At 36.1% G+C, this 144,179-nt stretch overlaps 4 protein-coding genes across 13 annotated transcripts; 1 reads left to right on the forward strand and 3 right to left on the reverse strand.

Annotated features, from left to right (window-relative positions):
- Positions 1-6,471: 6,471 nt before the first annotated feature.
- LOC121378958 lies at positions 6,472-18,272 on the reverse strand. Of its 3 annotated transcripts, none has more exons than XR_005958789.1 (4): positions 17,994-18,272; positions 9,603-9,747; positions 8,433-8,623; positions 6,472-7,925 (listed from the first exon to the last, which is right to left on the reverse strand). XR_005958789.1 is itself a non-coding variant. In XM_041507368.1 (4 exons), the coding sequence occupies exon 1, from the start codon at positions 11,292-11,294 to the stop codon at positions 10,350-10,352; it is 945 nt and encodes a 314-aa protein (XP_041363302.1). In that variant the 5' UTR covers positions 11,295-11,694; the 3' UTR covers positions 6,472-7,925; positions 8,433-8,623; positions 9,603-9,681; positions 10,328-10,349. The 3 variants fall into 3 exon arrangements, 1 of the variants encoding a protein (XP_041363302.1); XR_005958788.1 differs by having other exon boundaries at positions 9,603-9,681; positions 17,994-18,267; XM_041507368.1 differs by lacking the exon at positions 17,994-18,272 and adding an exon at positions 10,328-11,694 and having other exon boundaries at positions 9,603-9,681.
- On the forward strand, positions 15,158-43,474 carry LOC121378956 (protein ADP-ribosylarginine hydrolase-like). Of its 6 annotated transcripts, XM_041507362.1 has the most exons (12): positions 15,158-15,205; positions 24,101-24,275; positions 24,870-24,923; positions 26,463-26,564; positions 28,455-28,530; positions 33,994-34,050; positions 34,533-34,654; positions 35,473-35,578; positions 36,436-36,609; positions 39,247-39,297; positions 42,004-42,106; positions 42,642-43,474. In XM_041507362.1, exons 1-12 carry the CDS (start codon positions 15,173-15,175, stop codon positions 42,744-42,746), a joined length of 1,158 nt encoding a protein of 385 aa, XP_041363296.1. In that variant the 5' UTR covers positions 15,158-15,172; the 3' UTR covers positions 42,747-43,474. The 6 variants fall into 6 exon arrangements, with proteins under 6 accessions (XP_041363296.1, XP_041363295.1, XP_041363297.1 ...); XM_041507361.1 differs by lacking the exon at positions 42,642-43,474 and having other exon boundaries at positions 42,004-42,500; XM_041507363.1 differs by lacking the exons at positions 15,158-15,205; positions 42,642-43,474 and adding an exon at positions 18,495-18,573 and having other exon boundaries at positions 42,004-42,500.
- Positions 43,475-50,371: 6,897 nt separating this feature from the next.
- Positions 50,372-105,162, reverse strand: LOC121378415 (disks large homolog 5-like). The gene is made up of 26 exons (XM_041506579.1): positions 104,529-105,162; positions 94,215-94,280; positions 91,291-92,649; positions 90,569-90,785; positions 89,757-89,892; positions 89,104-89,231; positions 88,291-88,390; positions 87,910-87,982; positions 85,787-85,893; positions 83,688-85,087; positions 82,782-82,989; positions 79,796-79,970; positions 79,217-79,319; positions 77,786-77,948; positions 76,977-77,079; positions 74,586-74,901; positions 73,830-74,007; positions 72,793-72,895; positions 62,658-62,874; positions 59,963-60,177; positions 59,478-59,516; positions 58,795-58,896; positions 58,298-58,425; positions 56,163-56,272; positions 54,307-54,416; positions 50,372-53,588 (listed from the first exon to the last, which is right to left on the reverse strand). The coding sequence occupies exons 1-26, from the start codon at positions 104,809-104,811 to the stop codon at positions 53,485-53,487; spliced, it is 6,243 nt and encodes a 2,080-aa protein (XP_041362513.1). The 5' UTR covers positions 104,812-105,162; the 3' UTR covers positions 50,372-53,484.
- Positions 105,163-109,693: 4,531 nt separating this feature from the next.
- Positions 109,694-139,283, reverse strand: LOC121378949 (mitotic spindle assembly checkpoint protein MAD1-like). 3 transcript variants are annotated; one of them, XR_005958785.1, is made up of 18 exons: positions 139,162-139,283; positions 131,627-131,851; positions 129,705-129,862; positions 128,659-128,841; positions 125,266-125,390; positions 124,755-124,836; positions 122,265-122,395; positions 121,479-121,593; positions 120,536-120,597; positions 119,611-119,697; positions 116,397-116,541; positions 115,866-116,060; positions 115,365-115,441; positions 114,270-114,360; positions 113,471-113,693; positions 112,538-112,728; positions 110,700-111,214; positions 109,694-110,171 (listed from the first exon to the last, which is right to left on the reverse strand). XR_005958785.1 is itself a non-coding variant. In XM_041507344.1 (17 exons), exons 2-17 carry the CDS (start codon positions 131,784-131,786, stop codon positions 111,056-111,058), a joined length of 2,181 nt encoding a protein of 726 aa, XP_041363278.1. In that variant the 5' UTR covers positions 131,787-131,851; positions 139,162-139,283; the 3' UTR covers positions 109,694-111,055. The 3 variants fall into 3 exon arrangements, 2 of the variants coding, with proteins under 2 accessions (XP_041363278.1, XP_041363277.1); XM_041507344.1 differs by having other exon boundaries at positions 109,694-111,214; positions 124,755-124,833; XM_041507343.1 differs by having other exon boundaries at positions 109,694-111,214.
- Between the last annotated feature and the right edge of the window lie 4,896 nt (positions 139,284-144,179).

Here is a 144,179-nt window from a genome sequence, read left to right on the forward strand (position 1 = left end):
ATAATAATTATTATTATTAATAATAAATAATTGTTTTCATTTATTACCGTATATGTCAATAATAATAATAACAACAACAACAACAACAACAATATAATAATAATAATATTATTATTATTATATGTATGACTTTTATAGTCACATTTTCTTGTGAAAAGAACAAAGGCTTAAAAAAATCAGCACCTTTTATTGCAAATAGAAAGAAATGACATATCAGCAAAATATCAACTTTGGGACTGTTTAGTATTTATCATAATATTAAAATTAAGAAAGTAATTTTGAAGCAGGACTGTTAGACCCCTAGTTAATAATGATAAATATTAGTGATACACACTAAACAGTCACAAAGTGGATTATTAATTATTATTATTTTTTTTTTTTCTTTTTTTTTTTAATTCCTTCATTGGATACCCTTTTGACGTGTTGTTCCATTTGCCCTTTTCTGGTTAGTCTCCCACCTCCGAAAAATATTTCCTGGATCTGCTCCTGAATGCAGAATTATTTTCAACGATGGTCTAAAGGCTAGGGCTAGCTCAGATTGACCTTGCGAATACACAGCTCAGTCGCCGACTGACTTTCCTGCATCAGAATGCGATTGTGTAAAACAAAAATCCCGCTGAAAAATTAATCTACCCAATAGTGGTACAGACTGTTGAAATGAGAAGCCGTACAAGAGATTTTCACTTAGTTGACAAAACAAAATACACGACAACTTCCCCCTCTCCCAAAGTCGAGCAGTCAAGTATGTGAAAAGCACGTGCAGTGGCACATGCGAAACAGACCACTGGTGGTGGCAGAGTTTTATAACGGTCCTCTAAGTTGTCAAACTTGTGCCGATTCTTTTCTTTGTACAGTAAAATGTTTTTTCAATCAATCAAGCGATGGGGTGGACGGCTCTCACACTGAGGAGGGCGGACAACAATACTGAATAGTCTTATGGGGCAAATACAAGACACTTGTGAAGCGATTTTAGCTGAGATGTGAGGTCTAGACTGGCGATCTAACATAGGCCATACGGGCTCCCATTTTTTGTAGGGTGCAGGGCAGACTGATTTTTGCCCAAATTAAACGAAAATGGATTTTTATATTAGCATTACTGTTGAATGACTGCAGCTGATATTTGTACGAATGGCAAATTACATGTACAAATATAACGTGAGAGACAAGTGGACGAACACTAAAAATCGTAGTTTCAGTTTATAAAGTACGTGTCTGTACATTATATATACAGGGCTGGCCATATCCTATAAAATTTAATTGCCCACCGGGCAAGTAACTCTCAAATTTCACTTGCCTAGAAAAACATTTACTCGTCCCAAATCGTAAGCAGTTAAAAAAAAGTATACCCATCTATTTTTCAGGATGAATTTTATTTGTAGATTGCAGGACATTGCATTTCAGAACATTCAATTTTCAAAATTTCAGGGGGAGTATACTCTCGGTTTTCCTTAAAATTCTGACGTTTTGGCACTCTCGATGCGACACAGATTCAGTTGGGGACTGCTTAGATCACATTACAAATATTCCTGTACGCGTGCCTACTCACTATTCTTTAACATTTAGTCAATTAAATGTTAATTGCATGTACATTTAATACATCAATTTAATTGAAATAAAAAACGCAAAAATGTGCACATAGGTAAACCGAAAACTAACTTTACAGAGTCTACTTATCCATTTTAGTAACATGCTGGCTCGTAACGTTCTAAACAGCTTGTTCTCGATCCTTCAGCATTTTTGGCAATTTACTTCACGGACATCGACATGAAATACCATTATTTACGAATAAAGGCCTAATTTCTTAAATGCCTTCAAAAAGGAGAGGCGTTCATTCAAAGACATAGGCCTACTTGCGGTCAAATACAGCCCTAAGTTCAGCCAGCGAACGTTTCGCTATCGTTTGCGAACTGCATGGGCGGATCCAGGAAATATTTTTAGGGGGGGGGGGGACCAAAAAAGAAGGGCACATTGACTCGTCAAAAGGGCACCTTACTACAAGTTTTGATATTTACAATTAATATGAATTCCTACAGTTCTACGTCATAATATACTAGCAATAATGAAGTAAATTGGCGTCACTCGCGTTAGAACCTCAATGGGGCCCCATTGAGACTCAATAACACAGACACATATCTGCAAGCTTGCGCATGTACACGAAAATCTTGATTTCATTTATCTACAATATAATTATTGTTTACTTAAAAAAAAAAAAATTCTACAAACAAAAAGGGCACTTGGACATTTTGAGGGCACTTGAACAATTTTTGGGGGGGACGCGTCCCCCTGGTCCCCCCCCCCCTTGGATCCGCCCATGGAACTATACGATTGGTTCCCAACGTGGCCATTTGGTTCAACGTGAGGCACCTAAACCAGTCTAGCGGACGTTTTTCTACTCGGTCTGACTGAACGCAACACTGTATTCAGTATAATAATCATGGGAAATGAAAGTTCGGTTTCGTGATTTTATCAACACGGTACCGAAAACTATCGTTTCCGTGAAATCCAGGGCCTGACACGCATAGGGGATGGATGGATGGAGAGAGAGGGAGAGAACGAAAAAGAGCGACGGGGGTCAGTTAGTTTACTTACGTACACAACCAATCGAAGTCTGTGAACGGCTTCGCGGCCTTGATCAAACTTTGAAATGGTGGACGATGTTTGCTGCAGACTATGAAATTACACAAAAATCGCAAGCGTACAAAAGGGATAAAGAGGCAGTTTGTGTTTGGAAATTTTAGTTACCTGGCGGACGACTGAATTGTAAAGTTTACTGATCCGGGCAAATTTTTACCCATCTGGGGCGAGCGGACAAGTACTTTTGGCCAGACCTGTATACATATTGTCATTACCTGTAGAAAACTAAAATAATAAAAGAAAAATAGATGGAACTACAACGATTAATAGAAAAGTTTGTAGAGGACGACAGGCCATGGGACGAACAGTCTAGGGCTACTATATGGGTCCGACACATGCAGGGTCGAATTATTATAAACTAGTGGTTGAAATTACGAATCTAGAGAGGTTTAAGAAGAAAATAATACTAATAATTCTGCTTCTTTGCTGGTTTGTTGGGCAGTTCTTTCATTAGATCCCTGTCTTCAAAAAATGCGCCTGTGACTGTTGGTCTGCTGATGACGCAGACAGCTGGTTGTTGTCAACCACAGTAGCATCTAAAGGATAGATGCCTGTCTTGCGGAAACTTGACACCAAGTTTTGTTTAGAAAGAGCTTTCGTATAAACCATACAGACAATCTCACACAAGTCATACTTAGTGATGGCTTCTCTGATGTTTTTTCCTCATGACGCTTGCAGATTCAGCATACAGATACCGCTTAAAAGGACCAAAGTAACCGACATCTAACGGCTGAGTCAGATGACTGGTATGGGGAGGAAGAACGAACAGAATCACTTTATGTTCTCTAGCCCACTCTATAAGTGCAAGATTTATATGACTAGCATGTCCATCATACAGCAACAGTTTGTGATCAGAATCAGAACCCATGGTGAATTTAAGGAAGTGATTTTAAATGAAATCCATGAACAGGACATTGTTTGACCAACCTGTTTCAGACATACGAACCTGAGTGCCGGTGTGGTATGACATACGGCCCGGCGTGATATGCGGCGTGGTGCGTTTAACTGCGCATACGCGAAATATGCGGGCCAAATCTCATCACCACCTGCATGACAAATGGACTGCCATGACATATGACCCGTTTGTGGTTGTTCGGGAAGGGCATGTAAAATACTAAAATTATGAGATCATTCATGGTTACTGTGTGTGTGTGTGTGTGTGTGTGTGTGTGTGTGTATTAGTGATGGTATAAATTATTCAGAAAAATAAGACAAGAGGTTGAAGAGCTTAATAGACAGTTTTTCTCTTATGTGCCAAGTGCGAATATCAGTTGGTGGAACACCACTAAGCTTCGTTATTGTAAATAAATGTTTAACAGGTCAGGTCAGGTCATAGGGCTTTACGTGCACATTCAGAACAAGCTGTTGTAGCGCACACCTGTCCTGGTCCTGCCCTGTTTAACATGTTGCCTTCGTTATAAATATCAAAATTCTCTCGTAATGTTTTGTTTCATTTAATTACTACTGCAGGCAAGGTATTGTCATACTAAATGAATCTACAAATGTCAAGCTTCGCTAACGCCGATGCATTCCACAGGACTTCACACTGTGTTAATTGATACACAGTGGTGATCCTGGATTGAATGGGTACTATACTACTAGCATCTGTGAAGGTGTGACTAGTGCTTATTTCTTATACCTTGTCACTGTTGGTTCACTGACTGACTGATACCCATTTTCAAAAAGGTTCAGGCACATCACCATTTAAGATGGCAATTTTCAGTAAACATTTCATATAAAAATTTCATGTCTGGATAAAATTAAAGTCGCCCCCACCCCCAATTTTTTTTTTTTTTTTTTTTTTAAGAATAATCCCTGGAATTTTCAGATAATATAATATATGTAATGTTCACTTCACATGAAAATTGTGTGTAATCCCTGATATTTTCAGTTAAGCATAATACATGTGCCTGAAATTTTCAATAAAACATAATACCTGAAATTTAGTCAATTATATACATATTCCCAGTTTCATATATCACTGTATTGAGGTTGCCCACTGGTAAAGCCTGATGCATGGTCAATCTTGGATTGATCCATTTCAGTGGGTCATTGTGCTATTTCTTTTTTCAGGCTGTGGTATGTACTATCCTGTCTGGGATACTGCATATAATAGATCCCTTACTGCCAATAAGAAAGACTATTGTGTAGGTTTCTTCTCTTATTATCTGTGTGGTCCTCAACCATATACATGTACCTGACGCATTATAACCGTAGTTAAAAATATGAATGCGTAGTGCAATACAACATTCCTTCCTTCTCTCATTGTAATTGAATTCTCTCATGTTATTAGGAACCTGAATACAACTTCTTCCTTAAAAGTTACAATGTGTAATTAAGAAATAGGAATGTGTTATGACCGTCACAAAACTAAAGCTAAGAGCCAGGACAGATGTAACAACATTGATAAAAAAAAGTTTTTATCTGCTGCTAATAACTGTTATATTAGTAAGTATCTCATAAAGAAATACAAGTCCATTTTGAAGTAAAGATGGTTAGGTAAGTATACCTAGGCTTGTGTTTTTATAGAATCTAGGAACAAAAATAACTGGTAAAAAAGTCAGAAAAAAAAAACCCCCAGGAAAAAAGTCACAACTTTTAATTAAAAATATATTAGGCAATGAAACAGTTTTTGTCAAAGTTCTTTGTTTTCAATGTTGGTGGTTCCAGCAGATGTTCCACCCAATGCCACAGAAATTCTGCCAGTTTTGCGGTCCTTGAAGCCACAATAGGAAGCCATTGTTTTTAATCTACCCTAATCAGTAAGCTGGACCCAGGCATAATTAACTCTAATCAAGAGGTGTCCCTAATCACTGCCCTGCAGGATACGAAGCCTCTTTCTTTAACTTAACCTAATTGTCCCAGCCACTCTACAAACCCACCCTATCAATAAGTTTAACATGTCCCCCCCCCCCCCCCCCCCCCCCCCCCCCCCCCCCCCCCCCCCCCCCCCCCCACCCTCCGCATACTTTCTTTTAATTTAGCCGCATTCAATACTCTGCAAACTCGCATTTTGTTAGATAAAAATTGTGACTTTTTTCCCTGTGATTTTTTCTGTGACTTTTTTCCAGCCACCGTTTTGCTACTTCTATAGACCTATAGTTGGGTAAGCAGAGATTATCTGTGATCTGAATTTCAATAAAAGTTTACAGCAGCATAGCTCTCGCACACTAAGTCCAGCAAGAAATCACAGCTGATGTCATTCCAAACTTTCAGACTAGCCTCGGTGGCGTCGTGGCAGGCCATCGGTCTACAGGCTGGTAGGTACTGGGTTCGGATCCCAGTCAAGGTATGGGATTTTTAATCCAGATACCGACTCCAAACCCTGAGTGAGTGCTCCGCAAGGCTCAATGGGTAGGTGTAAACCACTTGCACCGACCAGTGATCCATAACTGGTTCAACAAAGGCCATGGTTTGTGCTATCCTGCCTGTGGGAAGCGCAAATAAAAGATCCCTTGCTGCTAATCGGAAGAGTAGCCCATGTAGTGGCGACAGCGGGTTTCCTCTCAAAATCTGTGTGGTCCTTAACCATGTCTGATACAATATAACCGTAAATAATATATGTTGAGTCCGTCGTTAAATAAAGCATTTCTTTCTTTCTTTCTTTCCAAACTTTCAAGCCAAAACAAGAACTCTTGTTGAACATTATAATAATAGTTTATTGCATTCACAATATATATACATTTCACCGATAGCTCTGGGTGAGTAGAAAATGTCTTTAAATTAATTATATTAAACTTCTAAATATTTTACAAATCCATTTATTTTGTAACAAAATATCAATTATTACATTAAATTATTATGCCAAATAAAAATTGCCAATTGTTTTTAAAATTTGTATTTGACTAGTGCCAGAGCTAAATTTAAATAAAATGCAGTGGCATATGAATACAAAAATTGTACAAAAATTATCATGCATAAAATACATGTACTGAAAAGTTTGTTTGACTGGACATCTAAAAAGAAAATGGATAAAAAAATGTATATACTTAAACATTTTGAAATATCTGTTTACATGTATTAGTATGGTTAAACAATGGTTTTGAACATACTAGGATCTTGTCAAAAAAAACCCAACTAAACCTGTGGAATATATTTTTTTTTTCTCTCGTTTTGTCATAATAGAACAGATATTCACGTTCTGTCAGTACATATAGGTACATGTATATTTAACCTATTTTATTACTGCCACAGAGCTTTAGTTTGATTATTAGTGTTATCCACGACTTATAATATGGTCCGGACAAGGATTTACTATTATGTGCAGTAGACTGAAAAGTAGGTCACAGTGACCTAGTAATAGTATGCAACACACCGCCATCCCAAGTTGTTCCTACATGTGAGGTTTGATGGTCCTGTATGCAAGATATGGTCCGGACAAGAAAAAGTTGACAGACAACGCCATACCATAATACTCATCATCGTAGGTGGGTGTATAAAAATGAAATTGTGAAATTAACACATCTGAATATAAACAAGGGCATAATTCAACACTAAAAAATGGGACCATTGAGCTATTACTCACTCCAACCAGTGCACCACGAATGCTGTGGTATGTGCTATCCTGTCTATGGATGGTGCATATAAAAGATCCCTTGCTGCTAATCTGAAAGAGTAGCCCATGAAGTGGTGACAGCGGGTTTCCTCCCTAAATATCTGTGTGGTCCTTAACCATATGTCCGACGTCATATAACCGTAAATAAAATGTATTGAGTGCATTAGCCAGGAAACTGTTGACGATCTGTTTGAAGAAATCCACATCAGTTATTTGCAGTTATCAGGGTTTTTTTTTTTTTTTGTAAACAGTTCGACACACTTTATTTTGGCAGCCCGTCTAAATTGCCTGGTACACCTTAACTCAAAATTATACAAAATTTCAAAACACAGCTGTGGTAATCGTAAAACCGAACACTATTTAATTATCAATTGAATATTGTGAAAAAGTTATACAAAGCTGATTGTTGGTTATATTAATTTAGACTTGGTCGGTTGACAAAATGATTTTGGGGTGATTTTCTTTAAAAACGTTAGGGTTGCACAATTTTTCTACTGACTGCTAGGTAATTGGAACCACAACTATTATTTTGTTTGACTACTAGAGTTAGTGGTATCACAAAAAGTAAAACAATTATGATTTAAGACACCTACTTGTTACCACCTTCTGTTTTCTGAAAGGGGCCGATCAGGTATATCCCTATTAAATCCCAAGGAGAATCGGTCTCGATTGGATGCAGAATTGGTGCTATTGTCTTTAGCCTTTCCTGGCGCTGACACTGGTCACATTCGTTGATCTGAAGGGTTAAACATTGTGAAACAGATTAATCACCATAGATGTACAGGCTCCCATTTATTATTAATGAAAATGCGAGAATCTGGATAACAGCATGTATTCATTTGCATTAGTACCAAACAATTATATTGGGTTCAAAACACAACACTATACATTTTGTGCATGGATTAAAACTTAAGATTATCTCCAACTCTAAATTCAGCAAATGATTTTAGTGCATAATACATGTAAGATCCAAAATTCATTTTCTATACAATCATCTGGCAACATTATGATTTTCTAATAACACTTTTAGGGAACATAGTCAAATTAGCCAATTGCTAAAAACAATTATGAAGTGGCTACAACATTTAGATGTTAAATAATAATTTTATTTTTAAATTGGCCACTGTTTAATAATTTTCAAGGAAATACCCCACATATCTCAAAATTCATTCTGGGGTGAGCCATGGATTCTGTACATTAATGTTCATAAAAAATATAGTATGGATGGGAAAAGTTAACTTACCCATTTCTCAACATCCTTTGCCATCCCCAGCCAGTAATAGGATTCCTGTATCTTGTCCAGCGTTTTGTTTCTGCCCCAATGTCCACCAGTTCCTGGTTCATCATGGCAGTGCTTAAGGGCAGACACACGCTCTTCTCTGGAATGGCATACCAGCTGGTGTTTTCCCTTGGCTTCATAATAAAGATTGTCACCTGGAGAAAAAGAATGTTAATTATAATTTAATTAATGTTATTAAAAGATGGGGACATTATATCATGGCTCTGAAAACACCCCATGATAAATGGCCTTGAATGGGTTAAATACATCAGACTATATACTGAGCTATGTCATGTCACATAGGTCAAATTTTGCTGTTTCTTTTTACTATTAACACTATGTTATATGCATAATTAGTATTATAAAACAGGGTATAAATCATGGTCCTACTAACAGCACGATACATGGCCTGCAGGGGTGGAAATATTACATTAAGATGTAAGTACAAGTAGATTTAGTAAACAAGTATTCCACAGAATTAAATGTCTCTTGTATTCAGTGTCACTGATACTTGCATCCATATTTTTTTTTAATTCAATTAAAAATGATTAATTTAAAAACACCTTTAACGATCACACTTTTCCAGTTTGATTCGATTAAAAAAATAATAATAATAATAATAATATAAAATGTTTGTGCCTACCTACAGTATGTTATAAACTTATTACATGGATATATAGTATTATAAAGCAGAGGGCCATATGTCATGGTCCTGCACAGCACCATGACAAATGGCCTGCATGGATGAAATATAGATCTGCATATACGTACAAGTAATTTAAGTTATTTTATTACTATAATAAGAAGCCATGTCATGTCATGTCTAGTTCAAATTACATTATACATGTTTCTTCTTGTTATTATAAGTATGTTATAAACTTATTACATGGATATATAGTATTATAAAGCAGAGGGCCATATTTCATGGTCCTGCACAGCACCATGACAAATGGCCTGCATGGATGAAATATAGATCTGCATATATACGTACAAGTAATTTAAGTTATTTTATTATCATCAGGCTTTTAAAATATTATAACAGGATACTGATATCCTACAAGCAGATCTAACAAATTATATTTAGGAATTGTAGCTGATAGATAAATATGATTTGAGGAATAATCAAAAACATACCTTTAATGGAATATTTTTTAACGGCCTTTCTGATTCCACTTTGGTGACCGACAGTTACATCTGGGTGATGTTTTCCTTCCTTCAAGTAATAAAAAATATACAGTGACCGATTGTCAGCATTGGAATGTGGCGGTGGTGTTTCTACCTGTAGTGACATAATTGAGAATTTTTTTTTTATATAGCACGTGTGTGACAGAATACTTGCATAAAAATATATAGAGGGCTGGACTGGAAACTATTAACGTGCCCCTATCCACGAAGGTTCAGGCACGCCCACTACGGATTTAGCCTCTGACTTCGCCAGTGACTAACTCCGGAGCAGGGGGGGGGGGGGGGGGAGGAGTAAGTTTGAGGTGGGCGGAATTTGGAAAAAAGCCATTTAGTAAGGTCAACGCGAGCGCGGACCAAATAGCAGACACTTCGCAAACTTGAAGTACACCGAGTGGGAGCCGTGCTCTGATTGGCTGAATTTCGATTCCTCGGTGACGCCTGGATTTTACCTAAGTCTACAAAGAGTAACTGCATCCAAATACATGTCCGGACTATAAAATTTAACCCAAAATAGTTAAGACTGCTCGGCCAAAAGGTTTTTAAGGTGATTTTGAGCAACTGATCGGGCGCCAAAATAAAATGCGTTAGACTATTTATAAAAAAATAAACATAAGAATTTTGAACTGCTTCTAAAACGTTTAAAGTCTAACTAGCCCAATAAAGGAGGTTGATACCTGTCCTAGCAAAGGTTGGCGTCTATGGAGTTCCGATATACCCGGTGGTCTCAAGCTGCGGGAGGAACTGCCGGTAGTCGGAGGCTGCTAACGCCTCGGTGATGGAACGGTAATGAGTCCCCGCGACGGTTTTCAGAACGCGATGTAGTGTCGGGTTGTCCATCTCCGAGAGTAGCAGTCCTTGGCTGAAAAATCCTCTCCGGCAGATGGTGACGCAAACTGCGTTGTGTCGCTCCCGCATCTTGAGTCGATGTACAGCGAACTCCCCTTCGTCTGGATTGTCTGGCAATGGATTGTAGGCTAGGGCCTTGGGTCTGCTGATGAGGTGTTGTATGTTGTACTTAACCAGTTGGTGGTAACGCTGGGGGAGACGGCTGGCCTGCAGTGACCACTGCTCCACTGGTTGTTTGTGAGACTCCGGCGGTTGAGAGGGGCGACTCGGCTTGGCTGGTATGGCCCCCGGGGGAGCGGTCGCCCTCCTCTTGACAACGGCCACCTTCCGGGCCTGCGCCTCAACGGGTGTCGCCAGTATAATCGGCGACACGTCCGGAAGCGCTTTCGAAGGAATTGGTGCAGGTGGCCGGTTGTACGGTGTGACGCAGACTTCCGTGTCGAGCTCCGTCTCCGGCTCTTCCGTTTGCAGAGAAGCTTGAACATCCGGGTCCGGAACCTCTTCTGCTCTTGTCTTCTTGCTCGGGTGAGCGGTGTTCGGCGGTCGAACAGAAGGAGTCGCCGCCGGCGGTTTAGTCACCGGTTTTGACTCCCCCTGCGCCGCCGCTGGCACACGTCTCCTCTTCCTCCATCTTCCTTTCTTTTGAATACGGTCTCCGTACACCAAGGTCACGGTTGCCCGTGACCCGGTGTACGAGACCCGGTACTCTATAAGCATTCCATAAGTCTTCATAAGTCCCCCCAGGTGGGGGGGGGGGGGCAGATCGAGAGAGCAAGGGCTAACGTCCGTCTTCATCGCTGAATAAACTGGAATGCAAGAATCGACTGTATATAGAGGGTATGGCAGGATGTGTTGAGACCCTTTTTATAAAGGTAAAAAATGTTTGGATGGCCAAGTCATTAATTGCAGTGAAATCACTAGGAGATTAATGGATTATCTCTAACTATAGTTTGCCTAAATTTAACTGAATTTCGTTTTTAACTTCACCCAATAAAAACATATTTATGACAAAGGATAAAAAGACTACACCCTTTATATCTCGCTACAGTATTTCCTTTGATTTACAATGATTATTTCCTGAATTTGTCCTCTGAAACCATCTTAGATTGGAGATGGAGTAGCTAAGCTTTGTGTTATAATAACAAGACTTTGTGGATTAACAACTTATAGAAATATAAGTAAGACCATACTGCAAAGCCAAATTAACTAGCAAGACTGAGTCTAGACATAATTTTAGCCGACCAGTCTCTGCTGTTAATTCATACGCCGGCGTAACCTCAGGGACCAACCAATTAAAATCAGATCACATAATTACAGCTCTCGATTTGGTTTGAATACTTTCTGGACTTCTTTTGATCCGAGAGAATAAAAAGGTCCCGATTTCAAAATTTTCCATAGATGACATTCGGATAGGCTCTGGTGACGCCTGTGAGTTGCTGAACGTTAATTTAGCTATCGAGGTTGACCCTAGAACCATCGAGGCACGTAATGTGGCCTGGTATAGGGCCAGGGACCTGGTAGCACAGGAGCCACGGAGCAATGATAATGTGGACTAAACTGTTAGACAAAGTTGGTCCCCGGGAAATTAGAATTGCTCCGTGTCTCATCATGCAGACAGGCCCAAAAGGCATTAATATAACTAATACTAATAATAATAATAATAATAGTAAGAAGCTTACTAATTATAATGGATTAAATATACTACAGTGGAACGCCCGAGGTCTGCGCACCAATGGCCCAGAACTTAAAAATTATATTGAGCATAATAAGTTTATTGATATTATTGCCATTCAAGAGACCTTATTACCTAATAATTCTCTACAAACAAAAAAAAATAAATTATTTGCAGAATACAAAATTTCTGGATATACAGGTCTCTTTTTTAATAGTGGCAATAAATCTACAGGAGGGATAGCTACCTTTGTCAGAAATGGAATTTCCCACTCCCAGCTTACTGTAATTGAGACGAAACCAGAGATCGAAGTTTTGGGGGTGTCACTTCACACTAAAAATAATAATATTAATATTTTTAATTATTATGTTCATACTAGGTTATCAGGTAAAAAATTAAGTATAGATGATTTTTTGAAACCAATTGGGGGTAATAATAAAAATTTAATAGTGGTGGGGGATTTTAATTGTAAAAATATTTTATGGGGGTCTGATATAACTAATTTACAAGGTAATATCATAGAACAATATATGGATACTTTAAATATGGCTTGTTTAAATGATGGTAGTTTTACTTATTTTTCCGACACCCACCATACATGGTCATGTCTGGATCTATCTTTCGTCTCAAAAAATTTAGCAGCCAAATGTGAGTGGGAGACTCTTGATGACTTGGGTAGCGATCACCTACCCATAAAAATTAAATTTAACATTTTAGATAGCTGGAATAATAATAATAAGAATACTAAACGTAAATGGAATTTAGATAAAGCAGATTGGGTGGAGTTTGATCACATGTGTGGTCTCTTGGACCATGAGCAGATTAGAGATAAAAATATTAATATATTTAATAATAATTTGATTAAAGTAATTATAGAAATAGCAGATAAAACAGTCCCAATATTTAGTAACAAGGGTAGTCGCTCTTCCGTCCCGTGGTGGAATGAGGAACTATCCAAACAAAAAGCTGAAAGAAATAAATGTAGAAGGAAATTAAAGAAATTTATAAATTTAGAAAATATACAGAAATTTAAAGATAGTAAATATAAATTAAAGTTAAATATCAATAAATTAAAAAACGCCTCATGGCACCAGTTCTGTAGTTCGCTAAACAAGGACTCAGAAGTAAAAGAAGTATGGTCGAGGATTAAAAGGATCCAGGGGAGATCTACAAAAAATAATAGTATCCTTAAAAATAGTAAAGTTTATACTAATGATCAATTAAAAGCTAATGTTTTAGGAGCAACGTTTAGGCAAAATTCAGCGACAACTAACTATTCATTATTTTTTCAAACTAGAAAAATTAAAATGGAAAGAGATAGCCCGATCCCCCTGGAAGACAATAGTCCGGATTCTGTCAGACCGTACAATGCACCCTTTAAAATCTGGGAACTGAAAGAGGCTTTTGGTAACCGTAAGGGCTCAGCTCCAGGGCCAGATAGATTTAGTTATTTATTTTTTAAACATATGCCTACCAAAACCCTCGGACTGTTCTTAGAATTATATAATTTAATATGGCTCGAGGGGACTCTTCCTCTCAGTTGGAAACATGCAGAAGTCTTTGGACTTCCAAAACAGGGTAAGGACCCCCTCGATCCATCTAATTATAGGCCAATATCCTTAACATCCAGCGTCTGCAAGACCATGGAAAGTATGGTAAACCAACGCCTTATCCACTTTCTGGAGACCAACAAATTATTGTCGGTTTTCCAGAGTGGTTTTAGGAGACACCACTCAACTACCGACCACCTTGTTAGGCTCCAAACCGAGGTCAAAGATGCCTTCAGGAGTGGCCGCAAGGTGGCGGGAGTTTTTGTGGATATTGAAAAGGCATACGACATGGTCTGGAGACGCGGGTTGTTGTTCAAAATTTATCAAATGGGGATAAAAGGGGCAATGTTCTCATTTATAGTAAAAAATTTAGAAGATAGAACATTTGCCGTTAATGTTAATGGTAGTTTTTCCCCCATTTTAAATTTGGAGAATGGTATCCCACAAGGCTCAGTGATAGCGCCCACATTGTTTGGTATCTTCATTAATGATCTAGATATAGCACTTATCACTTCCAATAAAAGCACCAAAACATCTTTAAGTGTCGGACTTTTTGCTGACGATACAGCATTCTGGAGGATAGGGAAAACCTATGATGATATCAAAACAGACCTCCAGAATGACTTAGATAATCTACTTAGATGGTCAGCAGCCTGGGGGGGTTACTATCTCCAAAGCTAAAACTAACTGTATAGTATTTCAGAAAAGTAGAGAACTAAAAAGAAGATATAAGTTAGAATTAAAATTCAAAAATATTATTATTAAACAAGTACAGTCTGTCAAGTTTCTGGGTGTAATCTTCGACCATGCCCTTAGTTTTGGCGAGCACATTGCTGGTATTACCGGTAATTGTGTCCTCTATTTAAATCTTTTGAGGATACTTTCCGGTACGTCATGGGGTGCAGATAGGAAAACTCTGCTGATGGTCTTCGAGGCCTTCATAGTGTCCAGACTCCAGTATGGTGCAATGGCCTTTGGGTGTGCAACCCAAACCCACTTAAAAAAACTTGATGGAGTATATGGTAGGGCCCTCAAGATAATTATTGGGGGAGCTATCTGTACTCCATATGATAGTATAATGGTGGAATTGGGAGTACTTCCTCTTACCTTGAGGAGAATCAGGCAGGGTTTCCGATATATAAGCAAAATAAGGAACCAGGTGCCTGATTCCCCTATAAATAGTTTGGCTCCTCAGGTGGTTAGGACTGTCGGGGATAGGGATATATCCATCATATCTTATCTTAATAAATATGCCACTGACTTTGGAGTTTCTGGACTGGCCATTGGGGACGCTAGTGGTAGACTGGACTACCCGTGGCAGTTCGAACGCCCAGTGGTAAATTTCCACATTAGAGATGAAATAAATAAGTATGATAACCCATATATTAAAAAAATTATATTTCAGGCAGTGGTGGAAAAATTCTATCCAGACTGTGTACAAGTGTACACAGATGGATCGAAGGACCCCGCCACTGGTAAAACAGGTATGGCTTTTGTTATTAAAATAAATAAAAATATAAAACCGATAGCCATTAGGGCCAGGCTTACTGATAATATTTCGGTTTATACATCTGAACTTATAGCCATACTTTATGGGTTAATGTGGATTCAAAACGATAATATAAAAAGAAATGGCCCTGGTGGGTATGTGCTTTTCACCGATAGTCTGAGTTCGCTTCAGGCTATCCTGGGATGTGGGGGTGTTAGACCCGAATTAGTAAACAAATTTTTTAAATGTTATAATAGCATTATCACCAGTGGAACTAAGGTTAGACTTGAATGGGTGCCGGCACATGTCGGCATACCAGGAAACGAACTTGCTGACACGAACGCCAGAAATAGCCTGCGTGACAAAAAAGTAGGGATCGAGATCAAATATAACTTTAAAGAATTTAATTCTGTATTAGAGCCGCACCTTGGCAAACTATGGCAGTCCGAATGGGACCACCATACCAGGGTGTGGCATGCATATATTAAGCCGAAGGCAGCGGGACCCGGCCCAATATCCTTCAGCATTAAGGCCACTAAAATAATTTCGAGACTTAGAATGGGAGTATGTTATGGCCTTAATGGTAACAAATTCAAAATAAAGAAATCTCCCACCCCTAATTGTCTGGTGTGTAATAAAGTAGAGGACGTAAAACATTTTCTGCTTGAATGCACCAGACACAGTTCAAAACGTAAGAATTTAGAAAGTTTCTTTAAAAGATGTAATTTAGTGCTCAACGGCCGAAATTTATTAAACCCCCCGATTGAGCACAAGAAGGATATTGATAGGCTCCTGATGGCCTTCGTGCTTGGAACTAACGTATTAATATAAATGTTATATAAGTAGATAATTCTTCTTAAATTAGATATCGGTCTCAGATGGCTGTTTTGGGGCCGATTGTTCCTATTCTCTCCCCCCCCCCCCCCACCCCCCCCCCCCCCCCCCCCCCCCCCCCCCCCCCTCTTTGTTTTTGTTGGTGCTCGTATTAAACTTTGGGATATTTTAATATCTTCTATAAATTTTTGAATAAATAATTGCATTATAGCTCTCTGTCCTATCGTGCCTGGCGTGCTTTTGGACATAGTTATTTTATATAATAATAGTAATTGGATAAACTACCGGCTTTTAATCACATAATATGAATTATATTAATGTTAAATTTAACTTTTATGTTAATTTTAAATTTTAACTATGAAGGTAAGTGGTTCTTTTCCCTTCCTTTTGATTTTAAGTAAGAATGTGGGGTGTGAATGGGAGTATGGTAGGTCAGCTTGGGTGTAGTGGTGAGGTGTCCAACCTGGCAGTTGGACATCTCTATATTGTTCACCGGCTACATTATATTTATATGAAATTTTTTAAAAAGTATTGGTATTGCTTTTCTTTGGATTTTAATTTATTTGTATAAATGTTTACAAGCGTGTTCTGTATTTTAATATTTTGATATATTATTTTATTTTATATTTTTAATTATTATTGAATAAAGTATGAGAGAGAGACAGATGTGCTCCCTCTCTAATTTAATGGGACTTTGCAGTACCCATGCCGTCTGGCGGTCCCTGGTATTATTGCCCTGGACCGCTCTTCGGTTTTTATAGATTAAAGGGTGATGGCGTCTGTGAATGACATAACTTTTAGATTCTCGAGGACTACAGAGAGGCGCCCGGAACTAAGTGATCACCGGGGGTGCGTTTCGCTCCGGCGGTGGGGACAGACGAAGACTCCTTTTCCGTCGTCCGGACATGATTTTCTTCACTCTGAAACTTATATCCACTCTACTAGTGGATACTATATAAAAACTAAAGATAAGAGTATATAAACTTAATAAATAAATTTAAACTAGCTACACGAGGGCCGTGCTGGTGGAGGGCATCGTGGTTGGGACGGTGGGGGGGGGGTGGGGGGTGGGGGGCGGGAGACCACCGGAGGGTAGGAGGTAGGCGTAGGCGTAGGCGGTTTGGCTGTAGGAGAGTTAAGGTTTGTTCGGGGGGCTCCGGCCCCCCCCTCCCCTGGGCCTCGGCCCCCTCCTGCCTGCCACACTTGGATTACCAATACCGGCATGACACCTCTCTCAAATGTTACAATTTTCCGCGTGGCGGTTAATTTATGGAAGAACCATACACCTAATTCCCTTAGGGCTAAATAATAAGACATAGATTAGAGGAGTTTAAGTTTAGACTGCCCGGCAAAAAATGTGGCTAAATTGTTAGGAATAGGTATTTTATGTTAGAAAAATGCACAAACAAATTGTTAATGTTCCCTAAAATATTTTTGGAGTAAAGTTCAAAATTGCCCCTATATTTCTGTCCCGGACCACTCCTGCTGGCTATCCAGAGGATGGGCCCGTGACAGACATGCTTGAAACCCTAGTGGTATAGGAGCATGTTAATATATATTGGAATGGAATGCAAAGCCAATCAATAAAGCTCAGTTTCTTTCGAGCAGTTTGAGTTTCTCCCTGAATTTGTCCTCTCAAATCATCTTGGCTTGGATTGGAGCCCGAGTAGCTAAGCTTCATGTTATAACAACAATATTTTGTTGTTTAACAACTTAGAAAAATATAATTAAGACAACATTGCAAGCCAATCAGTAAAGCTCACAGTCACAGTTTCTTTCGAGCAGTAACTTCCTGAAGTGAATAGAAACGTAATGTAAACAACACTTCAAAAAGTATTTCAACAATATATAAACTCTAAACTGTATAGAGCTGCTTTTCCTCTGATATATTTATATATGGAGCATAATGAAGTAATAACGAAATATAACAACTTTGATTTCTTTGTTACCTAATTTCGATAAAATCACAACAAATCCGCAAGACCGGGCCATTTGTCACGCCGAAATTGACAGGTTGGGAAAACCTGTGACGTATTAAATATTGGAAGTTGTCCACTACCAGTGTTTTGTGGGTTACGTATTTTTCCTGATTTTCGGTCATCCAGAGTTTGTTTCGGTATGTCAAAAAGTTTCGAAGCCTTGTACACAGTCATGCCCTCTTGAACTGCTTTCCATGCAGCTAACAATGTCTCAGATTTGTAACATGCATGTTTTTTTTTTGCAACCTTCATTTTAACAATCCTTTTAGGCTTCTGAAACAATGAAAAGTTTATATTGAAATTTTAAAAATATATTTTTAAAAATCAAATTGTTTTAAAGTTTAAATTTTTTTCAAACCATGTTGAAAATAAAAACCTGAAAATTAAAAAACACAAATTTAATCTTCGATTATGTTGAGCAAGATGGGCTTCCATAATTCATTTTTGTTGGAAGAATACGTACGTCACGTGACCTGACCCAAAGATGAAAGCAGACGTGACAGCGACAGGATTGTTTTGCTGTTCACAAATGCTGATTATTTAGATGCAGGTAGGTATTAATATAGCATATGATTTTTAATCGATGCTACTATTTAAAATAACAATCGTGTATAGTTCATTTTGTATAAAAATAACGTTTTACCTGGTTTTTTCCTCATTTGCTTATTGGTGGGAAGTACGTACTTCCTGGTTCAGAATTATTGTGCTGTCAAAGTTCACGCGTGCGCAGATTCGTAATAAACAAGCCGTACGTGAAATAGGACGAGTCTTGACTTAAGACGCTTTTCAATCTTTAGCGAATTTATCAGTTTCAAATGACGGTATGTATTAATATAGCATATGATTTTAATCGATGCTACGTATAAAAATAACTTTTCACATGTTTTTCCCTCTTTTTTTCTTTTCTTTATCGGTAGCAAGTACTTCCTGGTTCAAAATTATTGTGTTGTCAAAGTTCACGCGCGCAGATTCTGGTAAGATCTGTCTGAGACCTTGCAATATTGTCAAAAACAAGTGAAAATTCGGTATTATCGTAATTATAAAAAAATATTTTACAAATAAATGAGTTGCAGTAGCAGCAACAACAACGACTATTAGTATTACTGCTGCTGCTACTATAGCCCGAGTACTCTGACTGTAAGAGAGCTAGACGGACATTTGGACATAAACACGCTCTCATTACAGTCAGAGACCAACCTATGTCTTTTTTTGGCAATTCCTGACTACCAAACGGTAGGCAACGAGTCCCGCTCTAATACCACAACAATCCTATGTTTGACGTCAAATACCTTTACATCAATCATTTTCGAGTTAAGTGATACAAAAAAATCCACATATTAATCACTAATACACTTACTACAGAAAGAAACCTGACAGCACCCACATTCAGCTATGCTTCGTGACACTCCGTCACAACAATTGCAAAGCTCGGCGATCTATTTCGAGACGTAGACCACGTGATCGCGCACTGGGCGATTCCGCCTTGTGCAGCAGTTACAGGGGCCGTCTCATATCAAGCGAAGTTACAAATGGAAGAGTTGGCTAATGCCGTTTTGGATGAATTTGGATTTCATTACGTCATTAAACCAAAACAATTACACATTATTGATTCCATTTTGAATTTGAAGGATAAATTTGGGGTGTTATCGACAGGATACGGCAAAAGTATGTGCTACGTACTGCCTCCTCTTATGAGATGACCCCTGTAACTGCTGCACAAGGCGGAATAGCCCAGTCTCGAAATAGATCGCCGAGCTTTGTAATTGTTGTGACGGAGTGTCACGAAGCGTAGCTGAATGTGGGTGCTGTCGGGTTTCTTTCTGTAGTAAGTATATTAGTGATTAATATGTGGATTTTTTTGTATCACTTAACTCGAAAATGATTGATGTAAAGGTATTTGACGTCAAACATAGGATTGTTGTGGTATTAGAGCGGGACTCGTTGCCTACCGTTTGGTAGTCAGGAATTGCCAAAAAAAGACATAGGCTGGTCTCTGACTGTAATGAGAGCGTGTTTATGTCCAAATGTCCGTCTAGCTCTCTTACAGTCAGAGTACTCGGGCTAACTGATCGGTAACTACAGGTGATCCGGAAGTCATCCGGACCTGGCGCATCACCTGTAGTAACTAGTAACCTGTAGTAACGAAACTAGCGACAACTGGTCATTTAGGGCGTAGGTTTTAGACATTAGGCTACGCAAAGTCTTGTGCATTATTGCCGATTAATCTTTCTATAATGGTGCATGTATTTATAAAGATGTTAGTACATATTTCATATATTTATAAATAAAAAGACAAATACAAAATAGAACCTTCTTTCAACTCTTCCAAACTACCCATTTCGTGGTTTGGAACGCCGAAAAGTACAGGGAGGTCTAATTTGCGTCCAAAAAATATTTTATTGTTTTGGTCCTAAATGCTGATACCGCAAAATATTAATCATATACAAAATAACGTTTTCTTGAAATACAGTGAACGTTCATTGTTTTATCAAATGTTTTTGGAATTAGTATATTTGGTTTACAAAATATATTAATTGCAATAATATCTCCCTCATAACTTTGATCAGTGAAAGTGAAAGTGTGTTTGAGAAGGGGAGTTTTGTTTCATCCTGATTAACTTGAGCAAACAGTTGAGTTACATTGTAAATTTAATTTTGGGATCCAGTATTCAACCCACGCCAAAGAAAAGAGAACACTATCGAATAAGAACATCATTGATTATAGCTAACGCTGCTGATCGGTAATTGACCGGCCTCGGTGGCGTCGTGATTAGGCCATCGGTCTACAGGCTGGTAGGTACTGGGTTCGGATCCCAGTCGAGGCATGTGATTTTTATTCCAGATACCAACTCCAAACTCTGAATGAGTGCTCCGCAAGGATCAATGCGTAGTAGCCCGAGTACTCTGACTGTAAGAGAGCTAGACGGACATTTGGACATAAATACGCTCTCATTACAGTCCGAGACCAAGCTATGTATTTTTTTGGCAATTCCCAATAACCAAAACGTTGGCAAAGATTTCCGCTCTAATACCACAACAATCCTATGTTTGACGTGAAATACATTTACATCAATCATTTTCGAGTTGATTGATTATTATTTATGCTTTTAATCATTCACAGATTTCTGCCGATATTGATATGAATATACAATCTTTAATCTGAAATTGCACTCAGCTGCAATGCCGTCACCTGTTATTGTTACGTGAATTTCACTCCCTTAATGGCAGCCGTATGGTTATGCCATCTATCAACAATGTCATAAATTGCTGGGCGACAATCGGAAAAACCCGTCTAGATATGTTGTCCATGCTACTGCCTGACATCCGTTGAACTGGTCAAAAGTTTAGCAAAATGTGTTTAAACTACGGCTATTTAGTGTCTAAATTATTATTATTTGACACTAGTTTGAGAGAGAGAGAGAGAGAGAGAGAGAGAGAGAGAGAGAGAGAGAGAGAGAGAGAAAGGAGAGCGAGAGTATAGTTTGTTTTATTTAATGACGCCGCTAGAGCACATTGAAGAGAGAGAAACAGTCAACAGGCAAAGAGAGAGTAAACAGGCAAGGCAGAGAGAGAGTCAACAGGCAGAGAGAGAGTCAACTCAGAAAAAACTTTGTTATGAACTTTCCATAGACAGGACAGTAAAAACTTTGTTATGAACTTTCCATAGACAGGACAGTAGATGATATGACCTTTGACTTATGTACCTGGTATATAGGTCTATGTACCCAAGTTTTTAAAGACATTGTTGCATTGCATAGCACCATGCAACAGACTAGTTCATCAAGATTAACACCGACTGCCTGTGCTTGCACAGGCAGTCGACATTAATGTTCATGAACTAGTAACAAACTAGCCCAAGTACTCTGACGGTAAGAGAGCTAGGTGGACATTGGACAGTTATCAATGCTCTCTAACCGTCGGAGACCAATCTATATAAATTCTGCGTAATCGCTGCCTACCAAACATTAATAAAATATTCATGCTCTAATATGTACAACAACAATACTATGTTTGACATCAAATACCTTTGCACTGATAATTTTCAAGTTCCTTGATTAAAAAAAAAATCACACATGACTAATACACACACTACACGGAGAAACACGACAACACTACCTTTCAATAATGTTAAAATGAAATATGTTATTCTTCCTGTAGTGTGTGTATTGGTGATTGCTATGTAAAACTTGTTGTCATGGAACCTGAAAATCACCATTGTAAAGGTTTTTAATATAAAACATACGATTGTTGTTGTATTAGAGTAGGAAACTTTGACTATCGTTCGGTAGGCAGCAATTGTGCAGAATTTATATGTTTTGATCTCTGATGGTTAGAGAGCATTGATAACTGTTCAAGTGTCCGTCTAGCTCTCTTACTGTCGGAGTATTAAGGCTAGCAACTGAAAAGATTCAAGGGAGAAGGTGCCAGAGGTGTACACTCCAACTCTGAATTCCAAAATAATCAATCTATTAGGTTTTTATAAGCGGGGATATTATCTTGGTCATCGGCATATATGGTCACATTATCTCTGTGGGTCAAAGCACTCATATTACTATTATCATCAAAGCATGAATCTAATTTATTTTAGTTCCATTATCATTCAGGATGGATTAGAACATTTACTAAAACTGCAAAAGATAGCTGCAAGAATGATATTAGATGCAGATCCTAAAACTCCATCTGCCCCACTATTTAAACAGTTGAAATGGATGACAATGGAAACATGAATCCACTATCACAAATGTTTACAAAGTTATAAAATTCTATGCAATGAGACCCCAAACTATCTTTCAAACTTATTAATATATGTTGGAGAAATGTAGAGGATGGAAATCTATTCCAAAACCTAAAATGTCTTTATTTAAAAATGCTTTCAGTTACTCTGGACCAGTACTTTGGAACCAGTTACCTAAAGCTATCCGATCATCGCCAAATAGTGCTGTTTTTTAAATATAGATTCAAGAAATATTTTTAAAAATAATATCATTTGTACATTATGTTTTATGCCATGTATGTATTTTCTATTTGTTCATAAATGCATGTATTGTAATTCTGTATTGTTTGTACCTGAGGGCCTCGGGGAAGATTAGCTTTTGCTAACTGTATTTCCCATCACTAAATAAAGGATTTATTATAATTATTATAATTATATTATTATTATTACTGAATTTCAAGACCATTTTAATTAAATTTCTTTGGTATTAAATTTGTTATTTGTGTGTACAGTAATATATTTTTATTTATTTTAATAGCAGACAAAATATTCCTTTCGAAAACAAAATATAAAAATAATAAAATGAATAAACAACTGCCAAACTCGTCTTTTATAACGTGACATTATATTAGGGGAGAGGTTAAATGACAAATAGTTGGAGAGAGTCTGAAAAGAAGTGTCCAATCACAGGCATCGTCTGGTACAAGTTAGTCGTTTGTCAAGCTATGACAGTCACAAAACTTAATGTTATTTTGTCTGACACAAAATTAAGTATTTCTGTGTTGAAGCATTTCAATGCATTACATTTTAAAATGCATATTTAAAATAGTTTTTTTGACTATGCACATGCTAATAAAACTATTGCTAGAATGCCTTAGCATTTTCCCAGAACAAGGAGTTTCCCATATATGTATTAATTTTTCCCAAGCACGCTCAAGGAGAGAAAGCGAGTACGAGGGGTATAAAACAATTTCCAAACAAGTTTCATAAATTTTGTATGGTATTCTCACGAATGGTATAATTTATTTATTGTCCACAAACAGTGTTTTATAACAAACATTAAATATGATTATAATCGCTTCACTATATATGCAAATATCATTCACTGATGTCAATTACAGTGACACTTAATGATGTCAATATCATAGCCACAACTGTTGCAAGCTTGCAACTGCGATAACAACTACAGTGATGTCAAAAGTGTGCTGTAGAAGTTTTCAATGTATTATCAGGACCATGCCATAAAGATAATGTGTGAAAATACTATATTTATGTAACCATTTATTGTAGACCATATGGGTAATAAATATGTATATGTAATATCATAGGATGTCTTTAAACAAACATTCCTTTCCTTTTTAAAGCACATTTCAATGGCAAGTGATCGGCTGTCAGAACGCTACAGGGCGGCTATGGTGCTCAGTGGTGTTGGTGATGCATTAGGATACAAGAACGGTTCATGGGAGTTTTGTGGTTCAGGAAAAACAATCCATGACGAATTAAGACAGCTTGGTGGCCTCCAAAAGCTCAAGGTTTGTTGTAAGTATCCATTTTGAAGTTATGTTCTACGGTTTGTGGTAAATCCAATCAATGTCAAAATCAGCAGGTCTTCACCAAGTTGTATGTGTGAAAATTTGACTTTACAAACACTTTGTAGAATAAGTTTTAGTGTCTGAGAATGTCTTAAATATCTGTGTTGATATTTCTATTATGTGTAATAAATATCTGTGTTGATATTTGTGTCATGTCCAATAAAAATCTGTATTGAGATTTCTATAATGTCTAATAAATATTTGTGTTGATATTTCGCAAGTCTCTGTATTTGTTTTTACATTTCTCTAGTGTGTGATAAATGTCTATGTGTGTATTTCTCTAGTGTGATAAATGTCTGTGTTTGTATTTCTCTAGTGTATAATTAATATCTGTGTGTGTATTTCTGTAGTGTATGATAAATGTCTATGTGTGTATTTCTCTAGTGTGTGATAAATGTCTGTGTTTGTATTTCTCTAGTGTGTAATTAATATATGTGTGTGTATTTCTGTAGTGTGTAATAAATGTCTGTGTTTGTATTTCGTTTCATAAAATCAGTATGACACACTGTATAATAATCTCAATGTGTGTGTATTTCTGCAGTGCCAGACTGGAGGATCAGTGATGACACAGTGATGCATCTCGCTACAGGAGACGGTAAAACATTCAGTCAGGTTTCCTTTCAGTATAGTTGAACCAAGAACCCATGGCCTCCTATTGGCAGTGCCTAGCTTGTGGGAATTCCCACATTAATTAGCAATCCCACCCAGAGGCTTGTGGGTTCCTGGATCGTGATTCATCAGTGGAAGTTCAGTCTCGGTACATGTAGATATTTGAAAGAATTTAAAAATTAAATGTTTAACAGTTATTGTACATGTTCAGGAAATTATTTTGTGTGGACTGTAAATCATTTAGACAGTAATAGCTAGCATGTGCATATCTTTTTTCTCCCATCCCTAGCTATGCAAAACAAACCCATACATGACGTCAGCCCATACAAAATAAATCTATCTTGTATAGGCTATGACATTGTTGCATTTAACATGGGGAGTATTACGTCATTGTTAGTATATGTGTTGGTGAGCTGAGGTAATCAAGCAACAGTTTCAGATCGTATTTTGTTAATAAAACCTTCATTATAAAAGCTATCTTGTTAATTTGTACTGTTAAATCATATTTAACACATGAAACAAACGTGGCAAATATGATAGTGTTTTTTATTTATGACAAAATGGTCAAATGAAGATGTTAGTTCTTTAGCCATATTTATCTGTTCATCTAAAATAATAGTTTATTGAATGAATGAGAAAAACAAGACTCCATCATATATGCGGTCATGTGGGATAGAAAAAGTACACCCTCGGCAAGCTTCGTCCCGGGTTAGGGGCGGGACGTAGCCCAGTAGCTTGATGCGTGGTCGATCTAGGATCGATCCCCGTTGGTGGTCCCATTGGGCTATTTCTCATTCCAGTCAGTGCTCCACAACTGGTGTAACAAAGGCCATGGGTTGTGCTATCCTGTCTTTGGGATGGTGCATATAAAAGATCCCTTGCTGCTAATCAAAAAGAGTAGCCCATGAAGTGGTGAGAGCCGGTTTCCACTCTCAATATTTGTGTGGTCCTTAAACATGTCTGACCGTAAACAAAATGTGTTGAGTGTGTCGTTAAATAAAACATTTCTTTTCTTTTTTATTCGTCCCGAGTCGAACTATCTAACACTTCAGGTGTACTTTTACTATCCCACATCTGATGGAGTCTTATAATCTGATATAGGCTATCATAAATACCAATTAAAACAGGTAGTATTTTGCTGTTTGGTCTATATCATGTCTCTGTTTTGTTTTGGGGGCGGAATTTAGCTGCTCAGTCGGTTGAGTGCTCACTTGAGGTGCTTGTGTCGCAGGATTGAACCACCACAGTGGATCCATTCAACTGATTGGGTTTTTTCTCTTTCCAACCAGTGCACAATAACTGGTCAAAGGCTGTGGTATGTGCTTTCCTGTCTGTGGGAAAGTGCATATAAAAGATCCCTTGCAGCATTAAGAAAAATGTAGCGGGTTTTCTCTGTTGACTACAAGTCAGAATTACCAAATGTTTGACATCCTGTAGCCAATGATTAATTAATCAATGTGCTCAAGTGGTGTCGTTAAACAAAATAAACTTGTATTTTGTTTTGTTTACACTCTTTGCATTACAGCCTTGGTTACATCTAGTGGTGAAGAAAACATGGAGACTCTGTTTGCTGCTATTGCCCAAAACTATATAGCGTGCCTGAAGGATATGGGTGGACGAGCACCAGGTGAGTCAAGAGAATTACTTAAAATTCATGTGACGATGCTTAAAGGAGAAGCATAACTGACTTACAGTCCGTCCCATCCTTGTACAAAAAAGGTTTTGGTAAATAATTTCAGTTTGGTTTGATGTAAGAAGAAAAGTAAAAGTGTTTTGGAAATAATAAAAAAAAAAAAAAATTTGTGTCCAATTTTGAAAACAATCAGCTCAGAAATAAATAACTTGTAGTAAATTCCATAGCATGAAAAAAGGCTTTCAGACCTCCATGAAAATTATGAAATTCAGTTTTTAAAATGACAGTAGGTATTGAAATAGTGTTTGCTGAAACCTTTTGTCTAGAAATATAAAGGGCTTTCAATAAGTTACAGTCTGACTTACTTTTGACTAAACATTTTCAAGGGTATTTTTAATATGGTCAACATTGTTCTAATTTTGCTATCTTGACTTGATAGAATGTTTTATCTTGAGAACCTAAAAGGACTTCAACTGCAGTTATGACATCATTGATGGAACCAAATTTTACTCCCCTAACTTGCTTACGGTTTGGGGAAAATGAATAAGGAAGCAGCTTGAATCCACATTCAGTTGCTGAAGAATGAGAACTGAGCTTTGTGAACTGGCAATTAGTCATGATCTATCTGCAACTTACCAGATCAATTTCTTCTTATATCATGATGCAACCGTTTCAACTTTACTGCACAGTAATGTGGTGCCTTTATTAACATTTCTCCTGAATCACAGACAATTTAAGCACTGAAGTTTTTTCCACAAGATTTCTTTGGAAGAGATCATTTGAATCCATGTGATTAAACCCAAGTTTTCATTTTGCTAAATGATTTGACTTCAGAATAATTTTAGAAAATATCATGCATTCAACATTTTTGACGTTTTCAACATTTACTACTGTTTTTAGACATCCTGACTGTTGGACATCTTCAGTGATTCTTCTACATTTAAAAACCCCACTTTTCCACCACATCACATAAAGATACTCTCTTGTATATCAATTGTATTTTCATTGATTTGATTTGCTCGAGAGTCGTATCTTTGAGAAGATATTTGATAACTTTTCTCACCTTAATGACAACAATAAGTGAAAAAATAAAAACGATGATAAGATACATTGCTTTAAAATGATTGATAAAAATGAAGCTTGATTTCTAATAATTAATGTGTTATCTTCGATAACCGGCGTTGTTTGAAGTGTAGACTTGTCCCTCATATAGAAATATCAAGTTCTTTGTTATGTGTACACCAACCTGCATTGTGTAAGGTGTAGACCTGTCCCTGATATAGAAATATCAAGTTCTTTGTTATGTGCACACCAACCTGCATTGTGTGAGGTGTAGACTTGTCCCTCATATAGCAATTTTAAGTTCTTTGTTATGTGCACACCAACCTGCATTGTGTGAGGTGTAGACTTGTCCCTCATATAGAAATATCAAGTTCTTTGTTATGTGCACACCAACCTGCATTGTGTCAGGTGTAGACTTGTCCCTCATATAGAAATATCAAGTTCTTTATGTGCACACCATCCTGCATTGTGTGAGGTGTAGACTTGTCCCTCAAATAGAAATATCAAGTTCTTTGTTATGTGCACACCAACCTGCATTGTGTGAGGTGTAGACTTGTCCCTCATATAGAAATATCAAGTTCTTTATGTGCACACCAACCTGCATTGTGTGAGGTGTAGACTTGTCCCTCAAATAGAAATATCAAGTTCTTTGTTATGTGCACACCAGCCTGCATTGTGTGAAGTGTAGACTTGTCCCTCATATAGAAATATCAAGTTCTTTATGTGCACACCAACCTGCATTGTGTGAGGTGTAGACTTGTCCCTCACATAGAAATATCAAGTTCTTTGTTATGTGCACACCATCATTGCTTTTCTTTGTAGGTGCTACATGTATGTCTGGTGCTCGAATGCTTCAGCCATTAGCAGAGAAAGGTTATCAGATCCCTTATAATAAAAGGTACACGATTAAAATTTCTTTTTTATTATTGATTCTAGAATTGCTTAAAAATTTTTTGTTTAAGGATATGATGAATACTCATTGATATGAATACCGTATTGTTCCTATTTGTAGCGCCCCCTCTAATATAAGCGCCTCCTATGATCACGAGAAATGTATCATGAAACGGTACCCGTAAAATAGTAAAACTGGCTTACCTGACTGCCGACTTGCAATGATTATAATCGGTAAACAAATAAAATCCAAACAGGTGAAGCACTACGACACAAGTATGGGCGAACAGTATGTCACACATGTCGTTTATCAAATGTATGTCGCTGTTATCTCCACGCAGAATGAACGCACGACACTCCGTTAACAATCTAATTAAAATTAGCTCCCCTATTACATGTGGATCTAACACCAGCCAGTTGGAGCTCATGTTCACCAATCAAAACCTTACTTGCAGAATCCTGCCAGTGATTTAAATATAATTTGAAAACATTCCGAATTATCCTGAGGGTATACGACATGTTTCGTGTGAATTACGAATGCCTTAAAACATGTTTTATTTTATAAAATAAATAATTTGTAATGTAAAACTGAAGACTGATTTATTTTATTTTTTTTATAAATAAAGGAATAAATAATTTTTAATGTAAAATTGAAGACTGATAAACCACCCCGTACGTATTGGTATGGTTCGCTGTACTGCGGCCACTAAAATAGACTCGCCCGATATTTTTAGAATTTGTATGCTCCCAAATAACGTTATAAAAGGCGAAGTGTGATTGGTCAATATTTAAATTATTATTTACAGACGAAATGTTACCTGGACATTGGGGACTACGCAGTGTTGTTAGTTTTAAATCACTGGCAGGATTCTGCAAGTAAGGTTTTGATTGGTGGACATGAGCTCCAACTGGAGCTAATTTTAATTAGATTGCTCCGTTAACGCTGTTCAAAACCGGAAGTACAAACATACCGGTAGGTATTTACACCGACACCGTAACACCGTTTAAAAAATGGGTAAATGATAACTTTAACTAAACTGCAAACTGCAAACTGGAGTCAAATGTCAACAATTTAACTTTAACTAAACTTAAAACTGGAGACAAATGACAATAATTTGTGTACACAGTGACAACGTGCACAGTACCATGTATTTCGATAAATCAGCTGACGATGTACGGTACGCTACGTCATTTCAACAAGAAAACGTCACTGGTGGAGTGACTCGGCGGCAAAGCTTTTGATGTCTCAGCGAGCCAGACGCATTGGCAGTTTGATACGAGGATTTTTCACACGTATTACGAAACATGTTCTAGTACTCTAATTAGCGCGCCCCCTTTGTGTTTTGCATTGTGCCCGGGCGCTACAAATAGGAACAATACGATATTCATTTTTATTAAAAGAAAAATGTTGCAAAACGCAATCACATTATCTGTATGGTTCATACCATACATACGTCTGATGCCATATAACTGAACTTTAGGTTTTTTTCTTAAAGAGGGACTTTCTTCTGAGATACTTAATAAATGTATTTACTAGTATATTGCGGTTCTTTTCTTTTTTAAAAGAAGTTCCCAAACTATAAATGTTTTGTTTTTAATCTGTTGTTAAAAATATGTTTATATTACCCAGTACCCACTGGTTGTTTTAATCATTAGCTTATTTACTCGTTTGTGTATGTTTTATCTTTGTCTTACAGACGTGGTGGATGTGTTGCTGCCATTAACTGTTTGTGTGTTTATTCATCTTTCTTACAGAGGTGGTGGATGTGGTGCTGCCATTAACTGTTTGTGTGTTTATTCATCTTTCTTACAGAGGTGGTGGATGTGGTGTTGTCATTAACTGTTTGTGTGTTTATTCATCTTTCTTAAAGAGGTGGTGGATGTGGTGCTTCCATTAACTGTTTGTGTGTTTATTCATCTTTCTTACAGACATGGTGATGTGGTGCTGTCATTAACTGTTTGTGTGTTTATTCATCTTTCTTACACAGGTGGTGGATGTGGTGCTGCCATTAACTGTGTGTGTGTTTATTCATCTTTTTACAGAGGTGGGGGATGTGGTACTGCCATTAACTGTTTGTGTGTTTATTCATCTTTCTTACAGATGTGGATGTGGTGCTGTCATTAACTGTTTGTGTGTTTATTCATCTTTCTTACAGATGTGGTGGATATGGTGCTGTCATTAACTGTTTGTGTGTTTATTCACCTTTCTTACAGATGTGGTGGATGTGGTGCTGTCATTAACTGTTTGTGTGTTTATTCATCTTCTTACAGATGTGGTGGATGTGGTGCTGCCATTAACTGTTTGTGTGTTTATTCACCTTTCTTACAGAGGTGGTGGATGTGATGCTGTCATTAACTGTTTGTGTGTTTATTCATCTTTCTTACAGATATGGTGGATGTGGTGCTGTCATTAACTGTTTGTGTGTTTTTCATCTTTCTTCCAGACATGGTGGATGTGGTGCTGCCATTAACTGTTTGTGTGTTTATTCATCTTTCTTACAGAGGTGGTGGATGTGGTGCTGTCATTAACTGTTTGTGTGTTTATTCATCTTTCTTACAGAGGTGGTGGATGTGGTGCTGCCATTAACTGTTTGTGTGTTTATTCATCTTCTTACAGATATGGTGGATGTGATGCTGTCATTAACTGTTTGTGTGTTTATTCATCTTGTTTCTTACAGATGTGGTGGATGTGGTACTGCCATTAATTGTTTGTGTGTTTATTCATCTTGTTTCTTACAGATGTGGTGGATATGGTGCTGTCATTAACTGTTTGTGTGTTTATTCACCTTTCTTACAGATGTGGTGGATGTGGTGCTGTCATTAACTGTTTGTGTGTTTATTCATCTTTCTTACAGATGTGGTGGATGTGGTGCTGTCATTAACTGTTTGTGTGTTTATTCATCTTTCTTACAGATGTGGTGGATGTGGTGCTGTCATTAACTGTTTGTGTGTTTATTCATCTTCTTACAGATGTGGTGGATGTGGTGCTGTCATTAACTGTTTGTGTGTTTATTCATCTTCTTACAGATGTGGTGGATGTGGTGCTGCCATTAACTGTTTGTGTGTTTATTCATCTTTCTTACAGATATGGTGGATGTGGTGCTGCCATTAACTGTTTGTGTGTTTATTCATCTTCTTACAGATGTGGTGGATGTGGTGCTGTCATTAACTGTTTGTGTGTTTATTCATCTTTCTTACAGATGTGGTGGATGTGGTGCTGTCATTAACTGTTTGTGTGTTTATTCATCTTTTTACAGAGGTGGTGGATGTGGTGCTGTCATTAACTGTTTGTGTGTTTATTCATCTTTCTTACAGAGGTGGTGGATGTGGTGCTGTCATTAACTGTTTGTGTGTTTATTCATCTTCTTACAGATGTGGTGGATGTGGTGCTGTCATTAACTGTTTGTGTGTTTATTCATCTTTCTTACAAATATGGTGGATGTGGTGCTGTCATTAACTGTTTGTGTGTTTTTCATCTTTCTTCCAGACATGGTGGATGTGGTGCTGCCATTAACTGTTTGTGTGTTTATTCATCTTCTTACAGATATGGTGGATGTGGTGCTGTCATTAACTGTTTGTGTGTTTATTCATCTTTCTTACAGAGGTGGTGGATGTGGTGCTGTCATTAACTGTTTGTGTGTTTATTCATCTTTCTTACAGAGGTGGTGGATGTGGTGCTGTCATTAACTGTTTGTGTGTTTATTCATCTTCTTACAGATATGGTGGATGTGATACTGTCATTAACTGTTTGTGTGTTTATTCATCTTGTTTCTTACAGATGTGGTGGATGTGGTGCTGCCATTAACTGTTTTTGTGTTTATTCATCTTTTTACAGATGTGGTGGATGTGGTGCTGCCATTAACTGTGTGTTTATTCATCTTCTTTCAGAGGTGGTGGATGTGGTGCTGCCTTTAACTGTTTATGTGTTTATTCATTGTTTCTTACAGATGTGGTGGATGTGGTGCTGCCATTAACTGTTTGTGTGTTTATTCATCTTCTTTCTCACAGATGTGGTGGATGTGGTGCTGCAATTAACTGTTTGTGTGTTTATTCATCTTTTTTACAGACATGGTGGATGTGGTGCTGCCATTAACTGTTTGTGTGTTTATTCATCTTTCTTACAGAGGTGGTGGATGTGGTACTGCCATTAACTGTTTGCGTGTTTATTCATCTTTGTTACAGATGTGGTGGATGTGGTGCTGTCATTAACTGTTTGTGTGTTTATTCATCTTCTTTCTTACAGATGTGGTGGATGTGGTGCTGTCATTAACTGTTTGCGTGTTTATTCATCTTTCTTACAGATGTGGTGGATGTGGTACTGCCATTAACTGTTTGCGTGTTTATTCATCTTTCTTACAGATGTGGTGGATGTGGTGCTGTCATTAACTGTTTGTGTGTTTATTCATCTTTCTTACAGATGTGGTGGATGTGGTGCTGTCATTAACTGTTTGTGTGTTTATTCATCTTTCTTACAGATGTGGTGGATGTGGTGCTGTCATTAACTGTTTGTGTGTTTATTTTTCTTTCTTATAGGTGTGGTGGATGTGGTGCTGTCATTAACTGTTTGTGTGTTTATTCATCTTCTTTCTTACAGAGGTGGTGGATGTGGTGCTGTCATTAATTGTTTGTGTGTTGATTCATCTTCTTACAGATGTGGTGGATGTGGTGCTGCCATTAACTTTATGTGTTTATTCATCTTTCTTACAGAGGTGGTGGATGTGGTGCTGCCATTAACTGTTTGTGTGTTTATTCATCTTTCTTACAGAGGTGGTGGATGTGGTGCTGTCATTAACTGTTTGTGTGTTTATTCATCTTGTTTGTTACAGAGGTGGTGGATGTGGTGCTCCCATTAACTGTTTGTGTGTTTATTCATCTTTCTTACAGAGGTGGTGGATGTGGTACTGTCATTAACTCTTTGCGTGTTTATTCATCTTGTTTTTTACAGAGGTGGTGGATGTGGTGCTGTCATTAACTGTTTGTGTGTTTATTCATCTTTCTTACAGAGGTGGTGGATGTGGTGCTGCCATTAACTGTTTGTGTGTTTATTCATCTTCTTTACAGAGGTGGTGGATGTGGTGCTGTCATTAACTCTTTGCGTGTTTATTCATCTTGTTTCTTACAGATGTGGTGGATGTGGTGCTGCCATTAACTGTTTGTGTGTTTATTCATCTTTTTTACAGAGGTGGTGGATGTGGTGCTGCCATTAACTGTTTGTGTGTTTATTCATCTTTCTTACAGAGGTGGTGGATGTGGTGCTGCCATTAACTGTTTGTGTGTTTATTCATCTTTCTTACAGATGTGGTGGATGTGGTGCTGCCATTAACTGTTTGCATGTTTATTGATCTTTCTTACAAAGGTGGTGGATGTGGTGCTGTCATTAACTGTTTGCATGTTTATTGATCTTTCTTACAAAGGTGGTGGATGTATTGCTGACATTAATTGTTTGTGTGTTTATTCATCTTTCTTACAGCGGTGGTGGATGTGGTGCTGCCATGAGGTCCATGTGTATTGGTCTGCGCTATGCCAGGTTAGGGTCACATTGTATTGAAAATATTTGTGTTCTGGTTACAAATAAAATTGCTGACATTATTCATTGATAATAATTAGCCTATTTCAAGCATCTATTTTTACTCCATGATATAATTTTAACATTTATGTCACTGGTAGATTTTTATTTATTACTAAATAGAAATTGTTTTTGTTTGCCAGTCAATATTATTATATCTGATACCTTCACAGGTTACTAAACAAGCTTATATTCCTTTATACGGCATGAGCTTTAGCAAGCAACTAATGCAACCTATATAAACAGAATATATTCACTACCATTACATATTAGGGTCATATGAAATGGTAGTGAATATATATTCTATTTATTACTCAAAAATGAGCAAATTCACTGATGTTAAATGACAGTTAATGATGTCCTAACATGTTACATTCCAGTGAGACATATCACTTTGATAAAAACAATATTTTAAATTATATGTCACCTTTATTAACTTTCAGGCCTGAAGATGTGGATGATTTGATTGCTGTGTCTGTGGAGAGTGGACGGATGACTCACCATCACCCAACAGGATACCTGGGATCTCTGGCGTCTGCTCTTTTCACAGCGTACGCCATACAAGGCAAGTCTGGACATCACTTCTCCTTTGTATATATATAGACACAAACAAGAAACTGTATTCACCTGTCATATGAGCGACTGTGTGTTCAGCTGCAGTTAGGCGCCTCCCTACAAGTAGTTTGGTCCAGCTCATCTGTCTTCAGCAGTGATCCATAGTCTAGCCTCTACCCTTTGATAATCCAGCTTGGGTGACCCATAGTTATCCATATTAGTCTAGCCTCGAACCTTTGACAATCCAGCATGGGTGACCCACAGTGATCCATATTAGTCTAGCCTCTACCCTTTGATAATCCAGCTTGGGTGACCCACAGTGATCCATATTAGTCTAGCCTCTACCCTTTGACAATCCAGCTTGGGTGACCCACAGTGATCCATATTAGTCTAGCCTCTAACCTTGACAATCCAGCTTGGGTGACCCACAGTGTTCCATATTAGTCTAGTCTCTAACCTTTGACTAATCCAGCACAAGTCTATTTGTTGACAGTATTATTGAAATCAATACAATGTACAACTAGACAAAAGCTGACTTTAATTTATATACGATGCCGATGATTTTGTACTTGATATTTAGGGTCAAACTAAGAGGTCGGCTTATTCAAGGAGTCGGCTAATACACAGCAATAAATGGTAAGTACACAGAATCTGCTGAGCCTTCATTTAACAAATATGGTCTTTTTTTACTGCAATACATGTGGAAAGGGTTCTTTAGTTTGAAAGTATACCAGTATGCAGTTAGCCAAAATCTGCAATTAACCAAAATATGCAATTAACCAAAATATGCAATTAAATTAGAACCCTGTGGTTGTTGTTTGTTTTCAGGAAAGCCACCCAGAGAGTGGGGGTATGGTTTGATGTCCATATTACCTAAAGCACTGAAGTATGTGAAAAGTACTGGTCATTGTGTCAGGGAAAATGAATGTGACTGGTTAGTTTGTCTACATTATTTTATATGAAGTACACAGCATGTCACAGCAGTAGTAAAGTTACTTGGGATATTATTTCTGGTATAACACACCTGTAGGATCTTGAGGATACAAGTATATGGTTTTTTGTCCTCTATATAAATACAGGTTAAAATCTGGCTTGTCTGCCCGCCCCCCCCCCCCCCCCATTAGAAATTATGCCCCCCCCCCTCACTTCAAATATCATTCCTATGAGCCTGTATAGGTAGTACTAAACCAAATAACTTCTGCCTGGGTCAAAGTTCGAGGTGCATTGAACTTTTGATAGAGAGGTGAACACCACAAGTCCTGTGATTGGTTATAAATGTTAGTGTGTTAATTGGTTGTAAAAAATATTAGTTTTATCTGGGCTAAAAATGTATGCAATTTTATTTCATCTAGTACCAATGTGTCAGGTAGCCTTGTGCTTGGAACATGTTTGGGGTACCTGTAAGAAAAAGTACTCAAATTTTGTGCGAAACTAGGGGTGTTGTAAAAACACCTGGTTACACCGAAAATGAGCCATGAAAGGTACTATTTTCTGCAGTTAATACTTTGAGGTAGGGTTTGTTGTACTGATATTAATGGGTCGTAGTTTGGTTGATATATTGCATGTAGTGTTTTTAAACACAAACGTTAACATGGCCACCTATGTGATTTTAATTGGTATAGTCCAACCTATAGTACTGAAAAAGGCAAAAGGGAGGGTGCACCTTTAAAAAAAACAATGTTGGGATATTTTTATATTTGTAAAAAGTATTTGTAAAGGTGGTTCTTATCAGTGACAGGAAGTTGTATGTGGATTATGTTTGACTCTGTAACCCTTTACTTTTATAAACAGGTCTTATTTCACAACACAATGGGAGAAGTACCTTGCTAAACGAGAAATAACATCAGGTAAAACTGAACCAAAGTTTCCAAAGAATTATGATGTCGATGCTCGTGATGAGTTCTACAGATCTGTCAGTTATGGAGGATGGGGCGGAGCTAATGGCCACGATGCACCAATGATAGCGTTTGTTTATTTATTCATTTGTTTTATGATAACTATTTAGGGGATAATATCACTGTGTTTCGTTGTTAACTATAAGGATTTATCACAAAATGTGATATTATCTCTATTCTAATACTATACCTATTACAAGTATTTGTAAGACATTTTATGGTGTTTTTATTAAAGAAATCCCACAAATATTAAAAACCTAATTATCTATTCTCCTTACTATATTCAATGCGTGTAGTAAGTAAAAGTATGACGTAATATTTTTTTTAATTCTCTTCAAATGACGTCACTGACTTAGGAGCGAACCAAATGGCAAATTTATCAGTATTGTAGTCTGTCTTTTGAGCATGATTTATTGTAATACAGGATACACTATAAGAAATATTTTTGTTTGCTTTTAATTTCTGTTGCAAGACATATGGATATGATTGGACTTTACATTTGTGAGTGGTATTTCAACCTCATATTGAATTATTTCGAGGAATTCGTCTGGTTTAATTTTGTACAAAAACCACATTGATGGGGTAGGTCTGCCAGTTTATACCTGTTGCTAACATATTTTCACTTAAAGTTTTTATAAATACATAAAATAATAAGCATGTACTAAAGGGCAAGTATTATTTTGAAACGTTTTTCAAAATTGTGTCATATTTTAAAGCAGTTAGCCTAATGTTTAAACAAAATCAAGTCATTTCCATCTTTTCTTTATCCATTTTATTGTCACAAAAAGTATGTTCTAAACAAAAATAAGGTACTTCAGATTGTGATATAATTATTTCTGATGAACCTGCTTGCATCCTTTTGAGAACACAAACTCGAAGAACAAACCACGAGACACATGCTGGTGACTGCTGCGATCGATCAGTGACCGGACCTTACTTGGAGTGGGTGGGTGCACATTCATTGCTGCTAACGAAGTGTTAAAAGTTACAATGGCAAGAAATAATAAAACAATAATAACAATAACATCATTTTCATTTGAATTTAGTAATTGTTTTGAAAATTATTTATATCGACATTTAAATTTAATGGAAGACGCAGAATTAATATACTAAGGAAAACACCACACATGAAGCTAATTGACGGCATATGAACAAGTTCTCAGAATTTTGTTATTGTGATAAATACTAGTTGCCCATGACAGCGTACATCTATCGTCCGATTTATCACGAAAATTAACCATTGGGAAAAAAAATTCTTATATGAAAGTTGTATTAGAATAAAAATTAATCCACAAAGGACTGAAGATAATATGTAATAGACAACATGCAGTTAGGAAATTCTTCATTTTTTAATAAATGACATATTTTGACATCTCATGGCATCAGATACATAGGGGTATTTTAATTTCAAAATTTAACTGCCTTTATTTATCACTATCAGTGCTAGAAAACAAAAATACATTTGTTTGTTGTCTTCAAGCTAAAATTTAATTAGCCATGATAGAAAGTGCTGAATGGACATGTCACCTGACAAAGTTACCATAGGGTGTCTAATATACCAAAAAATATGTTTCTATTTTTAGAAAAAAACACACCCCAAAATTCACATTACTACTTTTAAGTCTTATACGTTATCGGTATGTTTGGAAAAGAGTAGCCTATGTGTTGTTTCTTCTTTCAAACTCTAGAGCATGTATCACAGTGTTCAACATATCATTGGCGAAACAAATTACAGTGTTGTTAAATGGGCATCACTGTATATGTTACTGTGACAGTCTTTTACTTGTATATATTAAAATTTTAAACATTATTTTCTAACTACAGTCAAATTTCGTAATCTCGACCTCTGTCTGTAAACTCGAGTACCCAACATATCTTGAGGTCCTATGCCGGGCCTGGCAATTTTCCTATGTAATGTTATGAAGTTAAACACTGTTATCTCGAGCATGCTAATCTCGAGTACGAGGCTCATCTCGATCATATTTTGGTGTCCCTAGGTGCACTTTCTCGTTTTTTCTCAAAGTATATAAAACAATTACATGTAAAACTACTCCTTTTTTACTTTAAAGCCACAGTCGCAAAGCAATCAAAGGCCACATCGAGAAGTGATTGGTTGGCACATTTTGGTATACTTGGTAACTATGTCAGCATGAAGAAATTCAGACACAAAACGGGTCATTTTAAAATACAAAAACTGCTACACTGTTTAGTTTCGTTATATTTGCAAACATAAATTTATAGTTGAGATTATTTTCATCATCAAACTATTATATTAGGTCCGGTCCCTTCAACATCGAAATAACAAAGTTTGACTGTATGTGATATTTGTCTGGTCTGGTCTGAGGGTTTAATGCGCACATTCATCACAATCTATTGTAGTACACAGGACAGGAAAGGGTTTGGGACGGGTGGAGAGACCACCCATACTGGGAAGTGCAAAACAGCACCAGCAACCTGACCAGGGTCGATAGCAGGCGGGGACACTTGTGGTGTTATTGAATTTTGAATGTCCTGTAGGATTAAGTCCAAAATGTAAAAGATTGCACAGTTCTCGTGAGGTAATTTGACGCATAATTTGAAACGGTTCATTGAAAAGAAATGGAGCTATTTGAGTAATGTTGACTCAGTTTGCTCAATTGTTGCTCATAGTGATATTTGTTATGTGTTTATGAATATATCCAGACTCATGTGATGTTTTTTCCTTCAGGTATGACACCATCTTGTCAGCTGGAAAAGATTGGGATGAGTTGTGTAGCAGGTACAATACAGAATTCATTTCATTAGTGGTTTACAGATTTCATTTCATTGGCAGCTATCACCTCCATAATAACTATAGTTTGTAATAATACAGATTTCATTTCATTGGTGGTTGTGACCTCCATGATGACTACAGTTTACAATAATATAGACTTCATTTCATTGCTGGTTGTCACTTCCATGATGACTACAGTTTACAATAATATAGACTTCATTTCATTGCTGGTTGTCACCTCCATGATGACTACAGTTTACAATAATATAGACTTCATTTCATTGCTGGTTGTCACCTCCATGATGACTACAGTTTACAATAATATAGACTTCATTTCATTGGTGGTTGTCACCTCCATGATGACTACAGTTTACAATAATATAGACTTCATTTCATTGGTGGTTGTGACCTCCATGATGACTACAGTTTATAATAATATAGACTTCATTTCATTGCTGGTTGTGACCTCTGTGATGGCAACAGGTTATGATAATACAAACTTCATTTTAATTGTGGTTGTGACCTCTGTGATAACTAGTTTACAATAATATAGACTTCATTTCATTGGTGGTTGTGGCCAGTTTACAATAATATAGACTTAATTTCATTGGTGGTTGTGACCTCTGTGATGGCAATAGTTTACAATAATATAGATTTAATTTCATTGGTGGTATCTGCATCTGTGTGTTAGTCTGACCGGCCTCGGTGGTGTCATGGTTAGGCCATCGGTCTATAGCCTGGTAGGTACTGCGTTTGGATCCCAGTCGAGGCATGGGATTTTTAATCAGATACCGACTCCAAACCCTGAGTGAGTGCTCCGCAAGGCTCAATGGGTAGGTGTAAACCACTTGCACTGACCAGTGTTCCATAACTGGTTCAACAAAGGCCATGGTTTGTGCTATCCTGCCTGTGGGAAGCGTAAATAAAAGATCCATTGCTGCCTGTCATAAAAGAGTAGCCTATGTGGTGACAGCGGGTTACCTCTAATAAAACAGTGTCAGAATGACCATATGACCAATAGCCAATGATAAAATAAAAATCAATGTGCTCTAGTGGCATTGTTAAATAAGAGCCTTATGTGTTGGAAAGATGCATACCCGGACCACCAACACATACTGACACTTTAACAAATGAAAAACGTGTAATTTTAGAATTAATAAAAAACCATGATTATTCCTGCTAACTGGGGGCAGCCATTTTGTTTCGTTTTTGTGACATCCGGTGGTATAGCTTGGGGCGAAATGACGTCAGCTCCGTCGAACTCCTCTTAAGCACAGTGTAAACACTCTAATTTACGACAAGGCACCTTCGCTTTCACCAACCTGACTTGTAAAACAACATAAATGACTTGATAGTATAATAAACTATTTAACTAAATATATTTCAATTTCCATCAACAACGAAATGGAGTTATAGTATTTTTCTTTTTAAAAAATCCAAAGAAAAAATGCTTATTATTAGACCTATTGGTAGGATACGTTCGAGCAAAAACTACCACTCACAATACCCAAGTGATAATTTTCTTTTCTTTGGGACTACGTAATTGGTCAGTTTTGTGATTTTAGATGGGAAAGTCTACTTAATCAAGGGTTTTACAGAATTACTTACAGTACTAAAGTGATAATGTCCATTACGATTTTGAGGGGCGTCCGCACGGCTATCAAACGATACCTTGTGATCTTAATAAAAGAGGTACGTCTTTTTAGTGTGTCTAGACACAGTGTCTGGGGACTGTCTAAATATACACCTGCCACGGTAGGAAAAGACCAATTAACCAAGAACACACTTCGATTATTATTTCAGTACGTGGGTTAATTTATGTACAAAACATAATAGTTATTTCAACACTTTGACAATGGTGGCTTATTTTGTATTGAAAAATAATATATGTACTTGTTGCCGGCTTACTGGGATGGATATTATTACAGAACATTGCGATGCATCCGCAAAAATCAGGTATGTTTTGTTTCTACAGTTCGAAGACTAATTCCTGACGTGACACGTTAGGTATTACGTAACCACCAGCTCGCCAGAGGGCGTATGCACTGGGATGGTACAAAATGGCTTCGCCCATTATATATAATAGCCATCACATTTAAGCGTTTTATTAATTAACTATACGATTATACTTATTGATATTAAACAATAATATGCGTTATATATCGTTGAATATGCATACCAGGCGAAATGCCTTAATTGTCCTTTCCTTTAAATAAAACAAACTTTACTTTACTGTATGTTAGTCTGTCCATTTCTCTGCTTCACCATCTGGTTTTGGACTTTTTTTTCTCAATGTTTAGAGTATATGGAGTTAGAATTGTATACATACATTTATCATGTAGAGTTTTGTATCAAGTTTGATATTCATGGGGTTTTGTCCATTTTAGACTAGAGTTATGGGCCTTGAACTTAGGACACATGCAGGTTTGTTGGTCCTGTACAGGGGACATGTATTGCTTTAGCAGTACTCTCAGAATGCTTGTTGCTGATCAGTGCTGTGGTAACTGTGGGTTTCTTCTCTCGCTCTCTGTACCAAGTACATGTTAAACACTATGTGATCAGTTGTCGTAATTTTATCCTTGGGGTTTCTGCTACTGTTGGTAGTACGTGTATTCTACAAAAGACTGTTAATGTAACTAGCTGTTTGAGCATGTGTACCTGTATTCTGATACAAGTTTTGTTTCCAATGTATTTATGTACATTATTTTCCAGGGCCATGTTTCATTGTGGAGACAGTGACAGTACTGGTGTGATAGCAGCCTGTTGTTATGGAGCTATGTATGGTTTCCATGGTGTCCATAAATGCAATTATGAGGTCTGTACAAAACATAACTGTTCTTCCACCAGGCCCATAGGAATGATCATCTTCAGTGTAGTTGGGGAACAACCTGTAGTAGTGGTGGTGGTGGTGGTGGTCATCGTGGTGGGGGCAAAAGTCTATAGTGGAGGGGGTACAAGCCACATTTTTGTCTTTATATATATATATGGGCCTGTCCAATAGTTTGACACATGTAACATGTCTTGTTTTCTTTTCTTGCTGTTGATATTATTATTCATGTCTATATAATTCATATATGGAAATTCATATATGGAAATAAATGATTGATTTTATATGAAAGAATTGAAAGTAGTAATATGGTGTACCTAAACTCAGTCCTGAAATATAATGAATTCAAGGACTATTATAAACTAAAAATGTTATTAAATGTATTAACTACAACAAAATATATTAAAATATCTTTACTTTCAATGTCTTAAGAAGATGGAATATGGGCTAAGACTGCAGTGTGTTGCTGATAACATAAATGTATTAAAACTGTTTTAATAAATTAAATGATTTCTTTATTTAGAAAGTTGAATACAGAGACAGGCTTCAGTGTGTTGCTGATGGACTTCTGGACTTGGCTTATCCAAATGAGAGGACAAAGAATTTAGTTCAGTTGACCACAAATTAACTCCAGTTTAACAGAAAGAAAGATCCAGTTCAACAGAAAGAAACTGAATTTGAACTCAAAGAAAGTTTAGTTGAACACAAAGAAACTGCAGCTCAACAGAAAGAAACTTCAGTTGAACAGAAAGAAATTCCAGTTGAACAGAGGGTCTGGTTTTGAGGGGATTCTGGTTTACAGAGGGTCCGGTTTTGAGAGGTTTCACTGTATACATATATGCCAGCGCTCGGGGCAAGGCAAGTATTGCACCCCCTAACCATTGGACCGTTAGAACTCCCCGAGTCCTTCCCACCAGTCCAGAATTTTGCACCCAGGGCAACCGCCCCGGTGGCCCTGCCCACGCTACACCACTGTATATATGATAATAATAATAGAAGAATACACATTGTACATTTTTACTGTTTGTAGAATAAGGGAATAAAAATACTACATATACTAGTACGTCTAGCTTTAACATATTGACATTTATATTAGAATGATCCATGTGTTTTCATATTTAGCGTACAATTTATATTATGTTTAGTTGAATATTTATTCTGTTTTAAAAGTAAATGCCAGACATAATTGTACAACCTTTTTTTGTGTAAATGGTGTTTTTATTATTATTATTTTATTTTTTTACAATTCATAATTTTAATGCGTGTTTGAAAATGTACAATTTATTGCATAATGTATACACCATTTATTGTTATTCATTTACATTTCATGAATAAAGACCTGGTGATTCATAAAAACTTTTTAAAGTTGAATAGTAGAAAAGTATACAATAATAAACATTATTTTACACAAAACCAGTATATTGTGGCGTCTATTGGTTTCACTTTTGTATATGGCTTGTGCGTGGTACAAAAGGTAATGTCAAAACATGCTGTACCATTGAGAAGCTACTCGATATCTGAGCTGTGTATTAAAATCAGTGGTCAATTGGCTAGACTTCTTTTTCTATCGAACCCGTAGCCTGAAGGATAAAATGCACTCCTTTATTTCATCAAGGGTTATCTTTTCTTCTCTTTCTATCGTACCTGTAGCCTGGAGGATAAAATGCACTCCTTTACTTCATCAAGGGTTATCTTTTCTTCTTTTTCTATCGAACCCGTAGCCTGAAGGATAAAATGCACTCCTTTACTTCATCAAGGGTTATCTTTTCTTCTTTTTCTATCGAACCTGTAGCCTGGAGGATAAAATGCACTCCTTTACTTCATCAAGGGTTATCTTTTCTTCTTTTTCTATCGAACCTGTAGCCTGGAGGATAAAATGCACTCCTTTACTTCATCAAGGGTTATCTTTTCTTCTTTTTCTATCGAACCTGTAGCCTGGAGGATAAAATGCACTCCTTTACTTCATCAAGGTGCACTCCTTTACTTCATCAAGGGTTATCTTTTCTTCTTTTTCTATCGAACCCGTAGCCTGAAGGATAAAATGCACTCCTTTACTTCATCAAGGGTTATCTTTTCTTCTTTTTCTATCGAACCTGTAGCCTGGAGGATAAAATGCACTCCTTTACTTCATCAAGGGTTATCAAACCTGTAGCCTGGAGGATAAAATGCACTCCTTTACTTCATCAAGGGTTATCTTTTCTTCTTTTTCTATCAAACCTGTAGCCTGGAGGATAAAATGCACTCCTTTACTTCATCAAGGGTTATCTTTTCCCCAACATTTTGAGATTTCCTTTTTTAAAGTCTCATGACTGCAACGCTTTGGAATATTCAATATGGGACTCCCTCTTTCTCTCTACAACCATCAACAGTGGCTATACAAACAAGTTCACGTTAAAAGAACATAATATAAAAATGTTCAAATGATTGAGGGTGGATAACTGAAAAACCCTATGGGCTGTGGTACAAGATTGTAGCCAATAGATAATTCAGCAGACGTTGAGCAACTTGTAAATGGTACACATTCGTTTGTATATCAAAGATCCCCTGCTGCTAATGGGGGGAAAATGTAGGGTTTATTTTCCTCTGTTGTCACAATGATGAAATGTTTGATACTAGTAGATGATGATTATAAACCAATGGTGTCATTACACAAATCAAACTTTGGAAGGGCCAATTCATAATCTTCAGATTTGGGGGTGGAGAGGGGAAGGGTGGAGTGGTGCCGACCTACTCATGATGGTCCACCTAGAGTGAGTTTTAATGGCTCACGGACTTCTTTCTTTCTCACAAACAACTAATCATTTACAGGCATATTGTCAGACCACGGACCTAATTATTGGCCCAACAACCTGAAAATATATTCATTTGATTTGTTCCTATAAGTACATAACCACATATTGATATTTTGTATAAATAATTGAATTATGGCATCATTCTATAATGTAATAATGAACAAGTGAAATACATGATACTCCCATCAAAAGTAGGTTGCTGTGACCTAGTTATAGTACAGGACACACTGTCATTCCAAGTTGTACTTGCATGCAAGGTTTTATGATCCTACATGGGTCAATCTTAATTGGATACAACCTTACAATCACCTTGAAATAAATAGATAAAGGAAATCCGGAATATTGCTACAACAGAGTCAGATTCAAATATATAAATTAATAATCAACAAAAATTGTTTTGAAAGCAATTTATTTGCAATTCATCTGTATGGTGGCACATAATATATGTAAGTGTTCAACTGGCAGTTACAAGCATAAACAATTACAGGAAGCTGAACCTCACAAAATGGTTTGTATCGTTTTCAATAATGATTTACAAATTTGAGACATTTGCCAGCATTCATTGCCAACATAATTTAATAGAAGGGAAAAAAACTGAAAAAACTGAAATAATTTTATGATTCAAAAGTGAAGCCAAAAATACTAATATCTGCATTTTTTAAACCATCATTAACAGAGTTTTAAATAATCACAATACAGCAGGATAAACAAGAAAACAAAGTCTCGCATTAAAGTTTTCTCTAATGGCAATTTGATGCAAACAAAAATCACCATTTACACATAATCATAGTCATAGAATAATGGTAATTTGAAAATATATATGTATTTAAAAAAAAAAAAAAAAGACGACCAAGCCTGGAGTTTGGGAACAAAAGCAGTTCCAGAAATGAACTCGTAATACAACTATAACAGTTTTTGTACAGATTTTGTTCCTTTCTTTTTTAAATTTGACTTTCCATAAATATGTTGAATCAATTCCATTTAATTCAATTATTAACACTCCCATCCAAACTGACAGCAGCGAAGACCCTCCACGCCCTTCTTCAACAAGATGAAAAAAAAGGTAACAGTCAAAGATATGCCATATTTAATTTGTTCCAGACATATATTGCTACTCAGTCTACATAAATATACTACTGGTACAATGAATGTGGTGTGCGCACATGTGGGAAACCGTGTTAATTTAATCCACCCCTCTCAATGCCAATTAAGAAAAGAATATATAATGGGTGTCCAGTTGTACAAAAGAATGTATGAATACATTCAGTTAGTAAATGCAAGACAAGATAAATAGCAATATCAGACACAGATTCAAGCAATTTATCAGGGATGGACAAAATAAAAGATGAATGATTCCTTACTTCCGAAAATTACAAATCTGATCTCGAGAAATAATAATAATTGTTAGTGTGATTAAAATTTAACTAATTTACTTGTAAATATGAGCAAAATCTTGTTTACCCGCATTTACTTTTAGACTGAAAGTGATTAAAAGCCATGATTTTGTTTAACTCAATAGGAAAAGACTGCTAATACTTAATCCATTTAAAATAAAGCCCCACTAGACTATTGGATTGCCTCCCATTTTTACCACCACTGGCATCAATGGAAAATCTGATGTCACATGCAGACATCTGAAAACGAGAGCTGGGCGGTATTGAAATTGGAGGTTCGGTATCGAGGTCGGTATTTTTGGGGCGATTTACCTCGGTATCGGTATTGACATGATACTGATATCAAGCACTGTTTTCGGTATACTCAGCTTTAAATGCATGCCTGTGTTATGGCTCACCCACTAATTTCATCTAAATACAAATAAATTCCATACACAAGGCTATTGTCTGATTTATACCAACCCATATTGCGTTCGTCAGATATATTATTAGTGCTTTCCGGGAAATCTTTTTTCAATACCGAAATTTCAGAAGTTTGAAATTTGTTCTGTATGGTAAATCGGTATTGACATAATACCGATACCAAATGGTATATATGGTATACTGCCCAGCTCTACTGAAAACTTTCCTTTATGCACTGCTTGCACAAATCTAGTTTTACGTAACCCATTTTTTATGTTCACACATTAAATTTAGGACATTTAGATGTTACACAAAAATGAAATGGATTGCCTGAATTTGTTGTTGCATAACCCATAAATGGGTTCACGTAAATGTTTAATTCTGGGTGGCCTGACAAGTATTGATATCGGCTTTATCCTGTTAAAAACAAAGAGTGAATGAGGAATTTCGTCAGTCTTTTACTGTTAACTGTAAAATATAAATGCACATCAACATGCTTCTTTTCTTCCTCCTTATCGACCTCTCGCTCCCTCCGCTCTCTCTCTCTCTCTCTCTCCAAAACATTTTATTTATGGTATAGGGAGGCAGTCCAGAAAAATGAGTTGCATACCCAGGATAGCGTTCTTGAACCATAATTGGATATAAACACAAAAATAAGCTGTATCATCTGACCACAATGGGAAGTATATAATGCACAAAATATGAGCTATTTACAGACCTTATTAACAATAATAACAGAACTGTTCTTCAAAATTTAAATCTTAAGTATTTTTAATGAAAAAAAAGAAATGTTTTATTTAACTCGACACATTTTATTTACGGTTATATGGCGTCAGACATATGGTCAAGGACCACACAGATTTTGAGAGGAAACCCGCTGTCACCACTTCATGGGCTACTCTTTCCGATTAGCAGCAAGGGATCTTTTATTTGCGCTCCCCACAGGCAGGATAGCACAAAACATGGCCTTTGTTGAACCAGTTATGGATCACTGGTCGGTGCATGTGGTTTACACCTACCCATTGAGCCTTGCAGAGCACTCACTCAGGGTTTGGAGTCGGTATCTGGATTAAAAATCCCATGTCTTGACTGGGATCCGAACCCAGTACCTACCAGCCTGTTGACCGATGGCCTAACCACGACGCCACCGAGGCCGGTTTTTTAATGAACATTAAGCATCTTAAAAAGGTCTGTTGAAATCTTTTTCTGCAAAAAGTGTCATCATACTTGAAATTTTTTCTACTTTGTAAATATGAAATGTTAAGACAATTGGACACAACATATAAAAGTTGATGTTTGGGTAATGTCATATGCTTAATATCACATAGCTGATTCTATAGCAATGAAATTTAAAAACAAAAAAAAATTCATTGGAAAAAAAAAATGAATGCAAGTGACAGTAAAAGAATGTCTGCTGAACCATTAAAACATTCTGTTCATTGGTCGGTTCCCTGATTTGCTTATTTTGAAATACCTGAATTGAACAAAGACTGAAATCACAACCAGAAACACGAAAGTAAGGCCAGTCAGTCGTACTTGTGGAATGTGTCATTTGGCAGGTGGTGAAGACTCGCGTCAGAAAACGCTCGACACCTGTACACATAAATACACCTACAGTTTCAGGTCGGTCACCACCGCCAAATTACAAATACAGAGTCAAACCCTGACAAATTTCAACCCTTGATTCTACTCTTCAGAAGATTACCATCATTATAATAAAACATACAAATAACTGCGGGTTTTTCAAAACTTTGATACAATTTTGCAACAACTACTGCCACAATGTCCCTCTAATTTATTAATCACAGTATGTCCAAAAGTACTGATATTTTTCTTAACAAAGTGACAGACCCTAGTTTTTAAACATAACGACATGTTAGTGGAACCGTTCTTGACAATAGAAATCAGACCGTACTTTGATTTTATTGTTTCGACTGGTATTTCTGTACATCTCAACTGATTCTGGTCATCCCGATGTTCGTATAATGACATGAAATGAATTCTTCTTAATTCTAAAAATGCACAAAATCTGAGAAATAAAGTTATGGAGAGGTGCCATAGTCTATTTTTAAGACTGTATATTCCCATTTCAAACTCAAAGACTCTAGTTTCACTCTATTGTAACTTTATCGAGATGTGTTATCATTGGGGGATTAACCAAACTTAGTGTCTCTCCTCACGGGTTCAAACTAGGGTCTGTGACTTTATCGAGATGTGTTACCATTGGGGGATTAACCAAACTTAGTGTCTCTCCTCACGGGTTCAAACTAGGGTCTGTGACTTTATCGAGATGCGTTACCATTGGGGGATTAACCAAACTTAGTGTCTCTCCTCACGGGTTCAAACTAGGGTCTGTGACTTTATCGAGATGTGTTACCATTGGGGGATTAACCAAACTTAGTGTCTCTCCTCACGGGTTCAAACTAGGGTCTGTGACTTTATCGAGATGTGTTACCATTGGGGGATTAACCAAACTTAGTGTCTCTCCTCACGGGTTCAAACTAGGGTCTGTGACTTTATCGAGATGTGTTACCATTGGGGGATTAACCAAACTTAGTGTCTCTCCTCACGGGTTCAAACTAGGGTCTGTGACTTTATCGAGATGTGTTATCATTGGGGGATTAACCAAACTTAGTGTCTCTCCTCACGGGTTCAAACTAGGGTCTGTGACTTTATCGAGATGTGTTACCATTGGGGGATTAACCAAACTTAGTGTCTCTCCTCACGGGTTCAAACTAGGGTCTGTGACTTTATCGAGATGTGTTACCATTGGGGGATTAACCAAACTTAGTGTCTCTCCTCACGGGTTCAAACTAGGGTCTGTGACTTTATCGAGATGTGTTACCATTGGGGGATTAACCAAACTTAGTGTCTCTCCTCACGGGTTCAAACTAGGGTCTGTGACTTTAAAGGATTTAACTGAATTTACACAAACAAAAAACATTTGTGACTCATAAAATTTGACCCAAACAATGCAGTACATTGTTAATAATTATAATACATCCTGATTCACAAGTTCATACTTTGTAAAAACAAACACCCCAAAAAACAATGTGCCACAAATCTGTTATTAGCAAAATGAGAAAACACACCTTACCACAAATTAAAATGAAGAGGGTTTTTTTTAAAACAATGAATGAAGCATGTAAAAAGAATGCTGCAAAAAATAATAACAGAAAACACAATGATGGGCAGCTGTCGCCCAAATCAACTAAGCACAGATGGGCAGACACCTGTAGTCAAAGACACATTTATGTAACAAGGTCCACACACACAACTCCATCATGGGTACAATATCTGGCTACATCTCGGCTTGTGTCCAGGACTGATGCACCTATCTGTAAATTGTATGGGCATACTAACAGTTAGCATTCAATCAAATTCACAATGACGGACAACCTTTGCCAAAAGCATATTAGCAGAGGACTCGGACCAAATGCATAATAATGCAACTCTCATCATATGCAGAGTCCAGTAACCACCTATGAGAGTCAAGAACTCTGGCCAGATGCGTAATTATATTCCAGCAAATTCAACAAATGCACATGGACTGATGACTCTAGCCAGATGCATATGGGAAGGCAACTCTGGCAGAATTGTCTCGGACAATGAAACAACTGCAAACACAAGGCACTTTGTACAAACAGTGTAACAACATAGTAGCAGGCAACCAATAGTATTTTATGAATAATAACAAATACAAAATTACAGAAAAGGTGAGCAAGAAAAGGCACAAGCATGATTTCATGTACCAGCCACTAACAATGACTAAATTACAAACATCACAGAACATGAACAAATTATAGAGATGCATATCTTTTGTAGCAATAAATAAATGTGATGAAAACCAGACTTTATGTTGCCGTAAACAATGATATAATATATGTCTACCATCCTGCCAGAAATTCATGTTTATTCTAGAGCTGGTAGGAAATACTTGTAGCAGGTTTGTGTCTGGTGACCTCACAACACAAAACTAGCACCAAACTGTGCCATAATACAAACAGAACGAACACAACAACTGATCAATTATTCCACCATTTCGGTCTCAATGCAACAGGATTGTTGGCACTACCACACATTTTTTATTTTACATATTTGTGAATGGCAAACAACTTACACCTATGGTCACCGTCATTTTACTTTATTAAGTAAAAACTAAAAAAATTTAGCAAGCATTTTTGCACCATTCAAGTAACACCAGTGGATTTTACAGTGGAGTAGAAATAAATGTTTACAATTTAGAACACTTTTAATCCAACTGTTTCTGAAAATTCATGTGTTTTATAACACAAAATACAATAAAAACTGAAGACGAAGTCATGATCTAAGGCAATAATGAACTATTAGTCTCAGTGAAGACGAATTTCAGAGTAAATAACACCTACATAAAAACATCCTTCAAAATAAGTTGACTTTCTGTCAATAACAACAGTTCTAATTTGTTCTACTAAGAAAATCTACAAAAGAATCACATAATGATAACATTTACACACAAGCATGATTGTTTTAAGTGGCAAATGTTCAAATATCACATTACAATATCCATTAAAGAATTCCTTTCTTCTGATGTGTGGTACAGACCAGAATATACATAGGTAATATTTACCTGCTATTAGACTATCATATAACAACTTAGAGAGAAAGATTCTGAAAGTAATGATTCGATTAAATTAGACAGACAGTAGTCTACAAAAACTGTACACTATGACACATACATTAAATGTTCACCAGTAGTTCGATTTTCACAACCATATATCTTTTCGTTGTATTTTATTCAGAAATAAAGCTAATAGCTATGAAGTGTTAGTTTTCTCTACCAAGCACTAATCTAGGATTGAAATAGGAGGCAAGTGACTTCTCCCTTTCCAGAAAAAAAGAAAGTTTGATAAAAGATGGCAAAGTGAACCAGCAGTTGTGTAAAAGATTACTTTAATTCAGACCACAATCAGTTTTCAATCCTAGTTTTACTGAAATAACTAGTGGACATGCTCAGTATTAGATCATCATAAACGCCATAATAAACAAGTCAGTATCTTGACGTCTATTGTGTGATTTTTACAAAATTTGACTTCTTACTACTGCTGACAACTTGGTTACTTAAGCTAACTTTTGGTGACCCCCCCCACCACCCAACCCCCCCCCCCACACACACACACATTTCACCAGTTAGATTAGTGCCTGCTCTATTACTGCTACTAAATGAAAATGGTGGTTAACCAAAAAATAATTTTCCAATCTCTCTTTATTAAGTTAACTTGTCAATTCATGGTACAAAAACAAAGCATATCTCCAAATAACCAACTCTCATATCTACATCTGAATTGAGCCTAATTTAATTCGAGATATAACGCTTTCAAATATTTATGTACAATAAATTTACATTTACCTTCATATCAAATGGTCATTTTACATTTTAAGATTGCATTTATTATACTGCATTATATCACAATAAAGTTGGTTGTATAACAAATATTTTATAACATTTATTTAAAGTCTTTATATGAAGACTTCTGTTTGAAAGTTGAAGGAAAGATTTGTCTGCGTGATGACTCTACAGTTTATTGTTATCGGCAGCTGTATTATGTTTAACATACAGCCACTAAAACATACATCACATTATATGATTCAACTGGATGGTAGCATATCGTCGTGAGTCACTCTATATGACAGATATCATCTGCAATAGGACATGTTTGGTCGTGTCAAATGGCGTCGGGCCTACTAAAAATGAATCACAGATGACTGTTTTTTCATATACACTACATGACGTGACTCAACTCAACAATAGTTGTGTTACATCGTACAGTGTAATCTAAGCTTAAGACACTTGGTAACACTGGAAAGTCCTTTAAGGTATACACACTATTTGAAGGGCAACAACATCTATGTTCTACACTCAGTGGTATTTGCGACTGTCTGGCAAAATATTTGTAATGGTGATTGCAAGAGTCGGTGCAAGTAGAAATCAACCTCAGAACATGGACGAAAACATAAAGCACAGGCAAGTGGTCCACATCGATGCAACGAAAGAAAACTGAGCTACGTTCAAACACATTACGTTTCATTACTACACACATACTTTACATATAATTATCATATTACTTCATACCATCTTTATGGCATGGGCCATAACAATATTGTTATTATACACCTGTCATCACTAGTCTGTATAGCAGCTGCAAGCTTGTGGCAGTTGCTGCTTGTGAAATGGACATTGACGTATCTCTGAAATTTTTAACTTGCATCGACTAACTTTTTTTCTTTATGGATTTAATTAATATATGGTAGCTGGATTTATGTTGTTTTATTTACTACATGTATGATTCAGTAATTCTTCATCTCTGTAACTGACCTTGTTGAATGTTATTAGCATGGATTGTGTAACAAATGCAATCATACTTAATGTTTGCTATAAATTACGGTCTGTAGTTAATAGTAGAATTATCACATTTGCTTAAGTACCACCTGAAATTAATGGAATTCGCCTGGGGATTGTTTTATACCCTTGCTCTTACTCAGGGAATCAAATAATTCCCAATTTCGTTCCATAAATTTTGTATGGCACTCCTGCTCATGCAATAATCTATAGGTATGGCACAGCTGATTCTAAGCAATGCAGATCCGCAGTCCCGGCACATATCATCTAAACCTATACCACCACTGACACCAAAGCACTAAGGTGTACATAACTTGACCAAGTCCAATGGCTAGGGTTGCTTGGTCCAAAAACAAACTGTGAACGCAATGAAACTGTCTGTCAGTTGAAATGTCAATATCATGACCGCGACACTGGAATCCAAATGGGCTTTTTCTGCTCAGCTGCAATTTTTGTTTTGATATGCATGCACATTTTAGCAAGGTTGTCTCCATGGATAACCACTGAAAAAAAAACATTACATCACATTAGAAGTCAAAATCATCACTGGAAACAATAATAATAATATACAAAAACATAAGAATTGCTTGTAATTTTTTGTGAATTTATCACAAATTGTATAAAATTGCAGTGAAGCAAAACAATTTTATAATAAATTTGTGACCGTTATACATAAATTCACATAAAATGACACACAATTTATATAATTACAAACAACACTTCTGTTTAGTTAAAAATACACCAAAATCAGTTTCTAACATCCTTTTCATGACCTGTTTTATGTAATGATGTTCCTGTGGATGTAATGACATCATCTTTTGAGGTTTATCGAAAGATAATATTTAGTTTTTAAGTGATGTCGTCCAATCAGAATAGAGTAAATTGTATAACTACAAGAAGTTTGTAATTATGTGATAATAGAGTCCCATTATTGCTTGGAAAGGATAAAAGAGCCAGTTTAGTAAAGGAAATGAATGTTTGCCTAAAAACACATCAGCATATTTTAAACTATGTGGCTATGATTATTTTGTCACTTGGTCCAGAGATCAAACACTCATATTAGTAATCTAGAGTTTTAAAAAAAAAGGAAAAAAAGGGAAGATAATCAATAGTGCCTAGAAAATGTCAGGCAATGCAAAAACTATTTGAATATTTGCAATATATTATATATCTTCCTTTTAAAGTTGTGACTATATTTTAAACAAATCTTTTATAACTTACCAGAAAACAAGTGATAGTAATCAGACTCAATCTTATTGTGCTGTTCGAAAGATTCTTTCGCCGATTTGTTCGTCAACTTCTCGGGAAGAAACTGCACGTCACGAACATCTCTGTTGATGACAATACAGATTAGATTAGTACTATCAATAAACAATGAAAATAGTATTTACAGAATATCGGATCATCATTATTATTATAATTAATTCTTCAAACGAGTAAATCTCATTCACATCCGACAGAAATCCGACTTGTCCCCGAGATGTGTCACCTGCGATGTGCTGATTAAAATCGAAAACACACTAGTTGGGCTCTACTGATGTGATGATTGATTATAAAAGTCCATAACTGATTTTGTGGGAAAATGTTAACTGTAATTGTTCCTTCAATTTAGATGATGGAATCGATTTAAATAAGTTGGGGATGTGTCTGTTTTCATGTGTACATAAAGAAACATTATATTAAACAGTTATTAAAGGTAAACGTAGCCATTTGTAGAGTCTAACCTAGTGAATACGACAATAGGTACACAGGGCTTGCAATTCAAATCCTTCTTATGTTCATTTAATTACACGACAATAGGTACACAGTGCTTGCAATTCAAATCCTTCTTATGTTCATTTAATTACACCACAATAGGTACACAGGGCTTGCAATTCAAATCCTTCTTATGTTCATTTAATTACATGACAATAGGTACACAGGGCTTGCAATTAAAATCCTTCTTATGTTCATTTAATTACACGACAATAGGTACACAGGGCTTGCAATTCAAATCCTTCTTATGTTCATTTAATTACACCACAATAGGTACACAGGGCTTGCAATTCAAATCATTTAATTACACGACAATATGTACACAGTGCTTGCAATTCAAATCCTTCTTATGTTCATTTAATTACACCACAATATGTACATAGGGCTTGCAATTCAAATACTTCTTATGTTCATTTAATTACACCACAATAGGTACACAGGGCTTGCAATTCAAATCCTTCTTATGTTCATTTAATTACACCACAATAGGTACACAGGGCTTGCAATTCAAATCCTTCTTATGTTCATTTAATTACACCACAATAGGTACACAGGGCTTGCAATTCAAATCCTTCTTATGTTCATTTAATTACACCACAATAGGTACACAGTGCTTGCAATTCAAATCCTTCTTATGTTCATTTAATTACACCACAATAGGTACACAGTGCTTGCAATTCAAATCCTTCTTATGTTCATTTAATTACACCACAATAGGTACACAGGGCTTGCAATTCAAATCCTTCTTATGTTCATTTAATTACACGACAATAGGTACACAGTGCTTGCAATTCAAATCCTTATGTGACAATAGGTACACAGTACTTGCAATTCAAATCCTTATGTTCATTTCAACAGGTATACAGTGCTTGCAATTCAAATCCTTATGTTCATGACAATAGGTACACAGTGCTTGCAATTCAAATCCTTATGTTCATTTAATTACACGACAATAGGTACACAGTGCTTGCAATTCAAATCCTTATGTTCATTTAATTACATGACAATAGGTACACAGTGCTTGCAATTCAAATCCTTCTTATGTTCATTTAATTCAAACCAAATGTGTCATCGAACACTGATCTGTTGGTGCAAACCAATTGTCACTGATGAATAATAATAAAATTCCAACCCATTCCAAACACTACTGTCGGCTTTTGTTTTCTACGTAGGGCCAGGTTCTCAGAAACGGACAATTTGTTTTCTTTAGGGTTCAAGATGTAATCAGCACAAGATATGCACCGTTATGAGTTTTGATTGAGTAATGAAATACAAATGTCAGTAGTTTCTTACTATACAGATCAAATACAAAACACACAAACCTGATTTGTTTAGGACTTTTGTGTCTTACAAAGATCACAATAGGATATATTTTTAGTCGGTGTAGTCTTTCAATCACAGAGGGGCCAACATTCATCAAACAGTGTACTTTCTGAAAAGGACACAAACAAAACATCGTCAGGACAAATCAATCTCCAACACCAGAATCATTTAATAAAAAATAAACTAACACCCATTTCTCTAAAATCTATATACAGTCAAATCCACTTAATTGGATGTCGGATTATTGAATATTTCGGATATTTGAATATGTTTGTCCTGCACGGAACCATTTGCCATTATGACAATACAAAATCCAACGGTTAATTGGATGTGTTTTTTAACGTGTTTTTGGATATTTGAATATAAAATTATCCTTGCCGAATGGCAATTGCACGTAAAACATAGGAAAGTTTGTGTTACTTGATGTGTTTTTTTTTAATTTATGATCGTACGTAATACCATACTATCGTACATGCAAAAATGAATACTTTTAATTTTATTTAATTTCATTGTTTAAAAAAAGGAAAAAGACTTACAACAAACTTGTTTTCTTGTTTCTTAAATTATTTCGGATGACTCGTTATTAATCAATACATTTCCTAATTACATCGTAATTAATCCATGAACTCTGAGATTCATCTCAAATGTGACCCAATGGCCGAGACAATGCAGGACAATCAAGGATCAAAGTCGGTCATTCCCACCTTGTTGGCGGCCATGTGCGTTTCGTAAGCAGGCATCCCTTAATCTCATGTCGGCCACTTTTGAAGCAGTGTATGTTTAATCCATAAATAAACACTTGTCAGATATTTTTCTCTATGAATTGTCGGTGACAGTAACAAACAAAAGCCGTTTGCTACTAGTGTTATTTTTAGCGGGATCTTTTGATCACGTGATTTTTCCTCTGCAGCTCACAATGTGAGGCCCCATTTGGGGTGACCGATTATGGTGATTATTGTTTAAATTGTTAAATGCCGACAAAAGGTAAGTTGTAGGAGATTTTCTTAGCAAGTTGGATTAATCATCTTTTGGCTATAAATATTGACAAGAACTCTTTTTTTTTCACAATGTCAACATGGCAAATAAACGGAAAGGAAACGATTTATCTTTGGCTCAGAAATACGACGAGATATGTGCCCAGTATCTAGCCAATGCTAACCCAGAACGAAAAAGACAGAGAACAGGAAAAGCAGCCAATGTGGAGAAGGCCTTATCAGAATGGTTTTCCGTCGCCAGACAAAAAGACATTCCAATATCGGGCCCAATATTAGCGTTTGTGTTTGTGTTTTTCCTTCTGTTACATTGAATAACGGCCTTTCACTTATTTGACTTTGGCCAGTCTAGTTTACCTGTCAAATCAGTTACAAATGCACACAGATAATAGTCAGATAGACGTCCTGGTAAAATGACTACTTATTCAAGATTATATTGGGTGGTTGGGGTGGGGTCTTGTTGCACTTGATTTACAAATGTACAAAGAAGTTAATAATGGCCATTTAATTATCAAGAAGTTAATAACGGCCTTTTAATTATTTGACTGTGGCCAGTCTAATTGAGCTTCCGGTGGTTTTATCTGGGTCATTAGATGTTTAGTCACTTCTGCTTCTAGGCGTACAAACGGCATTAACTGTTGTCTCTTGTATTTATCAAGTTTATAGACAAACTTGATAATGGCAACAGAGTCACAATATGGAACTTGGAATCGGTATTTTATTAACACAAAATACTTACCGGTTTTTGACGAAAATTCCACATGTCATGAGGCCCAAATTGGGAGAATCGTAATTAGGGTTTGCATAAATCAACGAGGTCTTAATTGGGTATATCGTATGTCGAAACTGTACCTTCGGTTTATTGAATATGCCGCTTATTTGAATATATTTTTGTTGCACGAGGCACATCCAAATAAGCGGATTTGACTGTATTATGTAAAGACGAGAATGCTGCACAGGTTTGTTTAGATGTATTAAGAAGATCCAAATGCTGCAATTGTTATTTTAATTACACAAAAATTCTATGGATATAATACACCCAGTACAAAATATTTTATCTTAAATTGCTCAAATCAATATCGAACAGACTGTTTTCACTAACAGCAAGTTAATTTTTCTCGAATAGAAATGACAATACTCACTCGATCACAGACTTCTCTAATAGAACTGACATAGATACACTCGTGCTGGTCGTCTCTCTTCCAGTAGTCTATGATACAGCCTTCCGTCACACTCTGCTCCATCTGGTGGGCAGACGAGTTCAGCACAGCTGAAACAAACAGGCAAATGTACACTTAAAAAAGTTTTGTTTTCTTTCACAACACCAGTAGAGCACATTCATTAATTAATCATCGGCTATTGGATGTCAAACATTTGGTCATTCGGACACAGTATGGTAATTTTGACATATAGTCTTAGAGAGGAAACCCACTACATTTTTTCCCATTAGTTGCAAGGGATCTTTTATATGCACCATCACACAGGCAGGATAGCACATACCATAGCCTTTTATTTATCAGTCCAAAGGGCCAATCAACAAGGATTGATTCTAGACAGACCACACATAAGGTGAGCACTTTACCACAGAGCTATGTCCTGGGGCCCCAGATTAGATGGAATGATTAACTACAAATCTTACTGATTGGACAGGAACAGTACTTGTCTGGTGATTCCGAAATGAGCTTGTTGATGATGGAATCTGACAGAGGAGCGAGCAGTAGAACGGGGCGAACCATCGAACCTAAAAACAACACAGATATGTATCAGAGCTCTGTAAAAAGTATCCACTATTACAAAACTCAATAATATACAGGGAACATTTTGTTCAGTTTTGTGTCGCGATTTGCTACGCAATTTTAAAACATTAAATAGTAGTTGCTAATCAATTTTCAAATGACAAAAAATATTGCTACTTCAAGACTTTAAAACCCAAAAGTTCCATGATACATAGACTATACTGATTAATTTATTCATTATGTGTTTAATGATTAAAATCACAATTTGTGGAATTTTTTCATCAATATGCACACTCAACAATATTCTTAGAGATGCCTCTTGTTTTTAAAATAATTTCTACCCAATCCATTTAAAACCAAACTGTGATAGAAACCAAAAACATTTTGATAGCCTGTTTAACATTAAAAACATATTTATTTATCCAGAATAATATATCACAAAACAATGAAGACTCACATCAAAGTTAAATACTCTATAGACATTATATACCACCTACTGAAATACCAAATTAAAATGAAATAAATGTTTAAAATAATATATAAATGTAACACTTGAATTTAAAATTGTATAACACTATCTACTTACTTTCTATACGTTCAACAGTACTATATCCAAATATGGAATCTGAAAAATTAAAACATGGTAAAAATAATTTAATCATTGAATCCCCACGCATTTTACATGGATTACAACTAATTTTGAGGCTAGAATGATGGAAATACATGGTAAAAAGGTCCCATGGTTCACACATTTTACCCGAATTTGAGGTTTTGGAACATAATATGCTTTATGTGATACCTACAATTATTTATTTATAATGTTTTTAAGCATATTTTGCCACAGTAATGAAAACATTTTCTGGTTGTAAAGCTGAATGGATAAGAGAATGTTAGTGCTATAAATGTGTGTTGTCGACAGATAATGCCGACACCCACCATCAAGTATTGGAACGAAATCCTAAACCGACCATGCATCAGGCAAGTACTTTACCACTGAGCTACGTCTTGCCCTTACTAAAAGAACATTAGTGCTATAAATGTGTGTTGTTAACACATAATGCCGACACCCACCATCAGGCAATGGAAATGAATCACTGTTGATGGATGCATCTGAAAAGGATCCAAGATCGTGGCTATCCTTGGAGTTGTTTCTTTGGTGGCGTTTCCTCCTGAAGAAACTTCTCCGCGTGGAGCCCGAGCCTCGTCTAGAGGACGGCTTGATCTCGTCAGAGTCATGCAGACTCATACTTTCGGACAAACTCCTCCTCAGTACCTCGTCGTCCAACCTGCAATCATTAAACTGACGTTACATTCATAACAAACTTCTCCTCAGTACCTCGTCATACAACCTGCAATCATTAAACTTCTATTACATTCATAACAAACTCCGCCTCAGTATCTCATCATCCAACCTGCAATCATTAAACTGACGTTACATTCATAACAAACTCCTCCTCAGTACCTCGTCATACAACCTGCAACCATTAAACTGACGTTACATTCATAACAAAGTCCTCCCGAGTACCTCGTCATCCAACCTGCAATCATTAAACTTCTATTACATTCATAACAAACTCCTCCTCAGTACCTCATCATCCAACCTGCAATCATTAAACTTCTGTCACATTCATTGCGATTAAAAAGAAAAGAAAAGAAGTTTGTTTTGTTTAACGACACCAATAGAGCACATTGATTTATTAATAATCGGCTATTGGATGTCATTTGGTAATTTTGACATACAGTGTTAGAGAGGAAACCCGCTACATTTTTCCATTAGTAGCAAGGGATCTTTTTATATGCACCATCCCACAGACAGGATAGCACATATTACAGCCTTTGATATATCAGTTGTGGTGCACTGGCTGGAACAAGAAATAGCCCAATGGACCCACCAACACGGATCAACCTCAAACCGACCATGCATCAAGTGAGCGCTTTACCACTGGGCTACATTCCAGCCAATATTGCAATTTAACGTCATTCATTGGTCCAACTGTAGCAAGCGAGTTTGTCAATTTCTCGATGAACATAAAAATAATGTTGTCAGGGAACGTCATATCTGATGACGTCACTTTATATTGGTACTTCGTCTTATTGAGCTTTACTGCTAAAAATAAAATAAAAAATAAAAATAAAAAATGAAATTTTAGTGTTATTATTACCGTATTTTCCGGCTTATTACACGCACTGGTGTATAAACCGCACCCCTTGTTTTTAGACCAAGTTCCGACCTTTGTTCGTAAATAAACCACACCTTTAAATAAGCCGCAGTTAAAATAAAGCCACAATTTTAATTACAGATAATTATTGTTTGTATTTAATAATAATAAAGAGATCCATTCTCCCTTAAATTCAAACAATAAATAATTGTTGATGGTGTTACTTTCAGTTTCATTTCACCTAATGGGAAAGTTTCGTAAACAAAACACCGCTGGTGTTGACAAACCCCGCTACTTTTACGAAAATATGAACAAGAACTTGATAATGCTAATTTCGTAACCTTGCATTAGTTGCAAAGAAAACAAATATACATGATAATATTTTATTTGTCCCAGTATGATTACAAAGCGTGAACCACAAATGAAAATTACTACTAGATCTACTCACTCGATTGCAAAACACGCATTTCTCTGTAACCTACCTAGCGTGCTGTGTGCAAAAATTACATATTCAAACGAGGTCGGGTCAAGCTGGAGTGGTAGTGAACCGAAACTAAGCACACTCCTATCGATTGTTTACAGTTTCGACATAGTTTTATAACTTTTAAACGACGGCCTTTAAAAAAAAAAAATATATATATATATATATATATATATATATTTGCCGAAAATTATATATGTATAATTACATGTAATATAACGAAATACATTACAACAATGTTATGCTCTGTATAAATTAGCGAGCTAATTAGATTGGAAATGTCGACATTTAATACAAACATTTCAGGTACTCCGATTATGTGATTTTAATTCGAAAGCTTCGTACTAAACTTAAATTTTGATATATTAATTAAAAACATTACAAACAGGTTAGAAACAGTAGCGTTAAAAATATTAAGAAACTTTTGATGTCCTTGTTAAGGTCCAGCTTTTGCAATTGGCCATAAATGGCCATGACATTGTAATTGTATCACGTGACATTGTTTAGGCTGCCACTGGCTTTTTATCTGCAGTATCGAACATGCAAGTTGAGTGTGTTTACTACAAAGTATAATAACACTACTTTGTATAATATGAGGAAAGATACTTCATTTTAGAACATCTGACAAAAACATCTGATACACTACTAACAATAAATGTTACAGAAATCAAACTAAGAAAGTTCGCGGACGAGTCCATTTTTGAAACTGTAAGTATAACGATACACAAGTGATGTATTGTTTCTAGCCTGACTAGACTATTAATAAAGAGCCATTCCATTGCAATACTTCAGTCCCAGTCATTTGGTATGCTATATTATTATTATGAGAATGAAAAAAAAAAAAAATGTTCTGGTTTATATGCACAGCGGTTACCATAAAATTCATAAATAAACATACCCCGAAGAACGTAAAAGAAATAAACAACAAACGTCTTATCAGAAATGGTAAATATTTTCATCACGACTGGTATGTAAAGGAATATGTCATGAATTTTTCTTAAAAAAGGAAGAAAAAAGACCCTAGTATCATGTAACTAAGGTTTATAAAAAAACAACTGCCATGCGGTTCTGTATATTACCTGGTACAATAAATACTAACACTATAAGCTCTGTTTTGTTAACCCACCCAATTTTGTTTGGAATTGTTCCCCCTCTGCTCTTTTTGCCTTCGTCATCGACCAGCCAGGCATACCACGATCCCATGGATCCTTGGTGCAAAGTGTTCTCCACCAGCAATACATCGTCACGGCGAAATGTGAGCTCTCCTTCATTTTCAGCGGTCCGGTCGAAGTTGCACTTGATGTAGAAGGAGTCCCCAGGCTGGGTCTGTATTTTGTTGTACTCTGTGAACACACAATTCAAATAAATGGTTAGTTAAAGGTTTACAACTAACTTTATAATAAAAGTAAAATTAAAACCAGACAAAATTTTATAACACTATCTACTTACTTTCTATATGTTCAACAGTACAATATCCATTTATGGAATCTGAAAAATTAAATATAATAAAAATAATTTAATTACTGATTGGCCATTTAAGATTGCCAATGATGAAATGAATTTTTTTTTTTTAATTTTGCCATGTTGTAGTCAAATATCAGGAGATGATATTACGTATGTTTTTGTTTCCAGTAAAAGCTATTTCAATTTGATAAAAGTTATTTAAAATCCTGCATTAACATTGCATTTTGGCTAAAAGGAAAAAAAGACAAAGTGTTAACTCTTGAATAGTGATGTATATTTGCATGATTGACTCCATTTGCTCTGAAAACGTTAAGATTTTTTTTTTAATTTTAAATTTTTTCAAATAAATAAAGGATTGGCAAACAGGCGGTAAGCTTATATAAATGCCTCTCCATGAGATACTACATGCTGTATAAATTTGAATCGATGATAAACATAAACATAACATTACAAAAATATCATTGTAGCCATTATGTAACGTGATGTTATCGTTACCCCAGTGTGGGGGGGGGGGGGGGGGGGGGGTTGGGGGAGAAAAAGAAAAAAGAAAGAAGAATTAAAATAAACAAAACGTAATAATATACATTGTAAATTTAATATTTAAAAAACGATATTTGCCAAACAGTGTTAAAAAAATCATCATAGAGGCATTTGTGGTTTTTATCTTAAATCATGGAAGCAGAGCAACAAACATTATTACATTAAGGAAAAAAAAGTTTTATCACAGCGAAACCCCCCAAATTGTTTACTTTTAACATTATGGAATATATTGAAAAAAGAATAAAAGTTTGAACTCCCATATATGTATATAAAGTACGATGATTCAATACTGTGTACAGAAAATTAATAATAGATGATACCGTTGCAGCCTTTGACAGCTTGAGCTAGCACATGTTTAGACTAAATGATTAAAAACATTGTCGCTGATTGGATGAATTTGACTTCTACTGTCTCTAGAAATAACCCGTGTTCACCACCACAATTTTTTTAAAGTCCATTATAATTATTAGATACACTACACTGAACAGTCAAAAATAAATACATTTATATATTATTTCAGTACATTTTATGCTACTTCAAAAGCCGTTTTTATTTCACAAATGCCTTTTGTCAACACCGTCGGAATCGGCCACTCGACCCAACTTGGCTCCGTACACAGGTGTTGAATGCAACGACACTTCCATAGAGATGACAGGACAATGATTGTAACCAGTTAGTCCTTTGTTTTAATTGTAGTGTAATACCTTGATAGTTTTCTCACCAAGAAGGGTGTTATTATTGTTAATGACTCATCTTGTGACCGGCTCAGTGGGTTTAACAAAATGTCTAGCCTAGAGGCAATGGATTAATACTACCGTAACCAAAGAGATATCTCATGGCAGACTTTAAAATCAGACGTACGAACAAGATACCAATTTAAAAGCGGCACAAATTACTGGCTACTGATAGAGAAACAAAACCGTGTGGCCTGCAACTGACCAATTTTTATTAAATTTGGGAACGGTTCAAGTCATTTGAGAATTTTATGTAGGCAAAAAAACACGTGCAGAAAGACCACCATTAAAGGGACAGGAAGTTGTTCCAATAATAGAAATGGACAGGTGCTTCAGACCGACAAGAATGACAGAAGTGGAATTGGCAAACACACGTTTAACAAAAATAATTTTGGGATCACAGATCAAGAATTGGTCCCAAACCCAGAAAAAAGGGGATTTCACCCACCCCCGATACAAACTACAAATACTGGGTTGGGTTTATAACATACAGTACACATACTGGACCAAGGCAAGAACTGGCGCACATGAGCTAGAATTGTGAAGCGAAACATGCCAATGGTGCGTCAGACTAATACTGTAATAGTAGAACATGCATAATTTATAAAGTATAAAGTCTTTAGGTTAAATTCAGATGGATAATCTGTTTCCAAATAACACTGTTTTAATATCAAAACCGCTATAGCAAAAAAACATGGTTTTAAAATATAATTTCAGTCTCAGAGATCAAGAATCAGTCTCAGACCGTGAAAAAAAGGGATTTTCCCCACCCCTGATACAAACTACAAATACTCAATTGGGTTTAAAACATAGAGTACACATATTTGGACAAAGCCAAGAACTTGTGCACATATACATGAACTATATATATATATATATATATATATATATATATATATACATATACTGAAAAAAATAAGAAACTTCCACTAACTTTGCTTGAACATAACTTGATGAAAACAAACCGGTGGAATAATTGTTATGCATTTAAAGAGTGTTCCATGATGCAAAAATCATGGCCATAGGTTAACAGAAACTGGGTGAAATTTTGACCAAGTGTGGTAGGGGTTAAAAACAAAATCACCCACTTAATAACGGGTATGACCACCTCTTGAATTGACCACTGCAGTGCATCACAGGCGCATAGAATTGACTAAAGTGTTGATTTCTGCCTGTGGAATATTGTTCCATTCCTGAATGAGCGCTTGACGAAGTTCGTTGACGTTAGCGGGTGGGTTGGGACGACGCCTCAATCATCTGTCCAGACTATCCCAGACAAGCTCGATAGGGTTGAGATCAGGACTTTTAGCGGGCCAGTCATCAATGAAATCAATGTTATTTGTCCTAAGAAAATTTACAGTGTCTCTAGCTGTATGAGAGGTGGCATTATCATGCTGAAAAATCGAGATGTTGGCGTTGTTATGGAACAGAGGAATGACGTGATGAGCGAGAATGTCATCGCGGTAACGTTGAGCATTTAAATTGCCATCAATGACGACTAGTGGTGAACGATAACCATGGGCAATGGCTGCCCAGACCATGACAGAACCCCCACCCCCGAAACGATCTCGTTCAAGAACACAACAGTCAGCATAGTGTTCATTTCTCCTACGGTAGACGCGCACTCTGCCATCACCACGTTGTAAAGAAAATCTGGATTCATCCGAAAAAAGAACGGTATTCCAGCGTCGCCGTATCCAACGTGCCCAATTCAGACGATGACGTTGCGTTAAAACGCATCCGACATAAGGACGTCGTGCATGTAAACCGTTCACCCGCAGACGATTACGAACAGTTTGCCCACTGATTCGGTTAACCCAGGTGTGTTAACAGCAGTAGCAGTGGCAGTTTGGAATCGATTGCGCAAATGCGTGTTCATGATATAGCGGTCTTGACCACGCGTTGTAACACGCGGACGTCCACGACGTGGCAAGTCGTTGGTGCTTCCTGTCGTTCGAAATCTTACGCGAACATTTCGTATCGCTCGACTAGAACTCCCAACATGCCTTGCAACGTCTTCTGTCGACATGCCAGCATCAAGCATGCCAATCGCCCGTTCGCATAAATTATTGGGTATTCTTGGCATACTAAAAATGCTACAATGTAAAAAACGTTAATTTTTTTTACAAATTTTGAAGTGTTTTCGTTCACTTGACAACAATGTCAGTAAGATAAGTAAAACAAATTGACCGAATACTACATGGGACATGTCGAACCATGCATGCACGTGCAAATTGAATTTCACGTTGTCGACGATTAACAGTGGAAAAATAATCGATAAAATTCATGAATCCAAATAATACAGCTCAAGGCTAATACTACCTATATAATTTCATTACACAATGAATTGTTTAACACAACAAATACTATATGTACAAATCGGAAGTTTCTTTTTTTGTTATATATATATATATATAAACTATACATAATTACAATTTTGAAGTGAAACATGCCAATGGTGCGCCAGATTAATATTGTAATAGCATAGTAGAACATGCATAATTTATAAAGAAACTAGCTTTGATAAGTCGAAGAAATTGTGTACAGATTGTACTATCTTGAGGTTCAATTCAGATGGATAATCCTCATTTCCAAATAGCAATGCTTTAATATCAAAACTGCTACAGTATAAGAACATGGTTGGACGAATATGATCATACAAAGGACAACAGAACAGAAAGTGGACTGTATTTTCAGAAGGATGGCCACAACTACAATAAGGATTATCATAAATGTGTCTTGTGAATGTATAGGCATTTAGACCAGACCTGTCAACCCTCCCGGATTCCGCGGGAGTCTCCCGGTATTTGATCAAATCTCCTTTCACCTGTGCGGGAGACAGTTTCTCCTTTTAAATGACATTTTTGTAAGCATAAAAAAAAATCGATCCTCTTTTGTCAAAATAACAGAAGGGAAGTAACTCTGCCTTTTTTTCTCATTCGGAAAATGTCGACTACTTTCGGTTTCCGAGAATGTAACAGGCCGAATTGTCCTGACTGTTTAACCTTTGCCGAAGTGAGAATTGTGGGATAGCCTATTTATATTGTTAAAAAAGCACATGGAGTTTATAAAATGACGTGTTATTATAATGTTTGTTGTCATCGTAATGGCTACGAAGCGTGTTGCCGCTAATTCAACAGGCTGTGTGTTGACATTCAGTGTTGCCATATAAAAAAAAAAAACTATCCAATTTAGTTCTAATAACACCTCTGAATAGTAAAATGTCTTCCCACTGGATTACATAATGCAACTATGACAAATTTGAACTGCCAGACTCCCGAGTTGACAGCGATACACACGATGCATGTTAAAATCACATGTCACAGCAAGACAACGAAAAGACCAATTAGCTGTATAAACATACTTGTGTCAGTTAATTTTGTATGTTTGTGCGGTAAAATGTTGGTTATAAGGGTACACTTCAAGAAATTATTTTTGTACAATTAAAAAATGTTGTGTTTGACATTGACATAAAGTTACTCACGGAAATGGGTATAATTCCGATATATTTCACACGATGTCCGTAATGAGGTTTTACTTATGATTAATGAAAATACAATGTTTATTGCATCATTATAATGATTTTAAATAAGTACCACGCCACCGTTCCTCATTATAGTAAAAACTGAATATTAATTTATAAGATTTATATAAATTTGTCTTTGGTACTTAGGTACACTAACCACAAATGATAATGTAACGCAACCTGTAAGGCTGTAAGTGTAATACTGTAAATGTACTAATTAAATTATTTTTTTCTTGTTCATGTTCTTAACATTTTTGGATAAAATATAATTTTTTTTTTTAAATATGTATTAAATCATAATAATATTTAAACTTTAAAAAAAAAATAATAATTTTTTTTTTTTTTTTTTTTTTTTTTTTTTAATGCCAGATCTAAGGTTAAGAAGTATATATGACATTATAAAATATTCATATAACTTATTGTAATAATGTTTTTCTTAAATCTTGCGATTTTTGGTTAAATTGTGTGAATTTAAAAAATCTCCTGCTTTTTGACAAAATCTCCTGCTTTTTCAACACACATCTCCTGCTTTCTCTTGACTAAAGGTTGACAGGTCTGATTTAGACCACTGCAATCTAAACGGAGTCTACAATGGATTATTTGGTGTGAGTGTGATCCAGATTCTAGAAAGTATTCATGTTGTAATTTTTTAAGTGGACATATTGCTTTTAAATGTATTGAGAGAGTTTAACTTTATAATATTAATATCAAGGGCATTCCAGTACCCAACTGCTGAAGGCCAAAAGTTATTTTGTATACAGTTCTGTTTAGTATGAACGTTTTTCAGTTCATCAGCATTCCAAAGTGGATACTTTGTCACTGCCATTACTGTTGGGGCCACTAATGATGACAAATAATTAGGAGTCACACCTTTAATAATTTTATTAAAAGTACATGTTTTATGGAAATTACAGCATTGGATAATCCTGTTTCGTTATAGATTTTGTGGTTAGTGCCCTAACAGCACCATAAATTGTTTGAAGAGCATCCAAATTAAATTGTTCCAATATTTCTGCTTTGACTTCAGTACAGTTATCCCATATGTAATAATCGAACAATGGTAAATTATATGATTTATAAAGAATCTCTAGTGTTTTCCTATTTAAGCAATACTTTAGGCTACGAAAGGCTAATTAACATTAGTGCATAATTGTTATTAGGAAGTTAACCCTTAAAATTAGCTTTATATACTCAGTGTTTCCCCTAGGGGCTGGAAGGACCACCGACCCCGTGAATTTCTTTACCGGGACCGTAAAAATTGTAACCATTAAAAAAAGGGATGAGTTCACTTCTGTGATTAATTTGCCGATATTATAAAAAATAAATAAAATGCAAATGCTAGTAGTCATAAATATACTAGTATTCCACAAATATGTACATTGTTAGAGCCCTGTGGCCAGTGAGGGGAAAACAAATAAACCATCATGATGATGGTCGAATGAAAAAAAAATCAATAAAAAAAAGCAACCAACATCGATCATATGTAAAAAGTAAAACGGATCTACAAGTCAATACTTTCGATTTCCTTTCACATGCAACAGTTCACTAATGAATATGGTCACCAGTAATCTATGCCCCATCCCTGAAATGAATATACTTACAGATGTAATTTTATTAAAGTCCAAGTTAACAAAATGTTGCAGTCGCAGTCAAGTGACTGGTACCCAAACAGTTGTTACTCTAACACAGTGCAGGCATAACAAAATAAACGGTGACCAGTCTCGTCAGATCAGAGGTTTTTTTTTTAAAGGTTGCACATAACCATATTGTTTTACAAACTTCCAAATGTTTGTTTTTTGTTTGGTCTGTTTTTGTTTTTGTGTTGTTGTTTTTTAAATTATATTTAAACATTACATAATTAAAATTGCAAGACTTGAAAGAAAAATTTTTAAGTGCATGATATGATGAATTAACACAAATTTAAAAAATGTACCTACATATATATATATAAAAATATTTACTTTCTTTTATTTGTTTTATCAGTCACGGAGTGATTACAATTTAGCAGGTGAATTTTTTATCATGATCAGTAAATGTTTTATCCACTGGTCAGTATGGGAAGTCTTTTATTTTTTATTAATTCTAGAACCCCTGATATACATACAGAAGTAGGGCTAATGAATATTCAGTCATGGATAATTAATTTTTAAAATAACCAATCCCATGGTTAGTGGATTTTTTTTAAATTCTAGAAGACCTGGGTTTTACTTTTAGATAAATAGATCGATAACAGATAATACATATTACAATCAGTAATTCAGTAATATATATTATCTGTTTGTGCTTAGTCTAATACTTTTATAATTCTTTTTCAAATTACTGTTTTGACATTATGCAAATATTTAATAATAATAAACATGACAACGCCAGGCCTCACACAGCACGTCTCACAACGGCTTTCCTACAGAACAACAACATTAATGTCCTTCCTTGGCCATCGATATCACCGGATTTGAACCCAATTGAGCATCTATGGGACGAGTTGGACCGACGCCTCCGACAGCGACAACCACAGCCCCAGACCCTGCCTGAGCTGGCAGCAGCCTTGCAAGCCGAGTGGGCCACCATCCCCCGGGACGTCATCCGTACTCTGGTTACTTCAATGGGCAGGCGGTGCCAGGCAGTTGTCAACACACGCGGAGGCCACACCCGGTATTGACTCCAGATGACCTTGACCTTGGTGGTGTGTCCTATCACTTACTCACAATGGACTAGAGTGAATTGTGAACAATCCTGCAACATTTGGTAATTATCGGACTCACCATTCAATAATTAAATCAATTCTCCAAATGTTACGACAATGTGGTTTTGCGTTTCTTCTTTTGAAGAGTATATGTTCAGTTTATTTATTTATTATTAATTTTTAAAATAAATGGTTTTCTTTCTTTTTTTGCCTACCTAGACTATTTTGAAAAAATGTAGCAAAAACACAACATTGTATTCTGCAATGATTGCTAAGCCTGATGACAGTCATAATACTTTTACTTGGGGGAGCATTTTACCTTTTTGGGAGAATCTGTTGACTACAATATGATAATTTCTAGCATGGCATTGAAAACACCCACACTTTTGGACTAAAAATGTAAATACCAGATAGTTATTGTTTATGTACTGTTTATGTACTTGCCAGGTGTGAATACTGCATGTAATGCATCTCTTGAAATGGATGTAATTAGTTTTAAGTTCAATTGCTAGTTGTACATATATACACTTTAAACTATTAGAAACCAAAAATTTACTTTTATACATAGAGTACACTTGTACAGGTATGTGAAGAAGAAAATCCTGTGTTAAGTGAGTTATAATTATTTCTCGCTGAGTGTTTTTAGCAATCCACATCTTCAAAATACTCTTTGTTTAAATGACATTTGCAGCCTTTGGAAAAAACAAAATGTAGTAGTTTTTAATTGGCTGTTAATTTTATTAGCAGTTGACTTTTTAAATATAAGTACTGAAAAGTAGAATATGTCAAATACATTAATGTTAATACACACTCAGTGAAATCAAAATTTCTATCTGATTATGTCATTTTGTACACTAAAATTTAATTATTTACATTAAAAAATTATAAATATTGCAAAAATAGTATCATTTTTAATTTCATGTGCATGAAAAAGCATTGTTATATTTCTACTTACATGTGAAAAAGAAACAAAAAAATAGAAAAAGAAAATTAACAACAAAAAAACTGTATAATTATTTAATATTTTAAATGTCCCATTTATTTTTTTATCATTTGAATATTTAATATTTATTTCTGTAAATTTACATATATAAGTGATTTTGTTTATTTCTGTTTATTTTTTGTTAATCTGCAAATTAATAATTTGTGGTTTTAAATACATATTCATATTAAATCATGATAAACATTGCATAGAACCCCGAAATAAACAACAGCTAAGAGTGGAACAAAACTTTAGTATTAAATGCTGTTACTGTTTTTCAATGCAAACACTCAAGTATTATCAGTCAAATATGTAGATATTTAATGGTTTTGGGTTGGTGGAGATCTGACAGAAAGTTGTGAGAATGGTAGAGAGTGACCTACATGGTGGGAGGGGGAACCCAAGATTTGACATTGAGTACAAGGACTGTTTATGAAAAATTTTCCTTCCACTAAAATCTTTTTTGTTACCACACGCTGCAGCATTTCGTAAATTTTCATTATTTAGCTTAAAGTTAAAGTTTGTTTTGTTTAACGACACCACTAGAGCACATTGATTAATTAATTGGATGTCAAATATTTGATAATTCTGACATAGTCATCAGAGTAAATCCACTACATTTTTCCTAATTCAGCAAGGGATCTTTTATATGCACTTTCCCAGACAGAAAAGCCTTTGACCTGTTGTGGTGCACTGGTTGGAACGAGAAAAAACAACAATCAGTTGAATGGATCCACCGAGGTGGTTTGATCCTGTGATGTAAGAACCTGAAACGAGCACTCAACTGGCTGAGCTAAATCTCGCCCACCATTATTTAGTTTAATTATTAGCTGTTCTATGCTTCAGTCACCATACATGCTCGCAATTAGGCCTGGAATGTGTATGTGTGAATATATGTTTGTCTTGTAAAGTGTCAGTATAAAAAAACTAAAATAAATTTTTTCAATTTTGCCATTGGATTTCCCCATATTGGAAAAGAAGCAAAAGATGAAAACTGTAAGGTGATGAATCATGGCTCTACAACACTGATGACAGGCTGTTTCTGGCAATAATAAACAATATTTAAAATATAATTTTTTATTTAAAAAAATAGTCTGCATAGGTATCCAGGGTCTTGAAAAGTAGCGAGTTATTTGATGTGAGATGTGGTTTTTAATCAAAGAACACTGGCAGGAACAGTTTTCTGGGTACCTCTAAAATGAGTTATATTCTAGGAAATTGTTGACGGTTTTATTCTCTAGTTTAGAGTACAACTGTTGACAAGTACTGAAGACACTTCCTGAACTTGGAGGATTTGACTCTTTAATTCCGTGTACAACTAAAATTACTTACTTGCTAGATTGAACTGTGCTAGGATCTGCATCACTGAACATGGTTTTGATAACTCAATGGCTGCCTGCTCCGCAGTAAATGATCGAAAATCTCGGCTGTTATACTGGAACGATACAAAACAATTACAGTGAAACTATAATGACACATATTTCAACTAAATTAGTTTAGCTGTTTACCTAGATGGAGCAAAAACATATAAAAGATTAAAGTAGCAGTAATGCCAGTGAAGTTCATCTTTATGGACATATGCTCTCTGATGTTATTAAATACACTCAATGGTCAGGACTAGCCAGGAGTCACCGGATTAGAATCAGAAACCCAAGAGATTTACTTAGAGAATAACTGACGATTTACAAGGAATTACGAATGATCATTTACGAGGGACAGATAATTTGTAACTTCTCATAGCGAGTTGGTTATTCTCTTTATTACCCATTGTCACTTAACTAGTTTTTATTATAAAAATTCCTCTGCTGTTTACAACAAAGCCATTATTTGACAATGTAAGTGATGTCATGGCATAACAGCATTCTTTTTAGTCAAATGTTTACAATACAAAATAATACGACTGGTTGAATTAGAAGAAAAAAAAATTCAATGATCCAAAAGCTGTTTTATGAAACTATACCATATCATATTTATGAAAGAAATAAGTAAAAACGAAATGTGTAAATCTTTTTTGATCGTATAATGTATGTGTAATTGGACTCATGAATGAAAACATTATATGAATGGAAGTTCCAGGCGGGGCAAACAACCAACCAAACGCCTTTATTTGTAAGCCAACCAATCAGTTGCTGTAGAAGCAATATGCACACTGTGCAGATATCGAAAAAATATTACATCGTATATTTGAGCCAATATGGATAATAAAAACAAATATTATCAAAACACAAAGTGCATACTGACTGCATTTTAACATACTGTATTGATACCCATGGCATTTGCCAGTGTATGCAGTTAATATAGCCTTTGAAAAACCAACAAAAACCACCCTCCTACACAAACTGCAGTGAGCGAGATAAATGTGGTCATACCTCTAGAATCTGGTCCCCTCGTTGAATTGTGTTTGCTCCTTCCACCAGACTTTCCTGTGGGGCTTCGTGGACAAATATGCCCACTGCATTTCCACCAACAATACTGAAACCAATACTGCTATTTGGGTTTCTTTTCTTTAGGGTCACATAGCGTGGACGCTCATACGTACTGTCATTGCTAAACGAGAAAGGAAAAGTAAACATACGTCATTAGGTTCATCAAAGATCAAACACAGATTCCTGCTCAGATTATCAACATAACTTACTTTACAACTACATGTATTTCAAAGAATCTAACATTTTTATAAAATGTGACTTCTACTATCTCCCCTTTCCCTCTAAGGAGGTGGTGACCTTTTGTACACAATTTTATTTTAACAGATATATAACATGTTTGAGGTTCACAATTAAATATATGGGGTGTTCTCTAAAGTTATATTTTAATGTCTTTTTCTATCAATCCAAACAGGATATTTCCCTCACACTGTGCATAGATGTACTACAAAATATAACCCTTTTTGAGCTATATACAAAATTTCAGCGCAATATCTTTAAGTATTGCAAAAAAAAAAGATTCCAATACCTACCTATTGTTACTATACTAAACTTTATGCTATATTTTTTTTATATACACTAAAATAAAACCCCATTTAATTTCACCTATGTGGAACCTACTTTCTGGATTTTTCCTATACTAAAATTTATTTACAAGATTTCTGCCTACACTGAAACCGTGCTACTGAATGTGTCACCTACCTGCTAGACTTTCCCCGAGAAGACGAATGGCTGTGAGAGGGTGACTTGGTCACGTGACCCTTGGACGAGGCCAGCGACGTGCTGCTGGCGGTGTCGTGGTGGTCCCTGCTGTCCACGTGGCGATGCATCTCGCAGCGCCGGTAGTCGGTGCTGCGCTGGGAGGAGTAGGCATCGCTGCCACGGGGGGATGACATGGGGTAGTGGGGCTGGGAATGGTCTGGACTCATTGGACTAATTGGACTCATCGGACTCATGCTGCCGACCGTCATCGATGAAACGGAACTCGCGCTTGAGGTGTCGTGCTGCTCACGGTATTCTGTTAAACAAAACAACATAATGTCCATTCTGTTATGTGCAAAAATCTCAACCTCATCTTAATCTTAAAAACAGTTGATGTAATCTTTCGTTTTTCTTATTAATAGACATTATAATAATAAAATCAGGGTTTCTGCCAGAGGGTAAAATTACGTACCCTAAAATCTTGGGAATTAATGTATATAGTATTATAATTTTTAGAAAAATGCAGTTTCACAAAGCACATGAAATGCGGTATCCAATAGCAAAATCTTTCAAAGGAGGAGCACTTATGGTCTGTTTTGGTTTTATTACATACCCTCAAATTATTTTCTGGCAAATAGTCTAAAAATGTATATAACATATTATTCAAAGGATAAAGTAATATATACAGTCAAATCCGCTTAATTGCATAGCCCCGTTGCATGTCAAGTTTATGCCAATAATCGGTATACCTGATTATCTGACAGAGCCCCACTTCCAAATTATAACCAACTGTAAACTTTACAAATGCCTTGTGGACAGTCTATCTTACTCTTAACTACAGAACATTGTCTGGATGCCGATACATGTATCCGTTTCATTTGTTTATACATGTATTTTAAAATAATAATAAATAAAATAACAGTATAAATGTTGTAAGATCAAATATCTTTAATTTTGCATTGTTACAAATCTGCGGTTGTGTTTATTGATGCTATGTCTAGCTACTAGCATTCACGTTGCAGTTTGTTGCACACAGCTTTTCCACAGTTCACACCTATTGTTCTGAGGGGTGTTGAGTAGTGAAACCGTGTTACTTGACAGAGCGCAATTTCCACGTGCAGGCGAAATAAACAGCTTAAATTGGCAACTGTTAATTGTCAACCGATTTCAGCTATAGTGTACTAATGTTACAGTATATTTTGTTAGAGATGCTATTGTGCATTGAACAAAATATAAGAAGTGTAGTGTTTATTTTGCTTATTTCATTAATTAATTAGAAAATTAAAAATATTTAATAATGAATAAAATTATTAACACGATGTATTGGATTAATTCATAGTTGTGAAGGTTTTACCTCAGACATGGTAAGTGTCTCTCTGTTGAAAACAATGCCAGTGATGCGGTTAGTTGCAGTTTTTATAAGTTTTTTTAATTATTGTTTTAACAGAAATAAATAGCAGTGATAATTAATGTTAACTTAAAATACGGTGGTTCAAATGTGACATACAAAATACAGTAAAAACTAATCCTATTTAATTATCTTTATTAAATTTATTCTAGGACACAGTTGCCTTGGCCAAGTCTATCTTTCAGTGTTATCAAAGGCTTTAAGCTAACGCATGCCACATAAAAATAACAATGGACTATTCCACTACTGCAGGGAAGTTTCTGTTTTCTGTCATCAGAGTTCCATTGTCAGTATTGTTTTTAATAATTTTGTAACAAAGGACCAATTACATCTGAAATCCTGAAATGATGCAATAATGGTCCCAGAATTACTGCAATAAACACTACAATGAGTCTTGTTGCACGAGATGTCAACATTGTACATCGCCTGTTTTAGTAACCACTTTTACTTTTTTCTTCTTTTAATATTAGTTTTTAATCAACATAGAACATTCTGCTTTATTCTCTGTGTAATTACAATTGTTTCTGGTAAATATTAAAGGTTTGTGGAACATTATATGATGGAATTTTCTAGATTTTTTTGGTTTTCATATGCAATTAACCGATGTTCGTCTTTATAAAGCTATTCAAATATGCGACATAATTTGTATTGATTTAATGCTAAATGGTTCTGTGCAGCCGAATTATATGCAAATAACCAATTTATGCTATAAACCGATATGCAATAAAGTGGATTCGACTGTATATATATATTTCAATAGAAATGGTGTTTTGAATGGTTGAATCATAAGTAAATGGAATTAAATACTTGAATCATCACTGAAAAAACTGACTCGTCGTTTTAAAGAGGACTTTTAGAACATGAGGTCTAAAGAAGCTGCACAGAAGTGATGTCATAATTCAGGTGGTCAATGACAGCGAGAGATACTAATTATGACAATGAAGGCAATTGGTTAAGAAAGAAGAGAAGTACTATATGCTTACTTTCCGGGTTAAACTGTACTTTCATTGACAGGTTATCTCCACACTGTCGCAGCACAGTCAGAGCATTATCAAATGTGGCATTTCTCATGTTGATCCCACAAACCTGAAACAAAGATTTTCATTAAAGACATGGGTTTTTTTCTTAAAATCATACATGATAATTATATTAAAAGTGAAAAATATAACATCCAAATGTGTAGTCGAATCTGAATATTTGTTTAACGAAATCATAGCATATTTTAAACTAAGGCTATTAGGTGTCTACAACTATTTGGTGATAGAAAGCGAGCGAGAGTGATAGTGAGCAAGAGTTAGAGAGAGAGAGAGAGAGAGAGAGAGAGAGAGAGAGAGAGAGAGAGAGAGAGAGAGAGAGAGAGAGAGAGAGAGAGAGAGAGAGAGAGAGAGAGAGAGAGAGAGGAGAGAGAGAGAGAGAGAGAGAGAGAGACAGAGAGAGACAGAGAGAGAGAGAATATCAGGTGAGCACTAATTTCTATTAAAAGTTTAAGGTTTGTTTTTGTTTAACAACATTACTAGAGCACAGTGATTTATTAATCATTGGCTACTGAATGCCACATTTTTCCATTAGACGTTTATCTTTTATATGTACTTTCCCACAGACAGGACAGCACATACCACCGCCTTTAATATACCACTCACCCGTGGTAAACAGATTGGAATGATGAAAACACCACTGAGGTGGTTCAATCCTACAATGCAAGCATCTGAAGTGAGCACTCAACTGACTGAGCCAGATCCCGCCCCTCATTTGTGCTAAATATAAGTGGTAATTATTCAACTATGATGTCTACCTCTAACAACTGGTCCCCAGGAAATAACCCTGCTTCCGCAGCCAGACTGTTTTGATTGACAGACGACACAAAGATTCCTCCTGACGGTCCATTTTCCACCTTGAATCCCACCGGTTCAGCATTCTTCTCGATGTTGATGGTCCGAGTATCACCAGGAAGTGGTCTTCAAAAAACCCACAAAATTACCATTTCAAACTGAGGCTGTGTGTTGGTCATCACAGAAAGAACTATTATTGAAAGTAGTTTTTCAAAAATTGTATTACACCAGAGAAAGGCACCAATCTCCCCACATATAAAATATAAACAACCCAAATACATACCAGTCTTAATTAATGTTTTCTCTAGCATGTTTTACAGTAAAGATAAAGTTTGTTTTGTTTAAGGACACCACTGAAGCATACTGATTTATAAATCATCATTTGGTAATTCTGACAGTCTTAGAGAGAAAACCCACTACATTTTCCCCCATTAGTAGCAAGGGATCTTTTATATGCACCATCCCACAGACAGAATAGCACATATCACAGCTTTTGATAAACCAATTGTGGTGCAATGAGTGAGAAATAGCCCAATGAGTCCACTGAAGGGGATCGATCCTAAACTGACTGCGCATCAATTAACAATGGGCTACATCCCGCTCTTGTTTTACAGTAATACACTGCCATACCAAATAGTCTTACCCCGATTCACTACTAATCAAACGGTAATCTATCTACATATTATATGGAACAACAACAAATGAGCACGTTGAAGTACGACAGCCACTGCAGCCTGTCTGCAATTCTGTCATTCTGTCAAAACTGCTGTACATAGAGGCAGGCATCAAAATTAGCACATTGCCAGATAACCCTTGTATAGGGTGCCATAAATTACAGGCCTGGTAACCTGTATTTATCCAGTTATCAAATAAAAACATATATATAACATTATATTTTGCAAGCCTGTTTTCACTAACATCACACACTATTCTTAAAACAAGTTAAAGGTAAAAAAAATACACACTAATGCAATTGATTATGTCTGTTTCAATACAGTGCATACAATTTTTAGACTAATCAGCTGGTTCTGTTTATAAGGCTTAAGTAATTTATTTTTACAACAAGCAATTAAAGATCAGTATTCTGTAGAATAGTGTGTCCCCTACAGGGCCCAACACATTTTTGTATATCCTAACTTCCAAGGCTCACAATTTTGAGAAAAATGGGTAAATCCTTATGAAATTCAAACATGATCTGTAACAATACATGATAAAGCTATACACAACATTTCAAATTAATATCTCGAGGCATTCTGAAAACAAAAAGTATGGAAAACCATATGATGTACAGATGAACAGACCGACCGACCGACCGAAGAATGGAGATGAAACCTATAGCGTCCTCTAGTCGGACTGAGAGAAGACTGAAAACAAGATGACTTCTAAGAACTTACTTCCTCCACTTATACTGCGAGGTTCCATCTTCTGTGAGTGGTGATCTCAAGTAGCCGATCCGTTCACTAAACACTGGCGAGATAGGGCTGCTTCTTTCAGACACTGAAATCACACAACAATATTTCACACTATCACTAATACTAATTGTCAATCATATAATCAGTCAGTTGGCTACCTGGGTAAGACATCATGCAATCAGAATGTCATATTTCATGCTCATGCCTTGCAGGGACAGGGCTGCAGTCCCCCCCCTCCCCCCCCAACTCTTCCAAAATACACAACGGGGCATTCAGTTTAAAAATATCCTACCAGGAGATCACTGTATAGTATTGTGCCCTGATTTTATTTCACTGCATACTCCATTATTTTAGACTAGGTATGGTGCTGTATTTGTAATTTGTCATTCTTTAACACATTAGAGGTACTCACCAATTTCTACAGAGCCAGATTTGTTGCTGACACTTGTGACATTTTCTTTCTTTAACCCAGTAGAGGTACTCACCAATTACTACAGAGCCAGATTTGTTGCCGACACTTGTGAGATGATTTACTTTCTTTAACACAGTAGAGGTACTCACCAATTTCTACAGAGCCAGATTTGTTGCTGACACTGGTGCTGGAAGGAATGCGGATTCTCTCGGTGTCCCTGCCTCGTTTGGGCAGCGTTGAGTGGATGTGTGTGTTGAACAGACACGGACCGATGGGAGATGCTCTGTCGTACATTATGTACTCGTCACTCAGCGTCGTACTGCTCTGTGAACACAAAGGAAAGGAAGGTAATATAGCAGCACCCCAGTAAAATCTAGTTTGTTAGTTAATATAAAAAAAATTAAATGGTGAAGTGGCTACCTGGAAATTAATCATATAATCTATTATGTGTTGGGGCTATTTTAACACAAGGGAGATAATGTTATTTGTGAGGGCCACTGTGTATCGAGGCCCTTACAAACATCATTTTGTCCCATGGGTTGGAAGTGCCTTATCTATACCTCACAATGATGATCGATTTTTTTTTCCGCCAACTTAATTACAACAAAACATGAACTAAGGTTTGTTTATTCTTGACCATTTACAAATTCATTAAATCATAGTCACACATTACACAATGACAAAAATTTAACAATTTGAACATAAATTTAAAGTTAAAAATATCAATTTCTTAAATAAATTTGTTAAACAACGATTCAACGTAAAATGACAACCTGGCAAATAACTAATTCAACAAAATTCCGAAAAACACATGGTATGACTCAGTTGTTCTAAAACTTGAATTCCAACGTCAGGCATATTTAGAATTCAGTCCAGTGAGCAAGAAATAATCTAACAAAATTCTGAAAAACGTAAGAACTTTATGATGTCAGTCATCATAAAGCATGAGTTATGGTGTCAGTAGCAAATACCCGGTGTAATTAGAAATCATCTAGCATGAGGGCTAGTCAGGATAGCAAGAGCTACCTACCTGTTAGCAAGATTATCTTATAGTACTTGAGTTAGTTACAGTAATAACCCCGACTACAATGCACTTTGTCTGACACTCAATAATCAATTTAATTTTTGTGTTGTTGTATCATTAGACATTCATTCACTGTTTGAGTACTCACAAGTTGAGACAGACTAGGATAACATACTGATCGGACACACACTCACTGTTTGAATACTCACAAGTTGAGACAGACTAGGATAACGGTACTGATCAGACACATACTCACTGTTTGAGTACTCACATGTTGAGACACACTAGGAGACCCGTACTGATCGGAGACACACTCACTGTTTGAGTACTCACATGTTGAGACACACTAGGAGACCCGTACTGATCGGAGACACACTCACTGTTTGAGTACTCACATGTTGAGACACACTAGGAGATCCGTACTGATCGGAGACACACTCACTGTTTGAGTACTCACATGTTGAGACACACTAGGAGACCCGTACTGATCGGAGACACACTCACTGTTTGAGTACTCACATGTTGAGACAGACTAGGAGATCCGTACTGATCGGAGACACACTCACTGTTTGAGTACTGACAAGTTGAGACAGACTAGGAGATCCGTACTGATCGGAGACCCGTACTGATCGGAGACACACTCACTGTTTGAGTACTTACATGTTGAGACAGACTAGGATAACCATACTGATCGGAGATACACTCACTGTTTGAGTACTCACAAGTTAAGACAGTCTAGAAGATCCGTACTGATCGGAGACACACTCACTGTTTGAGTACTCACATGTTGAGACACACTAGGAGATTCGTACTGATCGGAGACACACTCACTGTTTGAGTACTGACAAGTTGAGACAGACTAGGAAATCCGTACTGATCGGAGACCCGTACTGATTGGAGACACACTCACTGTTTGAGTACTGACAAGTTGAGACAGACTAGGAGATCCGTACTGATCGGAGACCCGTACTGATCGGAGACACACTCACTGTTTGAGTACTTACATGTTGAGAAAGACTAGGATAACCATACTGATCGGAGACACACTCACTGTTTGAGTACTCACAAGTTGAGACAGACTAGGAGATCCGTACTGATCGGACAAACACTCAATGTTTGAGTACTTACATGTTGAGACAGACTAGGAGATCCGTACTGATCGGACACACACTCAATGTTTAAGTACTCACATTTTGAGACAGACTAGGATAACCGTACTGATCGGACACAAACTCAGTTGAGTACTTACATGTTGAGACAGACTAGGAGATCCATACCAATCGGACACACACTCACTGTTTGAGTACTCACATGTTGAGACACTAGGAGACCCGTACCAATCAGACACACACACGGGCAGGCTGTAGGGCATGCTAATGACTTGAGTACTCACATGTTGAGACAGACTAGGAGATCCGTACCAATCAGACACACACTCATTGTTTCAGTACTCACATGTTCAGACAGACTAGAAGACCCATATCGATCAGACATATACGGGAAGGCTGTAGTGCATGTTCATGACTTGAGTACTTACATGTTGAGACAGACAAGGAGATCCATACCGATCGGACACTCACGGGCAGGCTGTAGGGCATGTTCATGACTTGAGTACTTACATGTTGAGACAGACTAGAAGACCCGTATCGATCACACACACACGGGCAGGCTGTAGGCCATGTTCATGACTTGAGTACTTACATGTTGAGACAGACAAGGAGATCCTTACCGATCGGACACACACAGGCAGGCTGTAGGGCATGTTCATTACTTGAGTACTTACATGTTGAGACAGACAAGGAGATCCATACCGATCAGACACTCACGGGCAGGCTGTAGGGCATGTTCATGACTTGAGTACTTACATGTTGAGACAGACAAGGAGATCCTTACCGATCGGACACACACGGACAGGCTGTAGGGCATGTTCATGACTTGAGTACTTACATGTTGAGACAGACTAGGAGATCCATACCGATCTGACACACACGGGCAGGCTGTAGGGCATGTTCATGACTTGAGTACTTACATGTTGAGACAGACTAGGAGATCCATACCGATCGGACACTCATGGGCAAGCTGTAGGGCATGTTCATGACTTGAGTACTTACATGTTGAGACAGACTAGGAGATCCATACCGATCGGACACACACGAGTAGGGCGGCCGCTCGAGGTCGATGTCGGAGATGACAGACGCGGGCAGGCTGTAGGGCATGCTCATGACTTGTTGACTAGACACACACCCTGGACTGTATGGGTTCGGACCAGCCGGGGGGAGGTAGTGACCCGAACGACTGTGCATGTTCTGGGGTTGAGGGCTGAAAACACAAAGGTACAGTTACATATTACATTCAAAGCCAATCTGTTCATTCTTTCTGTACATGTTCTGGGGTTAAGGGCTACTAACACAAACAAATGTACACATATTACATTCAAAGCCAATCCATTCATTGAACATTGGAGAGACAATATTTGAAAATATTAATACTACTTCTTTCAGGCAGCGAAATCACAAGACAATATTTCATCATTCGTTCTGAAATCATAAGACTGTCTTTTAAAATATCATTAATACTAAATTTCATTTAGTGTGTGAAAAATAATGCATCAAACATTATTAGTGGAAAAGAAAACAATATCAGTTGCATGACATCTCAGCACATCTTAAACTATGGCTTTTTGGTGTAGTTATTGGGACATTTGGTCAGGAAAGAGTGGAAACCTGCTGCCACTTCAAAGGCTACTCCAAAAGGAGAAGGAGATCTTTTATTTACACTTGTTTAACAGAAAAAAATAGTATGTAATACAGTCTTTGAATAAATCAGTGATATGGCATCAGTCCATCAATCGTACAACCCAGACAAGGCCTCTACTACATTTCACCCTTTAAAATGACAGAGAAACAAAGAGGAACATATATGCATCAGGTAAAACAAAATGCAAGTCGCCATCTGAATTACATATACGATACGAGGTAAAATAAAATGCTAATAACTATACAAATTACATTACACACCTGATTGAATGGTTGTGGTGTGACAACCGACTCCCAATGTTGCTCCCAATAGAACTCGAAGGAGACGACATCCGATTTTCATTTAAGTTCAACGGGAAAGCAAAACGATTATCTGGCGACATAAAGTTTATAGACTCTGGGACTTGAAGAGAAGACGGACGAAAGTTTAACATCTGCTGTTTTTCCGAACTGTGAGAACTCGGAGACGAAGCCAGCACGAAAGCGGATCGACGATTGTGAATGTCCGACTTGTGATGGGTAGCGGAGGTTGGGCGCCGATGCTTCACCGATTTCTCAATTGCTCTCGAAGACGAGCTGGTCACCAAAGGAGGCGGCACATAACTCGTCGGCGAATGCATCTGATACTGATCGCCATGGGAAGTCTGGCTGTGGGAGAACTGAGACACACTGTGTCTGGGTTGCTGCGTGCCCTTCACAACTCCCACTGGAATGTTTAGCGGCGATTCCTTCGCGTTGGCCACAAACACGGAGTTCTGAGGTGGGGAACAGGAGCTGTTATACTTAACACTGGAGTCGGAGTTCTGAGATATGTGCTTCACCTGCGGAGATTTATCATGGTCATGACGCAGGAACAAATTCGTGGGAGGGTCGAAGAATGGCGACGACTTTATCGAAGGCCTTTCTTTAATCCGGTGCTGCGACGGCCGCATTATCACAGTAGCAGGTCCCGAGAACGTCGTTAGTTGCTGGTTCCGAGATTTGGGCCACGTCCCACTGTTGCTTTCCTGTTCCAGTTCGCGCTTACGTCCCTTGGACGATCGGCTTTCTTTACTATGATCGTCTCGCTTTAACACAGCATCGAATTCGGCAATCACATTTTCCGTCTTTTCGTTCGATAACGCTGTCCGAGATGCACACGAGTTATTAGTCTTGCTGCCACTTTTTAACACTGGTGTGAGACAGTATTCCAGGTTGCGCTCCTGACTCTTGGGCCGGGGACGGAAAATCTTCTCCACTTTCTCTATGGCCCTGTCTAACACATGGACACTGTGCCGCGCTTTCTCCATGTCGTGATGCACAGGATGTCGGCCACCTCCCTTTCTCGGACTCGGTCCCGGGCTGTCCAAACTGTCCGTCTGCGAACCGTGGCTTCTCAGATTCTTGTTGCTCCCGGCAACACCGCCGTTACTGCTGTCCATAGAAGTGTCCCACATGGCGGCACGCTGAGGAATGGTGTCCGACTTACTCATCCCCGACAGGACACGAGGCTGATCCGACAGAGGTGACATGGACGACTGGTTGGTCGGCGTCGGCGATGAACCGGCCGAGTTCATGGGTGAAGCTTGGCGCCATATGTCGAGGTGTATCGGGTTGTTGCTCTTTTCTAGAGTCTTCATTGCTTCATAGGCAGACATACCATCAGTGGGTTTTCCATTTATCTAAATGTACGATGAATGTAAATTATTGGATTTTAATAACCATGTTAAATATTTTAAATGAAATTTATCATATAATAGGTAGGGTATCCAATAAAGCAATGTTATGTGATCTTTTTCAAGTATCAAAGTATATGGTTTCAAAATCTGATAACTTTGCCAATTAGATGTAAGTTAATCAGGTCACGGGACTACTACAGTTATTGACATGTATGCAAAGTGCTAGTAAACAAATAAACATGGCTGTATAATATTCTATTGGCAATGCTTCTGAAATGATAGATGCATTTGGTCTTCAAACAAAAATATGTCAATAGTAATTTTTGGTTGAAAGCTGCCCAACATTCTTAAACAGAAATGTTACGCACTATTTGTTATAATGTTGGGATATGCAAAATGATGTTATTCCAGTATTAACATAATTTTCATTCAAAAAGACCCTGTGTCATTTATTGATGTCGGTAGCCTTGACATCGGTTTTCACCTGTTGGCCACTCTCAAAATCATTAATTTTATAAGATTATGAAAATAAAATATTGCTGAAAGGAATAAAAGTACCTCATGCAAAGAATATTCAGTGTCAGTCTGAACTACCCCCAAAAGTATTAAACACAATCCTTGTTTGTCTTTTCTCAAAATATACACGACTGGTTTTTTAATCGTACTATTCAGGTTACATTTAGCACTGATGAAAACACCCACCTTGACAATGCGGTCTCCAACACTCAGCATAATTCCATCCTTGGCAATCATACCTCCAGGACTAATGCGAGCAATGAACAAACCTTGCTCAATACTAATTCCAGGATCTGAAAAATAGTTCATCTTCGATGTTTAGCTTCTTAGGTGCTTATATTAATGTTCTTATATAAATATGCCCACAAAGTGCAATTTTCTGCTGAATCTACGTTACATACACAATGTCACAAGATGAAAGCGTACCAACAGGAAGTGAAGCACAGGAGAAACACAGAGGTTTTATTCTGCAATAATTATACAATTATCAGTGTCAGTGTGTACAACCACCGTTTAGTCAAAGAAACCATCAATTATTCGCTCAAAATATTAAACATTGACATGTCCACATCTCCTGTCCCAATCTCATCTTGTTTGTATATTACGATTCAGATGGAATAGTTTTTCCCACAAGCAAAAATAGTACTGTTTCTTTAGAATAAAATATAGTACATGTGGATTTTAGCATATCAATAAGTTTCAAATGTAAATAATTTATTTTATGTAATTAATGTTTTATTTCCGGCTGTTTGTACTAAAAGCTGACTAAATAGCTAAATGACCAAATATGTTTTAAGTAATGAATCATTTGTTTTCAGGTTCTATAAACTAGAGTCTGTTCTTGTATGTAACATTATACCCATTGTATTTCAGTGCAGGTAATATGAACTGAGATTAAAGTTCAAATTTCCCCCAGCTGTCATTCAACACAGTGTAACATACAACAGCGTGGTGTGTTCACCTATTGTCTTATTCTATTCTTTATATTGGCTTTTAATAACCTTTTCTGAACTCACTACTAAACGAACTGATCTGACAGAATTTGACAGTTGGGAGAATAGCTAGCGAACAGTGAAGTCGAGTGGAACTTTTTATTAACAGGTCAGAAATAAAACTTAATCCATATAATTTTATTATAATGAACTTAGTGGTGTGATTGTTTGAAAGGAAGATATTATTATATTTTAGTATTCGTTATTTGTATAGCTGGAGTAATATTGTATATTTTTTATATTTATCATCCATTAAAGGGGCTTTTGTAGGAGATATTGCTGGCACTATAATTTGCGATACCATATATATATACACATCATTACTTAAAAATCTCAAATAAAATCTCAAAGGGAAATAAATCACAAATCTCATATATTATTAAAATCATAATAATTACCTAAAATATATTTACTATTTACTAATTGACATTACTGTCTTTAGAATATTTAAAGAGTAGTTCTCAGTTCTCGTTTTACAAGTGTCTGGACACAAAATATGTAAAATATTCAGCTACTGTACACAGCATAATAATTAAGTCATGATTGTTTTCTTAAAGTCAAACATCATGAAGGTGGGTTATGAATCAACAAAGAAGATTTAAAATGGCAGCCCATATTAAGAATGTATGCAAAGCAACAACTGAAACCATATTGCAAGTTATGAAAACTTTTGAATAGTGGAAAATTCACAAACACTAAACAGACAATTCAGAATCCAGAATTCTGATCAAATCTGGAAATCTTTAATCCCCGATTGTAGTTGTAATTCCTAAAATAACTCCTACAATTCTCAGATGTTGATTTGTGAAACCAGACATCACCAGTTATTGGGAGCTATCACTCACTCCCCAGCACTCCTGAGACTAGTACTACAAAAGGATTAAATATAAATGACTTTCCATAATCTAAGTTCAGGAAGCAATTAATCACTCCCTTCATTTATTTTTCATAGCGAGGATTATGGACAGACCATCCACACACACAGTGAAAAAGGCTGGAAAACACTCAGCCATCCAGTAATGTCTAGTGAATTTTATCATTGGGTTGCGTTAAATGTGAAACTATGTCTACACTCGACCATGGACTGACCCTCCACATAGACAGTAAAGCAGGCTGGAAAACACCCAGCTGTCACCCAATGTCTAGTGGATTTTATCACTGGGTTGCATTAAAAATGAAACTATGTCTACACTCAACCATGGACTGATCATCCACGCAGAAAGTGAAAGTGACTAAAAATTATCCAGCCACCTACCTATGTCTAGTGTATTTTATCACTGATTTGTGTACTGTAACGAACAAACTGCATAACTTTACCTTTCTGACACGACAAGGTGATCTGGAGAGGATGCCAAATTCTGGCACTTGTTGATTTCCGTCTTCTCACAACCTAAGAACAGTAAGGGATTTAAAATAAATTATCAATATAGTGATGTGTACATTTATTTTCCCCAGGTCATTTTTCCCCTCTCCCTGAGGGGTTGCAAAATATATATCCTAGGAAGGGGGCCCTGTGGATTCTTAAACCGGCTCCGATACTGTTAATGCTTCAATTAAAAAAAAGAGATCAACTCATCTCCCACATTCTTTATTTCAGAAAAAAAACCAAAAAAAAAAACCCCACTCCCGCCCCAAACAAAAAAAACTACAAAGAAGTTAACTCTCAAAATGAAACTTAAGGACATCGAGATGACTAACCATTATTAGTGTTCCTTGCTTCCTTATCGCCTGCTTGGCTGATCGTCTGTCGACATTTGTCACATCCAAGTTGTTTAGTTTGAGAACCAAATCATTCACTCTGCAAAATAATCAAACAATGCAACAAGATATAAACTACAGTGAGATCCAGTTAATACAGAAATCTCACCCAAAAGATCACATGAAGTGCTCTGTAAATTTGCTTTTAATTCTTATTGCAGGAAACACATTTGAAAAACTATACTTGGTACAAATACAAGTACCTGTATTTGGCATCAGTGTGTCAAAAAGTATTTGGTAAAGGTAGGTTAAATAATTTGGCATCATGAAAACTAATTTTGTGACCAAAACCATTTTTATAATGTTTTGACATCATATTTAAAATGTTTATGGATTTCGTAATTTAGATTAATATATATTTCTCTTAGTCAAAGACTGTAATTTCATCATGTTTTCATTACTTGGGAGGAAAAGCCAGCAATAAGAATTAAAAGCAAATTTTGTTGTACCATAAATGGAATTTATTATGAGGAACTTTTTCTTCTTTTTTTAATTGAAAATGTTAACAAGCTTAATTCAATGTAAGAATAATTATCTTCACCACCCCTCTCCCCCACAAAAAGACTGTAAATGACCAGCGACATCAGTTAAATTTCTCATCGTTCATGTATTACTTGACACTAAAACATTCATGGTACCATACACCGTATAAAAGCCAATACAAATTGCAAAACAATGTGAAAAACAGTTAACCGAGTACATTACTGGCAGTGTACGCTATGTGGTGTAATTATAACTAAAAGAGTTTCACACCTGAGTTTGCCATCTGCTGGACCTGCCTTGGCAACATGACACACGTATATGGATGGATCATTCTGAAACTGGGGGTCATCGCGACCTCCAATGATGTCAAATCCATAGCCAGCACCTTCAAAGGGTTCCTGCAATAATCAAAATACTTCTTTTAAAAAATACCCAGGTACTAAAGCAATAATTAATTCACAATCAACGCATCTCGTCTATAGCAAACTAAAAATGGTGCCACACATTGTGCAAGAGAACTACTCTTAGTAATTGTCATGGTCTACATTTGATGAACTAAGCTTAGATCAGTGATCAAACTTATTAAATGTTTTTGCAAAGACACTAAAAATATTTTGTTACTCTTTCAGAGGAACTCTATCCTTAAAGGTGATGCCACACGATACAAGTAGGCAGTGAATGAAATTGTAATAAGCTATTTTTGTACAAGGCACTCGCATTACTGTGGTGACGTCTTAAATTTCTCAAAAATGGCATATCATTCAAAACTGATTCAAATTCAATTCAAATACTATATTTCTACTGCTTGAAATCTTCTTTCTATCTTTTGTTCCCCACAAAAATGTATTTTAATCATATCTCAATAGTATAGCAAGTGCTGTGTAAGAAGCAGATTTCTTGTAATTAATTATAAATTATCTAACCAGTTCAATATCAAGAGTCTCAGATTCCCATTCCTGGAGGTCAGCATCAATGGCAGAGTCTCGCGAATGGTTGTGACCTATTGAATTGAGCTGGGTTTTCCGCGATTCTCTCTCAGCCAACGCTTCATACTTTTCTCTGAAATAACAAAATATGATAACGTAAGTCTGTGGCTAATTTTGTCGCACAACTTGTTTAAAAAAACAAAAACATTTTAAAAACCCTAAAAGTTAATTATACATGTCAAGTAGACTTAAATACATGAAATACTTCATGTTGGCAACCTACTATTGAAATGTTTGATAAAAACAAGAATACTGATGCAATGGAATGTATTAACAGCTTGCTTTGGATCTTGGAACTACTAATGTGCAATAATCCATGAAAAGTAGGTTGCAGTGGTAAGCGACACACCAAGTTGTAATTGCATGCAAGGTTTAATCATCCTATATATATATATATACACATAGGTTGATCATCCTATATTAACTGATAAGGAAGAAATGACCCAAACATAAAAAGTTAACAAATGGATGACATATGCATGGACAAGGCCATATACCATAATACAATATATCAAAATATTGAAAGCCATATAGAATAAGATAGATAGACAGACATACAAAAATATATTGCACATTAAAACATATTGCAGATATGATTTTTGATTTCAAGGCAAAAACCACATACAGAATAGCTCAGATACCCAACAGCTGTATTTTATGCTCGGGTGTCGTTAAACATTCATTCACTCAGAATAGCTCATGAATAACAATTATCATTAAAGAGCAGAGAAATTCCACTAAGTGCTAACTTTATTTCCTTGAGTTCCTTGCAGGCCTCGATCTTCTGTTTCTTGGTGTCGTCCGAGTCCCTCAAGGCCTGAGCCAGGTCACTGACGGCACGGTCACGGTCGCGGCGTAGGTTGTCACACAGACTGCGGATACTCTCCCTCTCCTGGACGATTTTGTCACGCTCACCGAACGCCCAGTCTCGACGCTTCTTTGCTATCTCCGCTTCTTGCAGGGCATCTGTTAAATAGAGGATTCATCATGGGTGTTTTTTAATATGGAAAATATCAATTGAGTCTACGTTAATCGGTATTTGCATATACCTTTTAGTTTGCATACCATTATTACATGGGTTAATACACTAAATTATCATATGGATTTATGACATGGATATCATTGGTAAGTTAAATTGGTCAGAAAAACACTGTTATCGGGAATAATGGACATAAATACTGGACAGCTGGCCACAAATGCCCATAAGTAAACACAACTTTTTCTATTTTTGCCCAATTTTAATCAACATTAACTAATATAAAAATAAAATGCCATAAAAATTAGAAAAAACCCACGAAAATAATACTCACCGATTCAAATATGAACTTTATTTTATGTATTTATAAAACATTCAAGTGAATATATGCGAGTAAAAATTATAAACTAACATGGTTTTTGACAAAAATTAATCCAGTAGTCTAAAGGTTAATAAAACCAATCTGCATGTAAATTAAGTCTAATAAACACTTACCGCTAAGGTCTTGACGCAATTTTTCAATCTGGTTCTTCAGTGAATCAGTTTCCTTGGTGACGTGGTCGATCTCTTCCGCTTTCTCTTTCTGTGTCTTTTCGTACGTGTCCTTAATGATCCTGTCAATGTGGTCCAGGGCCTCATGCCGTTCCTTCCGTGCTATATCACGCTCCTGCGACATCAGCAAGTACTCCTTGTGAAATTCATTTCGCTGCTGCTCAACCTCAAGCTTCATTCCACTGACCTCGTTCCTCTCACGCTTGTATTTGTCTCGGTCCTGGAGAGCCGACGATATTTCACGTCGCAGCGTCTCACGCTCATTCTCGATATCTTTCTTTTCCTGCTCAAACATCTCAATTCGTTTCAAGGCACTGTTCAGTTTCTCCTGCAGCTGTTCAATTTCATTATGAACAGTGTCCCTTTCTGACAGAACTAAAGCGTAATTTTTCACAGCTTCATCCTTTTCCTTCTGCATTGCCTCGTTTTCTTTCTTAATCGAGAACTGCTTCTGTACAGCCTGATTGTAATCGACAATCCACTTGTCTCGCTGCTGTGTTATTCGCGTCAATTTGTCCTTCAGCTGATTGCACTCGAGCAAACGTTCGTTCCAGTTTTGTATCACAGACGTACACTGATGCTGCAGTCCATTTCTTTCCATCATAGCGGAGTCACGCGCGACACACAGTTCTTCCATCTGTTTCTGAGATCGTCGTTTCTCCTCAGTTAGGAACTCGAGCTGGCTGACGACACTGGTGTGGGTCAAGGCCAGCTCGTCGTACCTTTCCCGCAGAGCTTCGTACTCCGTCTTCATCTCCTCAAACTTGGTCATCACCGTACTGCAGATTTCGTCTATCTCGTTGTTGGACACACGCTCGTTCACAAACTTCCGGTGCTGGTTCCATAAATCAGAAATTTCTTGCCGGTCTTCTTTTCGTAACTTTTGCAAATTAATCACCTGCTCTTCCAGTTTTTTCCGCTCGTTCACAATCTCCAGATTTTCTGATTTCAAAGACTGCAGTTCGTTAGTGAGCTGTGTCTGTTTGGTCTGCGATGACTTGCAGCGTTTGCGGTGATATTCAGCCTCCATGGCGACCTGTCCGTACCGATTGACAGCATCTGCATGCTGCTGTTTCATCGATTGCAGTTCATTAATGGCGTACTCACACTGCATCCTCAGCCCGTCGTAATCCCTCGATGAACGCACGGAGGGCTGGAGGACATCCATGGGTCCGGGGCTCTGCTGCGAATCGCTCAGTGTTGGGTAGCTGTTACTTGTACTGTTGGGGTCATACTGGTGAGAGGGAATCACTTTTCGAACTGTTCCCAGTGAAGACATTCGGAATTCTTGTGATCTAGTGTCTACAAGCAAAGAGGATTAAATTGTTAACTTTAATACAATATGTATGTACACAGTTAAAACTACAAGAAATTATTTCACCAAATTAAAATGAAATTTGCCAATTTGTTTTAGAACTCGCAACTTGCAAATTGGAAGAGTGTCTTTAGAGTGAATTTGGTCACATGTATTTCTTAATAAAATATTACAGACAATAAAACTTCAGCATAGCATGCTATAGGTTTGGTTTGAAAATAACATCCATTGCAATGTGCAGAGTAGAATAATATACCACCATGGCCCTATGTCTCATCAGCGTTTGAAATGCTTAAACGCTGAACTATGCTCAGATGAACTCAGTTTATAATGAATCATGGATCATGTCAGAAACAATTTCATTTACCAAACTCTTCAGCCCAAACATAATTTACAGCCGAGATCAAACTGAATTACAATTTTTTTTTTAAATATAATATTCAAATGATCCTCTTTCAAACTTAATTTAAACCAAGAAATGTCTTTGATCCATCAATAACAAATTGGACCTTGATATACACTTTATATAAAACGTATGGCAATATTAATTTGAGCCATCGATTAAAAAGAATATAACCTTGCATTGAAGCTTTAAATATGCTAAGTCATAGTTCCAAAATAATTAAATTCACTTTAAATAATGCACATATAATTAGACAATCACGATTTACATTGATAAAAACATGAAATTTGTTAAACCATTTTTTAAAGGTCTTTTAACCTTCGGAGTACTGCAGGCGAGAGATCTTGCCCGACATCACGTCAGTCGACATACTGTACACTGTATACAGTGCATTCCCCAATTCATATTTGCCGCCGTTTTGCACACGACACTCACCGGAAACGGAAATATAATAAAAGAAAAAAGATTTTTTTTCAAAATGGTGGCTTTTGTTTTGATTTTTTCAATTGAAAATACCTTGAAATTTTGGTTTTCGGCAAGTATTTTTGCTTGACAACAATGGCGGCACGTCGCGGTCATTTTCAGGGATCAATAGCTGATTGTGACAGCTAATTTGATAATAAATTTGATCGTTTTACCAACAACGATAATTACCAAATATTGCAATATGAATCGTAGTTCGGGTTTAAAAAAAAATTCCGGTCAGAAAACCACTGTTAATGGGAATAACGGACATAAATACTGGACAGCTAGCCACAAATGCCAGTAAGTAAACGCAACTTTTTCTTTTTTTTCCCTAATTTTAATCACCATTAGCTGATCTAACAATAATAAAAATTACAAAAAAACCCACGAAAATAATACTTACCGATTTATATATGAACTTTATTTCATGTATTTATAAACCATTTAAGTGAATATATGTGAGTAAAAATTATAAACTTGTACCCACTCAACGTGGTTTTTGTTAAAAATTAATCCAGTAGTCTAAAGGTTAAATAAGAGTTGTGAAATAAAAATTTAATTTTCAAGACTTGAGATTAGGAATTTTCCTTACAGCCAAGATAAACATATTGGTGAAGATGTTGACTATTTCACACTCTGAGACACTGCACTTATTCTAAGACCAACCTATTACTATTAACTAACCTGCAACAAGAGGTCGAAGACGCATATCATCCTCAGAGTCCGATGTCAGAGACGTCGACCGAGAGTCTAAAAATAGAAAACAAAAACAAGTGCTTTACAACAAGTAAGATCAATTAATATACTGTTATTGAGGTATTATTTTACTTTCGTTTTTGAAAAATGGACGAGTGAAAAATTTTAACCTTCAAAATACTAAAATGGGGGAAATTTTCACTCCTCAAAATAACTGTTAGAAGGGAAGTGCTGTTTGTTCAAATCAGCAGCATGGTGTTTTGCATCCCTCAAACTGAACATGGTACTACAGGGCTTCTAGATTGTGGTAGCCCCACTCCGATGGCTAGTGATATTCAATGTTGGGCTAGTAAATAACTACTATTGCCATGCCCGACGGTTATTGCAAACAATTTGTCAAATGTTGCAGTTAAAGGTAGACTAAACTCCAACAAGAGGCTTATGTGTTGGAAAGATGCATACCCGGACCACCAACACATACTAACACTTTAACAAATGAAAAACGTGTAATTTTAGAATTAATAAAAAACCGTGATTATTCCTGCTAGCTGGGGGCAGCCATTTTGTTTCGTCCGGTGGGATAGCTTGGGGCGAAGTGACGTCAGCTCAGGTCCAACTTCTCTATTATGCACAGTGTAAAACAAATGCTCTAATTTATGACAAGGTGCTTTACTTTCATCAACCTGACTTGTAAAACAACATAAATGACTTGATAGTATAATAAACTATTTAACCAAATATATTTCAATTTGCATCAATATAACGAAATGGAGTTATAGCATTTTTTTCTTTTAAAAAATCCAAAGAAAAAATGCATATTATTAGGCCTATTGGTAGGATACGTTCGAGCAAAAACGACTACTCACGATACCCAAGTGATAATTTTCTTTTCTCTGGGACTACGTAATTGGTCAGTTTTGTGATTTTAGATGGGGAAAGTCTACTTAATCAAGGGTTTTACAGAATTACTTACAGTAATAAAGCTGGTAAAGTCCATTACGATTTGAGGTTATCACACAATACCCTGTGATCTTAATAAAAGAGGCACGTCTTTTTAGTGTGTCTAGACAGTGTCTAGGGACTGTCTAAATATACACCTGCCAAACAAGAACCACAGGTACAGGCCACGGAAAGAAAAGACCAATTAAGCAAGAAAACACTCCAACTATTATTTCAGTATGTGGGTTAATTTATATACAAAATATAATACAGTTATTTCAACACTTTGACAACGGTGGTTTATTTTGTATTGAAAAATAAACCACATATACACGTTGCTGTGTTACTGGGATAGATATTATTAAAGAACATTGCGATGCATCTGCAAAAATTAGGTATGTTTTGTTTCTTCAGTTCGAAGACTAATTCCTGAAGTGACACGTTAGGTATTACATAACCACCAACTTGCTAGAGGGCGTATTCATTGGGATGGTACAAAATGGCTGTGCCCATTATATATAATAGCCGTCATTTAATCATTTTATTAATTAACTATACGATTATACTTGTTGATATTAAGCAATAATGTGCATTATGTATCATTGAATATGCACACCAGTCCAAAAGCCTTGCTTTAGCATTCCTTTAAGTCTATTTTGTAAATATGAATATCCTGCCCCCACTGTTAGTGTTATTAAGCTCTATCTTCCTCTTTAGGTGACATATCTTATTATAACTATTATTTAGTAAAATTGTATTAACTTAAAGTAAAGTAGGTCTAGTGAATTTTTAAATGTGGCTAGTATATTTTTTTAATCACTGACCCAATGGCTAGTGGATTTTATAAAACATTCTAGAAGACGTGGGTAACACTTACATGCCTCCAAAATGAAAGACTTGTTATCAATTTTAGAGGACAATTTCTCTTTACCGGTCCTAGAAGTGTTGTTTTGAAAACCAAAAGCAGGTTATTGTGAAGGTACAGTAGATAACCTACATGTACAGCACTAGACAAAACCCAAATGGTAATTTAGAAATGCCTTTTAATATATGGTCATTTAAATATGCCTTTAAAGTATAGTCTTCATCATCAGGAAAATCAGGGTGAGATGAAAACAACTTTCTTGAAATGGTATTATGCAAGCAATATCAGGAACTTATAATTACAGGGTTTCTGCCAAAGGGTAACATTTTCCAGATTTTATCTTTTAAAGTTAACCTTCTGACAAAATTAATTACTCTTATCATTACTGTATTATGTTCTTAACCCTAAACCTAAAACTAGTTCTGTCGACTGTAGTTGCATTCAGCACACAGAATTGTAAAATATTTAATTCCATAGTGCCATACCCAAAAAATTCTTTCTGACAGAATCCATAACTTTCAAATAAAATTTTATTAAAACTTTTATTGTAAGGCTAAAACATTGCAAGTGAGCATGGCAAACAATACATTAGGAAACATTCTGTTCAGTATTGCATTGTAATTCACCATGCAACTTTCAGAGATTTTAAAACATTAAATAATTATTACCAATCAATTTGAAACTGATTAGCAACTATTGCTAATATAAACTGATTTTTTTTTCCAATTAATGTCCTCCATGTATGTAAAAATATGTGCAGTAAGCAGTTAGTTATAGAAATCTGGATACAACTTGGTATCTGTAACTTTGTAAGTACTGATTACTGGTTACATACAAAACAAAAACAAACGTAATTCCAAAAAACAAACCCTACCTTATTTTATTCCAAAGCAAATCTGATACTAATACCTATCGACATATCTCAAAATTATAAAAGAATGTCAAACAGCAGCACACACAAAAAATATTATACAAGCAGTTCTACAATACACTGAACAATACAGTTTATGTTTCTCACTGCAGTATTTAATTATTAATGTAATGTTTTTACAATGCTATTTTAAATTCAGTTTTGAGAATACAGTCTAATCAATATGATCAAGGTAGAAAATGTCAGTGGAACATATGGTAACACCAATAGGTACTTGTATGTGAAACATACAAAAATCAATAAGAGAAAGTATCCATTAATATTATGAACAAAAGAACAAAGACCATTCAATAATTATCAGTGCACATTGTTAGCATGTGCCAGACATGTTCTTGATGACATGATAAGGTATATCAGCTATATCTTTACGAATCGACATTACGAATCAACTCGCAGTGCCACCACAGTACAATGACTGTACATGTCCAAGCTGTTGTACGATTGTTTTTGTCATTTCAAAACACACAAGTATTCTTTATTGCCACTGCCCTCTCAATCCTAAAAGGGTAAACACAGTGTAATAAAAAAAGAGTTTTATATGGCGTTAGAAATATGGTTAAGGGCTACACACACACTTAACGAGAAAGGAAACATGCTACTACCACCTCATACACTATTATTTTTGTTTAGCAGCAAGGAATCATTTATATGCAGAATAGTACATACCATGTGACCTTTGCTACACCAGTTGTGGTGCAGTTCATAATGAGAAATAGCTCAATGGGCCCACCAACCTATGGTACATGAACCGTCATGATCACTTGCTTCAATGGGCTTTCATCAGTTTCATGTAACAAGAACCGTGTGGGGATGATGTGTTCAAAATCACTATCCAAACCTAAAATGTTTTTGATCACCGAACACATCAAATATAGTATCAGTATTGATTTTTTTCTTCAATGTAAAATGTCTATGAAAAATTTAACCTATCTGTGCTAAGTTTCTGTTACAAAGCAGTGACACTTGTTCACTAATGGTTGCAAAGAATTACATGTATGCATTATTGTACATATCTGTACATGTATATACAATGATATATATATACACATTACTCATAGTAACCATACCAATAACACCAAGAGAAAACAATAACAGTGTGTTACTTACTTTGTTATCAAATATGATCTAACAATGTAAACACTGGCACTGCTCAGCAATGTGTTGATGTTACTGTTAGAATTGTTATTGCACCTATTACATGGCAATTAGCAAAAACATTATCAAGAACACAGATCCAAAGCCATGGCCTCCTATAACAAAGTAAGTTGTTCTCCACAAGGTCATACCGGCCTCGGTGGTATAGTGGTTAAGCCATCACTTAAGGATGGTAGGTACTGGGTTCGCCTCCCAATATCAGCTCCTACTGACAGTAAGTTTAATGACTCAATGGGTAGGTAAGGCAACCTCTATACCAACCTCTCTCTCACTACCCACTAACATAGTCCAGATAGTGAGGTGTGAACCCAGGACAACATGCTTGAACCTTAATCGGAACTAACTATAAATGAAAGTCCCAACTGGTGTTACATTCAGCCAAAAAATGTGCACACATCAAGCCAGTAGTTTTCTTTCTATCCATTATCCTGTATCAAATACTTCAGGGTTCACTCGTGACAAAGATAAAACTGTGCATGTTAACAGTTTAAACTGTTTTACCCTGCAACCAGTCTTTTCTTGTCTTATCAAGATAACAGTAGAATTTAGTAGTAGAAAGTAAAACGTAATGTTTAACATGTCAAACACAAAATAAGTTACATGTGGCAAGAATAAGCGAAAATAACAATAACTTTTAGTATGTTTTGAATACTGTAAAATATTAATTGCATATAAATATAAAGATTAAGTTAAAGGGGCAATCTCAGTCACCCAATGATCAAAAATATTTACTTAATCAAGTGAAATGTAAAGATTAAATGTATGACCTTGACTTACAGCCTACAAATAATTACATGCAAAATTTATATTATTGCAAAATCCAATATGGGTGATCGACAAGTTAACATGAAATGTCATAGTCTGCATTTGAATGGCATCTCCATATTTTTGTCTTTTTCTTTAATTTTTTTTTTTTTTAAATAGTGGTATTGCCCCAGAAATGTGATGGTAATGTCAGGCATGTCCTATTCTAGCTGGCAAAAGTCGGCTCAAGTCGCCATGTTATTAGGAGAAGTCGAAGTAACCATAATATTCTGGACCTAATCCAATTTTAAAAAGAAAATCACACAACAAATGTTAAGACACCAACTTGTGTAGTGTTACAGCTCACATAAGACTGTGTCAGTCTGTGGATTTACTCTGGCACCAGACTGTAATTTGTAAATCAAGACATGTGCAATTTGCAGTGACCAGTGAGTTGTGCAGTTCTTGGCCAAATTAATTTCAGTAGTGCCCAAAAATAATCATTATTACTTTAACGTAACAATGACATATTAATCATCATTTATTTATTACTATCGCATTTCAATGAACATATTCAATTGTTTTGATTAAATTTTATTAACGGAAGTATATGTAGTAGTATTTGATAGCAAAAGATTGCTATTCAAATCAAGTACGTCTAATTTGACACCTTTCTAAACGAATGTGGAACATGTTGAACATCACAAAATGTATCGATAAATGTTCACTTCGTATATTTTTGTATCACCTGTCTCCCATTTTTAGATCAGGTCAGACTTGCCCCCACCCCACCCCTATCCCAAGTTCATTACCTTATATATATATATATATATAAACTTAACCTGAAAATAATATATTGATATCAACCTGAAATGGTGCAACAACAAAGTGGAAACAAAATATAGGCTGAAAGGGAGAAGGTAAGGATAAAAGATACATGTAGTCAGACATACTTCCCAAATTGGCATCATGATTTTAAAAATATGTAACAAGAGTACTACTAAGTGTCTCAACTATTGTGTTCTAGAACTCTCAACCAAGGTTCCCAGTTGTCACTGAATTTTGTACGTAAACAGGTTTTATAATGTATTTCTATTTATTTGTAACTTGTCTTTAATGAAATTTTAAACTCCAATTTTATTTAGTGTACTCTTTTGTAAGTTTGTTTTACATTTAACTTTAAGTTCTATTTTGATGAGCAAATCATTTAAGTTTCTTTTTCAAAAGCAACTAATTTTGTTATTTTTAATTTATTATGTATTTGACAATATTATACTAGTCTTAAAGTGGATAGCTTAAAGCATGGTTAATAAGGTATATAATATTTATGTGAAATTTTATTTTCCACAAAATTTTGTAACGAAAACAAGCAAATGTTTTTCGATGCAGGCCAGATTTTTTCTTAAGTGAAAAAAATATATACATCAACTATGTACTGAATGCATGTCAAGCATACACATTTTCTCTTTGCCAGCAATTAGTCCTCCTGCAAAAAGTTAATTTTTCATGATTACGAAAAAAAAATCTGACTTAATCATGTTATTCAGAATGTAAAAGTAAACAAAATTCATGTTTTTGGGGGGGGGGGGGGGGGGGGGGGGGGGGGGGGGGGGTCAAGACCACTAGTTTATAATTTTAATTTATGGATCAAGAATAGTTAAAAAAAAAAATTCACATGTAGTATTGAATAAAACTAGACTTTTAGTCTTCATAAAACCTGCAAAGAACTGTTTATTCCAAATTGTCAACGACTATTTTTGTGCTGGGGTGTCGTTAAGCATTTATTCATTCATTAAAAGAAAAGAAAAGGACAAAGAAAACCCACCCATATCTGTCACAAATATAATATTGAAAGGAATGTTGTTAGCACTTTGATGGATTAAAAGGTATATTGCTGGGTGGTCATGTCAGCTTCAATGCTGTATAGTGGTTAGGCCATTGGCACTATGGTTGTTAGTGTTGCAATGTACCGGTAGCTATTGGGTTTACAATTAGAGCTGGAAGGTATATATATACTGTTCAGTATCGGTATCATGTTAATACTGATTTACTGTACCTAGAGAATCTCAAAATACAGAAATTTTCAGTACTGAAAAACTCTTCCCACCATTTAGTAAATTATCTGACGAATGCAAAATGGATGATATCAGAAGTCCTAGAATACGGTGACCCGATGCCCGAGGCCAGTGGTTTTTAGATTCGGGCCACTAAATATAAAGTACTTTGTGTGATCCCGATGGCAAGTGGTCAATTTTTTTTTTTTTAATTTACAATGCTACAATCATACAAAAATAAAAGAAACATCTACAAGTCACTTCTTTCGATTTGCCGAACATGCAACATTTCACTAACAAATAGTTAGCCACCAGTAATCTCAAAAAAAAAATGTTTTGCTCATCCAGAGCCAGCTCTGAATCTCTGAACCATCCATGACATTAATATACCTACCGATGTAATCTTATTCAATTTTATAAAGTGTAAACATTGAAAAAAAATAGTTAATTGTTTTGCTGCCATTTTCATTATGTACACTGGAACTCAAAGATTACTTAATGTAATACTAATAGTAATATAGTGCAAGCGTAATGGATGCAATCGATTCGTCCACTGAGAAACTCGAGACGATTCGTCCACTACAAAAAATCAGTTCCGGACAATTTGTCCACTGGGTTTTTATTTCCCCAGTACATTTCTTCCACGGACTAAATAATGTGTACTACAACAAAAAAACAGGTACTTACAAGTATGCACTTTGTGTTAAACTTAAAGGAAAGTATGAAATTAGCGGGTGAGCCATAACTCGGGCAAAAAAAAAAAAAAATGTTTTATTCAACAACAAACTCAACACATTTTATTTACAGTTATATGGCATCAGACATATGGTTATGGACCACACAGATATTGAGAGAGGAAACCTGCTGTTGCCACTTCATGGGCTACTCTTTTTTATTAGCAGCAAGGGATCTTTTATATATACACCATCCCACAGCCTTTGATATACCAGTCGTGGTAGGTATGCGGTCAAAACGGCCCCATGATGAAACGGCCTTGAACATGTAAGTCAAAACGGCCAAAGAAAAAAGTCAAAACGGCCAAAAGAAATGGTCAAAACGGCCCGCCCTGTAATTCATTATTTTAATGATTAAATCACAGAAAGGGAAGGGAGGGGGGGGGGGTAGTGGACCATCTAGGCTTTCCGGGTGAGTGCGTATCGTCTGAACGAGTTCCTAGTGGCGCTGCTCACCCGGGGGCTTGTCCCCCAATTTACTAATATAATTAAGACCACCAATTGACCTTGTATTTGAAAAGACCGATAGACCGACCTTTGATACCGTCGGCAGGTAACAGCAATTAGCCTTTTAACTTCTACAGTGAGTGTATCGAGTTTGTATAAAATCTGCTTTACAAACATTTCATGATATCATTCGTGTTTTTATTAGGTAATCGGTTAGGTATTCGGAGTGTTTTAAGGCTCGGGTGGTTTTGTTAATTGTCAAATCAACAGAAGTAACTTTTTCTCTGCCCTGGGTAAAAAAAAAAATCGCTATGAGTTAATCTTGAAAGAGAGCTCTTCCTTAAATATCAATAAAATACTGGTTTAATGCAATCATAGTTTGTAATAAATAGTTTTCATCGTAAATGTATTTGTTAGCGTTCCCTCACATGTTTGGGCTTTGAGGTAGGGTTGGGGTGGGACGCCCTTTGCTTGGTGCAATCTCTTGTATAATGGCTCGGGCGATGTGTTTGAAATGGTTATAATAATAACTATTCATGTTTCTCCAAAACTTACCTGTACTTAAAATCTACATATTAACACAGATGTACTAGTACACTAACCACATATGTAGATTTTATACCTTTGTTTATTCAAACATAAATAAGACGCAGATAATATCCGTGTAGTGAGATCGTACTATAAAAACTGTCTTTGCATAGTTATCTTTCTCGACACTTGTGTAGATGAAATACATTTTTAAAGTATTATATCTAAGGCCGCCTTGACTTTTTTCAAGGGCCGTTTTGACTTTTGTTTAGGGCCGTTTTGACCAATTATTGTTAAGGCCGTTTAGTACTGGGGCCGTTATGACTACGATCCGTCGTGGCACACTGGCTGGAACAACCATAACTCAGGCATGCATTTAAAGCTAAGTATACTGAAAAGACCGCTTAATATTGGTACTGTGTCAATACTGAATACAATACAGTTATAAATCACCTCCAAAATACTGATACCAATACCCAACCTGAAATTTCAATAACACCCAGCTCTATTTACAAGGTTGCTATTCACTTCATACCATGGTCATTTCGTACCATGGTCATTTCGTACCATGGTCATTTCGTACCATAGTCATTTCGTACCTAATTTGGTCGTTTCGTACCCTGGTCATTTTGTACCATGGTAATTTCGTACCATTGCAAAAAGTAATTTTGTACCTTGGTTATTTCGTACCATAACTGAAAGTCATATCGTACCATGGTATAACAATTTATAACAATCACCCCGGTAATGTCTTTTACAAAATAACATTAAATTACAAATTTGTGGTTAATTTAAGGGATATTTTATCAGCAAAAGACTAAAAAGTATTGCCACTTTGTATAAAGATTTGCAATTGGCTAATTTGGCAATCAGTAAGGTAGTTAATGTTTTAATGGCTGTTATTGTTTATTTCTTAAACAAATAAGATGCAAATAAGCAAGTTTGAAAAGAAGACCTAATAAATAAATAATATTTTGTTGGTCCATTATATTGTTTTGTTGTTTTTGACTAATTATCTGGAGCCATTTCACACAAAATCGAAGTTGGCAGTTAGTAGTAAATATCATATACGGCTCTTGTCAGGTAAAATGGAAATAACGGTTGACAGGTAATATGGGTATCAATAACGATATGCTGCACAATAATGTGTTCTGGGTTTCAAACTGTCAAAATAAAGTTTTAAAACAAAACCCACTGCTTTTATGCTATAGTCAATTCGTTTTTGTACCATAACTGAAAAGTCAATTCATTTTCTATATACTGGAATTAAATGACTAGGGTACGAAATGACTGGGGTACGAAATTACTTTTCACAATGGTACGAAATGACTAGGGTACGAAATGACTTTTTGCAATGGTATGAAATGACCAAGGTACGAAATGACTAGGGTACGAAATGACCAGGCAGCATGGTACGAAATGGATGGTACGATATGACTTGGGTACGAAGTGACTATGATTCATTTACAACATAACATCCTGGAACCAGTTCACAGTTTTAAATGCTCAAATGTTTGACGGATTTTTTGTCATTAATTAAACAATCCGTTTCTAGATTTATAAACACAGTCAACAATTTGTTTTTCAGTGATTATGGACCGGTACTGCTAAAGTAATATTAGAAAATTTCCATGACAGGGAAAAAAAAATTCAGTATCGCGTCACAATTCGCTGTACAAGTTTCTGAGATCCTACACAATTTTAAAACATTATTAAACAGTAGTTGCTAATCAATTTTCAATTTCAGACTAGAAATGTTGGTAATCAATATTTTGAAAATAAAATGTTCCCTGCATGACCTTTCGGGATTTTCTTTATCCATGTGACATAAAATAAATATGATTTTTTTTTTTTTTTTAATAAAGTAAAATCTGAACTTAAAAGATAAAAATTCAACAAGCTCACCTGAAGTTGCTCGACTGCTCCCAAGAAACATGACAGTCAGAAGGTGGGGATAACAAGTTTCAAGAGCTAAACAGAGACTTTCAAAGGCTAAACTGCCCTTCTGGGGAAGAATATCTAAAAACTTTTCCACTTTAGCAATTTTGGAATTCTGGCTGTTAACTTCCTTGACCTCGTCAGATGTCAAAACATCTGCCCCTTGTAAAATTGGGTACAGTCGCTCAACATCAACTGCATGAAACTTCTGTCTGTGCAACTCTAGCAGCTCCTTGTGCTTCTCTTCCATTATTCTACGTTTTAAAACACTCTAAAAATAACAATATGCATACAGCTAGTTCTGGTTTTAACGAAATCTACCACATACTATCAGAAGACAAATGTTTGACGTTGCACTGTCACAATCCAAACACAGGGCAGCCATGTTTTTGCTAGCAAATCGATTCTAAACAAATGCGATCAAAGAAAATTGAGGTCACTTTAAAAAGTGTTTTTGCATATTCAAACCACCTTATAGAGGTGTATACCAAGTTCGGACAACTCTGTAACAAAGTGTCGCATCACAAAGTCTACCTCCATCCCGAAATAATCCAAAATACATTCCCAATGTTGATAAATAAGACATTTACCAACGCCATATTGGCAAACGTTTAGCTGACATTCCAAAAATGGAAGGTCGCAAAGTGCAATTTACAATGTCCATAAATGCTGAAAATTTTATATCGAGTACAGAGGAATTCTTTCCACTATTAATTACAAAGTTTACTGTCATCTTTCTTTTCTTCTTTTTATAACTTATAATATTGCGACATCCATATAAAAATCCAGGAACGACAACTCGTAAATCCAACACTGTCAGGTGCGCGCGTATATTTAAAGTTGCAACATACTACTTAGGCTTGTTAGGCTAAATTACTGGAGAAATTAACACTAAAAATATTCGGAAATTTGGAGGAACATTCCAAAAATAATGAAATATACTAAAATATTGAAATGTTGATACTGAACATTTTATTAAAATGAATCTTTTTGTTACAATATTTTGTTGGCTTGACATAAAAATAAAAAATGCTTTCGAAAATTACAACAAAATCGTTTTATTTTGTGAAATTATTAAAACATTTTTCATTATGTAAATAAAACATCAGTATATATAAGTAATCCAACACCAGTTGTTTTAAAGAGTAATACGTTAAGACCAAGTCTAAATTGATATCACCAATAAGCGAATTTTTAAACATATATTTTTACTTTTGCAAAATATTCAATTGAGAAATAAATTGTGTTTTGAAATGCCAGAAAAGACCGAAAAGGAAGTAGAAATTTCTACGAAGAATAATACGTATGTTCGTTGACAAGTACCGTTATGTACTCTGTAAAATAAATATATTTAATTTATATTACCCATATGGTTAAAAATACATGTATCTTGGTAATATCAAAGTGATATGTCCCACTTGGCGATACATAACACCTCGACGTCATCGATTGGCGCACTACAACCTTACAGGAACGTCAACCAAACGAGTTGAGTTATATAAATTAAGATGGATTAGGAGTAATAAATAGGATATTGAACTCGCTACCATTTCGTATCATGTTTATGTCCCTCGTGAAATAATTTTCACTGTCACTCGCAAGTTCGTGACAATTGAAAATGATTTCACACGCTAAAACTCGTGACAATTGAAGATTATTTCACTCGGGACATAAGCATGATACGAAATGGAACCTCGTTTAATATCCTATAAATATTACCAGTGGCGGATCCAGAAAATCCATTGGGGGGGGGGGGAGGTTTGGAGGGGAGATAAAAATTAATAAATAATAAAAATATAACTGTCACAAAATTTAGGGGGGGGGGCGGGCCCCTGCCCCTAGATCCGCCTCTGATTACTATTTGGACCGTAACTTAAAGCATACTCTATTTCTTTGCGAATTTTACCACACAATAAACCCATGTAAGTCTCAGATTCAAGCCGAATACTTTGTAGGACCTAAAGTTGAAAACACTGAACAACATGTCGGTGCACACATGGAAACAAGCTTATTCGTGTGCCAATCTGTTTCTATGTGTGTATTGTAATATTAATTTGTTTAAACTGTATTTATTGATGGATGTCAAACTAGACATTGGGCCTATATATATATAGACCGTTTTTCGTGGTGTTTTATTATTTTGCTATATCACATAAATACATTTATATTAATGTTATGGTCAAATAATATATTAAATATAATTAAACTTTAAACCCCCACCCCACCCCCACTCCCCAACAAACCCCAGCCATAACACCGATTTGAGAGTACTTATAGGCCTACCTTAATTATATATATCGGAACCACATATATTATTGTTTGACCTTAATGTTATGAAACAATCTATAATGGCCTTCACACACAAATAGGAATTAAATTGTGTTCAAACTGAACTATAGTGTCAAAATAATGACCAAACCTAAAAATAATACTTTAAAATTTACATTTACGTAATTCCTATTGTCAAAAATTGTAATAATCGCCAGAAATAAAAATTGCAATTCCTTGTTTCTTCATACTTCTCCAATTTTAGTATTCCCAATACAACTTTGAGTAGCCTAAAAAATTTCATTATTTTCTTTATCAGCCGTGTTTGTGTTTGTGTGTGTGCGCGCATACGTACCTCCGTCTGTGGTAGTAACGTGGGCGGCTGGTCGCGCGCGCGCGCGTGTATGATGTTCGGGGTCAACCCTCAATCAAACTTACGTTGTTTGTTCAATATATTTTCCGTGGATGACGATTTGACCCCCTCCATAAAAACGTCGTTCACCGCAGCATAGGCCCCTGCTTTATTTCTTACATAAGAGCCTGTTTATGTAGGTTGCTACTATACAATCTAGGTCCATCTTCGCAAGCCTAGGTACCATTCCGTATATCTAATGCATTTCGCAGGAGTTAAATACTTTGGTTGACGAAGATGATCTAGGTGTAATAATCGCCAGCTAGCGGGGGGGGGGGGGGGGGGGGGGGGGAATCCGGAAAGCATTATAGAAATAAGAATTTTTTTTATTGACTGTTTAAGGAGTTAGACTATTAACTACTCAGTTGCCCCCCCCCCCCCACCCCCAAACAAAAAATCCTAGCTACGGCCCTGTATACAAACTGCAGTCACCATTAATACGAACATGATTGGGATGCTTTAATAAATTTAGTTGTACACAATACAATGGTGTTGCAACGGGGTTAGGAGGGGGCATTGCCCATCCCCAACTGATGGTTATTACCCACTCCCACCCAGCTGAAAACAGAATATATAGCTGCACACGCGCGCGCACGCACACACACACACACAATACCCCGATGCTGTACTACATTTACGATTCTCAACAGTTGATAACACTGAAGTTTATTAAAATCTGAACTGTGTTCGTTACTGCCTGCCAAACAGATGTAACATGTTGCACATCATTTACCAATATAGTTATATAACAGTATAACGACATTAAATACTATTGTACAAGCTTCAGTTTCTCATGTTTTAAAGAGCTTGTAACTATATTTTGATTATGTATTTTCAAAACGTGTTGTGCATTTGAAATTTTGTCTTTTCTTTTGAATTGTACATGGAGACTATGAAATCCTAATTCTTTGAGATACAGCTTAGTAAATATATGAGCTTTGTTTGTGTGTGGGTGTGCTGTACATCGTGAAGTTTTGTTTTAAACAGCTCTATCTTGGCTTGAGAATTTCAGGAAACACTCAAGACAGATCGGTTTATTGTCGTTTCTATAATTATATTGTGCTTTTCAACATCGAGGCCATCTTTATTTACAACGAAGCTGGACACAGGAAAGTGGGTGTACAAAACGTCTGTACTAAACGAGATTAAAACAACTGTGAGGCAGGACAGAGAATTTGAGTACATTTTTCATGGGAACAGTCTCAATTCGTGAATTATCGTTAACACGTTCCTCACATTTCTAACTGCTACACTATGATAAGTTAAACAAAATATTAGCTACTGCCATGTCCTATACATGCCATTGAACAGCGAGACACTAAGAATCAAAAACAATAAACCCATCTTGACAATACTTTCAAATAACACATTTTCAAACACAGCAGGCTTCATATTATGTGTAATATATACGGCCCAGTTGTTAATGAAATGCAATCATGGTTATGACGAATTTTATTCCTTTAATGAAGGGTTGGTAGTGGGAGGAGACATATTGGCATTTAAATGCAGGCCAGAAAAAGTAAGACACAAAACCTAGTTACATGAAATTTGAGCAGCATTCATACAAAACTGGGGCTGGACAGTCTAGTGGTAAAGCTCTTGGTCTACAATCAATCCCCGATAGGCCCATAGGGCTATTTCTTGTTCCAGCCTGTGCACCACAACGGCCATATCAAAGGCCATGGTATGTGCTATCTTGTCTGTGGGATGGTGGTTATAAAAGATTCCCTGCAAGGAACATTGTTTTCAAAATCTTGATTAGCGATATTTGTAGTCAATTGAAAATTGATTAGCAACTACTGTTTAATGTTTCAAACTAGCGATCTCTGAACCTTGCACAGTGAATTGTGACGCAACACTGAACAAAATGTTCCCTGCCTTGTTATGAATATTTAACATCCAATAGCCAATTATTAATAAATCAAATTGCTCTTGTGGTGTCGTTAAACAAAACAAACTTCAACTTTCATACAAAACTACACAACCATTACGGCCAAGTGTCTACAGTGAAGACATTTACCTCTCCTCCCATCTGCAGGAGAACCAAGAGTTACCAATCAGAGTTTAGTTGTTACGTGGAACCTAAACATACATAGAGGATTTGTCACAAGTCTATGTTAATCTGCCGATTAACTAGACGAGGTTATTTTAAAAAACATTTTTTGTAAATCATAATACTAAAGTCACCACCAACGGTTATATGACATCATCATGATTAGCATAAATTAGTATGATGTCACACATTTAAACCAAATATTTGAAAATGTTAAGCTCAGGTATACAGGTCTTGTTGGCTTGTAAACAAATGACCCATCCACTGTAACACATTACCTAGAGACCATGCAAATTTGCATGCCATTATTAACCAAGTTAATACACTAAATTATCACATGGGTTTATGACATGGATATCATGGGTACGTTATAGGATAAATAATACTAACACACTGGGGTATTGTTAAACATTTATTATTTTCATTTTATAAAATATATTCAATTCTAATTTGTATAATTTTGGTCATAATTAATTTAAGTCATGCATAAGACTTATAACAGATTTTATACATTTAAATAAAATTATCTCCAACCATTGCTCAAACTGCTCTTTTCTGTGGTAATATTTATTTTGCTGTCATTTTAAAAGAAAAACAATATAGTTTTGAGCATTTTTGCTAAAAATGGGATAAACCAGAGAGAAATTACAATTATTGACGCAGTGACAGCTGTTGAATGATGACGAAGTGAAGGAATTCATAGTCTGAAGTTGCTTCATTGTTCACATCAGCTTTTCATGCTCCAACTCATATTTTGTTGTTGCATTGTTTTTGTTATCAAATTATGAACTCATAAGTGGAATATATCCATCATAGATCACAGAATATTCTTCATCAGAATGGCCTATCACTACTACCTTTCTGTTAAGAAACTTGTCTGAAATGAGAAATTGTTAGGATGGTATAAATATACAGAACTTCACATACATTATTTTTGCTTCCTATTTATTGCACAAGTTTATTTTGCGTAAGAATATATACCACGAGACGGCGTGGCAGTCAAATGGTATTTTCTTGCACAAAATAAATGAGTGCAAGGAAGAGAGAAAGCAATAACAATGTATGTGAAGTTCTGTATTTATTACATACCTTCTTTTATTTTTTTACTAAAACAGTTTTTAATTGAACGTCATAACTACACTTTCTTAAATCTATTAATAAATTCTCCATTCATGTATTTCCTTAACATTAAGAATCATACTCTGCAGCAATCTTGTGTAATGTTTCAAATACAACATGACGTCAGTAACAAAAAGGCGCTTACACTAGTAAAAATAAAAAGGGAATTCTCCATTTACAAGTTCCAGTCCAGATCGCACATATGTGTGATACAAGATAATTTTATCACACAGTTTGAAAATGTCTTTATCGCTATAGTAAGACTGAATAGGTATGTAATAAACACCTTTATGAACACATCCACATATTTGTATTCCATTGGCATAGCCATATTGGAGCATGGTTCCATTAGATCAGGAAAACTAGTGGAACGTCAGGACCCTATTCCTGAACCGGAGGCTGTACTCTGTTTTTATACGTGAACGTCTCTCCCACCCAATTACAAAGTCCTGTCCATGCCAATGATTCCATTTTAACATGGCACAGCTAATCCGTTAGAGACTTGATGCATAACCATTCCTTTGATGCATAACCATTCCTTTGAACACTGCACTGCAGCACGCAAAAAGCATAACAACATTTCCATGATGGAGATGTACAAGAATATTCCAAATGCCAACGCATCTTTGTAAAAATACCGACTCATCCCAAATTCATAGTCTGTCTGCCAAACAGATCGAGTGTTACACTGCTGAGAAATCCTGGAATACAGTCCTGTTTGGACAAATAGAGTTCTATCAGATCTTTAACAGTCTCTGAAAAATCGGTCTGCAACATCTGAATTTCTCCTCTTGGACTTTGCTGGAAAAAATGTGCAAGAGTTGTTAAAATAAAAGATAAATCATGTACTGCAAATGAAGTGGTCAATATTAAAATCATGTTAGGGCAAATGAAGTGGTCAATATTAAAATCATGTTAGGGCAAATGAAGTGGTCAATATTAAAATCATATTAGGGCAAATGAAGTGGTCACCTCTATCTAGTAGTTACCGGTCACAAGATCTAAGGGGTGACATGGGGGTTCGGTACCTCATTTCAAGATGACAGGTCCCTTTTTTCCTAGTTTGTTAAAGCACTAATATTGTTTACTTTGTGTTTAAACTTAAATTTTTCTCATTTCACGTAAACCCTGTGGTGTTTGAGATGGCAATCTATTGTTCTAACTGTAAATATTTTTTAAGAATCTATAGCAGAGTACAATGCACTTAGATATTTTTGAGTATTCAGGTCAAAGACTGGAACCCACAACTGACAGAATTTGTACATTGTAAACAAGTACAACACTTTAGTTCACACAACTAAATCATCGAATGAACAAGTAATTTGAACCTTATAAACCTGATACTTGTGATAGTAATGTATCCAGATGGAATAAAACACAGATTGTTAAATACTAAATTGTAAATCATAGATTACATGTATAGCATGTGTTACATGCCTAATAGCAGCCAACCGCTGCTGAACATTTAATATTCCTTACCAACAGCAAGATCAACTTTAAAACAATAAACCTTTAAGGATTGTCTGTTATTTCTTTTAGGGGTATTGAGGTATAAAAAAAACCCACCCATACACAAACTGTGTGAATTGATGAAGCTGTTTGCAGAAAAGTTTGCCATGCTTTTTTTTGGTTCATACCCAGATGAACCTAAAACAAATAACAGACCAACTTCATGGTTATATTTAAAACATACATCAGGGCTAACTCTGCCACTCGCCAAATTCACCAACTGCAAATTTTATGAACAACTGGCAAATTTTATTTTAATTTGGCGAAAAAAAAATCATGCAATAATTGATATTTGCTGGAAAATAACTAAGTTTGGCATTTTTGGACATAATTTGGCGAAATGTTTTGCATACCCAGAGCTAGCCCTGTACATATTAATAAAAACACAAGGAAGATCATATATTATCTGGAATTCTTTTTGGTTGTGGAAGAATAACACTCTTATGTAATGTTCCCTGTGGATGTCATTTTTACATTCATCAAGAAATGAACAAACTTGCATTGCTACGGCTGGACCAGTGCCTTTAAATTGTATGAATATAATACAAGAGAGATGTCACACTCGTATATGTGAAAAGATCAATCCTTGTCAGACTGTATTCATTTGTTGAATACCTGAAACAGAAGGTAGTCCTTCGGTGACTCAGCAAACATGCTTGTGAGGCGGTACTGGTTGGAAGAAGGGAGGTCAATCTTGTAGCCAGTCAGCTGGTAACACACGTCTCGAAATTCATGACTCGTCTTTTTGAATGCCTCCATCAGCCGTTTGTTCTTAAGCTGCTCCTTGGACAGCTGGGATCTCACTTCTGTGACAAAATAAAACCAACATTATTTTTTAAAATATAAATATAAAACATAACCTCATGTTCAGGAGAGCAAGTGCTCACACGCAATTTGTCTTGTATCCATCATATTTATTTAACATAAAGTGCAAAAATCTAACTAGCAAGTAACTGTTGAAATTAAAATATGACTTGCCTTTTCTATATTCTTACATTATAAGATTTCACTCTAATAACATTGTAACATTGATTAGCTGTTTTTCCTCACCAGTTTTTAGTTTCAAATATCACTAATTACAACTATACAACAATGTTAATTTCATTTTAAAATCTTTTAAGACGGTCAATAATCCATATATTTTTTAACTCATTAAAACAAATTTAACACCATAGAATATCCCCACACCCTACATTGACAGGGCTAGCTCTGGGTGAGCCAAAATATTTGCCAAATTGTTTACTAAACTTAAAAAATTGCAGAAATCAACAGTTATTTTTTTTTAAATGTCAGTCATTACATAAAATTATTTCACCAAATTAAAATAAAATTCGCCAATTGCTTTCAAAAGTCTTAGACCCACCCGTGCTAAAACTACAAATTTTAACAACAAAGTCTTGGACCCACCCGTGCTAAAACTACAAATTTTAACAACAAAGTCTTTGACCCACCCATGCTAAAACTACAAATTTGAATGACAAAGTCTTGGACCCACCCATGCTAAAACTACAAATTTGAATGACAAAGTCTGGGAAGTGAGTGTTTGACCTTCTATCTGCTTGCTGGAGTCTGGCTCCTGCAGTTTCTCGTCGACTCTGATCGTGAGATCCTCCACCCACCCCCCACCCTCCTCCAACAGCTTCAGCCTCTGTTTCAGCTTTTCGTTCTCCTCCTGCAACTTCTCACGGTCAAGGCTTCTCTGATCCTGCGCCAGCTGGGCGGGGTTCATGGAGAAATGTACAACCTTGGTGCGCGTTGGGTCATAGTCGCCCTAAAATACACAGACTTTCAGATGTTTGAGAAATCAACCAGAGTGATAAATCACTGCCACAGATTTAACCAAGAGTGAGTGACAGGGAAGTGATTTTCTAACTTGTGAATACTGATACTGTGATCTTTAAAAGTTTGACATCGCCCTAAAAAGCAATTTTTATCTCCCAAGTACCAACTGTAGGTGCGATGGAACACTGGCATGAATACTGGGACGACTGCTTCCCTTAAAATGACAGACTTAGTTAAAGTTTATTTTGTTTAACGACACCACTAGAGCACCTTGATTTATTAATCATTGGCTACTGGATGTCAAACATTAGGTAATTCTGACATATAGTCTTAGAGAAAAAACCAACAACATTTTTCCATTAGTATCAAGCAGGCAGGATAGCACATACCACAGCTTTTGATATACCAGTCGAGAAATAGCCCAATAGGCCCAACGACAGGGATCAATCCCACACCGAGTGCTTTACCACAGAGCTCAACATTGTGCAGTGTTATAATCAGACAGTAAATGACTGACTGAAATGCACACTACATACATATTTTCAACATTTCTGTTGGCTCTCACCTGTAGATGACGTTGCTCTATACGTGCTTCAAGAATATCTTTCTCTTGCTCCTTTTTCTCAAGTGCCTGCTCTAAAATTATAACCTTTTCCCTAGAAAGATAATGATTGTCATACTTAAAATCTAGTAAAAAAACGAAAGTTCTGAAAAACTTTTGTTGTTAGTGTTCATTAAAAACAAGCATTCTAAGAATACTGCTAAAACAATACATGTCCCCCTACCAGTCTTACCATTAGCTCTGTCAAAACTGGATAAATAGCCATATACTCAAATTTGAGCTCAATATGTCAAGTAATTGTGAAAAAATCATCCGGAAAACTATATGTGGGACGGACAGACAGACAGACAGTGCCCTCTGGTCAGACTAGTAGTTGACTAAAAATAAAACATGACTGTTAGTTTTAAAAAATTTCTCAGAACTAACAGCAATAAAATAAAATACAGTAGACATTTTCCCATCTGGTGTCACACTTACGTTTCAGACAAATTAAAATTCAAAATGTAACCGATAAGCCATAAATATTAACTACCAAATATCTCTGACCTCAACAAATTCAAGCTCTGAAATTTTAACATTTTATTAACCTGTTTATAGTCAATCCAAATGATGAAAAGACTTAAAACATCCATCAATTAAACTTTGACAATGTGATTCACAAAATAATTTGTGGAATTAAATGTCTCACATACCATAAACTTATTATTCGTTTGTCGCTCATAGTTGCATCCACAGATGTTCATCTCAATGCAGGTTAAACAACAATTCCACAGATAACTAGTTTTACGTCCTCATATACCACTACGATTTCAAACACGCCCATCCCGAGTTCGACCTCAGATAAGATTAGGGGCCTGACTCGGAACAAGACTTAATTTTGCAGAATGAAATCTCTCACCTACCATACACTTTCAGTACACTATGACGAACATCCACAGATGGAACTATTAACGAAATTTCATTGACAAAGGAATTATAGTTTGTTATTAACTGATCTGAACTTTAATGCCCAAGTTGACACCGGCGCCACCACCTTCAGAAAAGTGATACCTATATCTCGCCTTTTCACTGTAAATAAAAAACAAAAATAACACTTACTGGAGTTCTCTGATCTTGTCCTGCTGAGATCGGATCTGCTGTTGAGAGTCTTCACCTCCGAGAGACTTGCTTTGCAACTAAAACACAAAACAAACACTACACACATATAAAAAACAATTTTCACTACCCTTTCTTTTTTGTAAAATCATAACAATATGCAAATTTTCAATTCCCACAAGCCTAAATCTATTACTTTCAAAAATTTAATGAACACCGATGACGTAGGAGAAATTATACACAACACGAATTCCGTGGAATTAAATGTGCCACCTTCCATAAACTTGTTTGGTGTAGTGATGAACATCCATAGGTTCAACTATAAACTGTGTTTCTTTGACCTAAGAAACTGATTTAAAGGCAAAACTTAAACGTTAAACTTTAACACAACAATTGACACTGTTGCCGCCGAGACTGCCATTGGAAAAGTAAATACCTATACCTAATTTTTTTAGTTCGTAAATGCGAAACAAAAAATATATTATTAGACATATATCTGGTCACCTGCATGCATTGGGACTGTGTTTTTGACATTTGTTCCGAGTGTTTGCTCAGCTCTGCCTCCAGGTCCCCAGCTTGTTTCCGATAACCTTCAACCAACTCCCCGAGATGCTCGATGCGACTAGCTGTGGCCTGTGCCACGTTCATCGTCACTTCACTTTCGTAGGAATCAAGCACTTTCTTAAGACCTTCCCTCTCCTGGCAATACACAAGAATCAAACACTGATACAAGCTTTCACACGAGGCAATCAAACTTCAGGCGAATGATTTTTTTATGTCCTCATTTATTATTCTAGAAGTTTATTTTTGTTAATTAAAAATTAAAATTAAGAATACATACAAAGATCTTCATATTTTCATTAGTTTATATTAACTAAATCATACATCTGATTGGATTTTTGTCGAATTTACAGATGATAAAAAAAATATATATACTACCTGCAGCCAAAATCAATATGGATATTTTAAAATCCTCTTACTATAATGCAAATTAACTGTGTTCTTTCATTATTGTTCATTAAATGTCTAACAAACCTTGGTGACCAGCAGAAGTTTCCGTTGAAGGCGTTTGATCAAATCTGCTTGTTGTTGTAGTTGGACGGTTTGCTCATGATGTTGAGAACTCAAAACTTCGTATTTCTTCTTTAATGTGTCCTTTTCCATTGCAGCAACATTTAACCTGCAGAACAATTACTGTTATTTTAACTATTTTAACTGGTTCGCTGCTAAGTTATGTATGCACTCGACCTTCAATTATGCACTCCATCCCGGGGAATCAACGGGGGGGGGGGACAGCAGATTATTATTAACTGACAAATGACTATACTCTATTGTCATATTATCAAATAGCTGCTATACTTTGTATATACCTATAAATGCATTAATTCTTTCTTTATCTAGGATTTTTTAAATATTATTATTATTATTATTATTATTTTATTTTATTTTATTTTTTTGCTGTGGTTAATCCCCTTAACTGGACACCGCAATACTGTAAATAATCTTCACGACTTTGCCTTCCGCACCTGCACTATGTATTAGTAAATTAAAGCTCTATTACAGCAAAATAAGGTGAGTTATTCAGGGTTCTAGACGAAGATACAGATAAGAAAATTGAAAACCAGATAGAAATTAAGTAAGTTTAACTTATTAGATATTATCAGCCATGTAATCTTTATGTCAGATGAGTGTTAAAACCGTAGTCAGGTGGATCTTAGGTGGGAGCGGAGAAACTTCCTATTAGTCACGACATGTATACAGTTGCTTACATAAACTTTTTCTTAACGTCTGTAATCTGCCTTATTGCCTAATAGACAATTGTTTTTGCTACCAATATGATATGTTAAGCACTAGGCTTTTTAACCAATACCTACACTATAAGGGAACACCCCTCAAATTAGCTAGGCTAGTATAATCCTCACCCCCTCTTCTTGTACTTCATTATAATCCAAGGATGGGGGGGGGGGGGGGAATGGGTGGCTTTGATTAGCCGTTGCTTTACACTAGAGTAGGGACTTGGGACTTAGGACTTAGGACATAAGGAACAACCTCAACACCAAACAAACAGACTACACGCACAACCGCAACAGTACATAGGGTGCATGGACTAGTGATAACAATGCACCCGCCCACAATTAATGGCCCAGCACGTACTCTAACAAGGAGCTGGGCAAAAGAAAACTGGCTCCGAGTACACAATTGCAATGCACCTAGGGGAAGCTGGACAAAAGAATACCGGCCTCCCCATACCCAATCCCAAATACTTGCTGCTGGTGGACTACTTGGGCACTGGGTGACACCGCCTTCAAGACGACAAGACCAACAAAAACCCCGGGACAACATCACGGCGCCTTACCTACCGGTGTATATACACGAACTGCACGAGTCTCCCCTGGGTTGTCATGCCATGACCAGAAGCTGTCAGGCCCTATGGGCAACCTAAGGAGACACCCCAGCATCAAATAGGTCTAATTAACGAGCTACTCTCGACTTACTAAAATCAAAACCTATGTTAGCTCTTGATCTTTCAAAATTGCACCAGTGTTCTAATAAAGGTCACAAATCTCCTGTTCACTGACATCTTTGTTTTAATTTCAAGAGTAAACACCACCTTGTACATCAATGAGAGCCCAAACAAGTAAATGCTAAATTGGGTAGAGTATCATTAAATAGGTATTTACAAAATATTTACATGTCAGTTTAATATGAAATAAATAATTGACAAAAATAATTTTTATTCTATTTCCAACACTACTTTAGACCCATCTAAACTCTCGATATCTGATTCATAAAAACCATAAAAGGATCTGACTGAATCGTCACTATCCGTATCGAATATATCGTCGGCCATTACGGTTACCTGTATTCGTTTAGAAAGTAGAAAGTCGCTTGCTATTTCCAGTAAATACAACCACTGAAACATAATGGGTTTAGCCAATCACAAACTGCCTCTCATGGACGCTTTGTCACACTATAACTGTCTTCTCATTACACCCCTTAAAAATAATCCAATGGGAGAATGGTTTGCAACATACACTAGGAAAGCAACGATCGTGGCTCTTCGCAGTATCTGTGGAAGCCACAATCATGGCTCTTCGCAGTATCTACGGAAGCCACGATCGTGGCTCTTCGCAGAATCTACGGAAGCCACGATCGTGGCTCTTCGCAGAATCTACGGAAGCCACGATCGTGGCTCTTCGCAGTATCTATGGAAGCCACGATCGTGGCTCTCAGCAGTGAACCAGTTAAACATGCTTGTTAATTGCATTGTGTTAACCATCAAGTCCATTTTAGCAATATATTACACCTGAAAACACCTCGTGCCACTAACCTCATTATTTTGTGGAATTTCTTAATGACACCCCAGCCCATTTTAAACAAGTAACCATTAGAAATTGAAGAAAGGAAATGTTTTATTTAACGACGCAGTCAACATATTTTTATTTACAGCTATATGGTTAAGGTCCACACAGATATTGCAACCGCTTTACCACTGGGCTACGTCTCGCCCCCCATTAGAAATTGAAGACCTATACCACAACAGACTGAATTATGAGTAAGAGAATAATCCAGCTGCCTTTTTCATTTAACTTGTATCAATTCTATTTTAATATTAATTAATATTTTTAATATTTTAAATCAATTACCAACACTTTTGTAAGTGTATTGTAATCCCCACCCCCAAGTTATAAATTATAAAGGAAGTTTATAATTTATCCAGAATTCAACTATTGACAAAAATGGATAATTTTAAAGCAAATTTTAGTATAATAAACTTCTTAATGGTTGCAGAGTTAAAGTAAAAGTTATTTTAAAACTTATAATGAAATAGACCTTTTAATATTAACAGTCTCCAGTTTTATTTCTGTAACTTTTTCCAGCTCTATCCACTTAGGATGGTCTGCAGAAACCTGTATTCAGTGTAGGCATCATACAAAAGTTAACAGAAAAACAACAGTGCTGAGGAAAATAATGAAGTATGCAGAAATTCCATAACAAAGGAATAAAGAATTAAAAATAATATTTTTATTACACAGCAATCGGCAATGCTGAGCAGCTTTTATTTCTACACGACATTTTTTTTTTGCCTTGGACTGGTTTTTTTGCCGTGGACATTTTCTTAATTGCAGGGGTTGACAACTACTTCTGAAGGGTTATATAGACTATTGGTATTGTCCATTATGTGGAGGGAAACTGCAGTAGTGTTTGAGGTCAGATAAAAGTATTAAATAGAATGCTAGTTAGTAACCTTGTTTGTAGCTGTCCTTGTTGTTCCAGCAACAGTAGTTCCTTCCTCTGATGCTCGGCTACAAGTCTTGATAGTTCACATGGTGACCTAAAATGTATTTTTAATAAATCATTATTTACATTAAACATGTAAATATTATATTCGTATTGAACTCGCTTTTCTAAAATTATTTGTTTTGCTGCTGTTATGTACAGCATGAGATGAGATATTATTTGAACTATAAAAGGAATGGTGTGAAAATGAGACAAGGAATTGCAAAATCATTCATACTTTAACAAAATCACTTGGTTTACGGGGTGTGTGGAATTTTAAAGGACTGAACAAAATGATTTTTTAAAAATTATTACAGTTTAAGAAATTGAGATTAGCAGTAGACACTAATCTTTTTCTTTTAGTTGTGTTCTTGAAAAGCATGTTAAATAGGACATTAAAAAGATTAATTAAAAAAAAATCTTTGAAAGTAATTAAAATTAAAAGACTTTAACAACTCCATAAATAAACAATGTAAAACACAAACAACTTCTACACACAAATCAGAAAGTTTATGAAAGAAAGGAAGGAAATGTTTTATTTAACGATGCACTCAACACAGTTATATGGCGTCCGACACATGGATAAGGAGCATACAGATATAGAGGAAACGGCTGTCGCCACTTCATAGGCTACTCTTTTCCATTAGCAGCAAGGAATCTTTTATATACATAATCCCACACACAGGATAGTACATACCACTGCTGTTGTTACACCAGTTGTGGAGCACTGGCTGGAACAAGATATAGCCCAATAAGGCCACCGATGGGGATCGATCCTAAACTGAACGTGCATCAAGTGAGTGCTTTACCACTGGGCTACATCCCGCCCCATAAAGTTTATGATTACATGCTTCCCTTGGACAAAATTATTGTTTTACACAAGTCAGTTTTACCTTGGTCTTCTAGATCCACTAGTATCTAATGCCTCCCATCTTTGAAGTCTTCCTTTTAAATCCTAAATATATAAACCTTTTTTTTAAAACTCTGAATCAAACAAATTTTATAAGCATACAATAGGTAGAATATAAGTTTGTAGACATAGAGGATTCATCATAAGTTTAAATATGTAAAATATCAACCAAGTCTATATTAATCAGTATTTGTCGAGGCTCAGCGAAGACAAATACCGATTAACTAGATGAGGTTCATAGTTTATATATTAAATATGTAAAATATCAACAAAGTCTATATTAATCAGTATTTGTCGAGGCTCAGCGAAGACAAATACTGATTAACTAGATGAGGTTGATAGTTTATACATAGAGGATTCATCATAAGTTTAAATATGGAAAATATCAACAAAGTCTATATTAATCAGTATTTGTCGAGGCTCAGCGAAGACAAATACTGATTAACTAGATGAGGTTGATAGTTTATACATAGAGGATTCATCATAAGTTTAAATATGGAAAATATCAACAAAGTCTATATTAATCAGTATTTGTCGAGGCTCAGCGAAGACAAATACCGATTAACTAGATGAGGTTGATAGTTTATATATTAAAAATATTTTAATTAATTATTTAGTAAATCAAAGTTCTAAAGTTGCCACCATTGGTAATATGATATCATTATGACTGGCACAAATGTAGTATGACGTCACACACTGTAACAAGATCTTATAAAAATGTTATGCTCATATGTACAAGTCTTGCTGCCTTGTAAATAAATTACCTACGGACAGCAATAAGTAAATTAACTATAAAATTACACAAATTTGAATAATTGCTTTAGTTTTAAAATTATTTGCAATAACCTGTGTATCAGATGAGACAAAAAGATTACCCGTATATAAAATGTCTCAATATGTATTTTTTCAGTTGTCAAACTACATACCTCATTTTCTAATTGCATCTCAGTGAAGTCGGCCATCCGCCGGTTTGCCCTCTCAAGTTTCTCCTCCAGGCTAGTCACTTGCTCCTCCAACAGCATGACGTTCTTCTCACGCTCTCTGCAAGTTCAAACAACTCATATAAGTCTCCAACCAATCTCCACTTTTCAGCATTTGTCACAATTCATAATCATTGGCTTTACACATTCTTTTTAAACGTAAATAAATTCTGTAAGTCTCAAATCTATATCTAAATTTCAGCATTTGTCATAATTCACAATAATTGGCTTTACAATTCTTTAGAAGCATAAATAACTTGTGTAAGTCTCAAAACTATACCTAACTTTCAACATTTGGGAAAAGTCACAATAACTGGTTTTACACACTCTAGAAATGCAAATAATTCAAACCAGTATTCACTTGTCAAAATGCAGAACAACTTACTTCACATTTTTAGGACTCTGCTTAGATTGTTAGCATAGTATTATACTTGTAAATAGTGATTGACAGCAACAATGCTGGTCAGAACTTTAAAGTACCAGTTGGCCTGACCAGCGATGACCACTATGGACAAAACCCTTCAATATTGTTCCATTCTCAAAACATAGTGGTTTTATGCAATAAATGCAAATGATATTAGTTAAGTTGGTTTAAGGTTGAACAAAAAAAAAGAAGAGAAAAAACTTCCAACCAACACCTTCATAGCCATGTTGTTTGTTATGTATAATAAATGACAAAAGCCAAATTTAGGTTACTGCAGACTTCACAGACAGACATACAAACTAACTAACTTGTAATATTTGTTGTCCTCCCGGAGTTTGCGAATCTCTCTCTCCAAGTCTGGTACTTTATCTAACAAAGACTTCATACTTTTGGTGATGGTGATGTTCTCTTCATTGCGAGCTAGCTCACTTTCTAAATCCTAACAAGATAAACATAGCTCATACATGTATTCAAGATTAATATGGCAACATGAATAAAGTGTGAAAGATATGTAGAAAAAAATACACAGACTACACTGATCTAAGAAGGGTTTAAGATGGCCACACACAAACATGCAATCAATTTGGTGAATTCAGTTTGACCTAGCCTAACAGAATCAACCAAATGAGACATTGCGTTTGGTACTCAAATAATGCTGTCAAATGTTTTACCTGAAATGCATGACACTACTTCAGACCTTGTCATGATGAAAAACTGAGGGGAGGGATTAATTACTCACCTACTTAAGATTACGGGAACCATTTAAGTAATTACAATATTAAAACCATACACATTCACATGCTTGCTAACAGGAAATACAAATTACTATCCTTAAACTAATCTCAGAGTTACAATGTGCACAAATATTCCTGGATGAAAGGACAGAAAATGCCATCATTGCAAATCATCCAAAGTGCAGAATATTAACATTAAAATAGTTTGGGCAGAATATGTTTTTATCAGAGCAACAACCAACAACACCCAAACCCAAACCTCAAAACCAGATGGTTTGGATTGATGACAGAGCAAACCAAAACACATTTGGACCCTAAGAACAAAACAGAAGGAATGAAGAAGTTTTCACTGGACAGGAAGAAGTGCCCAGAGATGTACATGTATGAAAGATTATTTTAGCCAATCAACTGTTTGGTAAGAAAGAAAGAAATGTTTTATTTAACGACGCACTCAACACATTTTATTTACGGTTATATGGCGTCAGACATATGGTTAAGGACCACACAGATTTTGAGAGGAAACCCGCTGTCGCCACTACATGGGCTACTCTTTCCGATTAGCAGCAAGGGATCTTTTATTTGCACTTCCCACAGGCAGGATAGCACAAACCATGGCCTTTGTTTAACCAGTTATGGATCACCGGTCGGTGCAAGTGGTTTACACCTACCCATTGAGCCTTGCGGAGCACTCACTCAGGGTTTGGAGTTGGTATCTAGATTAAAAATCCCATGTCTCGACTGGGATCCGAACCCAGTACCTACCAGCCTGTAGACCGATGGCCTAACCACAACGCCGGTCAACTGTTTGGATGTTCAGACCAGTCCAATGTAATAGGAAGAAAGTGCCATAGGTTAGATGTCAGATTAAGTTGAAAAGAAAAAGGTACAGCTGTTCCAAAATTAATTACCTAGGGGATTAAGGAGGCAATTTTCTTACCGTATATCGCTGTGTATTAGCCGACTTTTTGATACAAAATTTATCAAGTCAAAGGCTGGGGTCGGCTTATCTAAGGAGTCAACATTTTATTGGAAATGTAAAGTTACAATAGTGACGTCACGACTCGACTCGATCTATTGTCATTATTGTGCTCTGCATTTCCGCTTTCATAAAGGTTTAATATTGCATTTTAACACAAGCTATTACAAATAAAAGATATTAAAATTGTATATATATGTTCATCTTTAATAAATGTTGGTGTTTAAAAGTTATTTAGTAATATTTATCTGTTTAAACAACAATAAATGGTGACCGATCAAAACAATTTCGGAAAACTTCGCAGGTCACGTGTCATTACAAAACTGCTTACTAAACCGGTGAACACGTTAATTGTTCCAGCTTCATTTGTTTTGTTTGTCGGCTTGGGATTAATCGACACGGGTGGTTGGGTATGGTAGGGTATAGCCGACTAGTAATGAAAAGACCGATTAGCACAATCAACAATGCAAACAGTCATTGTGTTTTTAACGTGTGGCTGCAATCAAGAATGTTTAGGTATATTTCGCTATCTTGGTACTTATATTTTACGAGAAATAAATTAACCGGACACCGTTTCTATAAATAGAAATCGGCTACTGCTTCCGGATAAGTTTGCTGTGACAAATGATGTTTGAAAGCAGATGTACTTTGTCATTTTGTAGACCACACAGACATCTGACTTGGTTAGTTTTATATAGGGGGGTCGGCTTATATACAAGGTCTATAATTTTAAAGCCGATTTGGAGGATGAAACTAGGGGGTCGGCTAATGCATGGAGTCGGCTAATACACAGCGATATACGGTATATACCCAACAGTCATAAAACAAAATATGACTGAAACAAAGAATGTATAGAAAATAAACTACAGCAGAGACACTGGTCATGAAATATGGTTACAGTGAGTCCGGACTCCCACATGTAAACAGTTTTGGAACATCCCTAATATAATATACTTAGCAGTTGTAATATGGTAATAAAACAATGACGGTTTAAAAAAGAAAGAAGCAGCAAATGTATCTTACCAGTTGCACTGTGATCATAAAACAATCAATAGAACAAAAACCGTGTAGCAATTAAGTAAACATACTCGAACTCTTTGCTCTGCAACAGTTGCTCGGTGCCGATGATCTTCAAGTTCTTTCAGTGAAGAATTTAGATCCACGGACCTGCTGTATAAATTAGAAGATATTCACATTGCTAGCATGTTTTAATATTAACAGAAATACAATTTGTGACGTGCACATTCAAATGCACACCAAATGGTTGGGGTGTCATTAAACATTCATTCATTAGTTATCAAGCATGTGTTATGACACCTATTTCAACAAATGAAATAAAATGTTCAAAATATAGAAATAAAATTATTTCTTCCCCAAACTAAAACATTCATACCAAATAGCTTTAATACCTGATATATTTAAAGAGAAGAATATTTAATTAACAACATCTCAGCACCTTTGATGCCAAACATTGTCACCTTATTTTATGATTTTAGCATACATTTATGATTTATTGTTCGCAAAAAAAGAAGAAGAAAAAAGGAATAGTGAACAAGCATAAAAATAATTAAATAATGGGAAGACTGTAGTGAACCATACCCTAGTTGCAGTTTAAGTTGTGCTTTTGCTTCGTCAAGTTCGCTGCTAATCTTGCACATCTCCGTTTTAGTTTGCAGCAATTCATTCTTCAGTGCTGATGACTGCTCCCAAGCTTCTTCCTGTGCCTAAATCACCAAAAAAATGAAAAGAAAATCAGTTTAAAAAATGCAACAAGCATTCATACAAAATTTAAAGAGATCTAGCTCATTGTTAAATAGTACATTCATAGGTGAGAGGAAAATTATATATTACTTCTGCTCAAAATTGTTTTTGTTTTTTTTAATGTCTCAATATCAAGAATTTATAAATTATTTAAAGGAAACATGTCATGTGACCTATATTTGGCATCAACCATGTACAATTAATTATAAATTGAATCACCTAAAAAAAAAAATTAATTAAAATATCTCCGTAAAAGAAAATCCAGATACGAGCTCTTAGCGGAAATTGCCGATCTTTAATGAGCAGGGCAATCACGAGGCCTGTGACGTCAGAGACGCGTCGCTTGATCTGAAGCCTTACACTTAAAAGCATTAGTCCGTACCACTCATAAAGAATCTAAGACTTGCACAGCTTACCAAAACAATGAGTGTTCGTTCGCAAAACGTTTTGCCGTATAAATTTGAGCTGTTAGTAAATGAAGAAAGACACACATTTACTTACAACAGTGATACTGAAGAAAAAACGGATAGCGAGTCGGAGGGTGGAGAAACCGATGGGGCCAGACCAGACCGGTTGACCAATTTACCCGGAGACAAAACCAAAACCCGGATGCTGATGCCGAGGTGTATACTATTCATATTTAGCATAAAGATACACCTCGATATGATGTATTTAAATATGTAAAAAATATAAATGTAGGACAAACATTTTTTTTTTTTTTTATAGAAAACATCGCATTTTTTATGTTCGGGCTGTACATAATGAAATCTGTATGCACAGTGAAAACAAACGCTCTAATTTACACGGCATTTCACTTTCATTAACCTGACTTGTAAAACAACATAAATGACTTGAGAGTATAATCGACTTTTTGACTAAATATATTTCAATTTGCATCAATAGAATGAAATGGTAACCGGCCTCGGTGGCGTCGTGGCAGGCCATCGGTCTACAGGCTGGTAGGTACTGGGTTCGGATCCCAGTCGAGGCATGGGATTTTTAATCGAGATATCGACTCCAAACCCTGAGTGAGTGCTCCGCAAGGCTCAATGGGTAGGTGTAAACCACTTGCACCGACCAGTGATCCATAACTGGTTCAACAAAGGCCATGGTTTGTGCTATCCTGCCTGTGGGAAGCGCAAATAAAAGATCCCTTGCTGCCTGTCGTAAAAAGAGTAGCCTATGTGGCGACAGCGGGTTTCCTCTAAAAACAGTGTCAGAATGACCATATGTTTGACGTCTAATAGCCGATGATAAGATAAAAAATCAATGTGCTCTAGCGGCGTCGTTAAATAAAACAAACTTTAGAATGAAATGGGGTTATAGTATTTTTCTCTCTTAAAATACCCCCAGCATATTATTAGGCCTATTGGTAGGGTGCGTTAGAGTAAAAACGACCACTCACAATACCCAAGTGATAATTTTCTTTTCTTTGGTACTACGTAATTGGTCAGTTTTGTAATTTTAGATGGGAAAGTCTACTTAATCAAGGGTTTTACAGCATTATTTACAGTAATGAAGCAGGGCGGCTGATAATGTCCCTTAACATTGTACTATAGTCGTGACAGGTCAAGCCACAATACCCTGTGACCTTAAAAAAGTGGCAAGTATTTTGTACGTATGTCTAGACAGTGGTAATCACTTACCTGGTCGATACCCTGTAATATACACCTGCCAATCAGGAATCACATGTGCAGGCCATGGAAAGAAAGGACCAATTAACTAAAACAACACTCCGATTCTCAAGTCAGCCCGTGGATTTTGTATTGAACTTCGTGTTACATTGGGGCTTCGCGTGATGAGGAACGTTTTTGTGACGTACTCTGCCCGAAGATTAAAAACATTATTTAAAATTATTTTTGTTTTCTACACGGTTTTTTTAAAAACATATTTAAATAAATCGTACTGAGATGTATCCTCATGCCAAATCCCATGTTTGTATATGCCATATTTAATTACTTATTGACGTTTCCTTCTTCGGACGGTGAATACAGATTTTGTTATGTAGGCCTACAGCCCATACATGAAAAATCTTTTTTTTTTCCAAAAAAAACAAAACATTGTACATTTTTGATTTAACATATATAAATACATCATGCTGAGGTGTATCTTTGTGCCAAATATGTACAATGTACACCTCGGCATTCGCAACCGAGTACTATTTTTGTCTCTGGGTAACATTCGGGCTCCGAGCTGTAAATAGGCTGACACCAAAGTACTATGCGGTGTTGGTGTCCAATCTTTTGTTTTGCGATAAAGTACACGTGTCTTTCTTCGGATACAATCCTTTGGAAAACCGTAAAACGACAATCCTGATCGTTTAAACTGTTTATTTTTACACCCAAAAGATCGTAAGCCCCTTACTCTATATTTAAACAGTTAACAACAATGGAAGAGTACAGCGGCTCTGACGTCACTTCCTTTTTTTTCCGAACGCTCACGAATAAATATGCATAAATCGTACTTTAATTTCTTCAGTTTAAGTTAACTACGCATATTTTATTGTTATAAACTTATTTGTATATTATTTTTATATCATTTTGCTTTTAAAATGAGCTATAATATGGTCTCGTGACATGTTTCCTTTAATCATTTAGACCAGATCATCGACATTAACTTTCTTCCTGTGACACGCCATTCTTTGATACCTTTTAGATGCAGTCAGTAATCTAGATCATATAAACATGTACTAGCTCGCCACAAGCAAAAAAATAAAAAAGAGAGAAGAGAATCTTTATTTTACTGGGGCAGGACATAGCCCAGTGGTAAAGCACTTGCTTGATGCACGGTTGGTTTGGGATCGATCCCCATTGGTGGACCCATTGGGCTATTTGTCGTTCCATGACTGGTATATTAAAGGCTGTGGTATGAAGTGCCATCTTGTCTGTGGAATGGTGCACATAAAAGATCCTTTGCTATTAATGGAAAAATGTAGTGGGTTTCCTCTCTAAGACTACACGTCCAAATTACCCAATGTTTGACATCCAATTGCTGATGATTAATAAATCAATGTGCTCTAGTGGTGTCATTAAACAAAACAAACTTCTTATTCTCTTTATTTTACTGATCTATGTGAAAAAACACAAAAACATGGTGTGAAGACCTGCTATCAAGGCAGTTGATCATCTATGCCGACCTCAAAAAACAATGTTAAAACATCAGCTATGTTTGCATTAGAAAATGATGTTACAAGTAGAGACTGCAGTTCTACGTATCGATTTCTCTACGTACCTCATGTAGTTTGTTTTCAAGCTGTAGGTATTCTTTCTGCTTTGCGAGAAGCTTGTCCTCGTACTGTGTTTTCTGCTGAACAAGGTCTTTCTGGCAGTCGGCTAGTTCCTCGTGAAGTTGATGTTCACGCTGGGCGAGATATGAGAGCTGAGATTTCAGATTCAAGATTTCTTCATGCTCTCTCTGAAAATACATGTAAACATATCATAACAGTCACTGTGAGATATGACAGCTGAGATCTCAGATTCAAGTTTTCTTCATGGTCTCTCTGAAAACATACACAAACATATCATAACAGTCACTGTGAGATACGAGAGCTGAGATTTCAGATTCAAGATTTCTTCATGCTCTCTCTGAAAACACATGTAAACATATAACAGTCACTGTGAGATACGAGAGCTGAGATTTCAGATTCAAGATTTCTTCATGCTCTCTCTGAAAACACATGTAAACATATAACAGTCACTGTGAGATACAGAAGCTGAGATTTCAGATTCAAGATTTCTTCATGCTCTCTCTGAAAACACACACAAACATATCATAAGTGGATGAGCGACAAAAAGCATGATTAATGCCACCTTAGAACATTGTTTTATAATATTTAATCAGTGGGTAGAACATTGTATGAATCAGTGACTAAAACAATGTTGTAATCAATCATGTGTGTAACAAACATGTATCCTAATTGGGACAATTGTTCTAAACAGAGACAGAGAGAGAAAGACATGAATAACTTTGACAAAAATTGACATTTTGTCAATGCATGTACGAATTTCGAAATACATAATGAACCTCATCCACTAACTAGTGAATCAAGGCCAATTGTGTTTTTTAAAGTACAGTCATATGGTTATTTTTGGTGGTATGTTTACATGTTTTGTGGATGGCTCATTGTGTTCCAATACCCAAATATCAACTTCAAATAATACCATTTTCAAATATGGTCATCATTCTAAAACTGTGGTTTCAATTAGTAAAACAAAGTTTTGTCAGTAATACACTAATAAATACTAATAGTTTTAAAAGCAAGTAGAATTCATTGAGACCTCTTTCTCGTGTGTAATACTCTCAACGTCAGTTTCGAATTCTATTCTAGCTCGCTTGAAGGACGTCTTCAGACTACCAATCTGTGTTTCCAGCTGAGCAATCTGTGCCTTGGCAGCTATCAGGTCAGCTTCCTTCTGCTTATTGGCTTTTTCATGCTCTGAAAACATGTCAATGTTAATTACTATTATCATGTACAGGTACTAATGTTCAGTAAAGTAGATCAGGGACCTAATCCAAAGCTCTTGGTAACGTGTCAGTAAAAATCACGGCACCAAAATTTCATTTCCTATGATTATTGTATCAAGTACGACTATTCAACAAAAATAATATATATATATATATATATATATATATATATATATATAGAATACTAAACAAGCTTGCCTGTCATACCATTTTTATGAAATGAGTGAACAGTCTTGGTATCTGATGAGCTTTCGCTCGTTAGATACCAACACTGTTCACAAGTTTCATAAAAATGGTATGACAGGCAAGATAGTTTAGTATTTTATTTATGACAAACCAACTGCAAACAAGCCAAAACGCAGAAGCAAGCGGATGTCGAGACCTAAAACACGTTATTTTTCTATGAACTGAGTCAGTAAGTGATCTACGTCACACATAAACTTTAATGACGTAACAATTTGCAACGAGACATCAGCAATGTAGTTTAGATTTTGGTGCGAAGCTTGCACTAATTGTCAGTTAACGAGGCACATTTAAATTCACAGTAATGACTGAGGTCTCACTACACAGATGTCATCTGCCACTGAAATCCATGTTAAATTGCCCAACTTCAAATGAAAATTGCCAATAGAATGGGCTCTTGTTGCCACTTACAACATACATCATTGCGAACATACATTATATAAGCATTTATTTTCAATCCAAAATTGAGAACATTTCCATCACAGTTTTTTGTTATATGACCGCATCTGGCTGCAATACCGGTCCGAACAAGTGGTTCATTAAACAATTCACTCCGGCTGTCTCTTACACTATACACCCATGTCCTAAAAGTTCAATGCACAACATTACAAAATAGCATGGGCAAAATACAGCCAGAAGGCTTACCATTAAACATACATACTGTTTTAATTCTTTACCATTTCCTAGAAGTGAATATGTGAAACATAACTTGTGTTACAATTGGGAACTATGGTGGACCGTGATCAATGAACTCTCACCCGAAAGTGATCTGTGTAGTGAGACCTGAATTGTTGATCGTACCAGCAAAGATTGAGCTGAGTAAATGGGATTGACCAGATGTGAATCTAACATTTTGTACATAGGCCGTAAAAAAGGAGTAGCAGTTTGACGACAGACACTTGCCGCAACATCGTTTTGGCTTCGTACACAATGGGCTCAAATACAACAGCCTATCTTATCGCAATTTCATTTCGTACACTTTTAAATTATAATGTTTTGTACAAATACGGTTAGATACGTTAATAATCTCTGAACAAAACATTTTCCACACTGTGACAGCAATTTTACACTTAATGTTTTTTTCTGTTTGTAAAAAGGAAGTGTCATGCACAGAGTTTCTTTTATTGCAGGGAGATGAAACGACATCATTCAAATTTTAAAAAAAGACTGCGCCAGTCTGCTCATGCCAATATTACACTAGTTAGATATTGAGTAACTGTTATGACATGAGTAATATCTTACATTGGTGTGTAATAAATATAATTATTAAAAAACCCAACCCAGTTTCCAATGGGTTCCCATGATCACAAGGCACAGAACCAAAATATATTTCCCATGAAATTTGGAATTCTATGGCCTGTCCAGGGCACAATAATATAGGGTCTTCTCCTGCTAGACACAAATTTAACACTTTAAATCTAAAAACAGAACTTTCTTGTATAAATCTACGTATGATCCTCTTAAACTAAAAGAAATGAAATGACTGGTATACCTAACAAACTTCTCATGGACAGAGACTGTGTTGTCTGTGCGTCTAGAATGCTGTGATCCAGTCGAAACACTGGCTTGTTGTCCGACGTCTTGCTGGCAGATGACAGAAACTGGCTGAAATCAACCTTCATCTGCTGAAGAGATTTGGGGGTCCTGTCCATAATTAATATGGATAGTTGGCTCGTCAAATACACTTCATAATTAAGCTAATCACCAAAGGTGTTTCCTGTAAGGAGATTTTAAAAATATAATTAAAATAAAGAATAATAATATGCATTAGCATTAACATTGTTATAAAATGTTATCTAAATATTGGAACAAACAGTCAAACCAACTCTGGCAACCACCTGTATTAAACAGCCACCTGAACTGAGGCCAAATTTTATGTCCCAAATCTGAATTATTGTAGCACTTGTATAAACATATATACTACGGAATAAAAATCTATAATTAGTTTGCTTGAATGAGTGCAAGGATATTTTTGGAATGTGTGGATTTCAGCAGATTGTTACAACTTTGTTGTCCTGTGTCTGTCAGAAACCCACCTGAAACCAAGGCACAAAGCTAAAAATATCACTGCAATTGCCGATTTTGCACTGCAGGCAGTTTTCGGTTGCCATGTTTTCTTTATTATGTGTATTGGGTGCTGAAGTCTGCGTATTGTTTGGGAAACCGCATATCTCACAATATTACTAATATAAGGCACTAAGTGATGGTGTCTTTTTCCTTGCTATTGCCGGTCTTTTTTATCATGTGAGGGCAGATGACTAGGGACTTTTTTCCTTCACTAAGGCTTAACTGTTGAAACGGAACATAGTGGACAGTGAACATAGTCAAAACTTTGAAATCTAGTATGATTATCACTTTGTCCTGAGAAATATTTATAAATATGAAACCATAAATTGCCAATATTTTGGAGAAAAGTGTCAAGCCAGAACAATCTGACTTTCTACCATTCTCAGGAGCATATAATATAGACAGTTCAGTGCTGCATTGGCTGTACTTGGCCCCTATTGAAATTAATTCTGGTCAACTTGCCACCTACCAACTCACCAATGTTTGGTCAACTCGCCCTCAGTGATTGATAACTCACCACAATCACACTTTACTGTCCATAATTGCTATGATAGCATCTAGTACTTAATTTTTATTTTATTTCACCATAAAATAGATGATGCATAACAATAAGGTCTTATATGTATTAATATAAATATTAACATAATTAATCTGTAAATCAATTCTATATATCTGTAAATACAATGTACCCAAAAATAATTTAAAAAAATAAATATACATTATACTTTATACAGTTAGTTTTGTCCATGCATCTAGTACTTAATTTGGTGTGTCTCGCCTGACATCACGGCAGTTGACATACTGGGGTACCAGACGTTTTGCCACCCCCCCCCCCCCCCCGCCAGTTCACCCCCAGTCAATTCGCCCCCAAATAGGATGTCAGTTCGCCCCCACGTGCATAACCAGTTCGCCCCTACAAAGGTACCAGTTCGCCCCCCAGTCAGTTCGGGTCATGTTCCTAGCCTGGAAAGTCATGAAAATTTTATATTGGTCATGGAACGGTCTGAGTGTAATAAAGTTCTGTTCTGATATATCCATACATGTTTGTTCTGTGTTGAATACGAATGCCAGGCTAGGCAGGTCAGGTCAGGTCATAGGGTTTTACGTGCACATTCAGAACAAGCTGTTGTAGCGCACGCCTGTCATGACAGGCCAGGCTAGGCTGGTCGTACGCGCTTTTATGGCCATTATCACACGTTAACCTGTTAACTGTAATCAGTCATAGTGTTTTTATGATTACTAATTAGTGGCCAAAAGAACCCCAACAATAATCCCTCAATTAGAATAATGCTCACCAGAAGAGGCCATATCGAATTGCTGTTCAAAGCCCTCTTAGGTGTTAGCCGAAGATGCATAATCAGCATCATGGTTATGTAGCTGATTAACCATTGTTTTATTTCTTTCTTCTTAAAACAGATCATATCTGGCAGGAATGGATGTTTTAATAAATGTTGATGATGTGGTTTGTGAAAAAATGTCGGTGTCTATGCTTATTCGGCACCCTAAAAAAATATATAACCCCGTATTACAATTCTCATGATTCATGATCAGTCCAAATTGTGGAAGGACAACAACCCCTCCCCTTTAAGAAAAGAAACACACACAACACACACATTTTAACATCCTCTAAAGAAACAGTACAATAATTGTTTAAAAGTAACAAATAATTGGGGGCGAACTGACTAAAAGTTGGGGGCGAACTGACAAATATTTGGGGGCGAACAGGCAAACAGTTGGGGGCGAATCATCTTGGGGGCGAAATGGTACATGGGGCGAACAGGTCAAACTGGGGGCGAACTGGCGGAGTGGTGAAACGTCATGGATTCGGCATACTGTACATTGCATTCCCCAATTCATGTTTCCCGCTGTTTTGCACACGGCACTCACCGGAAACGGAAAATTTCTTCACAAGATGGTGGCTTTTGTTTAGTTTTTTTCAATGGAAAATACCTTGAGATTTTGAGTTCAAAAAGTGGTTTTTGGCAAGTATTTTCGCTTGACGATGGCGGCACATCACGGTCATTTTCAGGGATCGATAGCTGAGTGTGACAGTAGATTGTGATAATAAATTTGATCGTTTTACCAACAACGAAAATCACCAAATATTGGGATATGAATTGTAGTTCGTTTTAAAAAAAAATTGTGGTAAAAAAACCACTGTTAAATCGGGAATACTGGACAGCTGTCCACAAATGCCCTAAGTAAACGCAACTTTTTAATTTTTTTGCCTACTTTTAATAATTATTAACTTATCTAAAAATCATAAAAATTAGAAAACCCATGAAAATAATACTTACCGTTTCAAATATGAACTTTATTTCATGTATTTATAAAACACTTAAATGAATTTATGTGAATAAAAATTATAAACTTGTACCCACTAAACGGGTTTTTTGTCAAAAATTAATCAAGTAGTCAAAAGGTTAAACTTTGAACATGGTAAAAGAGAGATGACCAATCACAGGGGTGAGTTGGTAAAAATTTTTTGAGTGAGTTTACTAAATTATAGTCCTTCCTAGCCCGAGAACTCTGCCGTTCGTTATCTCTGGCTGAGAGAGCAGGGCTCAAACTTAAGAATTTGTCTCCCACAGCAATTTGTTAAAAAAACTGTTGTGGGTGAAACGGACCATCGACAGCAATTCTGAGCCTGCCTATGGTAAATTGTTAAAAAGTGACATTTGCAGCAAATAAACATGACTGAAAGGTTTAATTGTTGAATGTAGACATATTTCAAATATGCAAATGTTAAATACTGACAGATAATGTACACTAGGTATATACATTATGCCATTGTTGAGGAGCTTTACCAACTGCAAAAAGTGCCGTCGATGTAGTTAAGGCCAAACAAACAAAAAATGTTTGTTTCCAGTCACCCGACCGACCCTAAATTTTGTCACCGACCCTGAACTTTTTTTTTTTTGCTGGGGTGGGGTGGAGTGGGGGGAAGCGCACAGAGAAGTTGTGGTCGTGGATCGACAAAGCAGACGACAGAAGTACTCAAGTAGGATAACTCTTCAGTGTGTGTGTTAAATGGAGGTTGAGGGGTGTGTGTGCGTGTGTGTGTGTGGGGGGGGGGGCAGCAGCGATGGTTTTTATACACCCCACCCCACTTTTTGGCACCTTCTTACACCGTGCCCTGGACCCAATCACTGGCGTTGTTAGAGACTGGACCCAGACTAGACATGCCTGGATGTTGAATGGATATGAGCATAACTAATTTGTTTGAAATTGGAATCATTAACCAGTGTTCTACGTTGTGACCAAAATGGTTGCCAATGCGACCAAAATGTTGGCGTGGCGACTGATTGAATTTATTATCGTCGTCACCTGGCAACTGACTTCAAAAACGTCTAAGTATTAAATTATTTGCCATGTGCGTTCAGAGTCCTAGCAGCGAAAACAAATGAAATTTGTTGACATCATTGTGCAGTCAGAACATTTCACTATTTACGAAATTGTCTGATTGATCACTGTGAATTCTTTATTAATTGTCGGTACAATTCGGAACTCATCGTTGATTTTAGTAATTTGGCGAAAACAATCCAGATACTTACAACACATTCATAAATGATACAAAATGAGTAGTGTCGCACTGTGGCGAGTAACATTTTAAGCTTGGCTAGTAAATTTTGTTTGTCCACTAGCCAAAGAAGAGTAAGTTATAAAACCGAGTGTAGAACACTGTTAATAGCACAGGTACCACGGTAATTGGTGACACACGAGATCGCATGACAGTACAGTAACGTGTGTGGCGATTAAACAGCTTTTATTACAAACTGCTAAATACTGTAGGCCTATTGAGGAAAATATATCGTATTATCGTAACTCCAGTCATCTCATACATTCAGTGTTCGATATTAACGGTATCCCGATATCCCGGGGATACCAGAATTTAATTTTGGATACCAGACTTCAAGAACCCAGTATTCCACAAGGATGCCATATAATACTAAATTCTCAGGTGGGATACCAGATTCTGAAATGTTAGTATCCAACTGGGATACTGGCCAAAAAATTTAATCTCGAACACTGACATTGTAGGTTTATTTTCCAAAAACAACAATGTGCGATCTCAACAAAACAATCAAGGATTTCTCGATACCACATGCACAGACTACAAGTCATCGCGGTTTTTTCCGCATGCAAAGGTGAAAGTCATTTGAAGAAGACGTGGTACAATTTTTCATTATTGGCTACTGCTTAGGCCTAGTACCCAGAATTTGTTAATATACACGGGTGTAGCCTGTAGGAAGATACCAAAAAGTGGGGTGGGTGGGTACACACGTATAAAATTAATATATAAACCATCGATGCTGCTACAAAGTACCCCCTTCCCCGCTTCCTATGCCAGTGATGTAGATAGGCCTATCAACTGCTGAGCATGGGTAATAATTAAATAAACGGAATATTCAAGAATAACCACAAACATTAAATAGTTCACATTTATTTCAGTGTTTCAGTTAATTGGGAATAAATTAATTTGGGTGATTTTAGCATGGGTCCGTTCAATAGGCTAATAAACATTAAAACTATAAGTCCGTCCCACAGGGAACGCCTTAGCCCAAGTACTCTGACTGTAAGAGAGCTAGACGGACATTTGAACATAAACACGCTCTCATTATTTATGTCCAAATGTCCGTCTAGCTCTCTTACAGTCAGAGTACTCGGGCTAGGAACGCCTTTTTTTATTACTATGAAATTTACTACAAGTTATTCATTTCTAAGCCGATTGATTTGTAAATTAGTATTGTTTTGTTATTTCCAATACAAGTTGGACAAATCTGTGAAGTTTTTGTGCAGTCATCTACTGACTGGATAAATCTGTGAACTTTTTGTGCAAACATCTATTGACCAACTTGGACAAATTTGTGCAGTCATCCTCTGACAAAACTGGACAAAGCTGTGACGTTTCTGTGCAGTCATCTACTGACTTTTATTGGTGAAACACTGAAAGGAATAGTTTGAACTTTTTTAGTTTTCCTGTCTTTTAAAAATGGCATGTGAAACTTAAAACTGACATTGACAGTGAGATTGTTTTTATTTCTCTCTGGCTGCAAAGAGTAAACTAAGATTTTTCAGACAGCTTGCCTTCATGTCTTTCATCTTGAGACAGAGTTTTTCTCTGGCAAACACATTTAAGGTAGGGTAACCTTTCTTTGAACTAAAAAAAAAAAAAACCCTACCTGCCTACCCTACTTTTTTTGGTATGCAGTCAAAACGGCCCCATGATGAAACGGCCCTGAACATGTAAGTCAAAACGGCCAAAGAAAAAAGTCAAAACGGCCAAAGAAAAAAGTCAAAACGGCCAAAGAAAATTGTCAAAACGGCCAAAAGAAATGGTCAGAACGGCCAATAGGTACTAATAATTAGTAATCAATATAGCCTATATCACAAGCAGTTAAAAAAAAAAACCCCAAAACAACGGAATCACTGGTAACAATTTATTAGACTACACAACGCAATATACTATTGTAATTAAGACCACCAATTAACATTTTATTTAACAACACTGAATTCAATCACAGAAAGGGGTGGAGGGTTAGTGGACCATCTAGGTTTTCCGGGCGAGTGCGTATCGTCTGAATGTCGCCCAATGCCAGAACTTACCGAATGCCACCTCGCATGAACGTCAGAAATATAACATTCAATTCTTAAATAATAATGAAAATAATATACACACACACAACAGCTCAATATAAAGACATTTCAGAAATAAAGTCACTGAATTTAAATTTCAATGCTGGCTGGACCCTTCAGAACGCGTAGGTCCATTTAATGTGGCGCAAGCGTTCAGAAGCTCAGCGGGACTCATATCCCCATCTTTATACTGTGTCCAGTTGCGGAAAAGCTCCTGCTTTTCATCGTAAATGTATTTGTTAGCGTTCCCTCTTATTTTTAGGGTTTGGGCTTTGAGGTAGGGTTGGGGTTTGCTTGGTGCAATCTCTTGTATAATGGCTCTGGAGATGTGTTTGGAATGGTTATAATAATAACTATTCATGTTTCTCCAAAACTTACCTGTACTTAAAATCTACATATTAACACAGATGTAGATTTTAAACTCTTTGTTTATTCAAACATAATAAGACGCAGATAATATCCGTGTAGTGAGACCGTACTATAAAAACTGTCTTTGCACAGTTATCTTTCTTACATTTCTACGGCCGTCTTGACTTTTTTCAAGGGCCGTTATGACTTTTTTTACTTTGGCCGTTTTGACTTTTGTTAAGGGCCGTTTTGACTTTTTCACTTTGGCCGTTTTGACTTTTTTAGGGCCGTTTTGACCAATTATTGTTAAGGCCGTTTAGTACTGGGGCCGTGGAAAGTGTACCGCCCGTTCCCCCCATTAGTTATCGATCTAAAGAGGGATTTTTTGATGGGGTATATATAGAAAAGTGGGGCATGGGGCCCTAACCCTAACTCTATCCCTAACCCTAACTCTATCACTAACCCTAACCCTAAACTATTATAAATGATGGGGGGAATGGGTGGAGCTCTTGCCGCAATTTATATCTTAACAACGGCAATTGCTGTTTTTAAGTTTGAGCCCTGAGAGAGTGATCATAACCATCCAAATGTCTGTTTAGCTCTCGAATGGCAGAGTATGCGGGGTAAACTAAATCCTTTCCATCACTCGCATGCATCAGGGAACATTGTTTTCTTACTGTGGTAGGTAATACAACTTATTTATTTATTAACTGATCAGAAAAATAGTGGTTTTGTGTTATTTACAAAACACTTTTACGTTTCTTCTCATGGCAAATTAAACAAATTATTTACAAAAAACTGTTACGTATGTAACGAATGTTCATAGACTTATAAACTAATTAAACCACGTGGGTACGGCTTGCGCATTAAAAAAAATCACTGGGTGTATGTGCAACTATTGTGAAAAAAAGTGCTTTATTATTACTAAACAAACAGCACAAAAGAAAAACAACAACAAACAAAAAATTAACTCACCAAATTCTACTTCGACGCCATTTGTAAACCCCGCCAGTTACTTCCGGCGAAATTATCTCCCTTTATTTATTTAGTTTTTGCGAGCGCCTCGGTGACGCAGTGGTTAAGCCATCGGTCTACAGGCTGGTAGGTACAGGGTTCGCAGCCCGACCTTAAGGACTCAAGTCCTTAAGGGCTCAAAGGCCACTACACACTCTTCTCTCTCACCAACCACTAACCAATTAACAACTAACGAACCGTCCTGAACATACAGCACAGATAGTTGAGGTGTGTGCCCATGGCTTTCCAGACGGTTCGTCCACTGGACAATTCGTCCACCGGACGGTTCGTCCACGGACAATTCGTCCACTCACTTCGGACAATTCGTCCACTCGATGATTGCATTTTTTTCAAACATATTAATAGTTATTTCTTTGACATTGTAATCGTTTCTCAACATTATTTTGTGGTATACTATAACCAAAAAAGTAAAATAGAGTTAAAATTCAACATTAATATCCAGTTTTTATTAACTGTTTGTATTCATTATCATGCGGACGATTCGTCCACTCGCTCGTACATTATCTCACGTCACGATGAGGTAAATAGGTAATGCAAGCCTCCGCGTCGGAAGACTTTATTACCATGCCATGTTCTCCTTCAATGGCGTAAATTCTACCCTCCCTCGTCACATGTTATCCCCATATGGCATATGCCTAATAACCTCGAAATAAAATAAAACCTCGTTGTCTTCAATTCCAATTTAATTAAATGTTGTTTTAGATGCTACTGGATCCAACTTGGTGAAACAAGCTTAAGCTAATTACTTCACAATATCACAATAGAGGACACCTGGGCCCCGTTTTACGAAGAGATCTTTGCGCTAAGATCACCTTAAATGCATTATGTACACTTAATTGGTAAAGCAAACAGAAACCAAACTAGTTGAAAGGGAAGGGCTAAAGATTATCTTTACTGGGCATATTGTACTAAAAACATCCTACGACATGTAGCGTGAAAGGCGTACATTATAGAAACAAACAATAACCAAATAAATAGAAACGCCAAAGAATTATGTCTGCAGAGCATTGTTACAAAAACATCTACCAAGTGTAATCTAATGCACTATAATTTATTTTCACCTTTGTTACGTATTGTAAATTTATGACAGCAAAAAAAAAAATACGGGGTAAAATATATCTAATAATTTATTTAGCCCCCACGTACATGTAGTACACATTATTTAGTCCGTGGACGAAATGTACTGGGGAAATAAAAACCCAGTGGACGAATCGTCAGGAACTGATTTTTTGTAGTGGACGAATCGTCTCGAGTTCCTCAGTGGACGAATTTTCAGTGGACGAATCGACTGCATCCCTGCCCATGACAGCGTGCTTGGACCTTAATTGGATATAAGCACAAAAATAAGTTGAAATGATCGTTAATAGGAATTAAAAATTTTTTTACTAATAAAACTAAAAAAAAAAATCCCTATTCGTGGAGAGAGAGAGAGAGAGAGAGAGAGAGAGAGAGAGAGAGAGAGAGAGAGAGAGAGAGAGAGAGAGAGAGAGAGAGAGAGAGAGAGAGAGAGAGAGGGAGGGGGAGGGAGGGAGGGAGGGAGAGAGAGAGAGAGAGAGAGAGAGAGAGAGAGAGAGAGAGAGAGAGAGAGAGAGAGAGAGAGAGAGAGAGAGAGAGAGAGAGACACAGAGACAGAGAGACAGAGATAGAGAGACACACAGAGATAGAGCCACAGAAAAACACACAGAGCGATTTTACTGACACCTCAGGCTCAAGAACATTTTAAACCATAACTATTTGATGTGTAAAAGGGGCGAAATGTATAGCTCATGCAGTGGTAGAGTGCAACCAGCAGGACTATTTTAATCCAAAGTCTGCCTGGTGGTTCAAATGTACAAAATCAATTCCTATTACCGATAATGTTAACATTTACTAATAAAACTGACATAAATTATATTTAGTCTGCCTGCATATGGCCCATGGGTCATTCTATAGAAAGCACCACTTTTGAAAATACAAATTCATGATAAACAATTGAAGATAAAACGTTTTACTGTTACTTTTCAAAACTACATGAACAATGAAACATAAAATCATATCTGGCCACGCAGCACTGTAATCGGCTTGCACGTGCAGACACTTCTTACTCCATGAACAAGATCATTATGCCATTAAATTATTCAAGGGTGTGATTTTGCATTTCCACACACATATTGTACATATGTGCCTTAAATTGTAAACCATAGCAGTTTTGATTATTTAAACATATAGAGACCTTAAATCAAAATTCATAACAAAACAACAAAGGGATCAGCTCTGTTTTCCTTAAACTGTAAACAGAAATGACCGAGAACTGAACAAACTATCAAAAATCAATAATGAAAACTGAACAAACTGTAACAGAAACCAATAAGGAGAACTGAATAAACCGTATCTAATGAGAAATTAACAAACAGAACAGAACAGAACAGAACTTTATTCAACTCAGATCACCAAACGGTGATGCATTGAGGTGGTTTACAAACATATACAGACGGCTGCAGTAAACGCTTGACAAATATATATACACATACACACACACACACACACACACACACATATATGATATACACATAATACACAATAGGTATAATAATATAACAGTGTTATAAGCAGTAGTATACTTTAAATGTTAACCATTACGTATTGTCTGTAATTATGCTGTATAGATATGAGAACAGAGTTAATCACATTTAGGAACATACATAATTTCTTTGTCGTTGATCGCTTTTTCGAATTAAATAATTGACAGAATTTATAAGTATTGGGTCTGTCATAATAATATTTTTTTAGATATATGAATCTTTCATTTGAGAAATATGTACACTGAAATAAATAATGATACTCATCACCTAAAGTGGTGTTACAGAGAGGACATTTTCGTTCTTGTCTATCGATATTTTGCCATCGGCCAGTTTCAATTGGTAGATAGTGATTACAAGTCCTGAATCGACAATATATTGTTCGCAGTTTTTCAAGTAAATATAGAAGATAATGTTCGCATGAAAGAGTCGATTTGAAAATTCTGTATGTGGAACATTTCGGATATGAATTTAAATGATCATTCCAAGCTTGTATATACTGATCTTGTAGTCTTTGACTTCAATATGAGTAAATGCTTTCTTACTTGTAATATTTTGATTTAACCAATAATTTCCCAAGCCTAACATGTTTAGGGTATCTTTTATCTTAATTAACCAATTAAATCTATATCCATGATTAATAGTTTCACATATCATGGTTCTGTATAATATTGCTGATATCTTAGAGGCTTTTCCAGTTATGAGCGAAGCCCAAACATTTAGCATCCTGGTTTTAATCTTAACATCTAGGGGAAAAACTCCCAATTCACCATAAATCATAGGGAGTGGGGAACTCTTTCTAAGTCTCAGTATGTCTCTTAAGAAATTTAATTGAACTTGTTCAATATTTTAGCTATTACCAAGTCCCCAGATTTCTGAGGAATACAGGAAAATTGGGACAATAGTACTATAAAAAATACGCAGCTGGCAATCTATAGGTAGATTTAAATTTCTAATTCTAATGTTTAGTAACGTCATTGCTTTTTAAGCCTGCGCTATAAGAGTTTGTTTGGCGTCAACAAATGATCCAGTTCTAGAAAATATAATGCCTAAATATTTGTATGTATCAACAATGTTCAATTTGATGTCTTTAATATAAAATGATTTATTTCTTGGTGGTTTTGAACCAAATATAAGTATTTTAGATTTCTCAATATTTATTTTTAATCTCCATTTTTAACAATATTCTGAAAAAACATTTAATGATTTTTGTAGGTCCTCAGGGGATTCAACTAGAATAACAGTGTCATCAGCGTATAGTAATAAAGTAATTACTATAAATAAATCAATGTTGTCTTTTTTGTACTCTAATTTAATACCAGTGCATTGTTTCTCTTTTAATGAGTCCTGTAGGTCGTTTAAATATATAGCAAATAAAATGGGTGAACGATTTTCACCCTGATGTACACCGTTTTGACATAGGAAATAAGCAGAATATTAGTTACTATGACTAATGCATGATTTAATTCCTTGGTACATGTTATAAACAATTCTTAAGAATTTACCATTTACATCTAAATTTAACATCTTTTGCCATAAACCTGTTCGCCATACTGTATCAAATGCTTTAGAAAAATCAACAAAGGCACAATACAGTTTTTTCTTTCGTTGTCGTATGATTTCATATAAAGCATATACGGAAAAAATATGATCATTTGTACTATAATGTTTACGGAAACCGGCTTGATTTTCGCTGACCTTTTCAGTAGATTCAACAAAAACAGTTAATCTGTTATTTAAAATAGCTGTAAAGAGTTTTCCAAAACAACGAACAAGTGTAATAGGTCTATACGACTCGGGTTCTTTTGGACTACCATTCTTCTTGTATATAGCTTTAATAATACCCTTTAACCAATCATCTGGCAGTATGCCACTATTTAGAGTAAGATTAAATAATTTTGTAAAAATAGGAAGGAGTTTACTTTCTGCATATTTAAGATATTCGTTTGGAATTTCATCAATGCCCATAGCTTTGTTGTTTTTAAGATTTTTAATAGCATTTAATTATTTCACCATTAAGTATATTATTTTCATACGAAATATCGATATTTATTTCATCATTTTCATCATCATTCGTTTTATTAATGTCTTTAAACTATTCAAATAGTTTATCTATTTCTGTTTGTTTCACTTGTAGTACTATTGTCATTTATTGAGTTAAGTAATTTCCAAAATTCTTTAGCTTTACTTGTTTGCATGTTTCTTATTTTTTCTTCCGATGACTTATCATGTTTCCGTTTATAAAATTTCACATTTTTTCGATATTTCTTGCCGAGATTTATCATAGATAAGCGATCAATATTACATTTTGAATGGTTAAATTTAAGTCGTGCTTTGTGAAAATGGTATCTTGCTATTCTACATTCCTTACCAAACCTAACTTTAGATGAAGGTTGTTGT

Source organism: Gigantopelta aegis, chromosome 8 (genome assembly GCF_016097555.1).
Source record: "Gigantopelta aegis isolate Gae_Host chromosome 8, Gae_host_genome, whole genome shotgun sequence".
Lineage (NCBI taxonomy): Eukaryota > Metazoa > Mollusca > Gastropoda > Neomphalida > Peltospiridae > Gigantopelta > Gigantopelta aegis.

Excerpts from the sequence above, each read along its gene's own strand:
- LOC121378958 (XM_041507368.1), bottom strand. The coding sequence starts at position 11,294 with ATGAAGACGGACGTTAGCCCTTGCTCTCTCGATCTGCCCCCCCCCCCC.
- LOC121378415 (XM_041506579.1), bottom strand. The coding sequence starts at position 104,811 with ATGGAAGAGAAGCACAAGGAGCTGCTAGAGTTGCACAGACAGAAGTTT. Across the intron at positions 74,902-76,976 it reads AGTACAGTTTAACCCGGAAA|AATACCGTGAGCAGCACGAC; the intron begins GTAAGCATATAG and ends TTTGTTTAACAG. Across the intron at positions 56,273-58,297 it reads TTAGAGAAGTCTGTGATCGA|AAAGTACACTGTTTGATGAA; the intron begins GTGAGTATTGTC and ends TGTCCTTTTCAG.
- LOC121378949 (XM_041507343.1), bottom strand. The coding sequence starts at position 131,786 with ATGGACAGGACCCCCAAATCTCTTCAGCAGATGAAGGTTGATTTCAGC. Across the intron at positions 116,061-116,396 it reads AACTTCTGCTGGTCACCAAG|GAGAGGGAAGGTCTTAAGAA; the intron begins GTTTGTTAGACA and ends GTGTATTGCCAG. Across the intron at positions 114,361-115,364 it reads GACAAGATCAGAGAACTCCA|GGAAAAGGTTATAATTTTAG; the intron begins GTAAGTGTTATT and ends TTATCTTTCTAG.
- LOC121378956 (XM_041507361.1), top strand. The coding sequence starts at position 15,173 with ATGGATCGAAGGACCCCGCCACTGGTAAAACAG. Across the intron at positions 36,610-39,246 it reads CACGATGCACCAATGATAGC|GTATGACACCATCTTGTCAG; the intron begins GTTTGTTTATTT and ends TTTTTCCTTCAG. Across the intron at positions 39,298-42,003 it reads TGGGATGAGTTGTGTAGCAG|GGCCATGTTTCATTGTGGAG; the intron begins GTACAATACAGA and ends ATTATTTTCCAG.